This window comes from Vanessa cardui, chromosome 30, assembly GCF_905220365.1.
Source record: "Vanessa cardui chromosome 30, ilVanCard2.1, whole genome shotgun sequence".
In the NCBI taxonomy this organism is placed as follows: domain Eukaryota; kingdom Metazoa; phylum Arthropoda; class Insecta; order Lepidoptera; family Nymphalidae; genus Vanessa; species Vanessa cardui.
The window spans coordinates 4382370-4512571 of record NC_061152.1 but is presented as its reverse complement, the minus strand read 5'-3'; the positions used below and the strand labels follow the sequence as shown (position 1 = coordinate 4512571).

General features: G+C 34.6%; 6 protein-coding genes and 1 long non-coding RNA gene across 11 annotated transcripts; 3 read left to right on the top strand and 4 right to left on the bottom strand.

The window, feature by feature from the left end:
- Window positions 1-12489: 12489 nt before the first annotated feature.
- On the top strand, window positions 12490-41461 carry LOC124542133 (nascent polypeptide-associated complex subunit alpha, muscle-specific form-like). Its single transcript, XM_047120068.1, has 27 exons — window positions 12490-12626; window positions 14510-14540; window positions 15796-15843; window positions 17369-17617; window positions 18801-18854; window positions 18969-19016; window positions 21479-21526; window positions 21815-21910; window positions 23403-23450; window positions 23841-23936; window positions 24803-24853; window positions 25844-25939; window positions 26341-26388; window positions 26926-27021; window positions 27338-27385; window positions 28122-28217; window positions 28957-29100; window positions 29532-29630; window positions 30568-30615; window positions 31321-31461; window positions 32212-32256; window positions 32842-32889; window positions 34005-34052; window positions 35127-35174; window positions 36248-38556; window positions 38641-40423; window positions 41203-41461. Exons 1-27 carry the CDS (start codon window positions 12582-12584, stop codon window positions 41358-41360), a joined length of 6069 nt encoding a protein of 2022 aa, XP_046976024.1. The 5' UTR covers window positions 12490-12581; the 3' UTR covers window positions 41361-41461.
- A 5639-nt stretch (window positions 41462-47100) lies between these two features.
- LOC124542191 (alpha-1,6-mannosyl-glycoprotein 2-beta-N-acetylglucosaminyltransferase) lies at window positions 47101-103079 on the bottom strand. 4 transcript variants are annotated; one of them, XM_047120134.1, is made up of 13 exons: window positions 102737-103079; window positions 79896-80115; window positions 75880-75939; window positions 71601-71699; window positions 70520-70659; window positions 59908-60051; window positions 58455-58552; window positions 57521-57666; window positions 56541-56701; window positions 53614-53745; window positions 49905-50122; window positions 48386-48565; window positions 47101-47483 (listed from the first exon to the last, which is right to left on the bottom strand). In XM_047120134.1, exons 2-13 carry the CDS (start codon window positions 80008-80010, stop codon window positions 47414-47416), a joined length of 1563 nt encoding a protein of 520 aa, XP_046976090.1. In that variant the 5' UTR covers window positions 80011-80115; window positions 102737-103079; the 3' UTR covers window positions 47101-47413. The 4 variants fall into 4 exon arrangements, with proteins under 4 accessions (XP_046976090.1, XP_046976091.1, XP_046976092.1 ...); XM_047120135.1 differs by lacking the exon at window positions 75880-75939; XM_047120136.1 differs by lacking the exon at window positions 53614-53745 and having other exon boundaries at window positions 47104-47483; window positions 102737-103078.
- On the top strand, window positions 64032-66064 carry LOC124542193. Its single transcript, XR_006967311.1, has 3 exons — window positions 64032-64158; window positions 64339-64490; window positions 66021-66064. It is a non-coding gene; the product is annotated as an uncharacterized LOC124542193 (long non-coding RNA).
- A 769-nt stretch (window positions 103080-103848) lies between the features above and the next one.
- Window positions 103849-112118, top strand: LOC124542332 (EEF1A lysine methyltransferase 2). 2 transcript variants are annotated; one of them, XM_047120303.1, is made up of 5 exons: window positions 103849-104069; window positions 105034-105233; window positions 106258-106394; window positions 108503-108662; window positions 109367-109680. In XM_047120303.1, exons 2-5 carry the CDS (start codon window positions 105038-105040, stop codon window positions 109522-109524), a joined length of 651 nt encoding a protein of 216 aa, XP_046976259.1. In that variant the 5' UTR covers window positions 103849-104069; window positions 105034-105037; the 3' UTR covers window positions 109525-109680. The 2 variants fall into 2 exon arrangements, with proteins under 2 accessions (XP_046976259.1, XP_046976260.1); XM_047120304.1 differs by lacking the exons at window positions 108503-108662; window positions 109367-109680 and adding an exon at window positions 111639-112118.
- Window positions 112119-112436: 318 nt separating this feature from the next.
- On the bottom strand, window positions 112437-112915 carry LOC124542132. Its single transcript, XM_047120067.1, has 2 exons — window positions 112629-112915; window positions 112437-112546 (listed from the first exon to the last, which is right to left on the bottom strand). The coding sequence occupies exons 1-2, from the start codon at window positions 112867-112869 to the stop codon at window positions 112437-112439; spliced, it is 351 nt and encodes a 116-aa protein (XP_046976023.1). The 5' UTR covers window positions 112870-112915.
- A 4119-nt stretch (window positions 112916-117034) lies between these two features.
- LOC124542238 (motile sperm domain-containing protein 2-like) lies at window positions 117035-119473 on the bottom strand. Its single transcript, XM_047120186.1, has one exon. It carries the CDS (start codon window positions 119325-119327, stop codon window positions 117963-117965), a length of 1365 nt encoding a protein of 454 aa, XP_046976142.1. The 5' UTR covers window positions 119328-119473; the 3' UTR covers window positions 117035-117962.
- A 4288-nt stretch (window positions 119474-123761) lies between these two features.
- On the bottom strand, window positions 123762-125990 carry LOC124542170 (motile sperm domain-containing protein 2-like). Its single transcript, XM_047120105.1, has one exon. The coding sequence runs from the start codon at window positions 125569-125571 to the stop codon at window positions 124225-124227; it is 1347 nt and encodes a 448-aa protein (XP_046976061.1). The 5' UTR covers window positions 125572-125990; the 3' UTR covers window positions 123762-124224.
- Between the last annotated feature and the right edge of the window lie 4212 nt (window positions 125991-130202).

Sequence of the window (130202 nt, the reverse complement as noted above, 5' to 3'; positions counted from 1 at the left end):
TCTTCAATACTTGAGATATATGTGTTACATTTTCATTCGTCTCGATATAAAATTAGTAATGAATCTCTTAATATTATTATTTTTGAATTCAATACAAGATTATTTCCTGGATTACATATTTCTTAAGTTCGAAGTATTAAATACTACTTCGATAAAAAAAAAACACATCAATACTAAGTATTGCTGTTTAGCAGTAGAACATATAAAGCACAAATACGTACTTTAATATAATGTAAAGAATATATGTCGATGCTGACGGTACATATTTATATCGTCACGGCAAGTGACACGCTCTCTTATTCTGTTACGTCACTCCTGTCTGCTGTCTGCTGTCTTGAGTCACGCCTATACAGGCCTTCCTCGACTTAAGGAGAATTCAAATATTATGTAACATAATTTTTGAAGATCTTTAACCCTGCCCCCCTCCTCCCCTTGTAACGCAATGTAATGTTTTTCTGTAATCCTCCCCCCTCTTTCCCTCTCTAAACGCTACGTAACACTCGATTGACCATTTTTACCAAAAAGTCGACCAGACTGATACAATCGAGGGATTCCCCGTTAAAAGTAAATGAAAAGTGTTGCCAATTTGGCAGTTTTAAAAAAACAATGTTACATAATGTGTTGTACGACCCCTACCAAATCGCGGTACGTAATATTTGAACGCCCCCCTACTTCGTTTTAATTTACGTCGAATAATGCTGTGACACTATTCCTCAAGCATACGTCAATTGCTATGAATTCCGGAGAAGAAATAGAGATTGACTTGTCCCAAGGTCAAGGCGAGATGAAAAATGTAAAGCAATCTAGTCGTTTCGTTTTGCGAGGCGTAAATCAAGAACATAGTATGTAAGTACGATGACATATACAGTGAACTCCGGTAATCTAACATACGTTTCGGCAGTGTCGGACCGCTAAAGTATACCGCCTGAGAGTAAGTACTCCCAATGGTACGGATTTGTTTACAAAAGAGTACCCTGTATTTATACATTCAGTGATAAGATTCTATATGTTATACTCTTAGGTATATAGAAATGATAGCTATCACATGTAGTCAAAGCAATCAGAATCAATTGAGCACAATAGTTGTGGTACAGGTTACCTGTTCAATCAAGCATTATCTTCATGAGCGAATATTGGTAAAAAAATATTCAATAATAAATATAAGACAACATCACATACATTACCCTGCTCCCAATGTAAGTAGCTAAAGCACTTGTGTTGTGGAAAATCAGAAGAAACGACGGTACTAACACCCAGACCCAAGACAACATAAATCGGGAATGGAGCCCGGGACCTCGGAGTGGTGTACCCACGAAAACCGGTGTACACGCTACTCTTTCACGGAGGTCGTTAAATACTAATAATAGACATGTCGGATTACTTGGAGTCCACTGTATATACATAAACACTAGCTATAGCCCACGGCTTCGCCTGTTTTAGGCAAACAAACTATCCTATGTCCTTCCTTAGACTTCAAGTTTGCTTCATACCAAATTTCATCAAATTCGGTTCAGCGGTTTGTTCGTAAAAGAGTGACAGACAGACAGAGTTAATTTCGATATAATAATTGTTCTACTACATAATATGAAATCATTAACTTTACTAGTCGTTAGTATTCTTCCAATATATATATATATATATATATTATAATATATATATATACATATAAATATATATATATATATATATATATATATTTATATGTATATATATAGTATTATGTTAAGACGGTATCTGAATAAATTAAGTACTTTTCCGTACCGGATCATAACTTAAGCCAAATGTTTCAAAGACTGTTTTATTTTGTATACATGTTTTTTTTTTTTGAGAAATACAATCTTAACAAATATCCATTTCAAAAATTAGTCCTATTGTTGATTCTTTATTGGATCATGAGCCAATTCAGAATTGTGAAGAATGATTGTCCTTTTGTTTTTATAATTCTGTTTTGGATCATGAACCAATTCAGAATTGTGAAGAATGATTGTCCTTTTGTTTTTATAATTCTGTTTTGGATCATGAACCAATTCAGAATTGTGAAGAATGATTGTCCTTTTGTTTTTATAATTCTGTTTTGGATCATGAGCCACTTCAGAATTATTTATGTAATAGAATGTGTATCTCGATTCTAAATTTAAGATTGAATAACACAATTATGGCGGTGCGTCATAATTTCTTGTAGAGTTACATTACATGTGAAGTAATGTCTCTGTAAGTAAGTATATGAAAGTAATAAATTATTTTACTCACTATGTAATTAGGATTGTTATGTTAATAAATGTAAGTGTATAATAAATGACAATTATATAAAAAAAAACAATAATTACGTCATGATTTTCGAGGTTTTTGTAAAAAAAAAAAAATTGAATTGTACAGTCGGGGTAAGAAAAGTTTCGTCCTTAAGATCTATTTTCGTGTGCTCAGTATGAGCGATAATCTGCTTTACCGATCGAGAATGACGTGTTGCGTCGCAATGATGCGATGTTTAGATTCAAAAGGTACTAAGTGCTTAAGACTTGATAAAGGAATTAATCTTTTCTTACTCTGACAGTACTTCGACCATGGAATTGATAAATATTATCTAGTGCGTCGTTTCGCTGTAGTTATAATATATATATATTTTCATTAAAATTAGTCGAATTTATTTGAATAGCTCAAAGGATCTTATAACGTGTAACTTGTCCTAACAAAAATAGTATTTATGTGTATAACATTAAGGTTTAATTTCGTTTAATTGAATATAAATATAAGTATAGCTTTAAGGTATTCCAAAATTGCATTTATTATTAGTTTTACTTTTCTCAAATGATGTGGTAAGCTGTTTGAACTATTGTCTTGCAAAGAATGTAAACTAAATAATAATCATTTACTCTACACTACACTACAATACAATACTGTAGTACATTATCCTAATCTATCTCGTTCGATTCCACCAGACTTTTCAATGTAAGCGCAAAGAATATGTTTATTTACAACATCACTTTAAAACGTATAAAATTATCAGGGTTACTCTGCTATATTGTGCATATGTTATACATATAAACCTTTATTTTGAATCAATCCATGTATTAAATGGAACATCATCAAAATCCGTTGTGTAGTTTTAAAGATCTAAGCATACATAGGAACAGACAGCGGTAAGCGACATTGTTTTATACTGTGTATTTTTTTTAGATTCGAGAGGAAAGTTTTTGTATGTTATGCATAGACAATATAGTAAAGAAACACTGATAATTTTATAAGTTTCTAACGTGATGTCGTAAATAAACAAATTCTGTTGTATATTTAGTATCAGCATTGCACCCGTGCGAAGTGCGGATCGCTTGTACAATTTAAAGCAAACTTACTGTGAGTGTACCACTGTTAGGTTCATGCCTGTAACGACCACACGGCGCTTCTCCTAGGCATTCCATGACAATGATTCTAATAAGGATTAGCCTTTACTGACATTAAAATACATTAAACAAACGAACGAAGTACTTCATAAGATTTGCTAATATCTCAGCTGTATTGTTCACTACTAACAGTTATATTCCATTGCCTCATGTGTTACAAATTTCAGCTGTCTAAGCACAGTAAGCTATGAGTGCATAGTCAGTCAGGATAAATATTTTTTTATATATTTACATATACGTGTTTATCTGAAAAGTACATAACATATCGACGAGGAGTCATACGTTGATGGTTATAGGTTAATTTCCTGCATTAGCCCCCCACCCTTTTTCTTCTTTAATGCCCAGCGAAACTGAGAGCGAACAGTTAGTTAGCTATATATTTATATATATTTCTCATACAAAACCATCCATTGACTGTCATAACATAAAAAAAGAACATACATATTCAATCATCCGTCCGCAAAATATAATCATTATATAATATATTAAAGTCACTCACTAGCCAGCTTCGTTGGGCATTAATGGATTCCCATTATTTTAAAGCCCACCTACGAATGATTCCACGTCGATTTCTACACGTATAACAACAACAGCCTGTAAATTTACCACTGCTACACTATGGCCTCCTCTCCCTTTGAGGAGAAGGTTTGGAACATGTTCTACCACGCTGTTCCAATGCGTGTTGGTGGAATACACATGTGGCAGAATTTTTATGATATCAGACACATGTAGGTTTCCTCACGATGTTTTTTCACAAATTAAGCACATGAATATTCAGCGGTGCTTGTCTGGGTCTTAACACCCAATCATCGATTAAGATGTACGTGGTCTAACCACTGAGCCAATTAAATATAATTGACGTGAATTATACATTCTTTGCAAGACGATTCGATATATATTTGTTTTTAACTCAATGTAACAGCGAGTATTCACGTTATCATATTCCTATAACGGTTTATACGTTAGCTGTTCCACTCAGTCGATTGTTTTGTTTAATTAATTGCTCATTGTCAATATGTTACGTTGTGTAATTAATAAGTGTCTGGAATCATTCTTTTAAAATTGTTCGATTTATGAGCCAGTTCGGAAATATTTCTGAACTGGCTCATTAATTTTCCTTCATAAATCAAAGATCTGTTCGTTTGTTTAGAAATGTAAGCAGGATATTAAAAATTGGCAGCAAATTTTCAATTAATCAACTAAGGTTATATCTGCAATGAATTTGAAACGTTGAAACAATGTTAATATACAGTTGTGTGTTCAGAATGAATATATATATAAAGACATCGACGCTATTACAGATTTCATTTGTTTGTTCATCAATTAACTTAAATTGAATTGAAACTGTGTCATTAATGTGCGAAGTTCATTTCAATGATTGCTTAGATAAAACCTGTTTCAGTGGAAGTAGGGAAAAAGATACACAATCTTTATATGTACGTATTTCATGCGTATGTTATAACTCAGCTATATTGTGCACTAGTAAGGGTTTATGATTAATACATATATTTTTATTTATAATACAACAGTATCATACTTAAATACTTATATACAAAAAACAGCCTGTGAGTTTCTTACTTCTGGGCTAAGGCCTACTTTCCCTTTTGAGGAGAAGGTTTAGAGGATATTCGATCACGCTGCTCCAATGCGGGTTGATGTAATACACATGTGGCAGAATTTCAATGAAATTAGACACATGCAGGTTTCCTCACAATGTTTTCCTTCATCGAGTATGAGATGAGTTATTATCGCAAATTAAGCACATGAATATTCAGTGGTGTGAACGAGAAATGAAATTTGTATTCACGTTACCGCTAGAATTCACTGGCTTACCATTTGTATGACGTAACTTTAAAAGTGCGCGTTTAATGAAAAATTTGCTGCCAATAGCTTTGGAATTATTATATAAATGATAGTTTCTTATGTTCGTGTAATAATTGTGTTTAATGAATTTACCAAAGCGATGAGTATTGAATAAATTATTTTGAAATTGTGTTTGTTGTTTTTTTAAACCGTTCCTTGCATCATCGATGCGATATTTTGGGAACAACAGATTTTCTAGAGCCAAACAACAGTTCTTGGTATTGTTGTGTTCCGGTTTGAAGGGTGAGTGAGCTGTAACTACAGGCACAAGGGACGTAACACCTAAGTTCCAAAGGTTAGTGGTGCATTGGTGATGAAAGCAATTGTTAATGTTTCTTACAGAGCCATTGTATATGGGCGGTGATGATCACTTCAGATGGTCCATGACCCATATGCTAGTCCGCTAACCAATAGCATAAAAAATAACAATGATGTGGTCACTTGTGCCTGTTACAATAATAAAAATGAAATTCCTTGAAAACTTGAAAAAGGGACGGTGTGTTAAATGATTTCGAAGGATATTACATAACCAATGAATTCATAGTTTTTAGCATTTAACAACAAAACTCGGAGGGTTAATGTGAGATGAAACAGTTCTCCTACCCTAGGTATTATTACCCTCATTTGGTATGGGAGTCCTTCAAGGTTCAATTCTTGGAACGTTTTTATTCCCCATATACATAAATGACTTTTTTGCTATTGTATTGTTTGCTGAAAATGAGTACGACCTGCGTCCGTTCCGATTTCGTCTTTTGTTTTTTTTTATGGTATTTTTGGTGAACGATGGACTACCTAATGGTAAGAATAGACGCTGGTAAGAAATATTAATCATTGCACACCTTGGGAATGAGGTGATCGCCTCCAGGTTGTATCAACACACAAATGCTCTTTAAAGATTCTCTTACATTTTACCTTTTCTGGGATCCTGTTAGAAACTCTGTGAAATCGGGTACTTGGAGTAGCAGGTTTATTCTTGTTACTAGCATTAATACTACGTCACAATTTTTGGAAAAGTCAATATATTTTGCACAAATACGTAACAATACAATATCAAAAACAACTTGGTATGATACTACATGCTCCAGTTTCAAATTAAACCGTTCTTGTCGGAATTATTGTTTGAGATTATGACGTCATGTTTAACGGTATGTGCATTGCTGATGACGTCACGGCGCGCTGTTACACGTCTATCACTAATAATAGCGTTGGTCTGTTTTGACTAAAACACATATAAATACAATATAGTATTATTTGCACAAATGTGTGCGTTTTACGTACACGAAAAACACATAAATAGTTAAGTAAAATTCGTAAAAACGTTCATTTAAAATTTCGATGTGTTTTTGGAATTTGTTAAACTAATATTCCATAGTCTTAATTGATAATGGACTAAGTGTAAGCATTTACTGATTTTCTGATTTTGATCGAAATTATACTGATCTATTAAGAAACGGGAAGAATATGAAAGTGTTTTCTTTTCGTCCGTATTGTTGTAACATTTTCTCAAAATCAAAATAAACTTTATTCAAGTAGGCTTTTACAAGGACTTTTAAATCAACTGTTTTTTCGTCTATGCATATAATCTTGTGTAGAATAATATGCCTTCTTTACCAATGTATTTTTACATTGCCGACATTACAGTCTCAATAATGACATACTTACATTCAATAATTTTTAAGGGTCTTGTTTTTGCCTACTATGTTATATATCAAGAAATATATTTGCTCGCGTCTTTGCTCGTATACAATATGAAAATACTCCTTAGTGTGTCATGATATGATGTTTTATAAGTGTAGATCAACAGCCTAAAATATAAGTTTTATGCTTCTAGATTTAAAAATGACGCTACTTCATACAATCTACCATCACCCTTTTCAACACTTTTTTTTCCAAAAGCAGCCCACGTTCTTTCTTAGGCTTTAGACTATTTGAGTACGAAATTTAATTTTAATCGGTGCAGCAGTTTGGGCGTGAAAGAGAGACAGACATAAAGATAGACAGACTTTCGCCTTTATAATATTAATATGATATAATTTTCGCCTGCGTCGTCACTTCCATCTGAGGTGTGGAGTGTGTTAAAGTGTATATACATTTTTCGGGATAAAAGGAACCATTCTCTGTGACAAAATTTATTCAGATCCGTTCAGCCGTTCCATTGATTGAGTTACAAATAACCATACATCCAAACTTACAACCAAAAAATCATCAAAGTTAAATGCCTTAAAGTTCTGTGACTTATCTAAAGCTTTTGCTTAACATGACACTGTAATCAGGAAACTACCTAAATTACTACCTAACTAATGGAGTTAGGGAATGTGCGATCGAGAGTATGACCCTATATCTTAATAATAAAAATCAGAGTTAACCAATGTTACAAGAAAAAGTTCTCCTAGGGCCTCACTTGGTATGGGTATCCTTCAAGGTTCAATTCTTGGACCAATTCTATTCCTCATATATATAAATGACTTGTCCTATCTAGGAGAGAATAAACATGCTATAGTATTTAGAGATGACCACGACTTCTGTCCGTTCCGATTTCGTCTTTTGTTTTATTTTTTATGGTATAGAGATAAGTGAACGAGCATATGGGCCACATGATGACTAGCATAGACAATGGCGCTGTAAGAAATATTAACTATTCCTCACATCGCCACAAACCTTGGCAACTAAGATGCTATGTCCCTTGTGCCTGTAGTTACACTGGCTCACTCACCCTTCAAACCGGAACACAACATTACTGAGCACTGTTGTGGTGGAGTGGTGTGGTGGGAACCTACCCAGACCAGCTTGCCTACAGTTCTACCACCAAGTACAAGTCTTGCTAAAATAAAGGTTTAAACCTGAAATATATTTTAAATAACAGCAGAAAAAACGTGCACTTTGTACGAATAATTCTTCGTCAAAATTAACAATAGTTCTTAATTACATGCAAATAATTACTTACTTTACGTTTAAACATTAAAAATGTGAATTAGTAATAAAATAAACATTGTAATAAGGCGTGAAGTTGTCTATCGAGGCCCCTTATGGCTGCCTCGGGCCTCGCTACGCCACTGGATGAGAATGGCCGCGGCTTGATGAGAGTGGACCCGGCCAACCGGAAATGTACCGCCCCCTATTTTAATTATATCTTATTTAAAATTTTAAGTATTATTATTTTTTTGTATTTTAAGTATTATTATTTTGTCTTTTTTCATTGGTTAGTTTTAAATTATTTAAATGTAACACTAATTCAAATTTTAATTTTATACTAACACGTTAATTGTTTAGTTTGTAATTGTTTTATTTGTATATGGATTAATAATCTGAAATAAATGCTTATTATTATTATTATATTTAAGGGACCTATGGGTTACAAGGTTTCTAATCTATAAATCTATTTTGCTACTATTAATTAAAATAAAACATTGATCAATCCAAAGCTAAATCTTTTACACAATCGTCATTATCAAAATATATCTCGTCTTTAATTGGCAGAATACATTTCACACGCTTGCAGTTTCGTTTCTCTTTCGGTACGTAACATTTTGCGGACGTGATTTACAATTAGAAAGAAAGAAAGAAATGTTTATTAGGACACAGTACATAATAAACACACACGATAAAAGAATAAAAAGTATAAAAAATTTAAAACAAAAAGAAAAAAGATATACAACTAAAATAAAAACATATTAACCACCTATAGCTACTCACTAACTACAATACTACTAATACAAAACAACACAATGATACTTAACGTGTCCTAAAGGGTACCATTCAGCTTCCAAGTTGGGTTCTTGGAACCCAACTTACCCTGTGTGGTTGTGACGGGCTGTGACAATATATGATAATATACTATAAAAATAAAAAAATAAAACAACAATATTAATATACATACCATATAAAGATAATAAAATTATATAATTTGAAATATATAAATATATACATATTTTATGCTAACCGACTAGCTAATGGAAATTTTGTTCCATTAGCTAGTAATATTAGTATATAGTAGTAGTAATAATTAGTACTTTTTTTCTTAATCTTGCAATGTAATAATTTCATTATGTTCCTTATCCGCCGTCCCATTCGTATGTGATGACCTCCTCTGTCCGCCCCCCCATGCTACGCCATTGTTCTCATCATTTTTTTCATAACGGATTTTGGCATTCACCTGTCAATAGCTAAGGGACCATTTATGAATTAAGTAAGACTATTATTTCATATTATAAGAAAAAATAAGAATAGTCTGATCCCTCTTGTTTAATATTTATCACGTTAGAATCTAAAGGAAAAAATGAAAACATGTTTGGTATATTTAAGCGTATATTTTTCAAAGTAATATTTTTTTAAATGTTTATTTGTAACTTCAAAGGTTCTAGGTATCATTTCTAGTTAACCTCGGCAACCGCGCGGTTTCTGGTGTTTTTTTCAAATCATTTAACTTTGCTTATTTTGATATTACATAAGGACTATCTTAACTCCTTTCCATCCTTATAAGAAATCATAAAACATCGTCGACCCCCTAATCAGTCATACGTAATAAACGAGTCCCCTAAAGTCCATAAAAAATATTAAGACTTAAAATAAAAGTTCATCAAAATCGATCAGCTTTTTAGAGAAACACATACCAGATTTTCATACACATATGCTATACTTACTTGTTCCACCCACAGGTTTGAAGTGTCAATATACAACTTTTAGAATGAAGTACAAACGTTAACCTAAAAGTCCTTCTTCTTTCCAGGAAAGACTCGATTTTCACAACTATATTATAGATGTATACATCTATTATAGAAAACCGCATTAAAATGCGTTGCGTAGTTTAAATATCCAAGCGTACAAACCGCGGGAAGCGACTTTGTTTCACAAAATAAAGATGTTTAATTAAAATAATTAAATATTAATGTAAATACAATAATTAAGCTTATTTGAATAGCACTATGTAAATATATACAGATATTATTAATAACACACACAGACAACCGAAAATTGATCCAAAATTAACATCAAAATGGTTTAACTATACATACATACAAAGATATCGAAGTGTTACCAGTGGTTGGTAACATTTTTAGTGTTCATTTTGCGTTGAAATTTCCAATGATGTAGTTTGGAAAGTTTCGAATATTACCAGATTTCTTTTAAAAACTTATTAACCGCCCTAATAATGAAAAATACTTATCATCATCATTACATAATATAAAACAAAGTCGCTTACCGCTGTCTCTATGTATGCTTATATCTTTAAAATTACGCAACGGATTTTGATGCGGTTTTTTATAATAGATAGAGTGATTCGATAGGAAGGTTTTTGTATATAATACATGGACAATATAGTAAAAAAACACTGGTAATATTAGCTTGTTTATTTTGAACGCAACGAACTTAAATCGAATTATAAATTACGTTTGTGTAAAAAGCAGAGGCTCCCAAGTCGAGAGACAAAAATAGGACTCATATCTTGGTTCTCAATCTTAGTCAAATTTTAGTTTTAAATATAAAACGGACATTTTATTTTAAATATAAAACAGACAAAGATTTCTTCTAAGATGCACGAGGCACTGAAGGTAAGAAGGACGAAAATAGCAGAAAAACTTCAAACAGGTAAGAAAATGATTAGAAGTTCCTCCACATTTGAGGCATACTTTGGGAATTGCTACATAAAAGTCTTAAATATTCGCTGGGTGCGAAGTATAAGGTGGGGGAACCACGAAACGATCGCAGCGCGCGTCATGGCTAAAAAAGGAACTTTCTGTGGCGGACGCTGTCACTTTTTACTAGCGAGATTTACGTTTTTAGTAAATAAACATGAGTCACGAAGCTTGCTGCGTGGTTAATTGTTTAACTGAAAATACATAAAAGGATGGATTATTGAGAGCAGAAGCACTCATAAATAATCGTCTGCTATTTACATGAAATGCGTTATTCGATGAACGACGACTTGCTTATTTCTTTACTTACTTCTCATGACGACAGCCATGAAAAATCCGTAATATACTAAGGTAATCTATTGATTGTGCCATTTTAGACGAAAAATAAAAAAGACTTACCTCATATAGATTTAGAATATTTATTGGAATAAATGTAAATTACAATATTTAATTAAAATTGTTCGTTTGTAAATAACTCGTCGTAATGACAGCCGGGCATTTGATATTTCGGAGGCCACCGTATTTGCAACCGCTAGTTGGCGCTGTCATCGCGCGCCCAGCGAATAAATACAAACAAAAAATACCAAGTAGTAAACATTTTAATTGCATGGAATCGCAATTCCCATACTCTAGTCGAAAAATGAATAAATACCTACTGTAAAAATTATGATTGCGTGCAATCATAATCTAGTCGAAAAATTGACCAGCCCTCATATCACCAGTGCAGGCAATAATACGTTGGTTGTGCCTTTTTATATTCCATTTTTATTTTGCTATGTTATTTTACACATTTGCTGAACATCCACAACCCTTCGCTGAATTTCAAGCACTTAGGAACTTTTAAAAAAAGGGCGTCCTTCCTTAGAGGCCGGCATCGCCCCTGCAGATGTTGCAGATGTCCATGGGCGGTGGTAATCACTTTTGGTTTCACCAATTGACCGCTTGGGATAAGAGAGTAAGCTTTTGGTCCTCAAGGTTGACAATGTGTCCACCGCCTCTTTTTGAATCCAATAACCTAAAAAAACTACCGATTCATTCAATTGACTCATGGTTTTATGTAAATTGGATAAAATATAACAAGTGGTGGTAAGGCTAAGTAGGTACCACTTACTCATCAGTTATTCCACCGCCAAACAATGTCAGTACTTGGTATTGTTACGTTCCGGTTTGAAGAGTGAGTGAGCCAGACTAACTACATGCACAATTGGCGCATTGGCGATGTATGATGTATGATTAATATGTCTAACAGCGCCAATATCTATTGGCAGTGGTGACCACTTACCATCAGGTGGTCCATGCTTACCCGTAAACCTTTATCATGTTTGTTGAAGATATTTGAAAAAAACACCGACTGGCGCGTAATCATAGAAACAGTACATCACGTTGCGTTTCAAAATGGCGGATCAGTGACGTCGTATACTAGCAACTCCACAGAGATAATATCAATAAATATTAACGTACCTATTTACTCTTTACAAATCTCCTTGAAATAATAGAATTGTACAGTTCCAATAATCCGTATCAAATTATAGCATTCGCCCTTTATAAAGAATAACAAGTGAGAACGAGACGTTTAATAAGGCAATCAATTAAGTTTGCACAGCTGATCGAAATTAAACAAAGTTGTAATATAAAACATGGTTTGATATGCTTATGTGGATTTTTAAGTTTAGTCTCGTCGCGAAAAGCGATGGATTTCGTTTTTCGAGTCTGCGTCGTTTTGGCGTTGTTACATGTAAGTTTTTTTTTTTAATTAGTTTGTCTGTGGTTCTAGTCTTGCGGTTTGATTTTAAACAAAATTCGTTCATTCGACTAGGCTGAAAAATACACAGGCGTGATACATATTCTATATATTAAAAAAAAACAGATATTGATCCATACATTACAAAGATAAATGTAATTTTGTTTTTATGAATAATCTAAATATTAGTTTTTGTAAATAATCTTAAAATATTAAAATTGCCATTTTAAACTGTTTTCGCAAAAATTTACACCAATTCAATTTTCAGACGTTATTATGTAAATTAAAACATTTTCTTTTTTCATAAATATTGTTGTATATTGAAACCTTTTATTAAAGAAATTAAAAAAAAGTGATAAAGCGAAGTTCATACAACTTGCAACGTTGCTTTTAATAATATTAAATCTCTTTATATTTATAGAATCACGTATTATTATGAATTTAAAATTGTATGACAATTTTTTATTATTTATTATATATTTAAACTATGCTATATTTGTTAATTATTTTTCAGACTTTATTCAATAAACATATTGCAAATTTCATTTTAATGATTTTAGAAAATTAGAAAATAAAAAAAAGTGTTTCTTTTTATTAATATTATTAAAAGTGAAGTGCAGTGAATTATACATAAAAACAGTGTGAAATAATAACATAAAACAGTGGATGTCAATTGATAAATGACTGTGAATTAAGATGGCGTTTTCAGTCCGCCATTTTGTTTCGTAATGCGCAATACAAAATGGATTGTTCGAAAGTACACAAGACCGATGTTATAAATGCGAAAATACTTTAAATTTCATGATTAAACTTCTAAAGTACGATTTAGATTTAAATTAAAGTAGATTGTATTGACATTTGATTCTTACTAGCCCTAAATAAGCAGTTTGGGACCCTTTTCTAACCAATAATGCAATATTTCTACAGAAACGTATTTTGGTCGTAATTGCAATTATATTTAATATATTAAAAAACTAACTAGTTCAATGGAGGCGTATTAGATCTCGTATGTGTCTCCTTTGCGGCGCTAATATGATCATAGATTAATGATATTGTAGGAAAGTGACAATAATATATGTATGTGATGCCTATTAAAAACAGAATGCTATGCTGCACCCCGTTAATTCGGGGTCTCATTGGCCACGTACCGCAACGTTTTAGTTTCTTAAACGTTACGGGGTCAAATAAACCCGTGCCGGTATTATGATAGTTCTCATACAAGGTCTTAAGCGGACAGAACCACAGGAAAAGTAAAAAAAAAATGATGACACAGCGAACGAGTTATTTCTTAAAAAATATATAAGTCCAAGCAAAAGCAGACAATTTCAATTCCAATACAGAAATAAACCATCTGATGATAAGTGGATATTACCAACTACCAACAGACATTGGTAATTTAAGAATTTTTACGACCCATCGAGCTGAGATGGCCCAGTGGTGAGAACGCGTGCATCTTAATCGATGATTTCGGGTTCAAACCCAGACAAGCACCACTATGCACATGCACATGTGTGCTTAATTTGTATTTAAAATCATCTCGTGCTCGGCGTTGAAGGAAAACATCGTGAGGAAACTTGCATGGAAAATTCCTACAACCCGCATTGGAACAGCGGGGTGGAATATGTTCCAAAACCCTCTCCTTAACGGGAGAGGAGGCCTTAGCCCAGCAGTGGGAAATTTACTGGCTGTTACTTACTTACTTTTACTACCCTTAATATCATGAAAGCTCCATCAACTTTGGGAAATAACCCTTCCAAACTGAAATATATAATACTAAGTATAATATGATATATAATGACATGAAACCCTACCAAATCAAAGATACCTTCAAACATTAGTGATTACATATTTCTAAACTGTATTTTGTAATATTTCAGGTATATTTAGCCGTTGCGAAGCCGGATCCACGTATGTATACATATATCACTTTAAAATCTCTTCTAATTACTTTAGTTTAATGCAATATTATATATTTGTAAGGAACATCTATAATCTATACATACAATATTTTACTTGGTGGTAAGGCTTTGTGCAAGCCCGTCTGGGTAGGTACCACCCACTCATCAGTTATTCTAACTCCAAATGACAGTACTCAGTATTGTTGTGTTCCGGTTTGAAGGGTGAGTGAGCCAGTGTAACCACAGGCACTGGGGACATGGCATCTTAGTTCCCAAGATTGGTGGCACATTGACGATGTAAGGAATAGTTAATATTTCTTACAGCGTCATTGTGTATGGGTGATGGTGACCACTTACCATCAGGTGTCCCATATGCTCGTCCGCAAACCTATACCATAAAAAATGATAACAATTTTCCCAAAGTAACTTTGGCTCAGCCTTTAAAAAAAACACTTCAATAAGCATTGCTTGGCATGAAATATTTGATAAATGGATTGTACTTACCCAAACGGTGTACGTGATCATGCCAAATAATAGTCTCGTATATTTGTATCATTTAAAGTAACTTTACGGCTCATTTTCCAATAGCACCATCTTGTCGTTTCAGATCTTCTTCCTTTCAGACGCTGTATACAGGGTTATTGGTAATTCGATGTATTCTCTATAGGAGATAATAGGGGAGACTATGTAGGATAATTTTTACTCCCATTGTTTTAAGATCTTTTCGAAATAGGTCGAAAATTTACCTATAAATTTATTTGAAAAAAAAAAACAAGTGTCGATTAAAATCTTTTCTTTCTTCTAATTTAAAAATGCGACGGACGGACAAATGTCAATATTTTGTTATCATTTTTCTACAATAATGCCTTAAAAACAAAAAATATCATTGTGAAATTTGCAGTTTTGTTAAAAAACAACTGTTTTCTTATCTCTCCAAAACTGTACAAAACTAGCTACTTATTTCAAAATAATCGAAAGAAAATGACCACTAAGGACGCCGGTGGAAATTCGTTTTAGAACATTGATGAATTCGGCCTAAAGTTTGCTCTTTAAAATTTCCAAAAAAATAATTAAGAACAAATATCCAATGTATAAAAAAAAAACTTAATACAAATTTAAAATAATATTTAGAAACAGAAACAGTCCAATTACTAAGTTATAAGACATTTTGTAATTTAGTCAAATTAAGTATTGCAATTACCTCCCAATGGGAATACGTCGAATTACCAATAATCCTGTATATTTATATTAAATGATTTTTCTAGGTGATCCTCACAATCTTGTGGTTTTGCAACAGAGGCGTAGCGAACTAGGTCAGCTTAATGAATGATAACTATTTTTTAAACACTACCAAAGAAAACAGTATTAGGAATATGCCATATTAGTAGAAAGTCGTAAAATTGTCAGATTTAAAACATTGTTTCACTTTTGGATAGCCCATTTATTGAGGAAGGCTTTAGGCTACGACCAATAAAAGCCAAGTCACTTTTAGATAGCGCATTAATTGAGAGAAGTTTTTGCCTATTTACGCCACTATGACCAATAAGAAGATATTATCAATGAAAAATATTGGATGATATTCCGCATGGGAGCATCCTTCCTTCCGCGTTAACGGTTAAAAAATCAAATTTGTCCTAAAATAATGAATTTATTTGGTAGTAATAATTAAACAAACAGGTCCATAAAACTATCTATAGTGTATGGTACTAGCGATTACAGAAGTATTAAAGGCAAACTGATATTGATACCGCAAAAAAATTATACAAAATGTATCTATTCTTGGGATGGTTTCGATTTTTAAAAGATAATCAATATTCTTCTAGAATCCAGATTTATTTGTTAACGTTGGTTTATTAATCGGTGTTTCACATTATACATCCAGTATTTTATAGTTTAGATCTAGTCAGTCATTTACATTATTCAAGAATGATTTACGTTCTATCCAAACATTGCCGCCGCTTTCGATTCTTATGACATTCCTTTTCCTTAACGGCCAACATTAACCGTGAAAAATTAAAATATTACATTACCACATATTCTAAAAATAGTCAATCGACATATTATTAACTAAATTATTCTAATAAATTATAGTTATACAATGTCTATAAAAATTGTAACACTAACACTATTTCCTAAATTTAATATTCTCAAAACTTTCATCTTAAATTTTTGACTACCAATCTAAGCTTCCTATGTCTTAGAACGCGGCGGAACAAGCGAAAAGAATAAGGGAAGTCCAATAGAACAAAGACTTATGACTGCTACCGAAGAGAATTTAAGGAATACATTATGTTTACACAGTAATAAAAAAAGTAAAGTAAACAGCCTGTAAATTTCCCACAGCTGGGCTCAAGTCTCCTCTCCCTTTGAGGAGATGGTGTTGCAACATATTTCACAACGCTAATCGAAATCGGGTTCTAGAATACACATGTGGCAGAATTTCGATAAATTTAGACACATGCAGATTTCCTCACGATGTTTTCCTTCACCGTCAAGCACGAGATGGATTATAAACACAAGTTAAGCACATATATATAGTGGTGCTTGCCTGAGTTTGAATCCGAAATCATCGATTAAGATGCACGCTTTCCATTGGGCCATCTCAACTCCGTTTATACAGATCTTATGCGTAAGAGGTATTTGGACGTGTAATTTGAAAGTCTCGTAAAGCTGGGTACTAAGGTAAATATCAATATAGAGAAAGAAAGACTTAAGATTTGTCAGGGTATTTTCTCTTCCGAACCGGCCACTGTTTCAATTGGCCATCAGTAAGAAAGTGTAATGCTTCTATATTGAATAAAGCAATTTGAGTTTGAGTTTATTACTTTACTTTCACAGATCACCAGATACACCATCATGATCACGGACACGTAAACAATGATCAGGAATCTCGGCAAAGCAATTATAATCACCACGTGAAACACACAAAATACGATGAATACAGAACGGACCAAGAAAGCAAGAGATCCGGTGAACAAGGACCAGCCTTTGATTCCCGGGATCAAGAAGCTGAAAACTTCGAATCAACTCAAACTCAAGAGTCTGATGAAGAGAATAATATCCCCAGACGTGAAGGTCATCACAGAGGTGCGGTATCTAAATATAGTTATGTGTTTTTGTCTTTTTGACGACCTCCGTGGTCGAGTGGTGTGTACACCGGTTTTCATGGGTACGCCACTCCGAGGTCTCGGGTTCAATTCCCGAGCGAGTCGATGTAGATTGTCATTAGTTTTTTATGTTGTGTTGGGTATGTTTGTGGTACCGTCGTTACTTCTGATTTTCCATAACACAGATGCTTTAGCTACTTACATTGGGATCAGAGTAATGTATATGATGTTGTCTCATATTAATTTTTGCGGGAGGCTACTTTCCGAAACGGTTGTATTGTTTGTATATTGACGATTCAAAAACGCTTCTCTGTGTATATTCATACAAAAAAAAATTGGACAACATCACATACATTTAGTCTAAGATCCCACTGCAGAATTAGTGTACCCATCGAGTTTTTCCTAAAAGCCAATTTTTTACACATATTTATGATTAGGAGGTTCTATATCCACCAGGTTGCCTATCAAAATATGGCCGCTAGTATTTTTAATTAAATTATTAATATTTCATTTTCCGTTAATCGTTAAGGAATAAATTTAAAGAAGTCAAGATATTACCTGTTGCCTCTCAATATACATATATGTATACTGCAATGTTATGTATGTACGAAAAAATATTAATGATTTTATGAGAAAATGAGATACTCATAGCATTGGTACAAGGAACAAACTCAAACTTGTTACTCCTGTTACTCGACTGCATAGAGTTAGTAACTCCTTTGTGGGGCAATGTATACGGTTTTACAACAGGATCCCAGAAAGCGTTCAAAATGCCTCTGTTTGCAAATTAAAAAAAAATATTAAGGAACGCTTGTGTGCGAAAGGTTATTGTATAATAACCTTTCGCACACAATTAATGAGTTTATGATCGATAGCACACCTTGGGAATGAAACGATCGCTTGCTGGCTAATTTCATATCAAATTGTTTATATATGAGACAAAAAAAACCCGCTAAGCTTCTTTCGCCGGCTCTTCTCAGGTCAGCGTGTTTTCTTTTCCGAACCGGTGGTAGTGTTTCAATTGGCCATCAATAGGAAAGTGTAATACTTCTATGTTGAATAAAGAAATCTGTTGTTGAACAGTGTTGTTGCATCTGATCGTCAAACTCAAACGAAAAAAGACGAACGAAGATCGCTTCAACTAATATTTTTTCTATTTTCAGGTTCTAAGAATCGCCCGATATCAAATCGGCTAGCTGATGTCCTGGACGAAAAAGGTAATATAATAAGTTTATCGAGTAAACAGAAATTTGGATACCAAAAAGGTTTCAAACAAAATGAAGGAGGCAATAAAGCATTTAAGTTTATAAATACGTGTTACATTGTTGCAGATCAGAAAGAATTGAAGGAAATCCTGAAGGAGCTGACTGGGTATACCGGTAAGATTTTTAATCCATTTTAAAATTTAAGAAAATCTTAAGACCTCAGGGTATTAGAAAAATCTCTCCGAGAAAGTTAGTTAGCATACAATGTTGCTGTTAATGAGTCGAGATGGCCCAGTGGTTAGAACACGTACATCTTAACTGATGATTGCGAGTTCAAACCCAGGCAAGCACCGCTGATTCATGTGCTTAATTTGTCTTTATAATTCATCTCGTGCTCAGCGGTGAAGGAAAACATCGTGAGGAAACCTGCATGTGAGAAATTTCATAGAAATTCTGCCACATGTGTATTCCACCAACCCGCATTGGAACAGCGTGGTGGAATATGTTCCGAACCTTCTCCTCAAAGGGAGAGGAGGCCTTTAGCCCAGCAGTGGGAATTTACAGACTGTTGTTGTTGCTGTTAATCATTGTCATAGTATAAAACAAAGTCGCTTACCGTTGTCCGTCTCTATCTATGCTTAGATCTTTAATACGCAACGGATTTTGAAGCGGTTTTTTTTAATAGGTAGAGTGATTCGAGAGGAAGGTTTTTGTATATAATACATGGACAACATAGTAAAGAAACATAGATAATTTTAGAAGTGTCACATGTGATGTCGTAAATAAACAAATTCTGTAGTATATTTTGTATCAGCATTGCACCCGTGCGAAGCCGGGGCGGGTCGCTTGTAATTTAATGAAACTTATACTGTTAGTAAGTTAAAGTGCACTCAACTTAAATTAAAAATGATCATCTCAGTACGACTTTCCGTTTTCGAGACATTCGTGTTCGAACACGTTGTTAGTAAAGCTTTTTGTTGCGTAGTTTTTCAGTAATGATTCATATTAAAGCTGTTTTAAAAAAAAGCGGCCATTTTGTTTACGTTTTATATTCCAAATTCAAAATACTTAGAACGACATATTTGTTATTCGGTAGCTGTTAATTAGTATACCGACGCAATGTTTGTGAAAATAATTGCTAATTAAATATATACACAAGTGTTTTAAATACGTGTCACTATAAAGTGTTACAATTATAAATTACCTACTATATTTAATGAGGTCTTGGAAATTAACGATTTAAATTCAAAGCAATTTCACTAGCTGCTTGTACCGACTTTTGACATAAGACTTTACACGAAATAGTTTAAAAGGCTATGACCTTTTTTATTCTCCCTGGAGATATTAGGCGTTTCTCTCCCTTGAAGAGAAGAATATATGAGCTTCTCAAGTACCCAGGGCACCTAGTAAACCGGAATACACACTATAACATCAGCAGCTTTTTGTGGGACGCCAAGGAACGCTTTGAGGCTAAAACCGTCAACCGTCTCAACGTCAGGAGAAACAAACAAATGTCAACAACAACAGCCTGTTTCCCACTGCTGGGCTAGAGCCTTCTCTTCCTTTGAGGAGAAGGTTTGGAACATATTTAACAACGCTATTCCACTGCGGTTTCTGGAATACACATGTGGCAGAATTTCTATGAAATAAGACACATGCAGGTTTCCTCTAGATGTTTTACTTTACCCCCGAGCACGAGATGAATAATAAACACAAATTAACCACATGTATATTTAGTGGTGCTTGTGTGGGTTTGAACCTGCAATCATCGGTTAAGATGCGCACGTTCTAACCACTGGGCCATCTTACTTTTCTTTTTTATTGCTTATCTTGTATAATCTGTAGTCACGTGATGTTTCGAAAGAAAAATTTTCTCCATTAGTCACAGACATTTTTAACTTTGCCATTTCATAAATTAAAATCATTTGTAAAAAATACATTGTTAAAGAAGGCATATTTATTCAATACAAGATTATGCAGACGATAAAAAAGCGTGGAGTTAATACTTGTTGACTTCATATATAATTGAATTTAACTAACATTACTGTATTTTTAAAGAAAAAGAAAAGCTACTGAATTTCTTGCCGGTTCTTCTCGGTAGAATTTACATTCCGAACCGGAGATAGCTTCACATAATATTGTTTTTAAATGACGATTCAAAAGTGCTTGTAAAAGCTCACTTGAATAAAGTATACTTTGATTTTGATTTTATTGAAAATGTCACAAGCTGATCATCTTTGCCATCATTTATTTAAGGATTCCTCCTTAAAAACAGTTCATTAAAAGGGCTCAGATTCCAATACAAACCAGTTCCTGAAGCCTTTCCCCACAAGACACATCACTATTTACTGATGTAGTATTAAAATAAAACTGGTTTTAACGGATTTGAATCGCGTATATTAATTATTTTTTAACATCCCGACGTTTCGAGCACTTTACAGCGTTCGTGGTCACGGGACTCACGGGTAGATTGAGGTGACATTTGTCTATTTAATGTACAAAAGAAATATTATTTACAACTACCGCCAAAGATTTCTTAATTGGTATCTGGGTATATTTTAAAACCAGTTTTATTTATCGCGAAAATTTAAGACAACATTATGATGTAGTATTAATATGAACATATTTTTTTTCAGATGAAACTATGGCAATAGCTTACATAAAGACAGCCACTGGATTATCTCGTAAGTACCTCTACCCAAAACATTTTAGTACCTACGTTAATCTATACATATAATAAAATTGGAGTGTCTGTTTGTAATATTAAAATAGCCCTTTTTTACTCAATGCATATTTATGTGTACGCGGTACACATACCAAAATAACATTTTTTACAATTTTTGTCTATCTCTCTATTTGTTCCGGCTAATCTCTGGAACGACTGGGCCGATTTTGACGGGACTTTCACTGGCAGATAACTGATATAATAAGGAGTAACTTAGGCTACAATATTTATTTTTTTTTATTTTCAGATCACAGTGAAGTCTACGAGTTCTTGCGGAGGTGCGGAGGCTCTCGAGGAATCAAGTATACGATTCATTTCTTCAAGAAATTCCAAGGGAGATCGAGTAAGATTACCATTATAGTTCAGTCCATTTAATACAATATAGTCCGGGATTCATGGCCCATTTAAAACAATATAGTCCGGGATCCATGGTCCATTTGAAACATTATAGTCCGGGATCCATGGTCCATTTGAAACATTATAGTCCGGGATCCATGGTCCATTTGAATCATTATAGTCCGGGATCCCTGGTCCATTCAAAACAATACAGTCCGGGATCTATGGTCCATTTTAAAACAATACAGTCTGGGATCCATGGTCCATTTAAAACATTGTAGTCCGGGATCCATGGTCCATTTTAAAACAATACAGTCCGGGATCCCTGGTCCATTTAAAACATTATAGTCCGGGTTCCATGGCCCATTTGAAACATTATAGTCCGGGATCCATGGTTCATTTGGAACATTATAGTCCGGGATCCATGGTCCATTTAAAACATTATAGTCCGGGATCCATGGTCCATTTGAAACATTATAGTCCGGGATCCATGGACAATTTCTTCACTTGATCACTATTAAGCCAATGTTTCGTGAGTTTCATTGTGATGAGACGCGCAAAAACTTCCTGTACGAAAACTCTCAACTGTGTTAGCGAAGGTAGCAAAGATAAAATACGATTTGATGATTCTGAAAAAAATATTTCTTACTGGTTTTTCTTTCGTTTAATCTCAAAATAATTATCTTAATTATTTGAAAAAATCTATGTAGATAACTAAGTATACGTGTAACGGCCAAGAGTAGCTGTATTTGTGCTTATACGATGTCTTATCATGTGTGCAATAGCCCAAAGTAAGGATAGCAAAATAATGTAAATTGCATTAGTTGCGTGTGTAAATAATAGTTGTAGTTGTACTTACACGAGCAAGATGCCTTAGTATGCACGACAGCCCAGTGTAGGGACAGCAAAATAATGCAAATCGCATTATATTATTTTAAAAGTCGGGGTACACTTTCTTCCAATAATAGACCAATATCGTAGATGTTAGAAAGCATTAACGAAAAGAGTTATTATTTCCTTTATAATATTAGATTTCCTTTTTAAGCCTAATAAATAAAAATGAGTGAGCGCCGGGGCCCGTTTATTTTAGTTTATTTTACATTTCGTTAAAAGTTAAAAGGATAGCTTGATAAAAACAATAAGTGAAAGGGATAACTAGATGTTTTAATTACGCAAAATGTATTACTACGTAATTGTGATGTATTATAACGTATTACTACGTAAAACGACTAAAGGCAAACGTCCCAATTAGGACGTTTTCTAGTCTTCACTTTTTGCTTTATTGTTTTCATTTTAATTTATATGTTTGCAATAATTTATTATTTTTTGATTATTATATAAATTAGTACCAGACATTGATATATAATAGATATGAGCACGCCGTGTACACATACTTAGGAATGTAATCTAGCTTAAAATTGTGTAATTTCGTAATTTTAATGTATGTTCTGATTGCATTCTGTTTAAACCTATGAATAAATAAATAAATTTGTTCACAGATATAGAAGATTATGTGACCCTTGTGAGGATATTATCAGGAGAAACGAGTAAGTCAAGTTTTGTTAATTAAAAGGATGTATTGTATCTGCTTATATAGAGTCGGATTTAAACGTCTGGAGGCCCCGGGGTCACAAAGCAGTGAGGGCCCTAGACAAACAGAAGCGTGAACACCCTAATAATTATATTATTATGAATTAATTCGTTTTTTTTAATTCAATCAGTAAGCTATGATTTGTTTTGTATTTGTATCGGTAACTTTTAAAATATTAAATAGTAACATTATTATAATGTGATTATATCTCAGTATTTGTTACCTTGCTGAAAACTGTGGCCCCCTCTCATGTGGAGGCCCCAGGGCAGTTGCCCCGGTTGCCCTCCCCTAAATACGGCCCTGTGCTTATATAACGGATTAATTGGTTTTTTTAATTATATTTCAGATGTATTCGCAGCGTTCAAAGTTATTAAACGATTATCAGGACACAACGACTTCGACGGTATATTTGAAATGCTACAACGCATGTCAGGAAGAAAAGGTAAGTTGCCTTTGACGTTTATTTAAAAAGAACAGAAATCAAAATGATTCTTAAAACTTCTCGAAACTCACAGCACTGCGATTCTGTACATCACTTCTCATGCCACTCGTGAAAATTTTACACCTGATATTTGACTGGCGCCATTTTGATATGCTTATCCTTTAACAAGAACAGCTTGTAAATTTCCCACAGCTGGGCTAAGGCCTCCTGTCCTTTTGAGGAGTAGGTGTGGAACATATTCCATTGCGCTGTTCCAATGCGGGTTGATTGTGTATTCAACACATGTGGCAGAATTTCGTTGAAATTACACACATGCAGGTTTCCTCACGATGTTATCTTTCACCGAGCACGAGATGAATTATAAACACAAATTAAACACATGAAAATTCAGTGGTGCTTGCCTGGATTTGAACCCGAAATCATCGGTTAAGATCTCGTGTTCTAACCACTGGGCTACATCGGCTCTTTACATTGTGATATAGCCAAACAGAATTATACGGTTTTGTTTGAAGGGTTAGCTAGTTATGTCATTTGGAGCTTGTTTCGTGGAATGCATTTGTTACCTTTTGACATTAGATTAACATCAACGTATTTAGTTGGTTTCGACGTTACTATTTTGTCTTTTTTTTTTCGTTACAAACAGTTTTTTAATATAAAAATTAATAACATTAAATGCTTAAATATGTACAAATATGAACTAAAACTAGTTACTGTGTAAATATGACAGCGTGAAATGGTAACAAAAATGCTAGCGGCATTTCCCCGTTGAATCGCAAATTAAATTAAATTTTGTTTTATCCATAAAGTATATTGTTATTATTTACCAAGGAAAAATGACGTAAGTGACGTTTCGTTTTTGTTTCCAGGAATATCTGAAGTCATCGATTACTATGATCATGAAGTAGATCATGAGAAAGGTAAGTTAGATGGGGAGATAAGAATACTGAGAGGAATGTGCGGTGTTATGCGAATGGATGGAGTAAGGAATGAGTGCATGAGAGGAAGTTTGAAAGTGACACCGATAGCCGAGAAGTTATGTGAAAGGCGGCTGTATGAGCATGTAATACGGAGGAATGAGGAGCATATTGTGAGGAATGCCTTGAGCACGGATGTGGATGGATATAGAGGTCGAGGACAATGAATGGATACGGTTAGCAAGAAAGCTACTTGTGCGATGAAGAACAGAGAAGTATGGAAAGAGAGGAAATGCTTCGCCGACCCCAAATAAAATTGGAATAAGGGCAGGATGATGATGAGTTATTACGAATTTAGCAGAGATAGGTGCTAGTCTATCGTTAGAATCAATGGACAATTTTCTCAATGTTTTTAATGTTTTTGCTGTGGAAATTTCTACAGAGTATAAGATTAAGAAGAAAGTTTTACATGAACTATTTCTAAACTTTTTTGGTTTGAATTCTTAGATACATTAGACTTCATCAAATCTTACGGTAGTTACTTTCCTTAATTTTTCAATGCGTAGAAAGGGTTTTTTTTTTGTAAAATGTTTTAGTATATTTATAGGTAAGTATACTATAGTATAGGCTTAGTGCAAGCCTGCCTGGGAAGGTACCACCCACTCATCACATATTCTACCGCCAAATATCAGTACTCAGTATGGTTGTGTTCCGGTTTGAAGGGTGAGTGAGTCAGTGTAACTACAGGCACAGGGGACATAGCATCTTAGTTCCCAAGGTTGGTGGCGTATTAACGATGAAAGGAATAGTTAATATTTCATACAGCATCATTGTCTATGGGTGATGGTGACCACTTACCATCAGGTGGCCCATATGCTCGTCCGCCAACCTATTCCATAAAAAAAATTGGAAAAGTATTCGATATTTTTCGATGCAACAATTCACATAATGCCCATAACGGCTGTTTTAAGAAGCTATATTTTTTTCATCTAGGCTTGGATGGACTAAAGAGGCAAGTGTACCAGCTGACAGGAGGCGTGGGTCCATCTGAATTCCCAAGGGTATTCGAATGCCTAAATTCTGACACTGGTAAGATCATTATCATTACATAATATAAAACAAAGTCGCTTACCGCTGTCCCTATGTATGCTTATATGCTAATAGATAGGGAGGTTTTTGTATATAATACATGGACAACATAGTAAAGAAAAATTAATAATTTCAGAAGTTTCTAATGTGATGTCGTAAATAAACACATTATGTAGTATATTTAGTATCAGTGTTGCACCCGTGCGAAGCCGGGGCGGGTAGCTAGTATTTACATAAAGTTACTAGTTCATGTAGATTCTATGGAGTCCGTTACTTCTATAAAAACAGTACTCTTGTCTAAAAGTTGTTAAATACAATGATATACAAAACATCATACATGAGGTCTTTGGAGTGACGCCATTTTGAATAATGTTGTAATTTGTTTTTTTTTTTCTTTTCAGACTGGCAGGCAACGTTCAACGTACTCATATCAGTAATGAGAAGTAGCAGTAAGTTGTATAAACACATATTGTATATTTAACATGTAATACATATAAATTTTAATTAACAATTGTTCTGAAAATTTACCTAAAAATAGTGATCTTAATTTCAAAATTATTATCTCATAATTTCAAGTTCATTAATTATTAATTTATTTTAACAAAACTTTCATCTGACAATCGCTCCTGCTGGGCTAAGAACTTTTTAAGAATCCAGTTTTAGTCAATACAATTCCAAAGATAAAAAGAGACATAAATAAAATAGAAAGAGAGGAGAATAGAGTTCCAAGCTATAACAATATGAGACAACATCACATATATTACTCTGATCCCAATGTAAGCAGCTAAAGCACTTGTGTTGTGGAAAATCAGAAGTAACGACGGTACCAACACCCAGACCCAAGACAACGTAGAAAACTAATGATACAATCTACATAGACTCAACCTCGGAGTGGCGTACCCATGAAAACCGGCGCACTACTCGACCAAGGAGGTCGTAATTTTTTTTTTTAAATGTTTTTTTTTAATTATTATTATTATTTTCAGATATCGGTGAAGCGATTGTCGATTTCAATCGTTTGGTCGGGAAGAAAACTTTCTCCGATTCAATCACGCTCATGAAAAAGTTCACCGGGCTCTCACGTAAGTATTTAAAGGGGCCCTGGGGCCACAGAGCTGTGGAGTCCCTAGACAAAGAAACGTGCTGACTTTAATAATTATATTATGAATTAAATCCATTTTTTTGTATTTAAATCAGTAAGCTACATGATTTATTTTGTATTGTTAACTTTTTTGACTATATTACGGTATTTGTTAACGCCCTGTGGCCCCCAATCATGTGGAGGCCCCAGGGCAATTGCCCCCTAAATACGGCCCTGTAAGTATTTGAAAGATGAAAGCGGCAAAGTTGTAATATTTTGTGATTTTATTATCTGATATAATCGTTTTGTTTGAACAGATTTAAAATACGCGTTGGAGGAACTACTACAAGAAACAGCGAGAGTTAGTAAGTGGATTTTTTCGTCAATAAAATAGTAGTAGCTTAAGAAACAGTAAAATAGTTAATACTAGACTACAAGACAATGACTTAATAATAAAAACAATAAAAGCAATATTAACAGCTGTTTAAATATTGCTACTTTCTAAATAGGTATATAAATAAGATTATATTAACTATTTTACTGTTTTTTAACACGTTTTATGTAAAGATATATCATATAAGATATTAAAAATTTCATCAAAAATGTAACAGATATTTCGATATGAATTTTAGTAATGTATTGACATTCTTTATTTAAAAAAATAATAATTGACCAATAGATGGCGCTGTAATTATCTTGATTTAAAGTCTTTCTCGAACGTTAGATAGAAATTCTAGTTTTGCAATGTACAGTCGGGGTAAAAAAAAGGTTCGTCACCTTAAGATCTATTTTCGTGTGCTCAGTATGAGCGATAATCTGCTTTACCGATCGAGAGTGACATGATTCAAAAGGTACTAAGAGCTTAAGACTTGATAAATGCATTAATTTGATAACCGACGAAGGTTTTCTTACTCTGACTGTACATTAAAATCATTTTTAAAAATATTCCATATGAATACTACTTTTTGTTATTCTTTATTTAAAAAAAAAAAAACTTTTAATAATCGACCAATAGATGGCGCTGTAACAATCACAATTCAAATTTGGAACATTCGTTAAACTTCTATTGTGTTCAAAAATTATAACCTTTTTTATTTTCAGGCTTGAAGGTGATCGTTGACAAGCTTTATCAGCTGTTCGGAAAGTCGGATTTGGAACACGTTCAAACGGAAATACAACGCTTGTACCGTCATGATAGTAAGTTTCATTTGGAATGTCTTGGTAGCCTATTGTATTTGTGGGTTGGTCTAGGCTACAGATCCCTCTATTGGGGGGCCGCATAGGCGGGCCGACCGTCAGGGCGTCACGGTATCATGCGTAAGCGATCCCGTGGCGTCCGCCGAAAGACGGAGAGGGCACCGCTGGTTTTTAAGTGGGTAAACCCGGTGGACCTGGGCGCACTAGGCGTTCACGAAACTGAGGAGTCACACCCCCCCCCCCACTTTCCATCACGTGGGGGAAGCGCGTAAAGCCTTTTTCCAGCGTAAAGAAAGGCTACAGATCCCTCACGTTAGCGTGCGAAAGCGAACCCGAGGCGCCCACCGAAAAGATGAAGAGGGTACCTCTAGTTTGGACTGAGGAGTCCCACATACCCCCCACTTCCATCCACAATACCGTGGCGCCCGCCGAGGATACGGAGAGGGTAGCGCGGGTTTTTACTCTTGAAGTTCACTGAATATTAAGGATTCTCTGTAGATGTCAAAGTTATAAATTTTTGTCCTGAATGGTACCCAAAGTCTTCGGGGATTAACCGGCTTACTTGTGCAAAATAATGTCTCCTGTGCAGAACGCACATATCTAGCCTTCAATAGCCTTAGTGCTGAAATACTGCTCTGAAGAATGTCTACTAATATTATAAACGTGAATGTCTGTCTATCTTTAACGTTTTAACAGCCAAACCAAAATACTATTATAACTACAATTATTTTGTTTACAGATATAATCAAACTTCTCCAAAGCGTTAATAGAATATTCAAGAAGCGGGATCCCCTTATAATATTCGCAAGCTTGTTGGACATAACGCAAACTTCAAACTTGAGCGACTGCAGCGCTGTGATCACCGGCCTCACTTTTAGACAGTGTAAGTAATGAATTAAACCAATATAAAGACTTATTTTTATCAATCATGTTGTTTTAAAAAGTAAAGTAACAGCCTGTAAATTTCCCATTGCTGGAAGAAGGCCTTACCTTCTATTAAGGAGAGGTTTTGGAACATATCACCACGCTGTTCCAATGCGGGTTGGTTGAATGCACATGTGGCAGAATTTCGATGAAATTAGACACATGCAGGTTTCCTCACGATGTTTTCCTTCACCGCCGAGCACGAGATGAATTATAAACACAAATTAGGCACACATATATATATATATAGTGGTGCTTGCCTGGGTTGGAATCCGCAACCATCGGTTAATATTCACGCGTTCCAACTACTGGGACATCTCTCGTTGTTTTTATCATTGATGTAAATTTTGGTCCTTCGAGCAGGATTTTTAGATATGACTTCTTTTTCAGTGACGGCCTTAGAGGTTATTGAACAGATCCAGATAGAATCTAAAAGCACCGACGTATTGGACTTCCTGAGGAAATTGTTGACTTGTACCGGAACTAATTGTGAGTTATTTATTTAGAAATATTTGTAATTGAAAACAAGGTATCTATACAAAAAAATGAGAATACGTGAGCTTTTGTTCTTTAAATTTTAATTGAGAAAATTGAGAACTAGGTTTTTGTGTGTTATCTATACAAAAGAATAAGAAGACTGGAGATATGAATGCTTAATATAAAAAAAAAAAACAATATAAATCATTACACAGTATAAAACAAAGTCGCTTACCGCTGTCTGTCCCTATGTATGCTTAGATCTTTAATACGCAACGGATTTTGACATAGTTTTCTTTAATGGATAGATTGATTCGAGAGGAAGGTTTTTTATATAATACATAAACAATATAGTAAAGAAACATATAATGATTTTAGAAATTACTAATGTGATGTCGTAAATAAACAAATTCTGTAGTATATTTAGTATCAGCATTGCACCCATGTGAAACCGGGTCAGGTGTTTCGCAGAAGGTTTTAGTATTTAACACTAGTTTATAACGCTTTGCAGTTTCACCCGCTTGTAACCTCAAGGTCACGTGACTTTAATGTTCTTAGTTTTCAACCGACTTCAAAAATCAGCTAAGAAAATCTTACCGTATATTTATCAATAAATAATACAATAAACAACTATACGATAACAAAGCTTCTTTACGATAATATACTGGGTCAATCAAGGGGCTCGTATCGCTTCTTTCTTTTGATTGTTGAAGCTGACACCGGCTCCAAATATAACAATAACTATAACTACGTTATATAATCGTAAATCGACTTTTAAGTAGTCTAATGTTTTTCATTTAATTTTACTTAGAAGGACTCTAACAAATATGTTGAATACGCAATTTTTTTGTATTACTTTTTAGTGCATCTTAATTTGATTTAAAATACTGTTTTGTTGGAAGTCGGTTTTTCTTTTTGTTAATTTTTTATTCCTTTATTATCATTCCAGCTCTTCGTCTGGCTTGGAACAGCATCGTCGCGATAACAAAGAAAAATGGTAAGCTATTTGATATTCGTAATATGTATATGGTTACTTTTTTCGAAAGAATGCATGTATAAATAAATAAGGGAAACCGTAACTAAGGACATATATTATGTTAAGCACTTTATGTTACAATTTTATATACGTGAATATCTTAATTAGTGGTAGGGCTTTGTGCAAGCCCGTCTAGGTAGGTACCACCCACTCAGTTATTCTACTGCCAAATAACAATACTCAGTATTGTTGTGTTCCGGTTTGAAGGGTGAGTGAGCTGTAACTACAGGCACAAGGGACATAGCATCTTAGTTCCCAAGGTTGGCACATTGACGATGTAAGGAATAGTTAATATTTCTTACAGCGTCATTGTCTATGGGTGATGTGACCACTTATTTATTTATTTAAATATTTTATTGTACACCACAAATTAGACAGATTAGCCTTATAGTAAGTACACATAAAGAAAAGATGGTACAACCGGCGGTCTTATCGCTTTAAAGCGATTTCTTCCAGACAACCGAGGTGATATGGAGTAGTAGCCAACAGAGAGATGGTAGGTGGTGTGAAATAGACTACATACATAGATACAAATAATATAATACATACATAAACTACAACATACATATAGCTAGGTACATAAATACATTTATACATACATATATACATAAAGTCATACATAAATACATACAAATATACAGATAAATACACTTACTTTTGTTACAGACATCTTCATCCTCATGGACGCAATCAAAACGTATACGACAGTTGATATCATATACTTCTTCCAATCGTTACGTCGTATCACGAACACGGCCAACGTCAGTCTGGCTGTCGTCAAGATCAGGGAATTGCTCGACGTTAAAGGTAAGACTTGGATTATTCTAGTAGATTTAAAGTTAATATTATCAGTTTATAAATATACATAGTCTTTGACGTTGTTCTTCTTCTATCAACAACAATAACAGCCTGTTAATATCCCACTGCTGGGCTAAAGCCTCCTCTCCCTTTAAGAAGATTAGGAACATGTTCCACGACGCTGTTCCAATGTGGCAATTTTCTATGAAACTAGACACGTGTACCTCACGACGATTGAGCACATGAAAATTCAGTGATGCCTGGGTTTGAACTCACAATCACCGGTTAAGATGCACGCGTTATCACCACGCGGCTATCTCAGCCGGCAGGGCAAGCACCACTATATAATTCATCTCGTGCTCGGTGAAGGAAAACATCGTGAGGAAATCTGCATGTATCTAATTTCATCGAAATTCTGCCACTTGTGCATTCCATCAACCCGCATTGGAACGGTGTGGTGAAATTTGTTCCAAACCCACTCCTCAATGGAAGAGGAGGCCTTAGCCCAGCAGTGGGAAATTTACAGGCTGTTACTTTACTTTACTTTACATTAATATATTATAAATGCGAAAGTAACTATGTATATCTGTCTGTCGCTATTTCACGGATGAACCGATTTTGATGAAATTTTTTGAAGTAAACATGAACTCCAAGGACATATCGACATCTTTAAGCCTAAAGACTAAACTTCAAAAGCGAAACCGCGATCTTCAACTAGCTATATATAATCAATAACATATTATACTCTTTATTTTACAGGTTTCTTTGAATGGATTGACAAGATATACAAAATCGTGCGGATGGGTGAGTCGGTTTGTAAATAATATTTGAAACGAAACAGATTTGATATAAAAGCAAAGTTTACAGTACTCAGTATTGTTGTGTTCCGATTTGAAAGGTGAGCTAGTGTAACTACAGGCACAAGGGACATAGCATCTTAGTTGCCAAGGTTGGTGGCGCATTGGCGTAAGGAATGGGTAATATTTCTTACAGCGTCATTGTCTATGGGTTATAGTGACTTACCATCAGGTGGCCCATATGCTGGTCCGCCAACCAATAACATACAAAAATGCACCTAACCAGAGGCAGAACGAAACGGAGAAATTAATTTATTGAACTAATTCTTTATATTCAAAAACTTCATAATATATTATTTGAAGTACATATATAGTTATCTATCTATATTATTAATATTATAAATGTGAAAGTAACTATCTGTTGTTCTTTCACGACCAAACCGCTGAACCGACTTTCATGAAATTTGGTGTGAAGCAAACTTGGACTCCACGAAAGGACATAGGCTCTTTTGTCTGAGACATGCCAACACCCTAAAGTGCAAAGCCGCAGGCGACTACTAGTACTCATATAAATTGTACACAATGATTTCAGACTTCATCAAATTCCTTGAAACCTTCACTACTTTGAGCCCCAAGTTCCGTAAGTATTAAATCTTAAATTATGATCTATACATATATTAAAATTGGAGTGTCTGTTTGTAATATCAAAATAGCCCTTTTTTACTCAATGCATATCCAAGTATACATGGGGCATATATCGAAATAACATTTTTTCATGCGATTTGCTAATAATAGGGAAGATGCAATATTTTTTATTTTTGTGTTTATTTTAAAGAACTCCATATGGGATATACCACAAAAATATATATTAAAAATTTAAAACACTGTAATTTACTGCAAAAAATGCGGTTTCAAAATGACAATTCCAATTATCGCGCGAAAACGATTTTATATTTCGTATGACGTGAGTGCTGTCACTGGCCGTGATCGTACTTGGCTCACTGGCTTTCATACTTATGCATTTTTTCTCGATGTTTGAGATACTTTTTATAAAAATTAAAATTTAATTTTTGTGCATTAGTAAGAGTTTATGATTAATATATCTATATTTATAACACAACACTATTACACTCAACTACTTATATACATTTTAATTTTACTTCCAAAGTTCCGATAACAGTTTCATCGACTTTCAAAACGCCACTTCTTTACAAATCCATATTGAATATTAACCAAGCTCTCGACGCTTTAATTTTCACGTAAATATCTGAATACTCTTTTAATTTTTGATCATAAAGACCTAGTCTCTTTTCCACTTCTTCTATTAGAACATCATTATCAGTATTGTCTTCACGAATATTTACGTTGTGAATAGATGGTGACGCCATTTGCGCGCGCCAAAGTTGGCAGTCAAAGTGCAGATAGCAACGACGAGAGTGACAAATTTGTGCGCGCATTGCTATGAAAGAACGTAAAGAGGCTGACAGTTTGTTCGCCGGTCGGTGGGCACAAATGTCACCCAATTGTCACGTCGTAACGTGCGCGCAACTCTATACATATTCACGGACTTGACAAGAGTGATGAAACCGTCACCGTGACAAAAATCACCGGTGCACGCTAGCTTTTATAGTTGGAATAAATAACCTTTTGAAAGTTAACGATCTCTCGATTATAATCTAACGGTTTTAAAAATTATATGTCTGTATATCTATAGTAAATTTATTTACAAAACTTATGTGTTTTTACCTGTTTCAGTATTGGAAGATTCGATCACAATAGTCGTTGAGTTCACCGAAGAGGAAGGTAAGCATTTAACTCTTAATTGTTAATTAACTTAAGGTAAATGAAAATTCATTATAATTTGATTATAATGTCTTGTTTAGCAGTATTATATATTGTTGGAATAAACAAGCAACATCAGAGTCAAGTCACACAACTTCCTTTTAAAAAAAAAAAAAAAGGCGGGATATTCGTAATTGATACATTGAGATCGCGAATATAATTATTACGGTGTAATGTGATTATTGATGGTTGTTTGTGTTATAGACTAAATGTTTTTCTATTGTGGTAGATTGATTGTTATTTTATATTAAAGATAATTGTTTTAGAAGTTAACCTGCTTCCTACTTCTGGTTCTAAAAATATTATATAATAATATGCTTTATTCATAAAAAAATGATTCACAGATAAAAGTAAGTTCCCTGGTTCTTGTGGTAAGCAAAAGCCTGTGCCGCAACGAACATTGTGCTCTTCCATTATTTACTTCTTAAAGCTAAATTATACATATGAGAACTTAACCAAATTGTACATAAAGAAATAAAAATAATGAAGGATAAGGAGAATGAATGTGTGTGTGTTAGTTGTATGTTTGATGCTGTGTGGCTGTTGGTATGTATATACAGCTATTGGTAACTCGACGTATATCCGTTAGGAGGTGATAGGGGTGACTATTTGCAATAATTTTAACCCCCATATGCATAATCCAAAAGTGAACCATTTTGAGTTACCACGTTTTTTAGCTTTTTCAAAATTTGTCAAAAATGCAACTTCAAAAATTGATTTAAAAAAAAGTATCAATTAAAAGCAATTTGTTTCCTTTGTTTTATAAAAACAATTAAGCACTGGATGTTTGTCAATATTTAAACAATAATTATCGGTCCAAATTTAAAAATGCGAGACGGAAAACGAATTTATTTCAATATATTTTTGATATTTTTTCTCAAAAATGCCTACGAGATAGATCAAAATATACTACAGCAATGTTCATGTTAAAAAACTCTTCAAAAGAGTTCGGAAAGTTAGTCTCTTAAGGATGACCAACAATAACCATTCTTTATATCTTAACTACTATAATTAAGATAAGTATTTATTTTCCAGATCCGATCAAAGCAATTGGCGCATTACGTGTGGCTACTGAAGAAAGTGGTAAATATCATCTGGTCTTGATTATAGACAGTGGCGGATTTACAATTTTGCCACTAGTAGGCTTATAGGCTATTCAATTTTTGCCGCCCCTACTTCCTTTTGAAATTCAAATTGATTACTTTTTTTTAATTGCAACTTTATGATTTGTGTTCTATCGTCCTCATTACATCGGCTTTTTCCCGTTATCATGATTATGAACTAGGTGATATTTCTGTCAGTTACAAGATTATTTTTCCAACCCGCTATGTAATGACGATTAGATGGATTACGGACGTAATGTGTAAACAATAAGTATTTTTTATTTCTATAAGATAATAACAAATTTGGGCTAAATTTGCCGCCCCTCTAAATCTGCCGCCCTAGGCTCTAGCCTACTTAGCCTATTGGTAAATCCTCCACTGATTATAGATCTTAAATATGTTAAGCGATGAGACTGCTACCAGAAGATTAAGTTGCTTCACCTCGCTGGCCCAATGCTGGTTGGTGGACACATATGTAGACTATCAACGTAATTAGACACATACTAGCTTCTTGCAGTGTGATTAAGTAATTGTTGTATCTGTCACCAAGATTAGATTACAATCTATCTCGTGAGATTGCAATCTGTCGAAATATTGTGAACCGTGAAATATGATTGCAATTTAACGCATTATTTTATCCACTGAACAATCACAGCTTTTATAGCTACTCAGAAATTTGTAAGGTTTTTGCCTTCAGAAAATTTGCAATCTTTAAAATTCTGAAATACGTAAATTTGTTTGAATATAGTATAAATGGGATCATAAATATGTCTACATCTCGACAACGTATAAAGTTATTCAAAAGCTTAACAGCCATAGCAGTGGGGCTGTTGCTAGCATGGGTTGAATGCCACATACGTGGGTAGCAAAACAATCTATGTTGCCGTCTTCCAACACCACGCATATATGCGCCCGTTGAGGAATTATTCCATTATTATATTTATGGATCTCTTAAAAAGTCTCTCTTAAAGACGTGTTTTGAGAGGCAAAACTTTTATTTAAATTGGAATCATGAAATTCAACTAAGCATTGCTCTTCTCTTTTAATTTTCAGATATGGTGAAAGCAATTGAATATGTCAGAAGTAAGAGACCGAAGCGCAACACAGGAACGACAACATCACAAGCACCATCTCCTGTCGTGACATCCTGGAGGAAACCAGTTCCTCAAAAAAGTCAACAAGAAACACACAAATCAGTTGTTACCAATGAAAATACCTATTACAATGTGGAAAAATCTAGTCAAACTAACTTTAATAAGCAAACCACTAATACCGCTTCTACTGAGGAAGAATCGTATACTGGCCAGCAACCAGCAACCAATACTAGATATAATCAGTACCCTGAACAGCAAACAAATTCCCCAAATATTCAAGATAATGAGGTAATACCTAGTGCCCAACCGGCTCCCGCTCCTAGCGACGAGCCATCACCTAGTGAGAAACCAGCTACTGTCACTGATGACAATCCTTCGCCTAGTGAGGAACCAGCTACTGTTAATGGTGACGAGCTATCGCCTAGTGATCGACCCGCTCCCGCTCCTAGTGACGAGCAATCACCTAGCGAGAACGAGAAACCAGCTACTGTAACCAGTGGAGAGCCATCACCTAGTGAGAAACCAGCTACTGCTCCTGGTGACGAGGCATCGCCTAGTGAGAAACCAGCTACTGCTTCTGGTGACGAGGCATCGCCTAGTGAGAAACCAGCTACTGTAACCAGTGGAAAGCCATCACCTAGCGAGAAACCAGCTACTGAAACCGGTGGAGAGCCATCGCCTAGTGAGAAACCAGCTACTGCTTCTAGTGACGAGGCATCGCCTAGTGAGAAACCAGCTACTGTAACCAGTGGAGAGCCATCGCCTAGTGAGAAACCAGCTACTGTTCCTGGAGACGAGGCATCGCCTAGTGAGAAACCACCTACTGTAACTGGTGACAATCCATCGCCTAGTGATCAACCTGCTCCGGCTCCTAGTGACGAGCCATCGCCTAGTGAGAAACCAGCTAATGAAACCGTTGGAGAGCCATCGCCTAGTGAGAAACCAGCTACTGTTCCTGGAGACGAGGCATCGCCTAGTGAGAAACCACCTACTGTAACTGGTGACAATCCATCGCCTAGTGATCAACCTGCTCCGGCTCCTAGTGACGAGCCATCACCTAGCGAGAAACCAGCTACTGTTACTGGTGACAATCCATCGCCTAGTGAGACACCAGCTACTGTAACCGGTGGAGAGCCATCACCTAGTGAGAAACCAGCTACTGCTCCTGGTGACGAGGCATCGCCTAGTGAGAAACCAGCTACTGTTACTGGTGACAATCCATCGCCTAGTGAGAAACCAGCTAATGCAACCAGTGGAGAGCCATCACCTAGCGTGAAACCAGCTACTGAAACCGGTGGAGAGCCATCGCCTAGTGAGAAACCAGCTACTGTAACCGGTGGAGAGCCATCACCTAGTGAGAAACCAGCTACTGCTCCTGGTGACGAGGCATCGCCTAGTGAGAAACCAGCTACTGTTACTGGTGACGAGGCATCGCCTAGTGCGACACCAGCTACTGTAACCAGTGGAGAGCCATCACCTAGTGAGAAACCAGCTACTGAAACCGTTGGAGAGCCATCGCCTAGCGAGAAACCAGCTACTGCTCCTGGTGACGAGGCATCGCCTAGTGAGAAACCAGCTACTGTAACTGGTGGAGAGCCATCGCCTAGTGAGACACCAGCTACTGTAACCAGCGGAGAGCCATCACCTAGTGAAAAACCAGCTACTGTTCCTGGAGACGAGGCATCGCCTAGTGAGAAACCAGCTACTGTAACTGGTGACAATCCATCGCCTAGTGATCAACCTGCTCCGGCTCCTAGTGACGAGCCATCACCTAGTGAGAAACCAGCTAATGAAACCGTTGGAGAGCCATCGCCTAGCGAGAAACCAGCTACTGCTCCTGGTGACGAGGCGTCGCCTAGTGAGAAACCAGCTACTGTAACTGGTGGAGAGCAATCGCCTAGTGAGAAACCAGCTACTGTTACTGGTGACGAGGCATCGCCTAGTGCGACACCAGCTACTGTAACCAGTGGAGAGCCATCACCTAGTGAGAAACCAGCTACTGAAACCGTTGGAGAGCCATCGCCTAGCGAGAAACCAGCTACTGCTCCTGGTGACGAGGCGTCGCCTAGTGAGAAACCAGCTACTGTAACTGGTGGAGAGCAATCGCCTAGTGAGAAACCAGCTACTGTAACTGGTGACAATCCATCGCCTAGTGATCAACCTGCTCCGGCTCCTAGTGACGAGCCATCACCTAGTGAGAAACCAGCTACTGAAACCGTTGGAGAGCCATCGCCTAGCGAGAAACCAGCTACTGCTCCTGGTGACGAGGTATCGCCTAGCGAGAAACCAGCTACTGTTACTGGTGACAATCCATCGCCTAGTGAGAAACCAGCTACTTCAACCGGTGGAGAGCCATCACCTAGTGAGAAACCAGCTACTGTTACTGGTGACAATCCATCGCCTAGTGAGAAACCAGCTACTGTAACCAGTGGAGAGCCATCGCCTAGTGAGAAACCAGCTACTGTAACCGGTGGAGAGCCATCGCCTAGTGAGAAACCAGCTACTGTAACCAGTGGAGAGCCATCGCCTAGTGAGAAACCAGCTACTGTAACCGGTGGAGAGCCATCATCTAGTGAGAAACCAGCTACTGAAACCGTTGGAGAGCCATCGCCTAGCGAGAAACCAGCTACTGCTCCTGGTGACGAGGCATCGCCTAGTGAGAAACCAGCTACTGTAACTGGTGGAGAGCAATCGCCTAGTGAGAAACCAGCTACTGTTACTGGTGACAATCCATCACCTAGTGAGAAACCAGCTACTGAAACCGTTGGAGAGCCATCGCCTAGCGAGAAACCAGCTACTGCTCCTGGTGACGAGGTATCGCCTAGCGAGAAACCAGCTACTGTTACTGGTGACAATCCATCGCCTAGTGAGAAACCAGCTACTGTAACCAGTGGAGAGCCATCGCCTAGTGAGAAACCAGCTACTGTAACCGGTGGAGAGCCATCGCCTAGTGAGAAACCAGCTACTGTAACCAGTGGAGAGCCATCGCCTAGTGAGAAACCAGCTACTGTAACCGGTGGAGAGCCATCGCCTAGTGAGACACCAGCTACTGTAACCAGCGGAGAGCCATCACCTAGTGAAAAACCAGCTACTGTTCCTGGAGACGAGGCATCGCCTAGTGAGAAACCAGCTACTGTAACTGGTGACAATCCATCGCCTAGTGATCAACCTGCTCCGGCTCCTAGTGACGAGCCATCACCTAGTGAGAAACCAGCTAATGAAACCGTTGGAGAGCCATCGCCTAGCGAGAAACCAGCTACTGCTCCTGGTGACGAGGTATCGCCTAGCGAGAAACCAGCTACTGTAACTGGTGAAGAGCCATCGCCTAGTGAGAAACCAGCTACTGTAACCAGTGGAGAGCCATCGCCTAGTGATCAACCCGCTCCCGCTCCTAGTGACGAACCATCACCTAGCGAGAAACCAGCTACTGTAACCAGTGGAGAGCCATCGCCTAGCGAGAAACCAGCTACTTTAACCGGTGGAGAGCCATCACCTAGTGAGAAACCAGCTACTGTTACTGGTGACAATCCATCGCCTAGTGATCAACCTGCTCCGGCTCCTAGTGACGAGCCATCACCTAGCGAGAAACCAGCTACTGCTTCTAGTGACGAGGCATCGCCTAGTGAGAAACCAGCTACTGTTACTGGTGACAATCCATCGCCTAGCGAGACACCAGCTACTGTAACCGGTGGAGAGCCATCGCCTAGTGAGAAACCAGCTACTGTAACCAGTGGAGAGCCATCGCCTAGTGATCAACCCGCTCCCGCTCCTAGTGACGAACCATCACCTAGCGAGAAACCAGCTACTGTAACCAGTGGAGAGCCTTCGCCTAGCGAGAAACCAGTTACTGTAACTGGTGAAGAGCCATCGCCTAGTGAGCAACCAGCTACCGCTTCTGCAGATGGGGAGTCTCCTGACCAGCAATCAAATTCCCCGACTACCGAAGATAATGAGATAATACCTAACGACAGACCCACTTCCACTGAAGATGATAAATCGGTTGTTACTCAAACTAGCACCAAAACTACGACCTCGAACTCACAAACTATAGAAGAGAACGAAGTCAGTCCATCGGGATCAGGTCCGCAGCCTTCAGCTCCTGGCTCCAAAAACAGCTTGACACTTCCAAACAGAGGTTAGATATATTAGACGTAACAATTGTCATTCTTCTTTGTCAATTTTCAAGCAAGTTTTAATGAAGAGTTCTTAATGTTTCATTATGTGTTGGCTCAATTATTGGCAGTCACTATTCTCCCATAGACTTTCGCAGAGATAGAGTGGTCTTAAGATATACTGGGGCATAAACAAATTTGGGTATTTTTGATAGATATTTACTACCATGTATAAATAATTTGCTTATAGCTAGGCCTTAAGTATATCAAAAGACTGTCCGTCATTTTCGTAAATTCGTAGGAATCTGATTGGTTGTACATATAGTATATCTATTCCTATCATGAAAGGCACGTCTGAAACTTTTTACTTTTAATATCGACTATCGTCATGAGCCTTTCGATAAATATGTTAGTTATTTCTCACAAATATGACAATTTCGAAAATGTACATCACAGTCTAGTCAATAAACGTGTGAAAGAAATTTTTAGTTCCTAAGGCCCTTTTAGGATGGGGGAAATTTTTAGTTTTCAGGGCCCTTCTTTAGTTTTCAGGGCCCCGGGCAAAGGCCATGTGCACAATAGTGAAGACGGTAATGTGCAGAGCTAGAAATAGTAGCCATCCCTTATAAGCCAATACATTGAAAATTCGGGAACTAAGATGTTATATCTCTTGAATCTGTAGAACATACACTTCCTTTGAAATCTCGGGGAGTACCCCAAGTAATAAGTAAGCTCTCAAAATGAAATATTTCAGGTGATTCACCACAATATACCATTTTCAAATCTGTTTTTTTTTTTATAGATAAATTGCGCGCTCTTCAAGTGAACATGAATTTGAAGCTCTTGATTCTCCCAGAGGGTCCGAAAAACAGTAAGAATTGTTATTGCACATGTGACAGCCAGGACGCTCCCAAACTAATACCTCTGAAAGAATTACCTAAAGCAATCACCGGTGCGTGAAACTTATGGACTTCTCAATAAAATATTAGCAAAGTACGACACAACTTAGATGTAGCAACGGCTAATTCAATAAAACCGATCACTGCCGATTCACACAACCAATAGAAACAGCTCCCTATCGCGCCGTTCGACCTTCAACCCGAGACAGCGAGTGCGTGTAAATCGACGCGTCAAATTGACGAATATATTAGGTCATATACAAGTTGTTACGTTTGCGTAAAGATCATATTCACATAAGAATAAATATTGATAATTTGGTAGCGTATTTAATTCAGATGTGATCGATTTTACGAATTTTGCCGATGCTACATCTAACTTTGTCGCACAATAAACTATTGATAATTAATATGATTTGACCATAATAATTTGTGTTTTTTAAATATAAATAAATGAATTTCAAGGATTTATGAATAAACAATTAGCTTTTGTTCGACGGCAGTTTTATTTTACTTAACGAAATATGCGTTCAAACGTATTTTATTGCAATATTTGTTCTGTTTGTTCCGGCTAATTTCTGGAACGACTGGATTTTACGGGACTTTCACTGGCAGAAAGCTGGTGTAATAAGGAATAATGTAGTGAACTCCTACCAACGACTTAATATCAGAGAAGCTGAACAATGATCTAATATCGAAACACTTGGAGTAGTGGTGCAAAAAGCTTCATCAAATGTATAACACCTCGCCTCATTGCCTCCACTGACAGGAGGGCTGGTTCGTTTTACCCCAGAGGATCGGAATTGCGATTCAGAGAAATGCTGCTAGCACTCTTGCCACCATTCCACGCGGTCAAGATTAATGCAGTAGATATTTTTAATTCATATTTGTATATATTTAAACATTTAATGAAATAAAACGAAATTATTTGTAATTTTGTTTATTCTCGATATAATACAAAACGAGTTTTTTAACTGTTTCAATGTTTATTCAATTTTTTTATACATACTCAAATATAATAATGGAGTTTTATTAAATATAAACAGTAAGTATATTATTTATATTTTATTTCAATTAATATTTCATAGGTCAAGTAATTTATCCTTTTTTTAAACTATCATTTCCACATTTCCAAAAAATATTTTTTATATGGCAATTATTGGATGTTTGTAATTAAAGTGCGTTCATTTTGTGCTTTTCGAGGCAGTCTATTTTTCTACCTTACAGGCTCCCGTTGTTGCTGAGAATATATCAATAGAAAACACCAATAGCTTTATTATCCGATCTTTGTTTCGAGTTTGAATCTAGAACCTCAAAAAATAATAGAAATTAAATAAAAAATTAATGCAAAAGAATACATAAAAAGCGCCATCGTATTTGTTTTTTTTTTTAATTTAAAGATAAAGTTGTTTTATAAAAATAATTAACAAATAAATAAGCAAAACAAGTGTAGAACAAATAATAATTAATTGATTATTTACCGAAATGCAGTTAGTAGTTAACAGACATACTTTTTCTTGCTTCTTTGAAACGGTATTCCATCAAACAGCCACAACGATAATTACTTCTTATTTATAGCTAATCGAATTAAAAAAAAATAAGACTTTGTAAATGTAATGTAAAAGGAAAATAAAAAAAATCATCTTTAAAAGAAACGTTTTATTACCAAAATTAAAAGCAAATTTAAGTTTTGAAGACCTACATATATCATTTGTGGGTGAATGTGGCAAGACTAAGAAAGAGAGAAAGTTACTTTTATGTAGTTTAAATGTTCATTTAATCTTGGATTTTTTCAGAGTATTCTAGCAGATCCTTCGTCAGAATCTGCTAGAATGCTCCGGGAGTTCCACTTAATAGCAATTAATATTAAATAATGACAAAACCAAAGGAAAAGGGTACAATTGCACTGACGTACCTGTGCTGGACAAAAGTCCTAAAATAATTAAGATAAAGAAAAAATGCAAATTTAGTCTTTAAAATGTCAAAAGTTTTGACAATGTTTAAAGAAATTATTTCCTAAGTCCCTCGCCCTACAAATGTTGATACCAGATATACCAGAGTAAAATTTTTACAATTTCTGTCTGTCTATCTGTTTGTTAGATAATCTCTGGAACGGCTGGACCGATTTTGACGAGACTTACTGGCACTAACTGTCTCGTTCTTGTTCATTTATTAACAGCTCGTATTTTAATATGTTGCATTATTTTTTTCTAGTTACCAATTTCGATATCTTAACATTCACTAGTCAAGTCTTCACAAGAGTGTGTATTACACAGCATACTATTGTCTCCCTTCCATAATCCAATTGGTCTGCACATAGGTCCAGCCAAGAGGTTTTAAGAGGTCGCATCGATATATCCGCTGCCTCATTAAGTAAGTATACCTCGCAGGATTACTGGGGTAACATAATGCTTAATGAAGGATAAAGTAAAAGTAAACAGCCTGTAAATTTCCCACTGCTAGACTAAGGCCTCCTCTTCCATTAAGGAGAGGGTTTTTGGAACATATTCCATCACGCTGTTCCCATGCCATAAATGAATTTCGATGAAATTAGACACATGCAGGTTTCCTCACGATGTTTTCCTTCACCGCCGAGCATGAGATGAATTACAAACACAAAAATCACATATATATAGTGGTGCTTGCCTAGGTTGGAACCGCAATCATCGGTTAAGATGCACGCGTTCTAACCACTGGGTCATCTTAGCTCTTTAATAAAGAGCTGAGTACTCTTCATGTACTTTCCCGCGCAATCTCAAGAGAGGCCAGTTAACAAGTTAACTTAGTATGTCTTATACTATATTGGACAATTCCACTAATGCAGGTATACTTTTTAAAACCTTACTCTCATAATCTGATTGGAAGACAAATGCTACACAATGTGTAACGGATATTTGGATTAAATATCGCTGTCTTTGTTTAACTAAACATTGTACGATATGAAAGAATGAGATGAAACGATGATATCGAAATTAACATTCGTTTCATCTCTCTCTCACACATGGGTTACTGTAAAGTTAAAGAGAGATAGGGCGAATATTTCATGAGTCTAATGTTATTGTACTTTGTCGCAGTGCAAACGGTCACTCGTTATCGTCAAACCGATGACATCTGACGTTCTGACGACATCCAATTTTAGATTAGTTTCGATATATCGGAGACACCACACAATCGGAAAGTTTTCAGGCACGTTCATAGCACCGACGCGAGAGTGTCACACAGGCATATTGATAATCACTTTTTTAAATAGCGAGTTTCGGTATTTTCACAAAGGCCTCGGAATATACAGCCTAATAATAATTTTAAAAGTACTGAACTATAAATGAACGCACTTTGATTAGTTCCATATAAAATTAGATAAGTATAAGGGGTGCAGTAATTAGAACACACAACAAAAAAACTTTTATACAAAGAAAATATATTTCAGCACAAAAATAATAATTCCAAATTTAAAAAAAAAAGTACCATCAGCATAAAACATAACAAAAAAAATGTAAGACAGACATAATCTTCCCCCATTCTCTAATATCACACATATATTCCAAAACAAAATTTCAATAAAAAAAACATATATTTATACAGAAAATAAAGATATATACGATACTGTAAATCCAAAAGGTCTTATGAAAAAAATTGTTACAAAAAAAAAATCTAAGAAATGATATAAACAAAATCGTTGCCATGGAAACGCTTAATAAATATATATTAGGAAATTAGTATTTATCATCTGTTAAGTACAATTTTAACATACGACCTTTGGCTCTAACAGCAGCGCCACCCATCTCTCTCTCACATCAAAACAATTCATATATTAGACAAGGACAGATATAACAATTCAAGTTTATAATACTGTGATTTTAAATATATCATTTACACGATGCAAAACAACTAGAAACTTTAAAGCACCTTAATGTTTGTGAAAAAAAAAACAACGAAATTATAAAAAAAATATCTTATAAATAACTTGTCATTTCGATAATAACATTTTGACAGCTCACTCTGTTTTGCTTACCCTCAAGTACAGTCTGGTCGTTATGATACTGAATCAAAATATTTCAAATTTCGAACAGATTTAAAAAAAAATATCTGTGCTATATTGGCCATTCATAATTTTAAACAATATATTTCTTTTCTAAAGTAATTATAGATGGTAGCATCAGTTGGTATCTTATATCTAGAAGTCTACGAACTAATAATCCTACCATTTCTGGTGGTTCCGTTTTGGTCAACGCATTTTTCACATTAATTTTATTCATTCACCTCAATAAACTACATAATTATGGCAACACAGCAATTTTGCACTAAATATAATCTATAATAATAAATGAGCAATAATTTTGTGCCTAACTAAAGAATTTACTAAACCAATATACATAAAACATTTAGCAAACGATGCAGCGCGTTTCAGAAACGTCAAAGGAAAATGGTGCCACAGCCAATGTACCAATTTTTATGTTATTTTGTGACAATTTTGAGAAGATCCTAGAACTTTCACATTGGATCTGATTGGCGATAATATAACGTATAGTATGACACGACTTAGATGTAGCATCGGCAAATTCAATAAAACCGATTACTGCCGATTAACACAACCAATATAAACAGCTCGCTATCGCGCCATTCGACGCTATTCGTCGCTATAGATTCCCGCGTCAGTTCGACCCGAGACAGCGAGTGCGTGTAAATCGACGCGTCAAATTGACGAATATATTAGGTCATGTGATTACAAGCTATCACGTTTGTGTAAAGATCATATTAGCATGAGAAATAAATATTGATAATTCGGGATAGCGCACTCAATTCGGATGTGATCGGTTTTACGAATTTTGCCGATGGGACATCTGAGTTGTGTCGTACTATAAGTGCGATTCGCAGTTTCACTTGCTTTAAGCTCAGACACTGATGTGAGTCGCGTGTATCACGTAAGACCAACTGACAGCTGTCAGTGACGTTCTCAGCGACGTAAACGCCGATTTTTATAACTTATAAATTTCAATAAAATATTAACTTAATAGACTAGATTTGTTTTTTTTTTAAATTATAATGCCTAATGATAAATAATCCAATTTATAAATACATTAGAACGCCGATTATCCGAACGCCGACCAATTTATTTGACGAGTATCCGATCCTCGATCAATAAAAAATAAAATCGAGTAATTTTTTTTTTCATTATTGTAACAAGTTGGAATGCGATGTAGTCAAACCTGCCTTAAGGTTTGATGAGGCTAAAACTTACTCTGATCGAAATACACACGAGAGCGTTACTGTAGAACTGTGTTTGTGAGACTTTATTTTTTTTTAAAGTCTTTTTTTTTAAATAAACATTGTTATTTTTTTAATTATAGTTATACAATACGGGATATTCATTATATTTTTTAATATTTAGTTGGTGGAGCTTGATATTTCGACATTATATACGAATGTCTTGTATATCTCGTTTATTATTTTTAGTCTGTGGGGCTCGATATATAAGACATATCCCCCGCACCGACTAAAAATAAAAAAAATGTTAAACATCCCGTTGGTACACAATCCTGTATTGATACGAGTATGAATGATATTTATTTATAAGTATGTATACAGTGTGGCATTAAATAAATAAATAATTCGGATAATCGAAGTTCTACTATTTTAACGTTTTAATACTACTTGATTGCTTTTAATGTTACCACATCGATTATAAATAATATTATTTATTTATTGCGGTCTCCGAGACCAGATTTCAGTACTTGAAGGTTAAAGTAAATGTCTATAGTAATTATACGTACGTAATATTTGATTTACAGATTATATTCCATTATAAATATAAAAAAAAAAAACAATTTTAATAACGAATTTGTGCAACGTTATTCTAGTAACGTTTCTTATGCAAAAACGTTTCTTTATCGCACATCATACAAACAATTTTTTTTTTTATCAATCAAGAAATAACACAAGACATTTCTGCCAACAAAAAAAATCAATTCAATTGCACAACTGTCAGTTACGAATTACGACAGTTGACAGTTAAAACAAGATGGCGGACGGATACATACATCGTGAGCTGTCAAAATATATATATAATTGTATAGATTTTAATTTAGTATTTGGTATAGCAGACCTGTGTCATATAGACTACGTGTAATATATGTACTTTCTCATCTGACGTTCCACTTTTGTCATATTAGTGCACAGCTCTTGATCCCTGGAAGAGAGAACGTTAAATTAACTACCATTTTAATGGTCACCACCCGTAGACAACGTTTACAAGCACTTTTGAATCGTCATTAAACAACTATATTAAGCCAAGCTAGTTCGGAAAGTAAATTCTACCGAGAAGAACCTGCAAGAAACTCAGTAGTTAATCTTTTTCAAATTTTAAAAAATACAATCATGTTAGTTAAACAAAATTATATTTGTATGTAATATATCCTGCCTGGAAGTCAATAAGTATTAATTCCACGCTTTTCTATCGTATGTATAATCCTGTATTGAATAATATACCTTCTTTACCAATGTATTTATTACAAACGATTCGAATTTATGAAACGGCAAAGTTAAAAATGTCTGTGGAATTTTATGTCCGTCAACTAAGATGTTAAACCCCTTGAGCTTGTTGATTGTCAACTGAATACTGCTATTTCGTGATAGAACACGTGATGATTGAGTGGTACCACAGACAACCCTACCACCAATCTTATATTTCTGTTAGGTATATTTAGTTTTTTTAATAAATATATATAGTCCATTAATGATGAAATTCTGAACGCTTTTAACTAAGACAGCCAATCTTACTAAACTAACTAACCCAAGACAGGTGCTATTAGGTGTATATTTGATATATTGTAGGAAAGTGATAAATATTATATGATGCATGTTGAAAAAATAATACTGTAGTGTACTTTAATACGGGGTCTCTTTGACCACGTACCGCACTTAAAATATAATTCGATCACATCACATCTAGTTTCAGTTTCTTAAACATTACGAGGTCTAATAAGCCCCGTATCGATATTATGATACGAGGTCTTAAACGCCCCGTATCAAGGGAATAGAAGAATTAAAACTATGATGCCAATTTAACAAGGTTCATATCAACTTTCTCACCTCAAGTCACCCCACCCTCCATTTCCTTTGATTAACTTCTTATTATGCTTCGCGCCACCAGCGCTGATGGTCGCCGTCACCCGCGGCGGGAACAGGTACGACTTCGCGTCCTGCAGTAGCTTCTGCACCTTGCTGATTACCGTCGACGCGTTGCAATTGGACTTCTTATGGTGAAAACCGCTGGAAGAGATTAGTAATAGCTCTTTATACATCTATACATATAATAAAATCAAAATCAAAATAAACTTTATTCAAGTAGGCTTTTACGAGCACTTTTGAATCGTCATTTTATAATTAAGTGAAGCTACCACCGGTTCGGAAAGTAGATTCTACCGAGAAGAACCGACAAGAAACTCAGTATGATAGGATATTTACTATTTTTAAACATTTAAAAAATACAAAGTCATGTTAGTTAAATACAATTATTTAAATTAATATATCCTGTTTGGAAGTCAACAGGTATTAACTCCACGCTTTTTTATCATCTATAAAATCTTGTATCGAATAATATGCTTTTATAAAATTGAGATGGCCCAGTGGTAAAAACGAGTGTTTCTTAACCGACGATTTCAGGTTCAAGCTCAGGACAGCTCCACGCAAGCACCACTACATATATGCTTAATATGTGTTTATAATTCATCTCGTGCTCGGCGGTGAAGGAAAACATCCTGAGGAAACCTGCATGTGTCCAATTTCATCGAAATTCTGCCACATGTGAATCCACGAACCCGCATTGGAACAGCGTGGAGGATATTTTCCAAACCCTCTCCTTAGTGGAAGAGGAGGCCTTAACCCAGCAGTGGGAAATTCACAGGCTGTTACTGTCTGTTTGTAATATTAAAATAGTCCTTTTTGACTCAATGCAATATTAAAATGCACGGTACATTTACCAAAACAACACTTTTTACAATTTTTGTCTGTCTGTCTGTTTGTTCCGGCTACTCTCTGTATCGGTTGGACCAATTTTGACGGGACTTTCACTGGCAGATGACTGGCATGATAAGGAGTAACGGGCACAGCTAGTTATCAACATATCTATACTGATACTAGAAATCAAGACAGACGAGATGGCCATCTTAGCTCATATACATACAATAGGCTATTTGACTGGTTTTTAAAATCCATTTTATATTATTTAGTAGAGGTTAAGGAACCCAGTGAAAATAGATTTTTTCAATACTAGTACATATTTGCCGAAAAATATCATATTAAAAATTCCATATTTAAATAACGCGCGAAAACGCTACTTGCAATGGGGTCGGTGACGTCACTTTGTTGTATTTTAATCTGTGGTACATATAGTAGAAAAGCAAGGTTTACAACTAAGTGACTCCATCATAAGCCCAGTCACGTGTCACGTGACAAACGTTTGAAAAAAATGCATTTTTATTTATTGATTTTTGAATAAATTAAGTATTATTTTCAAGTTTCGTTAGTAAAGAATAGTTTTTAAACTCATAATATACACTGATAGCAATAATTCACAATTTATTTTCGCATTGTCAAATTATTCACTTACCATTCTCCAATATGGAATACCCTGGGACCTTTACACAGTATCACTTTGAACTTCTCCCTTCCAGGTCTATTCTGGGACAGGTGTAGTAGCGAATAGTCCCAGTTGTAATCGTCATAAGCGCAGAACTGTTCCTGGAGCTCAAGTATATTAGTCCAGACAGTTCGATTGAAGACCATTCCCATGTTATGCATGCTGGAATGCCATGGAGTTATTTCCACCTGGAATTTTAGGGGAATTATAAAGAGATGGTGGAATTTTTTTTTGTCATCTGTCATTGTTAAGAACTGTCACCTTTAAGAGTGTTTAGTCAGAGTAAGAAAAGCTTAGTCAGTTTTCAAATAAATTCCTTTATCAAGTCTCAAACTCTTAGTACCTTTTGTAACTAAACATTAAATAATTGCGACGCAATATGTCGTTTCTCGATCGGTAAAGCACGCGAAAATAGATCTTAAGGACGAACCTTTTCTTACTTCGACTGTGCATTTGTTAGTACAGATAATATAACAGATTAGGCGGAACAGTTAAGATCTTTATTTGTTCGTCTTAAGACTATCCATTACAAAAAAAAAAACACTTTTATTTTTTTTAATATTTCTATTAAGTTTGTTTAAGAAATATTAAAATTAAATTTAATTGTCTCGCATACCTATTCGTTTTTATTATCTGTAGGAATTGAAACTTACATATTAAATTAGATACATATGCAATATTTATTATAAAGTCATTCGTTACAGCCTTATAATATAAATATTTAATTAACTATTGATATTACCAAAATCACATTAGCAATTAAGAAATCTTTGACGTATTTTCAAAAATATCAATGGCAGAATAGAATGGGTCACATGCCATGCTATAAAAAAAAACTATAGCAAAATAAAAATGACTGCCAAGCATCTTTTGTAATCAATAAAATTTTTAATGTCATAATATAAGATCATGTTCAAAATGTTGTAACGAACAAAAACACTTCTAAAGTTATTAAGATTTGAAAAAGGAAAATTTTTTTTAATGTCAATTGCTTTTATTATTTACTAATATAGCAAAGACGTAAAATTATAAGGCCAGAAAAAATATATATTATTAAATAATAAATAAACAATATATATATACATATATAATGTTAATAATGAAAGTTTTTGTACAATGGAAGCGTGTTTGAGTAATGTATACTAATATTATAAATTAACGTCAATTCCCAGCGTGTCTTGAGAAATGTATATTTGTCTCTTTTTAACAAGACATTATCTCTCCTTCATTTATAAATTACCTTATATATCGAAAGTCACGTCATATATGATCAAATGAAACTAATTCAGCTAGAATCTGAATTGTTAATTTATTCATTGGTCAATATAATACGGGTCAAATGATGACGTGATCGAGAACCAATCATCGTTCAGTATTACATTCGTTTAATTTAATTCGATTTCCGTTCAAATAACACTGAATTGGTTGATTTTGACAATGACGTGATAACCGACCAATGACTGTCAGATACATTACGTCATTCAATAAACTCGTGAACTTACAGCTAAGTTATCGTGTATGTGGAACGAATATGATTGAACATGTAAGGGTTACTATTGCTACCGTGAATATTAATTATTAAACGAGCCAAGCATTACTACAATTAAAATATTCTAACGGGCAACATTTTACATTTTGACATCTGTCATCCGCCATTTTAGATAAAGTTCGCGCCATTTGTCATTCTTAAACTATTTAGTTACGATAAACTTTGATTACTTTTAAAACAAATTAAAAACCATGACGTCATCGATCCAATATGGCGACAATGAATAATTTCATTATAAAGACATGCTATTGTTTTAATGGCAGGCGAAGTATAGATATACAAACTTAAGATATACACATTTACCTTGCGATTTGTAAATAGCTTATCTATACTGCTGAATATAATACTCGCTATTGTACACCAATAAGTAAATAATTTATACACGATTAAGACAACAGGCGGCCTTATCGCTAAACCAGCGATTTATTTCAGGCAACCTTAATGTAGAGGAAAGAAACAGATATAGAAAGAGTTAGAGGTGTACAAAGCAGATATAAAAATAGTAAATAAACATAGTGAGCTATTAATTAATTTATCTTAATATATCTTTATTTATAATATAATTTATATTACACTTAACTACTTATAATATTACCACAGATTTATTGTCGGCCAATGATCTGACGTCACGATGACGTCATTCAAGGTTAAAGTTGATCATAACTTCTCCTGCCTTTGAAATGGAATTCACAAAGTTCTATATACAAAATTCTATGGTAATTAAACTATACATCAACTAAGTATATTAGCATTTACTATATACATTGAAATGAGTCAGTATGTACGTTTATTTAGAAATTATTGTTATAATATCCATTGATAAACTATTTACTGTATGTTTAATATACAGAATGTATAAAAAGTTTTACATATTATGTTTATTGATATAATTTCTATTTAAAAAACACTTTATCAATATACTAGCGACCCGCCCCGGCTTCGCACGGGTGCAATACTAAATATACTAAATAATTTGTTTATTTACGACATCACATTACAAACTTCTAAAATGATCAGTGTTTCTTTATTATATTGTCCATGTGTTATATACTTATATTTTTTTTTGGTATAGGTTGGCGAACAAGCATATGGGCCACCTGATGGTAAGTGGTCATCATCACCCATAGACAATGACGCTGTAAGAAATATTAACTATTCCTTACATCGCCAATGTGCCATCAACCTTGGGAACTAAGATGTTATGTCCCTTGCGCCTGTAGTTACACTGGCTCAATCACCCTTCAAACCGGAACACAACAATACTGAGTACTGAGTGAGAGATTGGCGGAAGAATAACTGATGAGTGTTTGGTATCTACCCAAATGGGCTTGCACAAAGCCCTACCACCAAGTAAATCTATATATGTTATATATGTTATCTGTAGATACACAAACTCATTCTTCCAACCAGACTACCAAGTAGATAATAGTATTCCAATTATGGCATACTGATCCATTTCTTGTTAAATATTTACAGTTAAATCTTAAGTTAGTAATATCATGCATCGTTACGTGGTATGGACTCACTATGGTCGAAAATTTACTTAAAGAACAAAATGTCGGATGTTTTCCAACTCTCAATTTTCATTGTTAAGCCTTTATTCAAAAATTGTTTTTGACAGTTCGAATTTATTGACATTTCAAAACTTACCACAGATAAGTAAAAAATAATTTAATGAACGAAACAAAAGATCTTTTCGTTTGTACCGACGTCTGTCATTGGATAAATTATGATGAAGTACATGGTGACGTCATCGTAGGTAAAAAATATGACACGTTCGGATACTCGTACTAATGCGGTTTCAAGCCTAATCTTTGATATCCAAGTCGCAATAATATAAAAGAATATAAAACAAAGGGAAAATCGAATATGGATGGAGCAATCAATTAAATTACTCAATCAAATATGTGTTTTTTTATTAACTAATTACAATACTAAGCATGCTAAGCTGAAGCTGTGTTAGTAACATGCAGACTTAACAATAAAAAAAAAATAAAAAAAATATATTAATTCGAATTAAATTTAAAAAAAGAACTGGCAAATCGACACCTAGCCTTGGTCACAAAAAGAATGACCACTCTAAGGGAAATCTAAGGAGGTTCGGTAAAAAAAGTTTTCAATGTACCAAACCTTTTGCGTGTTCGCGTATAAATTCGGATAGACTTGGTAGTTCCATGTTTGCGAGTCGTGTTGCCGCTTCCTTCTCTCTTCGCTGATAGCACGGACTTGCTGTATGTAGTTCAGGGTAAGGTGCTTCTTTCTCTATTAACCATGTCATAAGGTTCAAAATCGATTGCCATATTTAACTAACATATATCATTCTTGGGCCGTATCATATATTATCATTATTGGCGCTGTAAGAAGTGTTAATAATTCCTTACATCGCCAATGGGCCAACCTTGGGAACCAAGATGTTACATCCCTTGTGCCTGTAGTTACACTGGCTCAAACTTTAAACCAACAACAGCCTGTAAATTTTCCAATCCTGAACTAAATCCTCTTCCAGTGAAGAGAAGGTTTGGAACATATTCCAAAACGCTGTTCCAATTGGTTAGTGGAATACACATGTGAATTTCTATGAAATTAGACACATGAATTTCCTCACGATTTCCCCTCACCGTCGAGCACGAGATGAATTATAAACACAAATTAAGCCCATGAATATTCAGTGGTGCCTGTCGAGGTTTGAACGCGCAATCATCGGTTAAGATGCACGCTTTCTAACCACTGGACCATCTGGGTTTAAACTATAAACGGAACACAGCAATAATAAGTACTATCGTTTGGTGGTAGGCAGGTTTGCATGGAGTCCTAATAAAAAGTGATTTTCCAATTAAAAAATGTCTATTATTATTCAACTATAAAATAAAGTCAACTTAAATTTTATGAAGATTTGGACCCCACCTAGTTCCAACCTCCTAATAATAAATATCGATTAAATTAATACAGGAAGTTTTACCTCTTGTTACTTAATCCATATAACATTAATGAGATAATATATTATCGATAATAACCCTCGAATAATAACTATACAAATTAAATCGATACACTATTAATAATCTGGGTTGCCAAATACAAAAAAATATTGCCATGATTAAGTTTCATATATTTATGGCTCTCTTTCCTAATTTAAAATATAGATTTCCTAATATCATACAACAATTAGTTAAAACATACATAATTAAAACCAAAATTTCGAACGTTAAAGGTTCCAAATTTGAAAATTTGAAACAGAGTCAAATGTCCATTATGGCATTATCTGTTTCACTTCTGTATTTTACAATCAATTATAGTACGACACAACTTAGACGTAGCATCGGCAAATTCAAAATAGTCGATTACTGTCGATTTATACAACCAACAGAAACAGCTCCTTTCGCGCCGTTCGACGCTATTCGTCGCTATAGATTCCCGCGTCAGTTCGACCCGAGACAGCGAGTGCGTGTAAATCGACGTGTCAAATTGACGAATATATTAAGTCATGTGATATTACAAGTTATTACGTTTGCGTTAAGATCATATTCACATAAGAAATAAACATTGATAATTTGGGATAGCGTATTCAATTCGGATGTGATCGGTTTTACGAATTTTGCGGATGTGACATCTAAGTTGTGTCGAACTGTACGCGCGAATTTAGAACCGTAACTGTCAAAAAGACTTTGTCAAGTAACGTCAAATGGAATTCCCACAGATTGAGTATGACGTAGTTAATGGACAAGCTTCGAAAGATAGCTTTGTCTCTTTCGCACTTAACCATATCTCATTAACAACAGACAAGTTGTCTTTCTTTCATTTCTTTGCTATGCATATATTAAATTCTTAGAACAGATTATGTAAATAACTCTAATATAGTTTTATCACTTTTCAAAGTAAATAATAATATTAAATTATAGTCTTTTTAGGTTACTTATTTTATAACCTAATATGTATGTATATATATACGTTTATTTTAGTAACATTATATTGTAACTTTTTCCATTTTGCGTCAAATAAATTGTTATTATTATCAGTAAGCGATTCATTAAAATAAAAATACAATAATCGAATAGCAATTTAAAAAAAATCGATATTCGAAACGTCATAAATTTAATACAGATTAAAAATAAATAAAACATTGATTAGGCTGTGCGGTACTATTTTTTTTTTAAATTAATATTAATGTTATTTGTGTAACAACCATTGCTGTGTATCAATCTGTTTAAAAGCAACAACATTGTATGATTGACTGATGATCTGTGAATGGATGAATGTAAAACGAATGAAATATTCATTAATCAATCCTATTTATAATATGTATTTGAGAAAGTTTCTTCACCTATAAGAATGGCAAAATTAAAAAAAATAACTGTCAAACTTCATATTAATACTTTCCAAATATATGTAAATCAAAACAATATGTCATACACATATAGTATGCCAATCCAAAGAGGTGTAAAGCTACACAAATCTATAATTTAAATATTCCACGCGATATGATAATAAATTATCTATATTGAAATACAAACACTCATTTACAAATTAATTTTTCGTCCCATTTGCTGTCAAAACGCTTGGCCTTTGGAGTAGTGCAAAAGCTTCATCAAAAGTATAACACCTCGCCTCATTACCTCCACTGGTGACAGGAGGGCTGGTTCGTTTTCCCAGAGGATCGGAATTGCGATTCAACGGGGAAATGCTGCTAGCATTCCTGCCACCATTTCACGCGGTCAAGATTTATACAGTTACTATTTGTAATTCATATTTGTATATTTAAGCACTTAATGTTAATAATTATTCTGATACAAACAGTTCTTGATTAACATATATTTATTAATAATACAACACTGTTACTTAATTACTTATATACACTTTAATTTTACATCCAAAGTTTTGATGATAATTATTAAAAAACGAAATTTTTATTTATACCTAATGAAAGATTATATAACAGATTATAAAACCTCTCGACCAATGATATCGCTTCATTTCAAGGTCAAATATTTGAGTAGCTTTACCTCTTGTGATTGGATTTATTTTTTATATGAAATAATGTATGAATAGAATGCTATACATACCTTATCGCTCGTACTGTGATACTGATAAGTCTTAAGATATGTCCCGAGACATAGTATCTCGCATTGAGGACACGTTTTATCAGCTGTGGACCGGAGTAGATTGAGGATGTGTATGAAATCCTCAGCCACATAATGATCCTCTTCAAGAAAAAGCACCATACCTGTCAAAAGAATACAAAATTGTACTCAAATCAAATCAAAATAAACTTTATTCAAGTAGGCTTTTACAAGCACTTTTGAATCGTAATTTTACAATTGAGTGAAGCTACCACCGGTTCGGAATGGAGATTCTACCGAGAACAACCGGCAAGAAACTCAGTTGTTACTCTTTTTTAACATTTAAAAAATTCATATACTAGGGCAGCATAACCTATTCGAAACATAGGATATATTTAGAAATTGTTTAAAATTGAGACCAGCAAAGTGAAGTTCGGATAGAGGAGGCGCTACACGTTTCTATGATAAAATTCCGCAGAAATTTTTAACTTTGCCGTTTCATAAAGAAGGCATAGTATTCAATGCAAGATTATACAAACGATAAGGCGTGGAAGTAATACTTGTTGACTTCCAGATTTTATTACATACATATATAACTAACATTACTTTGTATCTTTAAATATTGAAAACGATTAATTTGTAACTTTCTTGTCGATTATTCTCGGTAGAATCTGCATTCTGAACCGGTGGTAGCTTCACTTAGTTATTAAATGACGATTCGATTGTGCTCGTAAAAGCGTACTTGAATAAAGTATTTTGATATATTTTTTATCCAATCGGGTCTCCACGAATCTTTTTTATTCCCATTACCCTTTACGAGCTGTGTACAGTTATATATAGAAAATCTATTATTATATTAAATATATATTAAATACTTTTAATTGTTTCTGCAAACGGTACAACAGATATGTTCTATCTATGTTGTACAGTTCGCACAACAAACGACATTAATTATTCACCAATCGACGTTTTCATACACATACCCGTGTGGCTCGCTGTACACTGAAGCTGGTTGAAGATCCTGTTGGCCTTCCACCACCAGTGATGCTTGGTCTGTGCATACTTTGCCTCCCGGTAGTGTCCGTGCAAATCAGGATGTAGAGCATTGTTGCATTTTAATTTTAACGCCCTGGAATTGTTTTGCAAACGGTTTTATAATCAAAGAGTGATGATCCACTGAACTCGAGTATCATGATGTGGAAAACATCGTGAGGAAACCTGCATTTAGTGGATGGGAATCCGACACATGCTCGTCAAGATTGGAAAAGCATATAAGAGTACATTCTATACTTTCTCATCAAAAGGGTAAGGAGGCTTTTGCAAAGCAGTGTGACATCATTACACAGTATAAAACAAAGTCGCTTACCTCTGTCCCTATGTATGCTTAGATATTTGATACGCGACTGATTTTGATGATGATTTTTTTAATAGATAGAGTGATTCGAGTGGAAGGTTTTTGTGTATAATACATACAGACAATACAGTAAAGAAACACTGATAATTTTAGTAGTTTCTAATGTGATGTCGTTAATAAACAGATTCTGTAGTATATATACGCGTCGCTAGTATAAAATACTATGTACTAAATATGAGACAACATCACAAACATTACTCTGATCCCAATGTAAGTAGCTAACGCACTTGTGTTGTGGAAAATCAGAAGTAACGACGGCACCACAGACACCCAGACCCAAGACAACATAGAAAACTAATGGTAATCTACATCGACTCGGCCGAGAATCGAACCCGGGACCTCGGAGTGGCGTACCCATGAAACCGGTGTACACACCAATCGACCAAGGTCGTCGAAATATGACATTAAATCGATTTTAAAACAATGAATTAGTGATGGGATCTTGATTTCCTGACTGATTTTGGATGATCACTTCGGAACCGCAATAAAACTAACTACTCAACTGTTCTAACTTCGCATCACGAGGGCAGTCATTGGGGTCCATCCCCGGAAACTCCAAGGGGTGGGTCTGAACGGAGTAAGGGTAGAAGATCTGCATGACCTGGAAATACAAATATAAATTACAGGTAACATTAACGCTAGACATTTCTTACATAAAATATAGAAACAATATTATGCAACTGAGTTTTACACTTTCAGACAAATGTAATCAGCCAATAGACGACGAGCATCGACTGACGGACCAATCGCGTGCCTCGGCGCCCCCGATTCCTTAATTCCTCTCAAGATACCCGATTAATGTACTGCGCAGGTCAAAGTTGTGCTCACTAATCACGCCGCTTACTGTACGTAGCAACTGTTTTATGTATAAATGTTTCGTTGATCTATCATATATATATACCTAGGCAAGCATCACTGAATACTCATGTGCTTAATTTGTGTTTATAATTTGTTTTATCATCTCGTGTTCTTTATATAGTGTTATAAGATAGGTTATTGAGGATGCTCAAAATGAACCACAAATTGTTTCTCTGAAAATACAAAGTTTTGTTTTATTTAACACGCCTTTGCAATATCATACCAATTATCATTAAACTGAAAATACAAAGAAAAGACATTTAAAGTTCACTAATATCGCCTCCTCTATTATATCTTTTTATTTTCTTACAAAATCAAAGTTCAAAATAATCTAAAACAGAATGACGGATCATTCTGTCATTCAACCATCAAAATGCGCGGCAAACTGACTTTCAGTTACAGATTAAAAACGCGCGGAGCGCAGCAAATTTTAACGCGTGCATCTTAACCGATGATTGCGAGTTCAAACCCAGGCAAGCACCACTGAATATTCACGTGCTTAATTTGTGTTTATAATTCATCTCGTGTTCGGCGGTGAAAGAAAACACCGTAAGGAAACCTGAATGTGTCAAATTTCATCTAAATTCTGCCACATGTGTATTCCACACACCCACATTGTCGATCGTTGCGGAATATGTTTCAAGCCTCCCCCTCAAAGGGAGAAATGCATAAGCCAAGCAGTGGGAAGTTCATAGGCTGGTGTTAATTTTTTTTTTATGGTATAGATTGGCGGACGAGCATATGGGCCCCCTGATGATAAGTGGTCACCATAACCCATAGACAATGACGCTGTAAGAAATATTAACTATTCCTTACATCGTCAATGTGTCACCAACCTTGTGAACTAAGATGTTACGTCCCTTGTGCCTGTAGTTACACAGGCTCACTCACCCTTCAAACCGGAGCACAACAACACTGAGTACTGTTATTTGGCGGTAGAATAACTGATGACTGGGTGGTACCTACCCAGGCGGGCTTGCACAAAGCCCTACCACCAAGTAAAATTTTATTAATTATTAAATTTAAAACAGTTTATAAGTAAATTTGGTTATTTTTTTCGGTCCTCCGGTTCTTAACTAATGGACGTGCATATCTTACCTTCGTAAAGTCGATGCTCCTGACCAAGCTGTTGATTTCCTCATCGTAATAATCGTGTGAGAAGATCAGTAGAGTCCGGTCGATGTCTTTCGCCTGAGCCAGGGAGACGATCAGGTGACGTAGGTAAGTTAGGCGAGTGTGGACCTGAAGAGGAAAACGACAAAATTAAACCACGTTGAAACAACTTTTTCTTTTGTTTCCCGCTGGAACTCGTTACGAGCTTTCCCTACGTGGATGGAAGTGGGGGGAGGCTTTATGTGGGACGAGAAAAAAATTACTGGCCGGTTAGAGCGGTGATACGGTTTTATAAGAAAAAATAAATTAATTAATATCGACAAACTCCAATTCTTGCTGAACGAATGACATGTAAAATTCATTTAAAAGAGGTTTCATAATTTTGGCGGCAAATTATGAATCGAAAGAAAACCGTCGGAGGATAATCACCTTTTTGTTATTTCTGCATTGTTATCACATTATACCTTTTTTAAGTACTACCGCCCCGGCTACGCACTTGTGCAATGATGATGCTAAATATACTACAGAATTTGTTTATTTACGACATCACATTAGAAACCTCTAAAATTATCCGTGTTTCTTTACTATATTGTCCACGTATTATAATATACAAATCTTCCTCTCAAATCATACATCTATAAAAAAACGCATCAAAATCCATTGCGTAATTTGAAAGATCTAAGCATACACAGGGAGAGACAGCGGTAAGCGAATTAGTTTTATACTATGTAATGATACAGCATTTCCTCCATCCTTCCATACAGTATTTCATTCTATAATCATAATTTCGTGCAGGATAGACTGAACAAAATCTGTCCACAATTAAAGAACTTTAAAAAACAAAGATTTTCACATAACCACTAAATTCGGAAAATCAAGATATTTGTCGTTTGCGGCACCATGCGTTCAGAAAGTGCGTTACAAATAATAATTTCATGCAGGGGACAGTGACTTATCCACGGTAAATTTTATAAATTAACGTTTATAAAAAATATATATGTTATATGAAAACGAAAGGAAATTTTGAATGAGCACATTGCTGTTTTAGACCCTTTTGGAGACTCATCAAACAAGTTTCACAAAAAAATATTGTCAAAATTGTCAGCTAACTAACTTATTTTGTTTATATTTGTATGTTATTATTTCACTATTATTGTTAATTCTTGTCATTTTTAACCTTGATATACTAACAATTAATTATTTGTAAGTTTGTCATCTCCAACTGTATCTTTGCAAGTGGTATTCACCTTAATAGGTAATACATTTAGTTTTAAGTTGTATTAAAATTGTATACCTTTGTACGTGTTGATGTATTTACCACTGGTGAATCTTAAATATATAAAAAAAATAAAAAATAAAAAAAGGATGCCTGAACCTTTTTTGTTTTTTTATCCGAGAGAAGAGGGTTTCATTACTATAATAATATACACCAATGAAACTTTTTTGGCTGTATGATCGAACTTCCTTAACCGATTAGAAACTTAAAAAAATATCTGACAGTTAATGTTTATCAAAACTACAAATCAATTTACGCGTTTTTATTTTTGTAATCTTTACATATAATCTTTAAATTAATTATTAATTATATATAATTTTAATTATATCGAAATTAAACTGTTGTGGTAAGAAAATATACGAGTATGACTAATATTAATGTTGTTTTTTTGGATATATGTATGTAGGGAAGCAGACTGACAAATGGACTAACTAAGGGTAAGTGATCACCACTGATTTCGTCATAATATATATTGGTTGGCAATGGTGGCGGTGTTTGGCATAGGAGCACGAGCAGGATCATCTGATAGAAAGTGACTACCACCGCCCATGGACATCTGCAACACCGAAGCTTGCAGGTACGTTACCGGCCTTTAAGCAAGGAGTACGATCTTTTCTTGAAGGTTCCCATGTCGTATCGGTTCGGAAAAACCGCCGGCGAAAGCTGGTTCCACAAAGTGGTTGTGCGAGGCAGAAAATGTCTAAGAAATCGCGCTGTTGTGGATTTTCGGACATCAAGGTGGTGCGGGTGATACTTCGAGTTTTGACGAAATGTCAGATTGTTTTTAACTAACATGACTTTGAATTTTTCTTTGAAAAAGAGTAACCACTGAGTTTCTTACAGATTCTTCTCGGTAGAATCTACATTACGAAAGTGGTAGCTACCCATAACATAGTTGTTAAATGACGATTCAAAAGTGCTTGTTTGTAAAAGCCTACTCGAATGCAGTATATCTTGGTTTTGATTCTGCTAGAATAATAAGTTTGTGACGTCAAATTACACAGATAAAAAATAAACTCAGAAATGCCATCCTTGAGTAAGAAGAAAATAGTTATACCACGACGGGTCCCATCAGAAGTCATCCCTGTTAAGAAGCCGGTTTACATCACAGCTGATAAAACCACATGCCTGGAGTGTCCATGTTTTCCCAAAGAGGATCCCTATGTTAAGAAAAAGTATGTATTTGTTTTAATGCGAGGGGCTGGTAATGTTATATGCCGGCGAGCAACCGCGTATGTATAAAAGGCCGAGCCGCTGCTGGTATCGATAGACTTGTTCGAGCCGCCGGAGCGATCGGACCTCCTCAGTTTGGAATAAAGCAGAAATATTTCCTGAGTATAATTTCATACTTTTGAGGATTGATCCCAACCGAGACATTCGTAACGTCAGCAAAGGTGACGTCACGTTTTTTAAAACAATCTCGGACAAGCTACTCCATCATATATAATCAGAAAGAGATAGAGGAATCAGCTAGGAACTCAGTAGTTAGCCATTATTGTTTAACTTGTTTCCATTCGACGTTTAGCCCTAATGAGAGTGAAAAGGTAATCTATCATAAATACTAAATTCATTAACTAGTTGTTATATATTATGAGCCGAGATGGCCCATTGGTTAGAACGCGCGCAACTTAACCGATGATACAAGCACCACTGTAATATATATATATGTGCTTAATTTGTGTTTATAATTCATCTCGTGCTCGGCGGTGAAGAAAACATCGTGAGGAAACCTGCTTGTGTCTAATTTCATCGAAATTCTGCGACATGTGCATTCCACCAACCCGCATTGGAACCGCGTGGTGAAATATATTCCAAACCCTCTCCTTAATGGAAGAGGAGGCCTTAGCCCAGCAGTGGGAAATTTACAGGCTGTTACTTTACTAGTTGTTATCCGCTATTCGCTCGCGTTTAAGGGGGCTTTTGATTGTAACGTGTTAGGCAAGAATGTAGCCTACGTCTACCTTGGACCTCAAATTTGCTTCATACCTAATAACATCAAATTCGCTTCATTAGTTAACCGTGATAGAGCAACAGACAGACGAAGTTATTTTCACATTTATAATAATTATATAGATTGGCAATAAAATGTTTCTAAATATATTTCAGAAAAATTAAACCCTGTCAACAGTCGCCTCTGACGTTATACGAATTGGCGGCAAAAGTCGTTGACGGTTTGACATTGACGGATGTATTTGATTGGTCGGAATCTGACGTCGCAAGATGGCTGTCTGATGACGTCGGTTTACCTCAATATACGGTAAGTTTACAAAGAAAACACATTGGTTTGGTTAAAATTGTATGTAAATCAGTTCGATAAATTTTTATTTCAATGTATTTATAGGCACTCACAACTTGTGTCCAGGTTGATTGAGCAAAACATCTTGGCGTTATCAGTAATCCAATTCTACAAATGTAATGTACAAAAAAAAAATTCTGCTAATCGAAGACCTCCGTGGTCGACTAATGTACAAGGTCCCGGGTTCGATGCCCGGCTGTATCAATGTAGATAAAGTTCATTAGTTTTCTATGTCGTCTTGGGTCCGGGTGTTTGTACCGTCGTTACGTCTGATTTTCCACAACACGATTTGCTTTAGCTGACTTACTTACATTGGGATCAGAGTAATGTATGTGATGTCGTCCAATATTTATTTATTTATCTAAATTCTACCGAAAGTTTAGGTATTTGTGGAGAGTATCGCTAAGTTTGAATCTCGCATAGGTTACACTAACATAATTTTAAAGACACATATTTCAAAACTATTTTTTTCAGTATTGTCTTCCATCTCGCTCGAACACATAGATCTTTAGAAATGTGCGAGAGAGTTAGAATGCTAATGCTTCAGAGATGACATTTGCAGGAATGTATTTTAAACAATAACATAAATGGAAGAAGACTCATTTTACTGGAAGATCCATCGTATTTGGCACAGATAAATATAAAAGACTTCGAACATATAAAGGTACGTGATGCTATTTACTGTGGCAAAATTCTTATATAGGAGTGAAACTTTTAAAAATATAGTTCTCTCACTCTACGCCATATATTTTGTCTCTTTTATGCATCAAAATGTCCTAAAACCATCCATCTTTCAATTGTCGTATCGTCGCTTACGTCCTATTTCCATGGGCATTTTCTTCAGATAATAACGTCAAAAATACGCAAATTATTCGAAATGGAGATGATTAAATTTTCAAGGAATATGAATTTACCGGAAAGGAAGCCTTTGACCCTATGTACCCTATTCAAATCTCGGACCGGACCAACGTGGGGTATCAGGCGTAATTGGAACAGGTACCAATATTTCACTATAGTCTGTTCGCGTTAAGAATGCAGTGAGTTGTCATTGTTAACCGGCCTCACTCCGCCCCCTGACCAATCAAATAATTTTAACAGAAGGGTAAAGGTGTTTGTATATTTGTGTTAAAATTCCAACAAATTATATTTGTTTTAAAGTGTAATAAATTAAAAAATAATAAAAAATAATAAATAAATAAAAAATTCACATAACATCACATAACTTAAAAATTCGATATTAAGTCATTAATATATTAATCACTATTACTAGTGTCGTCATTAGTGTTTATAATAAAATAATTTTCTGCAGCAAGTTCCACAACGTGGTCTCAGCATTTCTCGCACTTTTATTTTTACAAATTGGTGAGGTATTCATTTTTTTTAAATATCAGTTAATAATAATAAAAATTTAATTTAAATTATAAAAATATCGGTTAATAATTAATTAAATCCACAACCGTCACGTTCGAACTTATGTCTTTACTTGTTCAATGTGAACTTGACTTTGTAATTTGAAAAGATTTGATTGGTCAAAGGGGGCGGTGAACAATGACAACTCACTGCATTCTTAACACGAATAGACTATAATCTGTACACATCCTTAGACCTTAGCCCAGTAGTGGGAAATTTACAGGCTGTTGTTGTTGTTTGTTGTATTCATCACAATGTTGAGCTAAGACAAGTAAGTACCACCAGTACCCTTTTCTGCTCCTATTGTCAAATACTTGGTAGGGTTTACCCATTCTACATGAGACATCAGTACATGATATTGTTGTGTTCCGGTTTGAAGGGTGAGTAAGTCAGTGTAACTACAGGCACAAGGGATATAACATCTTAGTTCCCAAGGTTGGTGGCACATTGACGATGTAAGGAATAGTTAATATTTTTTACAGAGTCATTGTCTATGGATGATGGTGGCCCATAAGCTCGTCCGCCAACCTATACAAAAAATGACCCAGTGTAACTAGACGCACAAGGGACACGATACCGCATCAGGTCCGTTTTCACGCAGAGATATTGGCTATTGGTGTTGGTACTTTAACATCAGGTGGACTATTTGCCAAACTTGAATAATGGGTGATAGTCATTATGGAATAGCGGCACAGTCAGTCAGTAGTATTAGAACTAATTATGTGTCAAACTAAGAACCTCCTTTTTTTCGAGTCGGTTAAAGCACTAAAACCTTCTACTGAATGTAATAACAAATACTTTTCTGAAAACCGCATCCAAATTGCTTCAACCAAGTACTGATTCATCATTCTCCTGGCTTTATCCCAATTTACTTGGGACCGTAGTAGCATGTCTTGTTCTTTCATACTTTCCTACCTGACGTCATCTCACAAGCTTCTTTCCAGCCATATCATCTATCACACAATCCATCCATCGTTTCATTGATCCCCTCTATATCCATCCACATTCAAGCTTAAGACCTGAATCAAAAACTATTTGTAGTGCACAATAATGGCTGTAAGAAAATGACATGGAAAATATAGTAAGGTTCTATATATGAGGTTGATTTTTTTATAGGTGTGACGTTCTTCGTTGGATGAAGATCCTGATGCCGGAACCCGAATATATGGATCATTGGGATCGTGTGTGGTAATAATAAGCATTAAATTTTAGAGCTGAGATGGCCCAGTGGTTAGAACGCGTGCATCTTAACCGGGTTCGGTTCGGGTTTAAACCCATGCTAGCTCCACTATATGTGCTTAATTTGTGTTTATAATTAATCTCGTGCTCGGCGGTGAAGGAAAACATCGTGAGGAAACCGGCATGTGTCAAATTTCATCGAAATTCTCCCACATATGCATTCCACCAACCCGCATTGGAACGGCTTGGTGGAATTTATTCCAAACTCCTTCCTTAATGGGAGAGGAAGCCTTTGCCCAGCAGTGGGAAATTTACAGACTGTTTCTTTATTTTATTTTTTTTACAATTTTATTACTAAAATTATTCTCAACGCGCACGCAAGTGTCATATATACAGATTAACTTAAAATATGACGTTAATTTAAGAATTCTTTATGTGTATACCAATTGCTGTGTATCTCGCACCCTTAGGGGTAGATTATCTGGAAACGCTTAAAAACGTATCTACTTATTTTCAATCAATATTCCAAAAATAAAGCGTCATGTTACTAACTTCAAAAATGACGGACTACCATACAAACGTTCAGCCCCCATTTCACCCCCTTAAGGATTGAAATTACAAAATTCCTTCCTTAGTGGGTGTCTACTCAATAAATTGATCCTATTCACTCAATTTCGAGGCCCGAACTCTAATAATTTACGCACGGCGATGATGAATCAGTAAGTCAGGACATAAAATCTTAGTAACTAAGGTTGGTGGCGTATTGGCGATGTAAGGAATGATTAGGTTTTACACCGCCATTGTCTATGGGCCACCATCAGGTGGCCAACCTATAGCGTAAAAATAGACTATATTTCGATCAATTGCAGGTATCAAAAGCCAGATTTTCCCAAGGTCAAATTCTGTAGAATCGAGAAGCCATTTCCGATTCCATCTAGTCGTATTCCCCACTACACGCCTCAGCCGGACGTCTGTCGAGAGATTATAGTAAGCCGAATTTCATTTCATTACGCGTTGTAGCTAATGTGTGTATTTCGTCACCACCGTTATCATTATCGTCACTGTTATTATCAACATCAATATTGACATAATTATCATCATTTACATTTTAATTGACAGTATCATCATCATCATTTTTGAGATCATTATCAACACCAACATCATTATTAACATCATTATCATCACCACCTTTATCATTAACATCACTATCATCGTCAACATAATTACTGGGATCATTATCATCGTCAGCGTCATTATTGACATAATTATTCATCATCATTATCATCACTAACATCATTATCATCATCAATATCACTATTAACATCATTATCATCGTCAACATAGAAATCATCAGCATACCCACAATTACCGTTTATTGATAAAAAATCCATTATATAGCTTAAAAGATCTAAGAGTAATTTTATATTATGTAGAAAATTAAAGAAAATTAATTCATTTCAGGTACCGCGTAAATTCATCATTCAAACAGACATACCGGAAACCGAACAATACATATGGATGGAGAACAGACCAGAGCCAATTATAGACCTTAAACCAGAGATTATAGATGTTAAACCAAGGAAAACAAGATTCGCAATCAAGAAGATCAGTCTGACCGGCTTAAAGGGAAAAGATCTCGTGCTCGCCAGACGAAAAATGGCGAAACCGAAATTTTTACCATAGAATACATTCGAATTTTGAAATTATTAAAACTATTTACACATCTGAGTGATTTTATTGGTCGATTGTAACTGATGACGTGATAATTAACCAATGAACGTTCAGTATTTAATGAGATTGAATTTTGCCAAGTGGTCAAAAATCAAATCTATAATCTTTTTCAAGTAGGCTTTTACAAGCACCTTTGAATCGTCATTTAACAATTAAGTGAAGCTACCACCGGTTCGGAAAGTAGATTCTACCGAGAACAACCGAAAAGAAGCTCAGTAGTTCTTTTTCAACATTTAAAAAATACAAAGTCATGTTAGTTAAATACAATTATTTCAATTAATATATCCTGCCTGGAAGTCAACAGGTATTAACTCCACGCTTCACGAGGTCAAACCTCCAGAGTGATTAGTATTAACACGTTCTATGTTGAGCGAGGTCTAATTCGCCCCATATGTGTCTCTTGCGGTGCGGCTGATAAAAACAGATTAATCTATCGTGCGGAGCCCGTAACGTCTATTTGATAAATTGTAGGAAAGTGACATATATATTTGCACTAGCGACCCGCCCCGGCTTCGCACGTGTGCAATACTGATACTGACATACTACAGAATTTGTTTAATTACGACATCACATTAGAAACTTCTAAAATTATCAGTGTTTCTTAACTATATTGTCCATGCATTCCAGTATTTCCTACAAAAACCTTCCTCTCGAATCATTCTATCTATTAAAAAAAAATCGCATCAAAATCCGTTGTGCAGTTTTAAATATTTAAGCATATAGGGACAGAGAAAGCGACTTTGTTTTATAATATGTAGTGATAACGCCCATTGAAAAAATAATGCTATGGTATACCAACTTAATATGGGATTTTCTTGACCACGTACCGCACTGAAGAAATAAAATTCGATCACATCACAACGAATTTTAATTCCTTAAACGTTACGGGGTCTAACAAGCACCACACCAATATTATAGTTGCTCATACGAGGTTTTAAACGCCGCGTACCGCAGCGAAATTGCTCAAACACATTGGTACGTAAGAAATATTTTCTGATATAACCAATGCACCACCTTGGAACTAGGATGTTATATCCCTTGTGCCTGTAATACAGTCTTATTATCTTTAAGTAGATAGCACCACGACCAGTGAAGGGCAGCGCTGTTGGCTATAAAGGGCCTTCATTTCAAAACATTTGTTACAAGAGTAACCTTAGCCTTCAATACGGTGTTATGACATTTGATTCTATATCATAATTTATATCACATTATTATTGCATATTATGAATATATCAGCTATTGAATTTACTTTATTATATACAATTATTATTGTAATTAATTGGTCAATAATTTTTAAAACTGTAATTAATATTATTTTATACGGCATAGCATTTAATACTGGCGTGTAACACTATTTCTTATTATAAATATGATGGAGCTGTCAATAGAAAACAATTGGACGATAGCGTGGCATTGTAACAAAGGATAGAGAGATTGGAGCATCATTGTAAAACGATAATATTATTTGGGCCATCCCGAACTACTGAAATTACACTATCTTACTGGTTTTTAAAATCCATTTTACATTATTTAGTAGAAGTAAGGGACCCAGTAAAAGTAGATTTTCTTTTCTAGTACATATTTGCCGAATAATAGCATATTAAAAATTTTACATTTAAACAGCAAGCGAACACGCTACTTGGACAATATGGCGCTGCAAGGAGGTCGGTGATATCACTTGCCTGTATTTTAATCTGTGGTACTTATAAGCAAAAAAGGTTAACAAGCAACATAAGTGACGTCATCATAAGCCCGGCCAATCGGGAGCGTTTTGTGTCACGTGACAAACGTTTGAAATAATGCAATTTTATTTATGGTTTTTTGAACAAATTACGTATTTACAGCATATACTGATTTCGATAATTGACACTTAATTTTTCGCATTGTCAAATAGCCCATTCACGAGGCAGACATGCCTATTTACAGCTCTTTGTGTGAGATTCGAAACGCATTTGATTGCGCCTTGAAGATTCGTATAACTCAGACGTAAATATTTATTTTGGCGGAAAAATTTTGTACTTGAAAAAGATTTTTTTTTTCGAGAATCAATACTAATATTACAAATGTGAAAAAAACTCGTCTGTCTGTCTATCTGCCGCTGTTCCACTACCAAACCGCTGATCCGAATATGATGAAATTTAATATGAAGCAAACTTGAACCCAAGAAAGGACATTGGCTACTTTTTTGCCTTATGGACCTGAAAAGATGAAAAGTGACGCTTGCTTTAATTTGTCGTCCGATGAACGACAATCCGAGATGGCCCATTGGTTAGAACGCGTGCATCTTAACCGATGATTGCGGGTTCACAACCAAGCACCACTGAATCTTCATGTGCTTAATTTGTGTTTATAATCCATCTTGTGCTCGGCGGTCAGGAAAGCTAGCAGGTGTCTAATTTCATAGAAATTCTGCCACCCGCATTGGAAAGGTGTGATGGAATATGTTCCAAACCTTCTTCTCAAAGGAAGAGGCCTTAGCCTAGCAGTGGGAAATTTACAGGCTGCTATAAATATAAATGTGAGACAACATCACATACATTACTCTGATCTCAATGTAAGTAGCTGAAGCACTTGTGTTATGGAAATCAGAAGTAACGACGGTACCACAAATACCCAGACCCAAGACAACATAGAAAACTAATCTACTACGGGACCGGTGTACACACCACTCGACCATGGAGGTCGGCTGCTGTTGTTAAACTTACCTGTATTGCAATGATAATCGTGTCGTTCTGAACTGGACCGAATATGTCTTCGTTGTAAATAGTTTGAGCATCGTTCACCCTCTGAATGGCGCGTAATATATCCGAAATATTCTTGGGACTGTACCGCTCTGTCGCGTTCGCTGAAAACAATTAGATATTGTTCGTCAATTGTGGCCATGTTAATTCGAGAAGGTTGCAATTAGCAACGTCTAGTTTCGTACCATGGATAATGATTAAAATAAATATAATCATAATCTGTTGAATGTTAAAAGTAAAATGTCAACGCTGACCTTGAATTCACGTAATGTCATTGGTCGAAATTTAAATATGGCGACGTGAATGGCGTTTTGAATGTCGATTTTTTTTTTTCTTTTCTAATATTGGACAACAACACATACATTACTCTGATTCCAATGTAACTAAAGCACTTGTGTTATGGAAAATCAGACGTAACGACGGCACCAACACCCAGACCCAAGACAACATAGAAAACTAATGATAATCGACATTGACACGGCCGAGAATCGAACCCGGGCCCTCGGAGTGGCGAACCCATGAAAACCGGTGTAAACACCACTCGACCACGGATGTCACGAAATCGACTTCAAGTAGATATAAGTAGTTAAGTGTAATAGTGTATTATAAATAAACATATGCAACAACAACAACAACAGCCTGTAAATTCCCACTGCTGGGCTAAAGGCCTCCTCTCCCTTTGAGGAGAAGGTTTGGAACATATTTCACCACGCTGTTCCAATGCGGGTTGGTGGAATACACATGTGGCAGAATTTCCAAGAAATTTGTCACATGCAGGTTTCCTCACGATGTTTTCCTTCACCGCTGAGCACGAGATAAATTATAAAGACAAATTAAGCACATGAATCAGCGGTGCTTGCATGGGTTTGAACCCGATATCGTCGGTTTAGATGCACGCGTTCTAACCACTGGGCCATCTCGACTCAATATAAAGATATATTATTATCAAGAACTGTTTGTAGTGCACAATATATCTGAGCCATTATCAAATCGCATAGTGTTTGTAAATCTTAGTTAATCTTTTTAACTTGAAATTGAAACGTACCACTGCTGTTCTTCGGGTGAACGGTCAGGTACTTGTGTAGCTCGGGTGGTACCAGCGCGAGGACCTGTTCCGACGTTTCATTTGAATTCATCAACTCTTCTGAAATTGAAAAAATTTAAATAATTATGGGCATAATCTTGAAAGGCGATTTGAAGTTTCGACAAAAGTTTAATAACATAATCTCAAACCAACAGTCTGCTAATGTCAGCTGTCTGAGTTTCTTGGTATATATGTGTAAATGATCCACCTGATGGTAATACTCCAACCCCCACATAATTGGCGCGTACAAAATATTCCTTACATCGCCAATGCGCTAAATACTTACTGTTGCGTTCCGTTTTAAAGTATAAATAATAATAATAATAATAACAGCCTGTAATTTTCTCAGAGCTGGACTGAAATCTCCTCTTCTTTCGAGGACATGGTTAGGAGCATATTCCACCACAGCTACATGTGGAAGAATTTCGTTGAAATTGGACACTTGCATGTTTCCTCACGATGTTTTCTTTCACCGAGCAGTTAAAATGGATTACAAACACAAATTAAACTCATGATAAATCAGTGGTGCTTGCCTGGGCTTGGATCCACTGTCATTAGTAACCACTGCGCTCTGAAATATATGAGTCAGTGTAACTACAGGCACAAGGGACATGACATCTTAGTTCCCAAGGTTTTGGCGCATTGGCGATGGAAGAAATGATAACATTTCCTGTATCCAACGACTATAGACAGTGAACCTACCATCAGCTGAACCATTTGATAGACATCAGCTTTTTCAAAATTTAAAAAAGAAACATAAAATTAATACTACCCCCTTGTTACCACATTGACAGTGTACATAATACATAACATAATTACAGTGCTAATATTTTTACAGGACACATAACACCATCACCATTGATTGTTGTCGAATAACATTCCCATTTCTGTTGGGTGATCTTCCTACCACCAACAGACGCAAAAGGGCAGATTACTTGGACAGGTAGACTGTGACTGCCTCATATGCTTTGCATAATAAATACAGGAGGTGATTGGGGTGACTATTTGCAATACCCGTGATGAATTTTTAAATATGGACCGATAATTATTGTTTAAATATTGATAATTATGCAATGTTTAATCGCATTTATATAAAATAAGAAAAAAAAAAAATATTTGAAACCTTTTTAAAAAAAAAATGAAGTTGCACTTTTGGCAAATTTTGAAAAAACTAAAAAACGAGATATCTCAGAAATGGTGCACTTTTGCATCATGCATTTTTAGGGATTTAATTTGTTTAAGTTTAGGATTTAAATTGTTGCAAATAGTCACCCCTTTTTTTTCTCGCTGGAAAAACGCATTACGCGCTTCCCCCACGTGATGGAAAGTGGGGGGGGGGGGTGACTCCCCGGAGCCCTGGACGCCGAGTGCGCCCAAGTACGCCGGGTTTACCCACTAAAAAACCAGCGGTACCCTCTCCGTCTTTCGATGGACGCCACGGGATCGCTTACGCATGCTACCATGACGGAAATAGTCACCCCTACTCTTAACGGGAATATTTCGATTTACTAATAATGTTGTATAAGGAATACCTAAGGGCAAGTATAAGCTTTATACCAATGAAATATTTTTACAATTGGATCATTACTTTTGGGGTTACCCCATGGACGTCGTAATAAAACACATTTATCGCGCTTACATTGCAAACCCTGACTATACCCTACGAGATACATCAAAATCATATACTACACAATATTGTACACTTTAAAAAGTTCTTCAAAAACGATCACGTACGTCTATCTCTTAGGAATAACTCAGAACAATTTTTATCTTTTTATTTTTACGACAAATTATGGCGTATTCTCGAAGCGATTGTTATGATTACAGAATTATTTTTTATGCAAATAAGTACCTTAAATACATGGTGCATTTAATATAGATCGATATGGTCCTTTACAGCGTAAGAATTTATAGCGACGAATAGCGTAGAATGGCGCGATAGGGAGCTGTTTCTATTGGTTGTGTGAATCGGCAGTGATCGGTTTTATTGAATTGACCGATGCTATATCTAAGTTGTGACGTACTATACGTGCCTAATTGTAATGCATTCATAAAACAAAGATACTAAATGTAAATTTTAACGTAATATTGTAAATAATGTTAGAATGAGAATGACGTTTGTTTGACATGTGTTTTTTTTTTATATTGAGCATGACAAGGTATCATCCAGTGGAACCAAATTTTTTTTAATCCGAATAATGTAACTTATTTTTTTAATTAACATAATCTACGAATTTGATTTTACACTAGTTGCATTGAAAGATTTATAAGTGATTAAAAAATAGTACGTACTGATTTCTTATATAACATTCTGAAAGTTACTACTGTGCATTAAAGATCATTTTTGTCTACACTATAGTTAGAAGATACGACGTGATTTCCAATCAAAAATACAATATGGGTAATTATTGTTGACACTTAAATTCTTACAGAGAATAACAAGACATAATGCAAGGCATTAAGAATTATTTTCGTTTGTTACTAATAGCCAAACGTGATAGATAATTGTTTAACAATATTCAATATAAAAAAATATGGAATCCTCACGTATTAAATATAAAATGCAACATTACGTGATATTTGTACATTATTAATGAGATCATTAATATTTGCTTAGTATCAAAACAATCCAAGTAACAAGATTGTCTCGTGTGTACAGCTAGCTTAATCATCGGCGTAGTAACAGCCTGTAAATTTCCCACTGCTGGGCTAAGGCCTCTTCTCCCATCACGAGATGAATTATAAACACAAGTTAAGCCCATATATATAGTGGTGCTAGCCTGGATTTGAACCTGAAATCACCGGTTAAGATGCACGAGTTCTAACCACTAGGCCATCTCGGCTTCATCATCAAAGTAATTATCTATTCAGGCGTACCAGTATCAGTTAGATATGACGTATATGTTTTCACCATTTGGTTAACCAATAATAGTTGGGCGATATGACGTCATTAACGGTATTAGACCAATTATAGCAAACCACAATAATTAATTTGACTTTTAATAGTATAAAAAATTAAAATTTAGTCAAATTAGTTGTTGTGTAGTACATCGTTGACCAATGTGTGGGGAATTCCCCAAAATGCGGGGAATCACAAGTCGTTTGGGGATTTTCACTGTGCGGGGTAAATGAGGGTAATTTAAAATTATACCAAAACGATCGGTAATTGATTCTTTAGCCGATGTTTACTTAGTACGAACATTGAAATTGTAGTCGATTATTAGTTAGCATGTGAGCGAATACTATTTCATTATAGAACACCCTTAGTCAGTGCCGTATTTAGGGGAGGGCAACCGGGGCAACTGCCCTGGGGCCTTCACATGAGAGGGTTTTCAATAAAATCAAATTAATCAATCAAATAGTCAAATTATAATAATGTTACTATTTAATATTTTAAAATTTACCGATACAAATACGAAACAATTCATAGCTTACTGATTGAAATAAAAAAATCTAATTAATTCATAATAATATAATTATTAGGGTGTTCACGCTTCTGTTTGTCTAGGGCCCTCACTGCTTTGTGGCCCCGGGGCCTCCACACCTTTAAATCCGACTCTGCCCTTAGTTTGTGTATAGAAAAGGAATACACATAGATGAGATAGTTTCCTTAGACGCAATAAAATATGAAAAAAAAAACACGAAAAATGACATCAAATACCATGATTTACCCTTTATTTCTGTGTGGGGAATTTCACTTAGATGTTTGGAGAATTAGGTGAATAGGCATTGACAACCCTGTTGTTTCAACAAATTGAAATGTAGTCAAATTAGTTGTTGCGTTGTGTTAATACTCTATATCGATACTTTCCGATCTAGTGCTGAACTTTCCGTGAGATATACTATTGGTAACAGCGTAATATCGATCGTTATGGTCTATCGATAAATAGTAATGCGCTTTAGTATAAGTAATTAACATTTTAATGTTTTTCCTTTAATCAAAATTGTTCTCTAACCATCATTACATGCCTTACTAAAATATCTTTAGAAAGTAATAATATCAAAAATGGCTATCAATACTATCCTTAGGTTAGAACTAATTATTATTACAACACTGATCACTGTTATCAAAAGATATCGACATTGACACGTGACGATAAAATCGATAGACTATCGATAACGATAGTGGATTATCGATATGCAGAAATAGTTAAATGTACAAATCAGCCATGATGACACTGACACATAAAAGACACATACAAATGGGACGACACATAAATAAAAATAAAAAAAAAGAAACCTGTTAATGGCTGTTCATTGTTAGTCAGATTAGTCTGTATTATATCTGCTAGTATGTTATCTGAAAACCATTAAAAAAAAAAACATTTTATTTCAAAGTTCCATCATTAATAAATAGGCAGGTGGACTGGCATCCAACTCATAAGAAACCACCACCACATATCAACCATTCTTTATATTGCCAATTTGATACCTTTGGCATAAAACATGTTATATCCCTTGTAGTTGAATCTCAATCACTGGCACGCCAATCAATACAAAACAATGCTAATTATTGTTCACAGTGAATGACATATCTTTCATCTCACTTACTCATTTGTTAACAAGCGAGAGAGATATAGTCGGCCATTTTGACATTAGTCATCAATCAGTCGCGTCTGACTGTCCGTATGTTTGCGATAAACTCCAAAAATATTAAAACGATTTTCATGCGGTTTTCACTAATAGATAGATTCATAAGGAAGGTTTAGTTATATAATTAATTTTGTGTAAATAAGTTAAAATGGAACGATAATAGGCTATTTGACTGGTTTTTAAAATCCATTTTATATTATTTAGTAGAAGTTATGAAACCCAGTAAAAGTTGTTTTTTTTTTTTATTTCTAGTACATATTTGTCGAAAAATATCATATTAAAAATTCTATATTTAAATAACGCGCGAAAACGCTACTTGGACAATGCGCTGCAATGGGGTCGGTGACGTCACTTTGCTATATTTTAAGTGACTTCATCATAAGACCGGCCAATCAGGAGCGTTTTGTGTCACGTGACAAACGTTTGAAAATATGCGTTAGTAAATAACAATTTTTAAACTCATAATATACACTGATTACAATAATTCACAATTTATTTTTCGCATTGTCAAATAGCCTATTGCTAAAGATGTCGAAAAAGGCAAAAAAATATATAAATAAAAGGTAAACAATAAAAAAACATATACATTATGTCCGTGTTCGTGCGAAGCCGGGACGGGTCATACATATATGTATGAACACATATAAAATCGGTTATGGTCTGATTTCGAAGAGCACCAGCCGTAAATGGGCATCAAAATAAAGATTATTCTTGATTGTAATTAACTAAATTATTACGTAAAACGTAGCTAACGTAAATCGTATCAATTTAGTTACAAAGACTTCATTTTAGAGAGCGGAAAAATGATAATGGCGCAGTAGAGAACGGTACCACGGTTGTATGGGAAGGGGGGGGGGGGGCGTTCAATTATTGGCAATTAGTAGCTTCACTTAATTGTGGTCCAGCGGTTCCAGAGATTCGCCGGAACAAACAACGGACAGACAAACAAAAAATGTTATTTTGGTATATTTACCGTGTATGCGTCCAATTCAGTAAAAAAGGGCTATTTTAATATTACAAACAGACACTCCTATTTTATTATATGTATAAATTATTTTTACTGCAGTCAATTAAAACTATAACCAAAGATAATTACTATAATATAACATGGTCACTCGAGTGTTACGTAAAGTTTAATGAGGGGAAGGGGGGGGGGGTTGTTACAGAAAAACTTTACGGTGCGTTACAAAGGGAGGAAGGGCGTTCAAAAACCTACCAAAATTGTGCTACGTAGTACTTGAAAGCTCCGAATATAAGAAAAAAAAATAAAAACTTAAATAAAATTATAATAAATTACTATTTGATATTAAATATTTCAAAGATAATTCAAAAATTCGAAATATAATATAGTCTTATATAACAATACAAATGAAATCGTAGTACAAATTCTATCTGTCAAATCAAAAGGGACGCCATTACACTAAGTTGAACGAAAAACGTAAGCGCCATTTAAATTTCTAACACTTCAGACGTTTTGGTCGCGAGAAAACATACCTATAAGCGAACCAGCGCTGCACGTTTTAATAATTTGCTTAGACAATCGATCGCTGCAGCGAACTTTAGTTCTTATTGATATTTGTGCAAATTTTTTACATGAACGCTCAATTCTTTCGTGGAATATATGTCAACGACTACGAATGAAATATCAATAAAAAACCGGTCAAGTGGGATTCGAACTCACGATGTGAGGGTTCCGTACCATCCAGTGGCGTAAATAGCCTTTTCTGCAAGCTTCTATAACTGCGCCCTATTTAAGCAGACCCTTTGCCTGTTTTACTGTCTCACTCACTAAAACTTAAACGCAGGTTCACTACTGCAAATGCGTTGCCCATTGACGATAAACACTAAACACAAATACGCTCGTGCGGTGAGCACGATGTATGTTTTTATTGATACTAGCATGTAAGTACGTTTGTATTGGAATCGAGTACTAGGGGCTCAGCGGAATCTTAACAAGAGAAAAACGAAAAAACAATAGCCCTGCCCAGTCTGTGTATTCTTGCGCCTCCGAGATTCTTCGCCCTGTGCCTGGGCGCCGGTGGAACCGCCCTATTTACGCCACTCGTACCATCAAACCGATAGAGAAACTCACTGTATCATCAAATTCACGATTTTCTTATACATCAATTGTCAAATCGTTGAAGAGCGTTTTGGTGTCGAAAGGATATTACAATACTATCGTCTTCTTAGCTGAAGGCATACTTCGGGGATAATGAGGAATATTGTTCTTGAATTTTTTTTTTTATGGTATAGGTTGGCGGACGAGCATATGGGCCACCTGATTGTAAGTGGTCACCATCACCCATAGACAATGACGCTGTAAGAAATATTACTTACATCGTCAATGTGCCACCAACCTTGTGAACTAAGATGTTATGTCCCTTGTGCCTGTAGTTACACTGGCTCACTCACCCTTCAAACCGGAACACAACAATATTGAGTACTGTTGTTTGGCGGTAGAATAACTAATGAGTGGGTGGTACCTACCCAGGCTTGCAGAAAGCCCTACCACCAAGAATATTGCATCTTATCAAATGATTCTATATCACCCTATAGGCTTTGATTCCATTTTTATATAAAAAAAGATACCGGGTAATATAATCAATTAACCATTTACAAAATTTATTAAGAAAATTAATAAATAAATTTTGATAGCCAGACAAATGGAAGATTCAGTGATCTCATGATGGTTCCGTTTTTCAATAACAACGGAACCCTAAAAGCCACCGCTCGAAGACCTACTCGAAATAATCAAGGTCAAATATCAATGTATTCTGGTCTTCTGATTCCAGGTCAAACGACGGGTTAACTTTTTAACCGACTTTTTAGGGTTTTTTTAGATGACACCGCCTCTAAATATTTGTATACATATAATAAAATTGGAGTGTCTGTTTGTAATATTAAAATAGCCCTTTTGACTCAACTGTATACATATATATATACACGGTACACCAAAATAACATTTTTTACAATTTTTATCTGTCTGTTTGTTCCGGCCAAACTCTGGAACGACTGGACCGATTTTGACGGGAATTTCACTGGCAGATAACTGATATAATAAGGAGTAACTTAGGCTACAATATTTTTTTTTAAATTCAAACGCGTACAAGGTCGCAGGCACAGCTAGTATAACAATAACTATAACTGCGTTATATAATCGTAAATCGACTTTTAAGTAGTCTAATATTTATCATTTCATTTTAGTTAGAAATCTATAAGTATTTTAAATACGTTATTATTTTGTTTTCTTCGAAGTCGGTTTATCTTTTCGTTAAGATTTTTATTAATTCTCATAAACGCCTATCATTAAAATAGATAAGACAATAATTTAATCTATCTATTTATTGGGGGGACAGGATTATATATTGCAGGATAACAGAGGTTATATTTAAAAAAAAATGCCGTATCAGACTTCCCCTCTCTTTCTTTTTCTGACTGTCTCTTTCTACTATAAGTACCGTAGTAACGTAAGAAATGAATCCTAAACTCCAAGGAAGACTGAAGGGACTATACCCAACAACAGACGTTCAACTCTAAAAACGCAAACGAAACCGCTGGCGAATCTTGTCTAGATAATCATCATAATGAAAGAATACATCCATAACATTCCTTAATTACGACGAATTATAACCCGAGCGTTTTAAAACGTCGCCGTCAACTCACCGCCATCTTTGTCCAAAGCACCATTCGTCGCTGACAGCATAATCTGTACCCAGACGCAGAACAGTCCCAGAATAAGCAGTACTCGGAGGATTGAGGCATATTTTAGGCGGGGCATCGCGTTCAAACATCGATCTCTGGATAGTTCATTTTATCAGCCGCTGGATGGCGCTTTACGGGAGTTTTCTCAAAGGCCGCATCGTTGCTGAATCGTTGCTTGTTTCTGTAACAGAAAACATTAAATTAAAATTGGAATATTTTTGCAAGAGGGAGACATGTATATACTCAAACTCTTTTTTTATACGTTGCAAGAACGAGATAGATATATTCTCGATCACCGGTTTGATTAATCAAGCTTTCGACCAATGATATGGCGTCAATTTGTTTTTTTATATATGAGACAGCATCTAACGCATTTGTGTTGGGGAAAATCAGAAGTAACGACGGTAACACAAACACCCAGACCCAAGACAACATAGAAAACTAATGATAATCTACATTGACTCTTCCGGGAATCGAACCCGGGACCTATGAGTGGCTAATCCATGAAAACCGGTGTACACACCACTTGACCACGAAGGTCATCAAATTAGACATCAAATGTTGTTTATTTTATCGGTTTTACGAATTTTGCCGATGTGACATCTAAGTTGTGTCGTACTATATTACTTTTCTTATTACTAGGCTTAGCGTAGGTATCCTTTTGATTGTTACTTGTAATTATTTATTAGTCTTTATCTAAATCCTTATGCATGCGGTGTTTACCTATAATTAACTTATCATTTTATTTTTACTACATAGTTTATAAGCTTCAAACTGTAATAGCGACCCGCCTCGGCTTCGCACAGTACAATGCTGATACTAAATATACTACAGATATTTTCTTGTTTCTTTACTATATTCTCCATGTATTATATACAAAAACCTTCCTCTCGAATCACTCTATCTATTAAAAATAACGGCATCAAGATCCGTTGTATTAAAGATCTAAGCATACATAGGGACAGACAGCGGTAAGCGACTTTGTTTTATACTGTGTAGTGGAGTTCCTTATAATCACATTGGGAGAACGTTGACAAATCAAAATCAAAATAAACTTTATTCAAGTAGGCTTTTACAAGCACTTTTGAATCGTCATTTAATAAAGAGCCAGTGTAACTACAGGCACAAGGGACATGACATCTTAGTTCCCAAGGTTGGTGGCACACTGACGATGTAAAGAATAGTTAATATTTCTTACAGCGTCATTGTCTATGGGTGATGGTGACCACTTACCACTAGGTGACCCATATGATCGTCCGCCAACCTTTACCATAAAAAAGTGAAGCTACCGCCATTCGGAAAGTCAGTTCTATCAAGAACTGGCAACTTACTTACTTTTTCCACTATTTACTGGATCAAAAATATGTGTTATGAAGATCTGATCATAACTGTTTGTACTAAAATGTTTGTTGAACATTTTGTAAAGGAATTTTGTAATTGTAATTGTTTTCTTTGACGTTTATCTCGTACAAAATGTTATGACTGACGTGTCGGTACATTTGACAAATATTATAAACCACTAGCGGCCGCACGCGGCTTCGCTTGCATATTAGTATATAAAAGATAAAATATACAGATACGGTATCGCAGACTTTTTGTAGAAATAATGAAGACGAACCAGGTAGCCATACATTGTTTTTAATTTTAAGCCACTGTTTAGGCAGCGCACGCTACTTGCGTGCGCTGCTGTTTTGTGAGATATTTTTTTCCGACTTGCTAGACAAAAGTTGTGATAGCTCGGTTAATATACATGTTATCGAAACAATTTATAGCCTACATCACTCAGGAATAATGTAGCTTTCTGCCAGTTAAAAAAAATTTCGAATTGGATTATGAGTTCCAGAGATTACTCCCTACATACAAATTTACAAACTTACAAATTTTATGATATTAGTATAGATTATACTAATATCATAAAATTTGTAAGTTTGTTAAGTTTTTCATACACAGAGGAATTATTAACACTCGGCCTTAATCTGCACCAATATTATGGAGAAGTAAAACTTTATTTGTACTAAACGCAGCTATCTCCTGAACTGATCCTTAGGCATATAATAAAATTAAATAAATGAATATTTTTATTAACATAACAATTAATAACATTAAATGCTTAAATATATACAAATATGAACTTAAATTAGTTAGTGTATAAATCTTGAACACGTGGAAAGATGGCAAGAATGCTAGCAGCATTTCCCCGTTGAATCGCAATTCCGATCCTCTGGGCTAAAACGAACCAGCCCTGTCACCAGTGGAGGCAATCGAGGTGTTATACTTTTGATGGAGCTTTTTGCACCACTACTCCAAGGGACAAGCGTTTCGACAGCAAATAATGAATATAGGACAACATCACATACATTACTCTGATCCCATTGTAAGCAGCTAAAGCACTTGTATTGTGAAAAATCAGAAGTAACGACGGTACCACAAACACCCAGACCCAAGACAACATAGAAAAGGTCAGAAGACCTGTGCTAAAGAAAAATCAAGAGGCAGATTCCATACAAGCAAATAATCAATAATAGCCGAGATGGGCGCGTGGTTAGAACGCGTGCATCTTAACCGATGATTGTAGATTCAAACCCAGGCAAGCACCACTGTATAATCATGTGCTAAATTTGTGTTTACAATTCATCTCATTCTCCACCGTGTATTCCACCAACGATAATTAGCACAGCATGGTGGAACATATTCCGAGTCCAGCTGTGGGCAATTTATATTGTTGTTGAATAATTTATTTGTCTAGTCGATTAAGCTTATAATCGGCGATTCTCTATCATATCCGGTATATTTAATGAGATTCTTAACTATATGGCCGGGGCTTAAAATGACGCCTGCACTATAGCCGTTAATCCATTGAAGAGCACTTAATTCCGAGCACACGATGCCACATCTAATCTTATCAACTCTTCATATTTGAGTGTTTTTGAAGCGACAGATAGTTACCAAGAATTTTAGTGGACAATCCATTCATTATATAAAGTTACTAGTGACTCAAAATAAAGTTATATAAATATATAACGAACTCTTTGGTCGAGTGTGTACACCGGTTTTCATGGGTACGCCACTCAGAGGTCCCGGGTTCGTCCGGCCGAGTCGATGTAGATTATCATTAGTTTTCTATGTCGTCTTGGGTCTAGGTACCGTCGTTACTTCTGATTTTCCACAACACAAGTGCGTTAGCTACTTACATTGGGATCAGAGTAATGTATGTGATGATGTCGAATATTTATTTATTCATTATTTATAATTTACAAGCGATCAGCCCCGGCTTCGCACGGGTGCAATGCTGATACTAAATCTACTACAGAAATTGTTTATTTACGACGTCACATTAGTTATTAGGCAACCCGCGATGTCCCTGCGTCTTAAATCTGTAATATCTTCGAAAATATTCATTTAAATTACATGCTGTAAGGGCCGTATTGATCTATATTAAATGCACAATGTATTTAAGGTAGCTAAAAGCATAAGTATTATGTTATTATGCCTCAAATTGCTTGGTAAATAAGTCATTATTTCTTGTAAAAAATGTTTTTAAAAGTAAACATACGCCATTACGGATTTATTAATCTTACTAAGGTGTACAATGCTGTAGAACATTATTCTGATTTATTTCGTAGAGTTAAACCCGGGTTATCAATGTATAGGCAAAAATTGTTCAATGTATTAATATTCATTTCTTGGTGGTAGGGCTTTGTGCAAGCCCGTCTGGGTAGGTACCATCCAGTCATCAGTTATTCTACCGCCAAATAACAGTACTCAGTATTGTTGTTTTCCGGTTTGAGCGGTGAGTCAGTGTAACTACAGGCACAAGGGACATAGCATTTTATTACCAAGGTTGATGGCACATTGACGATGTAAGGAATAGTTAATATTTCTTACAGCGTCATTGTCTATGGGTGATGGTGACCACTTACCATCAGGTGGCCCATATGCCACCCTATACCATAAAAGATATATATATATATATATATATATATATATTAATATAACAATACTATAACGTAGACAGTTCGCTAGTTCTATTTCATCTTTGAGTATAACCGCATCCCCAGAGTCAATTAATAGTTAATCTTACTAATTATTATTTAAATACAAACGCCTGTTCAAAATTATTAGCAATTAAACATTCTGACGTGTAACATCAATTATATTTAAGGATAAATAAAAATTTTAACAAATAGAAAAACCGACTTCAAACAAAACACTTAAAAGTCAATTGCGACTACTTAAAAGTCGATTTACGATTATATAACGTAGTTATAGTTATTGTTATTTTTACTGGCTCAACCGACTTTGATAATTTAATTTGTTTAAAAAACCCAGTAAAAATTTATGAGGTAACAAAAAAAAATACATACGAATTGATAACCTCCTCCTTTTTGAAGTCGGTTGAAAATCAGTGCTCCTCTACTATATTGCCCACGTATTATATACCAAAACCTACCTCGTAACTCTATCTATCTAATCAAAAAAGACGCATCAAAATCAGTTGCGTATCAAAGATCTAAGCATACATAGGGACAGACAGCGGTAAGCTACTTTGTTTCATACTATATAATCTATACATATAACAACATTGGAGTGTCTGTTTGTAATATTAAAATAGCCCTTTTAACTCAATGCATATGTAACGCACATAAACAAAAATAACATTTTTTTATATTTTTTGCCGGTACGTCTATTTCTTCCAGTTAATATCTGGAACGGCTGGACCGATTTAGACGGGATTTTCACTAGCAGATAACTGATATAATAAGGAGTAACTTAGGCTACAATATATGTATTTTTTGTTATATTCAAAGGTACGAGTTCGCGGGCACTAAACAATTTTAATTAACACGTGTTTTCATGCGATGGCCGAGTCAATATATTTATATAAAACACACATGGATAAGACTTGGTATTACATGGATCTCACAACTTTTTACCGTAGAACAACTGAGTTGCGAGACTTGGTTTTTTTGACAAGTATTGTTTTTGATGGGATTATTATTATTAACTCTCAGTTACAAGAATCCACGCGGCCAAATTCACGACTACTTTTTTTGTGAACATTATTTCAATATAAAAGTAACAGCCCGTAAATTTTCCACTGCTGGTCTAAGGTCTCCTCTCCTATTGAGGAGAGAGTAGAACATATTCCACCACGCTGTTCCAATACGAGTAGAATGCACATGTGGCAGAATTTCGATGAAATTTCACACATGCACCTCACGATGTATTCCTTCACCGCCGAGCACGAGATGAATTATAAACACAAATTAAGCACATATATATTCGTGCTTGCCTGGCTTTGAACCCGAAATCATCTTAGCTCTGTATTTCAATATAAAACTTAACATTTTTTTATGATATTTATAATCACGTAATCATCAGGTTAACGCTCGTATAATAACGCTGTATACGAAGAATTAACAGTACTATCATATGCGATGCGCATGCGCAGATAAATTATTATATCGGCTAGAATATCAATTTTATTCGCCGCGATTATTATTATCATAAAAAAACTCATATAAATGACCCTGTTATATTTTATGAGTGTAATTATTCGCTTCGCTGAAGTTGTTACTTATTGTTAAATAATCTCATTCAGCTTTGGATGTCAGGGGGAAGTTTTTTAAATAAAAAAAAGGAACTCTATAGTCTATTTCAATGAAAGAATTACAAAAGAAAATATTATTGTTTTACATTAACAGCTTGTTAATTTCCCGCTTCTGGGCTAAGGTCTCCTCTCCCTTTAAGGAGAAGGTTTGAACATTTCCCACATGTTCCCATATGGGTTGATGGAACACACATGTGGCAGAATTTCTGGGAAATTAAACACATTCTGGTTTCCTCCCGTTGATTTCCTTCACCGAGCACGAGATGATTTATAAACACAAATTAAGCACATGAATATTCGGTGGTGGTCACGTCAAGTCACTATAATTATAATATAAAGAAAACTATTGATACAATTACAAAATGTTGATTTATAACTTCATAATAATTTGAATAGGACTTGGCTTCTATGAGATCTCAAAACTTTTTACGATGGCAAGACTGCAGAGAGAGGCTTGGCATTTTTTTACATTTAGTGTTTTTGGTGGGATCGCTTTTATTTATATAAATTCGTTGTGATTATAACATAACAAGGAACAAACTTGTTACTCCTGTTACTCGACTGCATAATCGGTAACTATGTATTTTAGGTGGCAATGTACATATAATAAAATTGGAGTATCTGTCTGAAATATTAAAATAGCCCTTTTTACTCAATGCATATTTATCTATACTCGATACATACATATACCAAAATAACATTTTTTACAATTTTTGTCTGTTTATTCCGGCTAATCTCTGGAATGGCTGGACCGATTTTGAAGGGACTTTCACTGACAGATAACTGATATAATAAGGGGTAATTTAGGCTACAATAATATTTTTTTCGTTAAATTCAAACGGGTAAAAGATCGCCGCCGCAGCTAGTTTTTACATAAGGATCCAAGATGGCGTTTAACTAGTGTTGCCAGTATAAAAAAACATTATAAAATGCTTTTGCGAAGGTTATTATACAATAAGCGAGTTCATGGTTGAACACACCTTTACAGTAATAAAACGAAGTCGCTTACCGCTGTCTGTCCCTATGTATGCTTAGATCTTTGATACGCAACGGATTTTGATGCGGTTTGTCTTAATAGATAGAGTACTTCAAAAGGAAGGTTTATATGTATAACACACGCATAATATAGTAGAGAAGAGCTGAGTTGGCCGCGTGCTTAGAACGCGTGCATCTTAACCGATGATTAAACCTGTCCTAATAATTAATAATCGTGCTCGTTGAAAAAAACATCGTGAGGAAACCTGCATGTATCTAATTTAATTGAAATTCACCCACATGTGCATTCCACCAACCCGCATTGGAACAGAGTGGTGGAATATGTTCCAAACCCTCTCCTTACTAGGAGAGGAAGCCCAGACCAGCAGTGGGAAATTTACGGGCTGTTAATTTAATTTACTTTACTATAGTAGAGAAACACTGATTATTACGATGAATAATCTTTGATCTTTGATGTGCCGCTTGGAAAAATAATTACTCAAAAAATATCATTTTTATGCGTAATATAATATTTTCGAGCAATTTCAATTTTGCCATCTGCACGTAATAACACATCCTAGGCATATTTTGGCAAAGCTATTCTCTTTCGAAAATGTTGACTTAAAACAAATTTTAGCTAACAGGACGTGAAAAAAGTACCTCCGTATAAAAATGATGATGTTTTGAGTAATTTATTTATTCAAGCGGCACATCATAGCACATACTGGGCACATTTGAGCACACTTTTTTTAATAGAAATTCAAAAATTGCGGTGTCATCGTAATGGACATCGCAATATGTCATTCTCGATCGGTAAAGCAGATTATCGCTCACACTGAGCACACGAAAATAGATCTTAAGGACGAACCTTTTCTTACCCCGACTGTAGATAAAGATATCCTGTAGTATATTTAATATCAGCATTAAACCCGTGCGAAGCTGGGGCGAGTGTATAGTTAATTATTTGTAAACAAACACAACAGAAAAAACTGGTTCTTCAGGTCAAGTTATTTTCAGAACCGGTGATTCATTTGACAATCAATAAGTATAATGCTTCTGTATTAAATCAGTTGCGTATTAAAGATCTAAGCATACATATGGACAGCGGTAAGCGACTTTGTTTTATACTGTGTAATATGATTGTCAGTTTAATAAAAAAGATAAGCATGTTGAACCAATATCGTAGATAAGACTCCTATTGAATAACTAATGATAAATTCGAATAAACAAAATGGCCGCCACAGCACGCCCAGCAGTGACGCAACAAAGCCGCTATTGAAAGTATCATCATTATTAATTAATTAAATTGTATATATCAACGCTTACCGTTGTCTATCCCTAACTAATTTTTTTTTCTTTTTTAATATTGGACAACATCACATACATTACTCTGATCCCAATGTAAGTAGCTGAAGCACTTGTGTTGTGGAAAATCAGAAGTAACGACGGCACTCAGACCCAAGACAACATAGAAAACTAAAGAATTTTCTATATAGACGCGGCCAGGGATCGAAACCGGGACTTCAGAGTGGCGTACCCATGAAAACCGGTGTGCACACTACTCGACCACGGAGGTCGTCTATGTATGCTTAGATCTTTAATACGCAACGGATTTTGAAGCGGTTTTTTTATGGATAGAGTGTATCGAGAGGAAGGTTTTTGTATATAACACATGGACAATATAGTAAAGAAACACTGATAATTTTAGAAGTGTCTAATGTGATGTCGTAAATAAACAAATTCTGTAGTAATAATATTTAGTGTCAGCATTGCACCCATTCGAAGCCGGGACGGGTTGCTAGTAAAATAATAAAACAAAAAATATTTGGAGTGTTTTTTTTAATCAGGTATTGTTCTATTTTTAAAATAATCCTAATCGTTCCCAAGCCTGTTTATAACTTACTATCCCACCTACATCTAGTCAGTTATTAGTTCCGAAATACCGTGTCACTGGATCCTGGTAGATATAGGACACAAGTGAAACGCGCTGTAGCTCATTACGCACTGACTTTATTGGCGCTCATCTGTGGTGACGCAGCACGCACCTATATATACTTATTTATCTACTATTTCCTCCCCCCTTATTTGACAATTATTTTTATCTAAAAATATTTTTTATAGTTTACTCTAGGAATATTTCTCAAAACCATCTTAGTTTGCGTCCTCGTCGAGGGGACTGATGCAAGTTTCACATCACTTCGGTGTTGATTTTCCTCCTCACTTCGATTACTGTTCCCCGGTTGAACCAGTTGGTTTTTAGACACATTCCTTGACAAAACAATTTGATTTTTGTGTTTTTTAACATTAATACCTTCACAAGTCTTTATTAAGTATAACACTTTACCCAACTGTTTGATAATAGTACCTTTACACCACACATATCTATTTTTATTTATAAAAGATTTAAACATCACTACATCGTCTGGTTTAAAATTAGTTCTTAATTTTCCGCCGTGATATTTAGTCTGCAAGCACTGTTTGTTTTGAACATGATTATTCAGACGAGGGGACGAAGGCGACGGATGAGGAATTAAAAGATCTAGTATTGACCTCAGTTGACGACCGAATACCAGTTTCGCGGGAGACACCCCCGTTGTACTATGCACAGAATTCCGATAGTCGAATAAATATTTTAATAACCTATTATTCATATCTTGCGCATTTTCACCTAGCAACAAAGCTGTTTTTATGCCCTTTTTCACTATTTTAACATAAGTCTCTGCTTGGCCGTTACTGGAGGGATGGTATGCCGGCGAGGTCAAGTGACATATTCCGTTTAATTTACAAAATGCATTAAACTCCTCAGATGTAAATGAAGTGCCGTTATCGCTCACGATTGTTTGAGGTACCCCGAACCTAGACATGAATTCACATAATTTACTAATAACCGATCCCGATGTTATATTGTTATTCATATTAAAACAACCTAATTCGTCGGTAAAAATATCCGAGTATTTTTTTAAAAATGATTGCAATTCCGATTCCGGTACCGACGACACATGATAACAACCGTTAATTGGTGATAATTCTAAATTAAATTTTGAAATAAAATCGCGACCAAGCAATGGCGGCCCTCCATTTTGTATGACATAGAAATCTAATACGTTTGTTTTATTGTTGTATGTCACTGGTAACCTAGCTATACCTAAACTTTGAATTAAGCCTCCGTTATAACTGATAAGCTTTTTGTTGGTAGGAATTAAAGTAACACTGTTAAAATAAGAATAATAAGTTTTATCTGATATAGCGGTTACAGACGACCCACTATCAATTTGAAATTTTAATAAAATATTATTGATAGATATTGTTTCGGTCATAGGCCCCCCGTTATTACTGCGAATATTAAAAAACTCACCGTCGTCACCCTCGTTCACCTCATCTGAGTCTACGTAATTGACTTTTTTACACATTCGGTGCAGGTGACCCTTATTATTGCACTTCTTACACCGGTAATTTACAAAGCGACACTCACTAGATTTGTGATTCTTTCGACCACACACGGAACACTTATCACCGTCACTACGATTGGTGCGGCCCTTTGTCATTTTAAACAAAGGGTCAACGCTGACTCCTTCTGCTGTGCCTGCTGCCGTAGTCGCCATGCGTGCACACCGCACGCCCTCCGCCAGGTCAACCGCCTTTGCCATCGACAACTCCCCGATTTCCATTGCGAAGAGTTTTTCTTTTTCGGTACCCGGAAGCATCCCCATCACAAATTTGTCTAGCAAAGCTTCTTCTAAATTCTTGAAACTGCAATGGCTCGCTAGACCTCGTAACCGCGCCGCCCACTGCGCATGCGACTCCCCCGGTCGCTGCGACGCCGCGTAAAAGTGATGACGTTCTGCAAACCCGCAGCGCTTTGGAGTAAAATGTACATCCAAAACTCGTACAATTTCCACATAACTCACTGCGTCAAGAGTTTTTGGAAAAACGAGATTGCTGGCCAGTTGATAAGTGCTCTCGTCGAATGCGCTGAGCAATATGGCGCGCCTTTTAAGACCTCCTTTGTCCGATTCACCATCGATGTCATTTGCCACGAACCACTGCTGGAGTCGACTTTTATATGTGACCCAATCTTGATGCTGATGATTAAATGTAGTTATATTTCCAAAAAACGGCTTTGAATTGGAAAACATTTTAATCCGCCTCAATTCCTTTGTTCGTTTTTTATTTTTCGCTTTGTGGGTAGATGTTCCTCGTCGCCACTGGTAGATATAGGACACAAGTGAAACGCGCTGTAGCTCATTACGCACTGACTTTATTGGCGCTCATCTGTGGTGACGCAGCACGCACCTATATATACTTATTTATCTACTAGATCCAATCACTGACCCCGTGTAAAGCATGCATTAACTTCCCTACATGACATTTGCTGTCAATTTGTTGTATAATCTGTATTATTATCGTTACTTACCGATGTGATTGCTCAGTGTCAATGTCACTTTGTCCGTTCGCCTGTTCAACGATAATAATGCAACCTCGAATTGAACAATTCTCTAATATTACATGAAAATTGTTTGCGCCTAATTATTGGACAATCATTTGATTAACTAAACGGATGTGACACATTAACAACGTAACGGAACGCCATATTGTCGTACTGACCTTTAGTGGTAACTTTTAACAGTAACTATTTGACATTGCCTTCAAATTATTATTTTTTATGCAATAGGCGTAAAGTTATCGATTCAATAATCTCCAAAAGGAGCATTTCAGGGCCCCGGAGTTCAGGGGGCCTATTAACTAAACCTTAAGCTTCTGCCGCTAGACAATTACGACCCTGCGCACATGATTTCTTATCTTGTATCTATAAGTGTAAAGGGTAATTATGAGTTAAAGGGAGATGGGGGAGGGATGGGAAAGAGGGGGTCCGATTCTCTTTCTATGCACCGGGGCCCTTCCTCACCTAGCAACGCCACTGGTACACAGGCGGTTTTGTCCTAATAACTTCGATCACGGTGGCCGGTCTTAAGGGATACTAGTCCTTACTACTTACCAGGCACGGCTACTTATTGAGGCACGGGACTGTACAAACTTCCAAGCTCTCCAGAGTCGACTTCGATAAAGAAAAAACTTATCGAATCTGTGACTATGCTCCTAGACCAATAAACTGAGATGACACAGTGATCGCTTCTGAAATAATTTTCATACATCCCATATATCCCTGTATGGAAGCATCGACTATTCCAATTTTTATGCGAATGCGAATATTTAGCAACAACAGCAGCCTGTAAATTTCCCACGCTGTTCCAATGCGAGTTGGTGGAATGTAAATGTGGCAGAATTTCGATGTAATTTGTCACATGCAGGTTTCCTCACGATGTTTTCCTTCACCGCTGAGCACGAGATGAATTATAAAGACAAATTAAGCAAATGAATCTGCGGTGTTCGCCTGGGTTTGAACCCGCAATCGTCGTTTAAGATCCACGCGTTCTAACCACTGGGCCATCTCAGCTCTTTAATAATAATAAAAATTAATTACCTAAAACTGTTACTACATAATTAGTACTAGCAAGTTATAATTATATGGGTTGGTACAGTTTATCAGGGCGTATTACCCTTGGGAAGGGATGATGGCATTTTAAGGAGTGGTCGAGGTTATTAGGGCACGTGTAAAGTATCAGCTTGAGAATATAACATTGGTGGAGTATGGCCTCCCTTCCCTTTTGAGAAGGTTTTTGTAAAATAAATTTTGGACAAAATCACATACTCTGATCCCAATGTAAGTAGCTAAAGTGCTTGTGTTGTGGAAAATCAGAAGTAACGACGGTACACAACACCCAGACCCAAGACAAAATAGAAAACTAAAGAACTTTTTCTACATCGACGCGGCCGGGAATCGCACCCGGAAGTTTGGAGTTCCATGAAAACCGGTGTACACACTACTCGACCACAGAGGTCGTGTTCGTGGTTTGGAACTGGTTGCTGGATAAAAATGTAGCAGGATGAAATTAGACAATATATTAAAACAGAATTTGAAAAAAGAAAAAGTGAAAATTCTTTGTGTTGTTTGAAGTTATTCAGGAATAATTTAGCTCATTACGGTAGCATGCGTAAGCGATCCCGTGGCGCCCGCCAAAAGACAGAGAGGGTACCGCTGGTTTTTCAGTAGGTAAACCCGCATTCAGTAGGTAAATACGCCCAGGGCGTACTCGGAGTCCAAGGCTCCGGGAAGTCCCCCACTTAAAATCACGTGGGGGAAGAGCGTAATGCGTTTTTGCAGCAAGAAAAATGAGGGAATAACTTAGCTGTCTACCAGTAAAACATTTCTAGTATTGGATCATTAGTTCTGAATATCACAAAAAAATATAAACAATCATTTTCCTCTTTGTTAGCAGTGATGCTAAAAGCTCCATCTAAAGTTTAACAACTCGATTGCCTCCACTGGTGACAGGAGGGCTGTTTCGTTTGCCCAGAGGATCGGAATTGCGATTAAATGGGGAAATGCTGCCAGCATTCTTGCCACCATTCCACGCGGTCAAAATGCATACTCTAATCTACTTTCCGAACCGGTGGTAGCTTCACTTAATTGTAAAATGACGATTCAAAAGTGCTTGTAAACTACTTGAATAAGGTTTATTTTGATTTGATTTGATACTGTAGCGCCTCCGAAATGTTTGCTGAGAGGCATGTTGATAGCTTTTATGCTATTCGCAGAGGTAACGATCTAGCTCGCACGGCATTCTGTGTGCACTGGCTGACCGCTGGGAATCGGAAATACTGCGCCATACGATACGGCTACACGCTGTCTAAGAATAACGATTTTTGTTTTACTTTGTTTGTTTATTATTATTATTCATTTTTACTAACATTAGTAAAGTTGCCATGTTATAATAAAATTAAAATATGGACTACATCTGAGACAAATAAATAAATAAATAATTTAATTGATGATGTTATTCTAAGCAATTTGACATAAATTATAATAAATGTTATTTTGGTATATGTACCGTGTATACATATGAATTTAGTAAAAAACACTTTCAATGCGGTGTTATGTCATTTGATTCTATATCATAATTTATATCACATTATTATTGCATATTATGAATATAGCAGGGGCTGTTGAATTTACTTTATTATTTATTATAAACAATTATTATTGTAATTAATAGATCAATAATTTGTAAAACTGTAATTAATATTGTTTTATATGACATAGCATTTGATACTGTAACACTATTTCTTATTTTAAATATGACTGACATTAGAAAACAATGGGACGACAGCGTGGGATTGTAACAAAGGATAGAGAGATTGGAGCATCATTGTAAAACGATAGTATTATTTTGGACATCCCGAACTACAGAAATTACAATAAATTACTAAACATCCCTAAAGCTCCTTATAGTTACAAGATTATAAATAGATCGAACAGATCTCATTTGTGTAATAAAAAACAATTTGAATACTTTAAATCAATAGACATGATGGCTGCGTGGTTAGAACGCGTGCATCAGTGCTCAGCGGTGAAGGAAAACATCGTGAGGAAACCTGCATGTGTCAAATTCACAGAAAATCTGCCACATGTAACAGCCTGGTGGAATATGTTGCAAACCGTATCCTCAAAGGGAGAGGAGGACTTTAGCCCAGCAGTGGGAATTTACAGGCTGTTGTTGTTGTTGTTGTGTAATTGTTTATAGTTCATCTGGAGTTTGGCCGTGAAGGAAAACATCGCGAGGAAACCTGCACGTGTCTAATTTCATAGAAATTCTTCCACACAGTTATCATTTCACGCGTAATAAAGATCGTTAATTATCATTAAATTTTATGTTTTTTTAATTACATTGTTAAATGGCCCATTATCGTAATACTTTACGATATTTTTATTACACTGTTAAATAGGTATCGGATGGAGAAAAGTTGCTTTCGCTGATGCCCGCGTCATTGCTCGTGTTTGAATTTAAAAAAAAAATGTAGCCTAAGTTACTCCTTATTATATGAGTTATCTGCCAGTGAAAGTCCCGTCAAAATCGGTTCAGCCGTTCCAGCTAGCCGGAACAAACAGGCAGACCGACAAAAATTATAAATAATGTTATTTTGGTATATGCACCGTGTATACATACATATGCATTGAGTAAAAAAGGGCTATTTTAGTATTACAAACAGACACTCCAATTTTATTATATGCATAGGTTATAATATATACAATTTGTTTTAGATCTCTTGGTATGATAGATTTATGCTCGAAGAAGCTATAAATTCTTTTAAAAGGTTTGACCTTGTGCTTTATTAATTGTCATGGCGAAGGGGACTTTTAAACTAATATATAAACGAAATATCAACCCTTACATCACCCTTTAAGAACAGACTATACAAAAAATCTATTCTCTTCAATTTTGAAATCCGCAGCACAAAAATGAAAATTCACGATTCTAGTTTCGAAAATGATCTTTTTCTCTTTTTTCTTTCTTTGGTATAGATTGGCAGACGAGCATATGGGCCACCTGATGGTAAGTGGTCACCATCACCCATAGACAATGACGCTGTAAGAAATATTAGCTATTCCTCACATCGTCAATGCGCCACTAACTTTGCAACTAAGATGTTATGTCCCTTTAAATGATGATTTCCATACAAACTTTCAAACCAAATTTCATCCCCTTAGGGGTAGAATAGCCAAAAATTCTTCCTTATAAATATTTCAATAAAACGATTCTTCTCACAATATAAAAAATGTTTATTGTAGGTTATCCCTAAGAAATATACATACCATTTCCTTTTTGCAAACCTTATATAAAAAAAGTCAAATTTGATATCTCAAAAATAATCTTTATCGACTCAGTATTCAAACTCCAACTCTCAGATTCCACAGCCGTATGTGCTAACCACGGAACGTAAATCAATTTACCGCTATTGGGGACAAGGCGCGTCAACCTTTCGAGATCCATTCAGCATTACGCCATCTTGTAACTTTCGCTAAGCACGCTAATTTTTTTTATTATGTCATTGAATGTGTAATATATTTAACACGATGTGTTTACAGTAAGTTTTCGTTAAACGGAAGGGAACTCTCGTTTTTTTCTTTATATATAATCTTTGGTCCGACTTCATTCGTATATTAAAACTTATTCATACTTTTGATTGTAACTTTTAAAAAAAGAACAAAAATAATATTAATTCAACTCAAGGCATTTCACTAAATATTTGATTCTAAATTTTAAAAAAAGAAGAATTAATTATAATTCAATTAATCTCCAAGCATTTATACTAAATATTTTATTCCAAATTTAAAAAAAGAACAATGTTAACTTCAATACATCTTTAATCCTTTATATCAATCCTTAAATTTAAAAAAAAAAGAAACAATTGTAATTTCAATATAAGTCCAACCCTTTACCTACATATTTGATTCCAAATTCAAAAAAAAAAAGAAGAAAAAAAAACAAATACAACTCCAGACCTTTACCTACACAGTTAGTTCTAAATTTAAATTAAAAAAAATTATATACATTTTTTTAAGTATGACACCACAAGAAATTCAAACATCCGAATTATAAAGCCACTATCGTAATAGGTTTTTCCGTCTCATAGAAAAAAAAACCGCTTATCTTTAACGATTTATCAGTAACCAGTACTACAAATACGCCACTTCTATGCACTACAAGCAGTTTTTGAATACCTACTACTTAAGTCTACTCCATAACACAAGAGAACCAAATAAATAATATTTGTCATCGATTTGACGAAATATCAAGGAGAACTTCAAAACGTAAGTAAAATATAAAGTAACAGCCTGTAAATTTCCCACTGCTGAGATAAGACCTCTTCCATTAAGGAGAGGGTTTGGAACTTATTCCACGATGTTCCAATGCGAGTTGGTGGAATGCACATGCAGCAGAATTTTGATGAAATTAGACACATGCAGGTTTCCTCACGATGTTCTCCTTCACCGCGAGGACGACATGAATTATAAACACAAATTAAGCACATATATATAGTAGTGCTTGTCTGGGTTTGAACTCGCAATCATCGGTTAAGATGCACGCGTTCTAACCATTGGACCATCTCATTCCAATAAATATACATAAAACCACCGTTTTATATGGATCAAAGTGTTGGGCCACAAAAGGGATGACTGAAAGACAATTGCATGTTGCGGAGATGAGAATGCTGAGAGGAATGTGTGGTGTTACGCGAATGGATAGAGTAAGGAATGAGTACATAAGAGGAAGTTTGAAAGTGACACCGATAGCCGAGAAGTTATGTGGAAGGCGGCTGTCATGGTATGGGCATGTAATGCGGAGGAATGAGGAACATATTGTGAGGAGGGCCTTGAGCATGAATGTGGACGGATATAGAGGTAGAGGACGACCAAGGAAACGATGGATGGATTGTGTGAAAGACGATATGGTTAGAAAGAATGTTACTTGTGAGATGACGTCTGACAGAGAGTATGGAAAATGACCCCAAATTAAATTGGGATAAGGGCCGCCCCGTGTGCAATGCTGATACAAAATATACTATAGAATGTCTTACTGACATTTTGAAGACCTTTATAACGAGTACAATACTGTTATAAAGATCTATCTCGAGTTTGCAATACAAGTGCAATAATGTGTTAATTTACATCACATTAGAAACATCTAAAACCATCAATGTTTCTTTACTATATTGTCTATGTATTACATACAAAAACCTTCCTCTCGAATCATTCTTTCTATTAAAAAAAAAAGCATCAAAATTAGTTGCATAAATTAAAAGATCTAAGCATACATAGGGACAGGCAGCGGTAAGCGACTTGGTTTTATACTATGTAATGATGAAGTAGGCAAGCACCACCGAATATTCACGTTATTTGGTGAAGGAAAACATCGCGAGGAAACCTGCATGTCTCTAATTTCATAGAAAACTGCCACGCATATTCCATCAACTTGCATTGGAACAGCATGGTGGAATATGTTCCAAACCTTCTCTTCAAGGGGAGAAGAGGCTATTGTTGTTGTTTAGATATTTAAAAAACTTCATTTCGTTTGTAAAAAGGTTTTATTTAAAAACACATTTGTTTTTTTTTAAACTGATAACGATATCACATTTGTTTATCGTGTAACTGCATCCAGCGTTGTATAAATAGCATTTGTTAATACAGAACAATTAACACATGTTATGTCTGTGCGTAGCCCATAATACACAGATGTTCTAGCTGTTAATCAAAAATCAAAATTAACTTTATTCGAGTAGGCTTTTACAAGCACTTTTGAATCGTCATTTAACAATTAAGTGAAGCTACCACCGGTTCGGAAAGTAGAATCTACCGAGAAGAACCGGCAAGAAACTCAGTAGACTAATAGGCTATTTGACAATGCGAAAAATAAATTGTGAATTATTGTATCAGTGTATATTATGAGTTTAAAAATGGTTATTTACGAAAGTTGAAAATAATACTTAATTTATTCAAAAATCAATAAATAAAAATGAATTTTTTCAAACGTTTGTCACGTGACACAAAACGCTCCTGATTGGCCGGGCTTATGATAAAGTCACTTTCTTGTAAACCTTGCTTTTCTACTATATGTACCACAGATTAAAATACAGCAAAGTGACGTCACCGAAACCATTGCAGCGCCATATTGTCCAAGTAGCGTTTTCGCGCGTTATTTAAATATGGAATTTTTAATATGATACTTTTCGGCAAATATGTACTAGAAATAAAATACACAACTTTTACTGGGTTCCTTAACTTCTACTAAATAATATAAAATGGATTTTAAAAACCAGTCAAATAGCCTATTGCTGTCTGCTTTTTTCCTCTATATCTTCGAAGCATATTCCATTGCTGTCATTTCTAAAGGCATATTTAACATATTTAAACGAATAATATATAATAAATAGTATAGTAAGATGTCAACCCACCCCGGCTTCTCACAGTTACAATGCTGATACTAAATAAACTACATAATTTTCCTTGTTTCCTACTATATTGTCCGCGTATTATATACAAAAACCTTCCTCCCGAATCCTACTTATCTATTAAAAATACGAACCAAAATCCATTGCGTAATTTTAATTGATTCCTCATTGACAATGCTACTAATATATAATTCTATAAGCAATAATACTTAACCGATTTTGAGAGTCGAGATGGCCCAGTGGTTACGCCTGCATCTTAACCGATGATTGCGGGTTCAAACCCAGGCAAGCACCGCTGATTCATGTGCTTAATTTGTCTTTATAATTCATCTCGTGCTCAGCGGTGAAGAAAAACATTGTGAAACCTGCATGTGACAAATTTCATAGAAATTCTGCCACATGTGTATTCCACCAACCCGCATTGGAACAGCGTGGTTGAATATGTTCCAAACCTTCTCCTCAAAGGGGGAGGAGGCCTTTAGCACAGCCGTGGGAATTTACGGGCTGTTGTTGTTTGTTGTTGATTTTGGTGAAATCCTTTACGACGCAAGCTTGAACCGCTAAAAAGAACATATGCTACGTTTATACGTCAAACCTAACAACGGAACCTTAACCGCGAACGAAGTTCCCGACTAGTGTAATCATTTTTCAACCGACTTCAAAAAGGAGGTTATCAATTAGTCTGTATTTTTGTTTTTTTTTTTTTGTTATGTTTGTTACCCCATAACTTTTCACTGAGTGGACCGATTTTGATAATTTTTATTTTTGTTTGAAAGGTAGTGCTTCCTGTGGGATCCTATTTTAATTTTATTTTTTTCAGTTGTATCCGTATTTATCATTTATTATGTCGGGCAAGGGAACCGTGATTGACTCCAAATATAACAATAACTATAAATACAGTATATAATCGTAAACCGACTTTTAAGTAGTCCAATATTTTTCATTTCATTTTACTTAGGAGGACTCTAAAAAATATATTGAATACGCAATTGTTTTTATTACTTTTTAGTGCATATTTATTTCTTTTAATAGTGTTTTGTTTGAAGTCGGTTTTTCTTTTTTTTTAATTTTTATTTATTGTTGATAACTTTAGTTGTGTTGTACAAATCGTGAAGTTTTATTTTATCGTCATTAACAATGATGTTCTAGTAAACAGATATGTTTATTAACGCGCAAAAAGAGAAGACAAGAAAACGTCCTAATTGGGACGTTTGCCTTTAGTCGTTTTACGTAGTAATACGTTATAATACATCATAATTACGTATTAATACGTTTTGCGTAATTAAAACATCTAGTTATCCCTTTTACTTATTTTTTTTATCAAGCTATCCTTTTTACTTGTAACGAAATGTAAAAATAAACCAAAATAAACGGTCCCCGGCGCGGCACACATTTTTCTGTTGCTTAGTATGGATATAACATATCTGTTTATTAGAATATCATTGGTCATTAATTAATAATTAACAACTAATGTCACATTAATATCACTTCCTCAATTACGATAACAATGTCGACGATTTGAACAATTTTGAGAATATACTAGCGACCCGCCCGACTTCGCACGCATGCAGTGCTGATACTAACATACTACAGAATGTCTTACAACGCTCACAGCTTTTTTGTTTGATATATCTCTGCATTTTAAATCTGTAATATCTTAGTAAATGTTTCCATTTTCATACGGTAAATAGAACGTTTTCGGGCAATGGTATACGCATATATAATAAGATACCTGAAAATATAATCAACTTACCACTTTCAGAATTTAAAAAGATTATTAAGACTGAATTAATAAATAAATCATATTATTCATTAAAAGAGTACTTTTTAGAAAGAAACTCCTAGCGTTAGGCTCGGCTTTTTAGAATGAAAGGCCTGGAGTTAGGCTCGGAATCCATCATAGGACACCAATTACTGTAAATAACAGCATTGTAAATCTGTTTATTTGAAAAGAGCAACTATGCGAATTCCTTGACGTTTCTTCTCGCTAGAAGCTGCCTTCCGAAACGTTGGTAGTATTTAATTATTGACGATTCAAAAACGCTTCATTGTGAAGTTTACTTGAATTAATTTGATTGATTGAAATATTCATTTAATATACATGAATAAAGGGCCGTATTGATATTACATATAGCGTATTGATACATATATATTAATTGCACAATATATTTCATATACTCTATTGAAGTAGGATTAATGCAGTAAATAACTGATGTAATATTGAGTAAAAATTTGCCTATTTTATTTCAGAATTATATAGAGGTAAAATAATAATAAAACCTCCTTGGTCGAGTGGTGTATACACCGGTTTTCATGGGTACGCCTCTCCGAAGTCCCGGGTTCGATTCGACCGAGTCGATGTAGATTATAATTAGTTTATGTTATCTTGGGTCTGGTCGTTTGTGGTATTGTTACTTCTGATTTTCCACAACACAAGTGCGTTAGCTACTCACATTGGGATCAGAGTAATGTATGTGATGTTGTCTCATATTTATTTATTATTATTAAAATCACGGTGTCTAAGTACCGTCCAGTAATGCGAGCAGCTCTCTTATCATGCCTAACCACCAACGACTTAATATCACAAAAGGATTAATAATATACAATAAAATCTGCAAACCGAATAAAAACTTTTTGGTTAAATTCAAACGCGCGCGAATTCTCGGGCACAGATAGTCACATCAAAAATCGTGTCATCGAACTAAGGAAAAAGCGTAAAACCCCTTTCAAGAGACCTTAGGCTATCTCTTTCTTTCTCCCTGTCTCTTTTTAATATCTATACGGTTTAAAATAATACATATATTATTTCGATTTTTAAATTTTTATAATTTTTTTTTATAGATTATTAATTTGTTTTATTATTAAATATATATCCAGTGAAATCATCTTCATTCCAACTGAGTTCCCATAAATAATTTTATCAAAGTTTTTTTTTTTTTTAATTTGTAGTTACTTCAAGTTGTCAGCCCTAACTTTATTATCTCCATCATCAAACAAAACACATAAACACTAAGAACAATGAGACACTTTATAAGAAATTATTAATATTATATAGAACCTTGAACACAACATTACAAGCTGTAATCTCTTAGAAGAGATAATAAGAGCAATAAAATCACTATGTGCCTAGTTAATTAAATATTTTTCATATGAAACATCATACAATTATAAACAAACATTTCTATTTTTTTTTACATTAAACAGATTCAACAATAATCCTTGGGACAATTAGAAAAAAAAAATTTGGTGGGAAATCCAACTGTCATTTAAAGTTTTTTTTTTTAATCTGCATATTTCAAGAACTAAACAGCCTGGTTACTTAATACCAAGCATTAGGACTAATATAGTCCATAAACTAATGCTTCATTATAATTGTAATGAAACAGTCACTAGTTGAGTTAATGTACAAATTGCAAGATTTACATGACACTTGTATGAAATTTTATTTTGTTTTACCATGGCAGGATGTATGTGGACTGAAACTATAAAATAATAAAAAAGAATTTAATACTTTATTACTATAATAGAAAATACTGTTATTTTAAATGAGAATATTTTAATTACAATTTAATTTAAATCAAATTAAATAATTATTCTAAATATGTTTTTACTTTAGAGAGATGTCTAAATTGATAAAAAAAAAATGTACTTGTTTAATAAAGACATAAGTATTGAAGCATACATCCTAATAAAAACATGTTATCTTATCTGTTTTTTATTTTTTGTGTAAAATATGTCAACATAAGATACATTTTGATATTGCAGATAAAACATTATTGGTTTTTTTTAATGTATCATTAGATTTGTTCAAGGATTTAGTATATACAATTTAATCATATGAGTTGTAATATTATTATTTTGAATTAATAACTGTAAATTTCATATAAATTCTAGATTAAATCTGCATTCCAAACAAATTACAGTTATGCATTCAAATAATTAATAAATAGAATTATTTAAAATGATAAGTATGTTTAATATGCCTTTTGAAATATGTTTATAATTATAAGATATACCCTCAATATTTTCCTAAGTTTACCTTTAGGTATTTAAAATTTACAATAGTTAACTTTGATATTTTTTTTTTCAATCAATTTAAAAAATTGTTGACCTTAGCAGTGAAGCCAATAACTTTTTTTTCACGATATATGCGACGCAACTTTGTGTTTTATTCATTTAATTAAATTATTCGTAATGCATTTTGAATTTCTAATTATATTTAAACATGATCGAAAGTAATTAATACAGTAATTTGCAAGTTAATAAGTTTTTTTTTTAAATAAATATTCTATTCTATTCTGCCTATTTGACATTCGAATTTTAAATTCAATATATATACGTAAGAAACACAGTAACTTATACTCACCAATATAAATAAATCTTGTTCCTAAATACCAAATATCTACAACGTTACGTAAATATTTCGACAACGGAATAATAATTAGTTGATATACACAAGCACCTTCACAATAAACATAACACTATTAGAACACGATGAATATATCACTGCGATATAATATCGATCTTTAAAAGAGTTTTTATATGTCAACTCTAAATTTCTGTGTGCATAATTTAATTTATAAAAAAAAAACTTTACTAACGCGCGCGCTCCGTCACATGATTCTCATTGAAAATTAACAGTTAAATTAAATACGCGACGACATTGGATGAGTACTTTATCGGTAAACGAAATGATTATGAATTATATTTTTTTTTTGACGTGATGTATACTGTAAATAGACAGTTACTTTTTATGTTGCCAGTAAAATAATATCTACGAAAATGGTATTTATTAATAATAATAGCGTAAAGATCAATCTTTGTATAACTATTTATTTTTGTGAAGGTATTGGATATCGTCAGCGTTAAGAAAAGCCATAATCAGGAAAATTAAAACTACGGGATTCATCTTAGAAGATGATGGAGCTTGGTATAGTTAAACAGATTATCAAATATCCACACAGTGGGTGAACATATATTTATTTATTGATCATTAAACACAATTCACGTATTATCGTGTAAAACTAGGATACTTCTTATACAGTGTGATACACCAATACAGATTTTATTCATTATATATTTAACAAGTAAAATAAACACTACAATCCTACGTTATTAAAAAGTAATAAAAAATAATACATCGCTAATGAAACAAAGTGGTTAATATTGTTTAAAAATTAATGATTTTAGAGCTATGGGTATCGATATCATGAGAAGTGACATCATTGTAGCTTCTCATACTACTTATAACTTTTCAAATAACTTACATACCCTTAATTGTATGTTTTCAACATCAAAATTAGTAGTAGTTAGATATAATTAAAAAACAGTGCATGAACACATTGAGAACATAAAATTCTGTTTGTGTTTGTTTTATGTGTGTAAATGTTATGGTGCAAGTAATTATTTATATTGTTTAGCCTTCACCGTATATTTGGTATTAAATAGGATTTTCGTTAGGAGCATACCAAACTGACAGTCAAACTTCAAAGTCGCTGTCAATATATCAGCGATAAAATTCAAAATTTTATATTTTGATAAACAAATATAAATAAGCCCTGGCAGAGATACACGAAATAATTTTAGCATAAGTGTCTCTAAAATCTATATTTTTACAATAAATTCCAATTCGTTACACATTTAAATAAGTATTGTAATCGTTTAAATAGTTTTTAATATTACGAGAACGAAAACGCAAGGTGGGTAAAAAAATAAATAAAACTTAGTTTTGTTAAAAATTGTTTTGTGATTGTGTTACAGATAAAAAAGCAAATTTTAAATATAAATATCTTAAATTCACGTAAGTTATGTGATAGTAATCACAAATATTCTAACCTCTAAAAACTTTGAATACGAATATATTATTTATGAAAAACAACCAAAAAATTTATATTGGCGTCGCATTTTATTTCGCAATCGACGAATAATCAATTGCAATTTGTTTATAATGGTAGTTATAACCTATCTAGCCTTGGGTTATGATTTGGTTATTGTGGGTTATCCCTTACAGATAGTCATTTAACATCGCAAACTTTTTTGAAGTCCCTTTTAATATGTCCAGTACTGTAGTACAATATTTTGATCTATCTTGTAAAACAGGGGGACAGTAAATTCAAAACAATTGAAAAGATTCTGAGCACAGAACTAATAGCATTACATGCTTCCCACAGGTCGGAATATGTCCTTTGCTTTTGGCTTTTGCTGAATAAGAATCGGAATTAATCTTATTTATCAACTATTAATGTCATGACATAAAAAATCATCTAGTACCTCCACCATTAACTCTAGTTACGAATATTTAGACACTTAAAACCGGAACTAAAGTCATATAATAAACTACCAACCCAATGCTGATACTAAATATACTATGGAATTATTCTTGTTTCTTTACTATATTGTACATGTGTTATATACAAAAACCTTCCTCTTGAATCAATCTATCTATTAAAAAAATGCTTCAAAATCTGTTGCATAATTTTAAAGATATATGCTCAATAGGGACAGACAGCGATAAACGACTTCGTTTAATACTATGTAATGATGAATGACAGTCAATAAGTCTTATGTCAATAAGAAGACATTCAATACCTCCACCATTCCATCTACTTACATATATTTAGACACTTGAAACCACAACTAAAATCATTTCATCAATTATTTCAGATAAATGGAAGACGCTGAACTTGATTCGTCAGAACTCGGCACCCATTCATATTGGCAGCAAGCATATATCAAAGAGATAAACAACTTCGAGGAGAATGGGGATCCCGGTGACGTCTGGTTCGGTGAAGACAGTGCAATGAGAATCGTTAACTGGATATGTAAATGTGGAATAGACAAGGACACTGCAATTATTGATTTAGGTAATTACTATTTATGTTTTTTTTTTGTTTAACGAGGAGGAAATGCCTTTAAGCATGCTGGCCGGTCGGGGGACCGGAACGGGTATGTGGGACTCAACCGGGGCCATAAGGGCCCCGTGCCAGGGCCTAATGCCCTGTCCTACACACTAAAAACCATCCTCGGGATTCCACAATACCGCCGAGTAGTGAGGCAACGGGACCGCCCAGGGCATACAACCGCGACCCATGACAAACGTGGAAAGCGCGCCTAGTGCGCGCCTTCCTACACAGGATGTGTAGGAAGGCAAGTGCTTATGTGACGAAATACCCTGAGTCCGCCACTGGAGGCAGGGCGTCAACGAAGCTGACGCCTGAGTCTGTGACTTTCAAGCAGGATATTAATAGGCTATTTGACAATGCGAAAAATAAATTGTGAATGATTGTAATCAGTGTATATTATGAGTTTAAAAATGGTTATTTACTAACGAAAGTTGAAAATAATACTTAATTTATTCAGAAATCAATAAGTACAAATTCATTTTTTCAAACATTTGTCACGTGACTCAAAACGCTCCTGATTGGCCGGTCTTATGATGAAGTCACTTTCATGTAAACTTTGCTTTTCTATTATATGTACCACAGATTAAAATACAGCAAAGTGACGTCACCGACGCCTTTGCAGCGCCATATTTTCCAAGAAGTTTTCGCGCGTTATTTAAATATGGATTTATTAATAAGATATTTTTCGGCAAATATGTAATAGAAATAAAAAAAACAACTTTTACTGGGTTCCTTAACCACTACTAAATAATATAAAATGGATTTAAAAATCCAGTCAAATAGCCTATTTAAATAATTGTATTAACTAACTTCACTTTGTATTTTTTAAATGTTGAAAAAGAGTAACTACTGACTTTCTTGAAGGTTCTTCTCGGTAGAATCTACTTTCCGAACCGGTGGTAGCTTCACCTAATTGTTAATTGACGATTCAAAAGTGCTTGTAAAAGCCCACTTGTATAATTTATTTTGATTTTGATTTTTTTAGGCTGTGGAAATGGTTACACGTTGTCAGAGCTCGCGAGAGAAGGCTTTACGAACTTATTGGGTATAGACTACTGTCCTGAAGCGATAATACTGGCGGAGAAAGTTGCTAAGAGTGAGTTTCCAGATTTGAAATTTCAGGTATGATTTTTTTTTCATTTAAACTGAGCCAAGGTATATTACGCCACAACTTAGATGTCACATCGTCAAAATTTGTAAAACTGATCACATCCGAATTTAGTGCCCTATCTCAAATTATCAATGTTTATTTCTTATGTGAATATGATCTTTACGCAAACGTAATAACTTGGTAATATCATGTGATGTATTCGTCAATTTGACGCGTCGCTTTACACGCACTCGCTGTCTCGGGTCGAACTGACGCGGGAATCTATAGCGACGCATAGCGTCGAACGGCGCGATAGGGAGCTGTTTCTGTTGATTGTGTGAATCGGCAGTAATCGGTTTTATTGAATTTGCCGATGATACATCTAAATTGTATCGTACTACACTTATCCATCTGATGCTGGCAGACATTTTGAATTACTTACAAATGTCTTAACTTAAAAATAGTTTCAATCTAGATATTTATGATATATAAATTTACAACAATCAATCAAAATATATTTTATTCAAGAAGGCTTTTACAAGCACTTTTGAATCGTCGTTTAGCAAGTATATAAATTGAAGCTACCACCGGATCGGAATGTAGATTCTACCGAGAAGAACCGGCAAGAAACTCACTAGTCTTTTTTAACATTTAAAAATACCAATTAGACTATTTGAAACTCTCCCCTTCTATATGACATGACAAAAAACTAGAAATCACAAACTGACTTTTTTTTATTATAAGGACTAAGTTATCTCGATCAAAGGCGATGTAAGGAATAGTTAATATTTCTTAGAGCGTCATGTCTATGGGTGATGGTGATGGTGATGGACCATCAGGCGGTCCATATGTTCGTCCGCTTACCTATTCCAAAAAACTAAACTACACACTATTTACACTTTAATTTTACTTCCATGGTTCCGATAACAGTTTCGTCGACGTTCAAATCCATAGAGAATGTATAACCAAACTCTCGACCCATTGGTTATATCATTATATATCGCCAATTTGCTGTCAAATGTTTATTTGACTTTTCTCTTATGGTTGGAATAGAGTACATGTTTTTTTTTTAAATTTTTAATGTTCATTGTCTTCAGAATTCGATTTATATTGATATCTTGTAACAAATAAATAAATATTGGACATCATCACATACATTACTCTGATCCCAATGTAAGTAGCTAAAGCACTTGTGTTGTGGAAGATCAGAAGTTACAATACCACAAACACCCAGACCCAAGACGTCATAGAAAACTAATGAACTTTTTCTACATTGACTCGGCTGTGTCGAACCCGGGACCTCGGAGTGGCGTAACCATGAATACACGTACACTACTCGACTACAGAGGTCGTCAAACGATGATATTATTATTAGCGACATTCATTTGTTTTTACAAGAGATGGCTGCGGCATCATTTCTTTTGGCAACTGAACTAAATATAAAACTAATGAGCAGTGGTGGATTTACCAATTGGCTAAGTAGGCTGGAGCCTAGGGCGGCAAAATTGGCCCAAATTTGTTATTATCTTACAGAAATTTAAAAAAAAGCTTATACTTATATGTATACACATTACGTCCGTAATCCGTATACTCGTCACTACATAGCGGATTGGAAAAATAATCTAATAACTGACAGAAATATCACCTAGTTTATAGTCATACTAATAACGGGAAAAAACCGATGTAATGAGGACGATAGAACACAAATCATAAATGTTGCAGAAAAAAAGTAGGGGCGGCAAAAATTTAATAGCCTACTAGCCTACTAGCGGCAGATTTGTAAATCCGCCACTGCTAATGTACTTTATCTACATTGACTCAGATGAAATCGCACCCATGAAAACCGGTGTACACACAACTCGACCACGGAGGTCGTCAAATTTATTTATTTTATTTTATTTATTTATTACATAGGTCGCTAACAGAGCATACATTCTTACAATTGTACATGCTAATAAACAAAAGAAGATCTAGACTAAATGATGCCCCAATTATAAGCAACACTGCATTCTAATAAGACAACAACATAATACTTGGTACTAATAGTTTAGTGAGTTTTTTTTTTTTTTTTAAATAAAAGTTAGTATTTGTACACAAACAAAAATATAAGAATATAAAATATTGTTGATTAATTTTCCAGGTCTTCGATATAACCAAAGACGACGTGAACACTCTGGGCAGGAAGTTCGGTGTTGTCCACGACAAGGGCACATATGACGCGATCAGCTTGAACCCTGAAAATCCGAAGGAGCATCGTCAGAAATATATACAAAAAATGACAGATATGCTGGATGATAACGGTAAACTGATATATGTTTTATTTACTGGCGACTCGTCCCGACTGTGGCATTGCTATCGTAGGACTAGGTGGTGCTGGGCCCCAGAGTTCAGGGGGCCCTCTAAACCTTAAGCTTCTGAAGCTAGAAATAACCCTATGCACAAGATTTTTATTTGGTATCTATATTTTTAAAGGGTAATTATTAATTAAAGATAGATGGGAAAGAGGGGGTAATGCACCGGGGCCCTTCCAAACCTAGCAACGCCACTGACAGGCAGACAGACAGAGTTACTGTCTTTACTTTTTATATATAGAAAAGAGTCACTTAGTTCCTTAAAGGTTCTCGGTAGAATTTAAATTTCGAACATATAAGAATTTCTCGAGCTGAGATGGCCCAGTGGTTAGAACGCGTGCATCTTAATCGATGCTTTCGGGTTCAAACCCAAGCAAGCACCACTATATGCATGTGCTTAATTTGTGTTTATGATTCATCTCGTGCTCGGCGGTGAAGGAAAACATCGTGAGGAAACCTGCATGTGTCTAATTTCATCGAAATTCTGCCACATGTACATTCCAAACCGCATTGGAACAGCGTTTTGGAATATGTTCCAAACCATTTCCTTAATGGGAGAGGAGGCCTTAACCTAGCATTGGGAAATTTACAGGCTGTTACTTTACTTTTTTTACAATATAAATATATTGATTTTAATATTATTTATATTACAGGTATGTTTATAATAACATCATGTAATTGGACGGAAAGCGAATTAATAACACAGTTTCAAGACAAATTGAAGTTGAAACAAGTGCTACCAACACCGCAGTTCAAATTTGGCGGGAAAGTTGGTAGTGTTGTGTCGTCTGTGGTCTTTGAAAAAAAGTGAAAATGTAGATTATTAATAAAACAATAAATGTTATATAAGTGCAGTCAATAATTATGTGTTAATGATTATTTTCTACGATTAATATTCGGTACAGATATCGATTTAATAACTTTTTTTATATAAAAAAAAAAACTGTTAATTAAAGGATATATTTTTGTTGTTGTTTTATTTACAAATGGCGGGGGCTTCAAACGGGTACTTTATATGTATTGTTATATTATGACCAAATTACATAAAATCATTGTAAATTTTAGCGTATGTGTTATTCTGATATTTAACCTATATTACTGTAAATTATAATCCAAATCCATTTAGCTCCTCACACACTTTCTCATTTTTAATTTTAGTAGGATGATTTCTAATCAATTCTTAATAGGCCATTTGACTGGTTTTTAAAATCCATTTTATATCATTTAGTAGAAGTTAAGGAAACCAGTAAAAGTTTTGTTTTTTTATTTCTAGTACATATTTGCCGAAAAATATTGTATTAAACATTTCATATTTCAATAGAGCGCAAAAACGCTACTTGGACAATATGGCGCTGTAATGGCGGGTCGGTGGCGTCACTTTCCTGTATTTTAATCTGTGATACATATAGTAGAAAAGCGAAGTTCACAAGAAAGTGACTTCATCATAAGCCCGGCCAATCAGAAACGTTTTGTGTCACGTGACAAACGTTTGAAGAAATGCATTTTTCTTTATAGCCGGGTACTCATTAGCGAGCTATAACCGTAACTTATGTAATTTCAGTAGTTCAAATAAATTATTGATCAATTAATTACAATAATAATTGTATATAATAAAGTAAATTCAATAGCACCTGCGATATTAATAATATGCAATAATACTGTGATATAAATATAGATATATATATATAGAATCAAATGTCATAACCGTATTGAAGGATAAGGTTACTCTCGTAACACTTATGTGATACAGTAACGAGGTTCTAGTGTGTACGCGTTTTACAACGTATACGGCCGTCGGCTCACGTCGTCGCCGGAACGCCTTCAACGAGCGTACTCATTTTGCGAGCTGTAACTGTAACCAAACAGATACAGTAACGAGGTTCTAGTGTGTACGGGGAGTAACGAAACGAACGGGGAGGTGCTCTGCCGTCAGTTTTGGTTTGTAACTTCACGATGTCGGACGAAGTATCTCTCGCCTGTGCAGCATACTTACTTATAGATGCCTTACTCGATGATAATAAACGGCCACGAAGATGGTGGATTCATAAAATGTATCGAGAAAGAAGTGATCTACTGTTCATATTAAAAAATCAAGAAATTAGTGGTCATTACAAAAATTTCACAAGAATGACTGCAACTGACTTTGAATATCTCATGAATTTAATCGGTCCCAAAATAGGACGAAGAAACACTCCATTACGAGAAGCTGTATCGGTTCAAGACAGCTACATACATAGCTACTGGTGATTCTTTTACAAGTTTGCAATACTTGTTTCGTATTTCTAAACAAGCCATAAGCTCAATTATACCAGAAGTGTGTCAGGCGTTAATAGGAGGATTGAAAGAACAAATCAAGGTAATTATTTAATGGAATTAATAAATTAATTAAACATAGTCATCGAAATTCATGTCTGACGAATACTGGCTACTGTTGCTGTGTGGAGAGTATGGCGGGTCTTGAGAAGACGTAGAAGGGCCTGCTGTGTTTAAGTCCACATAAGGAGTTTCTTTATTTATAGCGATTGGAGAATTTGAATTGCGTGAAGATTCTTGGTTTTGTGTAGTAGAACAGTAACCATAATTTTGCATAGAATTGTGTTAACCTTGATCAGTACGCATAATTATCTGAAAAAATTCGTGTTGAATTGTGTTTTTTGTGTCTCTTGAGTAGTTTTTCATTTTTTCTTGTATGAAATCGAAGAAATACTTTAGTTCCATATCCTGCTGTGGTTTATTTGCCGTATTTTTCAATATCCCGAAAGCCTCTTTTAGCATTTGGAGCTTAGGATCTGATTTTAGCTTTTTATTGGGAGGCTCATGTGATGGAGGGGGGCTGTTGGCATTAGTTTCGTTCTTATCCTCCCCCTGCAAAAAACGCGTGTTCATTAATATGATCAATAATAATACAAATATCGTTTGTTGTAGATGCCGACAAATCGTGACGAATGGCTTGAATGCAGCAAAGAGTTTGAGAAACTATGGCACTTTCCACATGTAATTGGGGCTATCGATGGCAAACATATTCTTATTCAGTGTCCATTCAATTCTGGAGCAGAATACTACAATTATAAATCTCAGTTCAGCATCGTATTGTTGGCATTAGTAGACGCACAATACAACTTTATGTACGTACATATTGGGACTCAAGGAAGAATTTCGGATGGAGGTGTATTACAAGGATGTAGTTTGAAAAGGATGATGAATGAGAAATCTTTAAATTTACCGTAACCCGTATCCCTACAAAATCGCAACAGGCTACTTCCATTCTACTAATTTAAAACTAACCATATTCGAAGGGATCAAAAGAAAGAATTTTTAACGATCGGCTATCGAGAGGCCGAAGAGTGGTCGAAAATGCATTTGGGATTCTGGCTAGCGTTTTTAGAGTACTAAGAAAACCAATATTACTGCAGCCAGGAAAAGTTGAAACTATTGTAATGACCCTAGTGCTTCTGCACAACTTTCTAAGGCGTTCCACCTCATTTTCGGTATATACACCCCAAGACTCTTTTGATAATGAAAACACAAATACTGGTGAAGTAATACCAGGAACTTGGCGTAGCGAAGCGGAAGGAACATCGTTTCATCCGTTACCCGCCATTGCTCGCCGTTCAGCGGCAAGTTTTAAAGCAAATCGTGAAGAACTTGCTCATTATTTTTCAAATGAAGGCAAAATACCATGGCAAGACATGTATGCGTAAAACTGAGATAGCAAACATCTACCTACCTGTTCATTTGCGTCTCCACAAGTCCTTTTCGAGGTGTGAAACGGTCGTTCAAGAATCCTAGCACCTTAAATGCATACCATTTACTTTCGTAAATCTCATCTTTTCCTGTAATAATAAATGTTATTATGTAAAAGTTAATAACAAAAAAACAATAAATAAATAATTTAGTTGATAAGAGAGTAAATACCTTTCCCCGTTCCCACAGATTTCTTAATTTTCATACGCGCCCTTCTGTACGAAGCCAATAAATTAATCATTTTTTGTTTGCATACTCCCCCACTTTCATTCATTATACCTCCGATTTTAGCCCAGGCATCTTCTTTCAAATGTTTTTTGTAATAATCTTTGTCTATAGGGTTCCATAGTACAGTATTTTCCTTGTAGGCGTCTATGAGCATAAGACATTTATCCTCTGACCATTCACTCATGATTGACGAATAATTATATCGAAAATATAGCTGGTTAGCAGCGGCTAGCAACAACCTCTCCTCTTGACGTCCGCGAACGCACTGCGATGCGAGCGCCCTTTGATCCGCGGCAAAAACCGACAATTGTCGGTCCGTACCGCTCGCAGCAGGTTTGCGAACCACGTACACACTATGTTTTTTGGTTACAATACATGCAACGGTTACAGTTACGGCTCGCTAGTGAGTACCCGGCTTATGCTTTTTTGAATAAATTAAGTATTATTTTCAACTTTCATTAGTAAATCACCATTTTTAAACTCATAATATACACTGATTACAATAATTCACAATTTATTTTTCACATTGTCAAATAGCCTATTAAATGGCTTTTAATTGTGCTGACCGGGCACTGATTATAGGAATCTGTATAAACGAGATATTTGTTCATTGTTTGCGAGAATATTATAGAACTTTTTTTTAAATTTTTATATGATTTATGACACTTTAGTAGCAAATTAACAACAACAACAGCCTGTAAATTCCCACTGCTGGGCTAAAGGCCTCCTCTCCCTTTCAGGAAAAGGTTTGGAACATATTCTACCACGGTGTTCCAATGCGAGTTGGTGGAATACACATTTGGCAGAATTTCTATGAAATTTGTCACATGCAGGTTTCCTCACGATGTTTTCCTTCACCGCTGAGCACGAGATGAATTATAAAGACAAATTAAGCACATGAATCAGCGGTGCTTGCCTGGGTTTGAACCCGCAATCATCGGTTAAGAAGCACGCTTTCTAACCACTGGGCCATCTCGACTCCCGCAAGCAAATTAACGTCTCATAGTTAATATATAATTTGAACTTTTGACTCCGTCGGCCATACTAGGTTAAGAGAGATAACGGTTGGTAAACAAATTAGTTTAAATGTTACATCGTCCTGTATTGACCCTCGATATTGTGTCAATACAGGAATAAGTAAATTCTGGACTACTAACAAAAATGGCGATTTATATCTTACTTGGTGATTGGATTTGGCGCCTGTCTTGGTAGATACCACCCACTCCTCAGATACATACATATGTACATACAGATAGATTCTACCGCTAAACAATAGTACGCAGTATTGTTGTGTTCCGGTTTGAAGGGTGAGTGAGCCAGTGTATCTACAGGCACAAAGGACATAACAACTTAGTTCTTAAGGTTGGTGGCGCATTAGATGAAAGGATAATGGTTAATGTTTCTTACAGCGCCGTTGTCTATGAGAGGTGGTGACCACATATCATCAAGTGGCCCATATGTTCGTCCGCCAATCAATAGCTTAACAAAAAGAGGAACGACTGATTATGTTTCAAATCAATTGGTTTCTTGTTGCATAGGGGGTAGGTGGCTCACTTGGTGAAAAGTCTGCATGTGCGTTGTCAAGTGACAAAGAAATCTATAATGTAAAGGGCGCGAGTCTTGCATGTGCGTTACTGGCCTTATATATTTACCAAGAATAAGGAGGGCCTTTTTATAATGAAAGAAGAGATTATAAATGTTTTAAAGTCTTTACTCTACTGAATAAGTTATTTTAAGAAAGTAATACTGTTGAAAAATAACTGGCTTTTGATAGTCCAAAACTATCGATAAGTATCAAAGTAATAGGGCTGCTTCCAATAAGCTTTACAATCCAGAATAGGTTTCGAGATGAATTACTATCGATAGTTCTGCAATACCGCAACACCGGCCCCTATCATTAATGTCCCCCCACAAAGGCGAAGCCATGGGCGAACTGTGGTCAATAAATAATACTATCAACCAATATATTTTTTTTATTCTAAGTATATATTATGTAAATAACGTATCATATAATCAAAGTTCAAAATCATTTTAATTTTAAATATGTCGCCGCATCTTGTTTATTTATACTTGAAAGAAAAAAAGTGTCTATTGGATTTGAACAGCGGTCTATTGAAGTGTCACGTCGATGGTAGTCATCTTGTATTGACGACGACGTACATATTTCATACCAAATTATGTATCTAATTCAATTGACAAAGAAAAAGAACCGCTGCGTTTCTTTCGAAGGTTCTTCTCAAGTCATGGTGTTCCTTTTTCCGAACCGGTGGTAGTGTTTAATTTGACCACCAATAAGTAAGTGTAATGCTTCTATGTTGAATAAAGGAATTTGAGTTTGACGGTTAACCGATGATTGTGGGTTCTAACCCAGGCACCACTGAATATTCATGTGCTCAATTTATATTTATAATTCATCTCGTGCTCGGTGAAACCTGCATGTGTCTAATTTTGTAGAAATGCTGCCAGATGAGTATTTCACCAACCCGCATTGGAACAGTGTGGTGGAATATGTTCCAAACCTCCTCAAAGGTAGTGGAGGCCTTAGCCCAGCAGTGGGAAATTTACAGATTCTTGTTGTGATTAAAATATTTTAACGAATTGATATTAATGAATTTATCTGTGTTATTGATTCTTTAAATTAAAAAGTTATTGAAATTATGAACAACTGTTTAAATATACACCCGACAATGAATAATGATGATAATGGCAATAAAGTGTCTAGTTTTGTAAGTATATTTTGTATTAAATGTACACGATAATCGATATATTGATTAATCAAACTTGAAATTTAAATACAATAAAATTCTAGGGTTGCCATCTGAAAAAACAAAAGTTGTAAAATAAAATTACAAAATAAAAATGGATATTTACAAAATGAAATACTTTTCTAAAATCTGATAATTTTTATTCATAATTAACATACAAAGTTTGACATAAAGGCAGACAGCGCTGAGAATCTTTTAAAATTTGGAATGTATAAAAATCACGCCCAGAAGCCACCTCCAAACTTGGGGAAATCCGGTAGAATCGCGCACAGATAGAAAACCTACCTAAGTCCTAATACATACTTCTAAGCACACGAGTGCGTGACAATAGTTATAAGAGAGAGACAGACAATATATTTTAATCGAAATGTACTGTTGTTAAAACGAGACATACAAGTACAGTCGGGGTAAGGAAAGGTTCGTCACCTTAAGATCTATTTTCGCGTGCTCAGTGTGAGCTATAATCTGCTTTTTGGATCGAGAATATATGACACTGACAGACATATTTTGACAATTCAGTAGAAGATATCATATCTAATTTGAATTTGTAATGACTAATTTACGCCATTAAACATATTTCATGTTGATATAAAACTAGACATAGTCCAAAGATGTTACACTATTTTCAACCTAGTTATCATAGTGTGTAAGTTTAATTTTATATGCAGTTGTCAGTTTAATGTTTTAGTTTCAAAAGGTACTAAGAGTTAACGGCTTGATAAAGAAATTAATTCAAAAACTGACGAACGTTTTCTTGACTTGACTGTACATATAACTTATGCATGTATCTGAAATACTTGCCATTATAAAAAAAACACATTCTGTACACCAAATAGTGATAATCATTGAACAAACACTTTCATGGTCTATTTGTTCACAAATTTCAATGTAAAAGACTATTTATGATTTATTACGTTCACTCTTACGCATCATTTATAAATTCAGGGCCAACTCAGCCCTTGTGGTAATATGGAGCCAACAACTTTTACTTATAATATGTTTAAATTGACTTTTGTCCTAAATGGGACATACATAAAAATTTACAGTAGTCTTTTGAGGGCTCCATGACTATTGAAACCCCGAGCAAATGATTCGATACCTCTGTATCTAAGACGCTTTAGGCAATGAATATTGTAATATTTCAACATAAACACAATAATATGTGTATATTTGTGTTAAAGACATTTGTTAAAGTAAATATTTTACTTATCATTGATACATTGTTTGCGATTAATAAATAAATATTTTACAAAACTGATATATCTATAATGCCACTATATTACTTCTGTAAGACTGTAACCTACGTTTGCCGTACGACAAAACTTAGATGTATCATCGACTTTTATTTTACAAACGGTCGATGAGCAAGTATTTCAATTGAATTTTGCCTTCTTCCATTTAAATCAATAAAACCGATTACTGCCGATTGACACAACCAATAGAAATAGTTCCCTATCGCACCAGTCGGCGCTATTCGTCGCTATTGATTCTCGCATCAATTCAACCCGAGACAGCGAAACATGTAAATCGATGTGTTGAGATTGACGAATATATTAGGTCATATGATATTACAAGTTATTACGTTTGTGCAAAGATCATATTCAGATGAGAAATAAATATTGATAATTTGGGATAGCATACTCAATTATGTTATGGGTTTTACGAATTTTGCCGATGCGACATCTAAGTTGTGTCGTACTATACAAATGTTTAGTGATAACATTTTCATTTGTACATTATATATTGTACTTGAAAATCCATTAGGAGAGAGACTAAGTCTTCGAGACAAATTTATAGCAATCTTGATCATAATTATTCCAATCAAACTGAGCAATATATGCTGTATATGTTGCTAAAATCTACCATCAGTGAGATTAAACACCAGGGGGTACTGGATGCTGATGCCTGGATCGGCCATTGATTGGCACAGATTATTTCTCCAATGTCATGTGCGATGGAGACACAATAGAGATTGATTGGTATGGTCGAGATCACATGCTCAAATTAATTTTGAAAGCAAAATAGTAATAGTGAATTGGAAACCCATAGACATACTATGTTATTAATTACTATTATCCATTATGAAAAAATGAGTAATTATCTAAAACAATACTTTAATATAATGGCATACTTTGTACTACACAATGCGATGACTTCAAATAAATACAGACTTATCACCGACAAAAATAAATATTAAATAAAACCGTCAACTACCCAAAACCGTATTCAATCATTTAGAACATACAAATTTTTTCCTATACCATTCATTTCTACGATTATTCAATAAATATAAATACATTATAACTATTATACATTAAATACGTTATTAGGGTAGCTTAAAGCTCCCTAATATAACCGAATCTTACATAATGGTATGCAATTTTCCAATTAAATGCATTAAATAGCAATATTTAATAAACATCAAAGTGTTTAACATGAATAAAAATATTGTTAGACAATACAGATATACGTTAACGCTAACAGTGGCTTCGTAAACCACTATATTTAAAGGCTAGATACGTTCACAGTATCTCTCATTGTCGTTTGTGCTCTGATAGATGAGATAAGTCAAGATCACGGATACAGCGGTCAGGAACATTGTCAAGAACTGGTATAGCTTTAGCCTATCGACTTGCCTGTGTAGTATTTCATAGTTCATTTGAAGATTGTTGAGAGCGTTCGCGATTGAGTCCGGTTTGTCTTGATGTTTGGAGTCACCCATGCTTCCATTTTTAGGTAAATCTTTCACAGGGAATTGGCATTTTAATCTATATTCGTCTATCTTACTGCCTGTTGAGTTCTGCCATATCTCGCTGATTTCTTTGGAAGTAAGATCCGTCTTGGGGATCTGTACCGACATGACTAAGAACATGTCTTTCATAACATTCCGTAATTGGAAACCTGGTTGGACAACGATGACAATTGTCTGTGTGGAACCTTGTGAAAGTATACCAGAGCTTGGTCTGACACGGAATTTCTCAGGGGATGTTGTTCTAATTTTAAACGATACAGGACTTTCATCCATATTTGTGATCGCAAACTGGCCAGTTACTTCTTCGTTCTCAGTTTTGAATATTATTAGGTTACTGGGGTTCAGTCTGAGCATTTCACCAAGGGAATGGTTATCGCCTTGCTCAGCAAATGTAACCTTCTTCGGAGTATGTTCAGAACTGCGGTTTTCTGTTACAAATTCAAATTCGTAATTATCATTACCACCCCAGCATTCTAGAGCGTGTTCGGGTGGCACGAAACTCTTCAAAGTGTCTCTATTAACAAATTTCATCTTCTCAACGCCCTTGGCTGGTAAGAGAGACTTAATAATTTTGAAAGCTGCTGACATTACCCAAGGCATTTGATATATTATTATGTAGTTCAGGAAATTTGGATAGAAGCTCTTAAACAGCGATATTAGGTAGTTAGTTAGGTCCATATCCATATTATTGAGGCCACATCCGTCCAGATCGAAGAATAGAGTCACTTTATTACCGTTCTCTTCTCGTTCTATTCGATCGAACCAGTATATTATAATCTTCTTAATTTCATCAAACTCTTTAACGCCTTTGATATGTTTTTTAGATTTTATTATAAGTAATAAACAGCCATCGATGTCTCGTCCGTGGGGGAAGAATATACCTTCGTTGACGTAATCCATTCTGATGTTATTTTCGTTGATATCATTCGCTCCTACAGCTTTTCTCCATGTGAAAATATCCCAAAGCATGTCCGAGGCTTGCTTCAAATCATTTTCAGTATGTTGTAATACTCTTTTTAAGTATCTATCATCTTTAACGCGATCCAAATCTGAAGGGTGGAATTCGTGGTCGGTTTTCTCTTTTAGTTTCGCTTGAAATAACGACCGCAGATCCCCCGTCGTCATGTTGAACTGTTTAAACGATTTTGTTTAAGAGGTGTAAACTTTTAAGTAGGAAATATCAAATCAATGAATCGGGAACGAAAAATAATTTACAGACTGTACTATACTAACTGTTGTGACATTTAAATGACATTTGAATAGTATTTGGTTTTTCTACTGCTTTACTAAAGGTCAAAGGTATTTCTGTATTCAGCTATATGAAAAAAAAATGTAAGAAAACGTAATTTATATATAAAATTATAATACGGAAATATCTATAAATATATATTATTCTTAAAATTATAGCAATAATTAAAAAAAGGTGAAATAGTTTTGTATCTTAATGTTATCTTTTATAATGTTTACTAATATAAATAGACGATGGAAGTAGGAATAAAGATAAAAAACCGTAGATTTATGTATTCTTGTGATTTGCTATTGTACACTATTAAGAGTTTATGATTAATAAATTTGTTTATAATAATGATCTACTACTGATTGGTCAATTTGCTGTCAAATATTATTTATTAAGCTTTACACCTCTAATGCTTGGAGTAAAGTGAACATAATAGTTAGTATTTGTACTTAGTACTTCAACAAGACAATAATCTAATATTATTAAAATACACATTACACATATATAAAAGATAAGATAAATTACAGAAAAGCTTACGAAAACCTCGCTAATTCGTCGTGGTCAGTTCTATAGTCATAAAAAAAAAAACAAAAATATAAAATGTTTTCATTTTACACAATACAAAACTCTTTATTATTTTACTCTATATTTAAATGTATAATTAATTATTTGTACTTCTTGCCGTACCTGAGTCAGGTACAAGTAGGATATCTTGTGCCTTACTAAAATAAATATTATTTAAAAAAAAATAACATTTGCGTAATATTGTACAAATACGATATAACCTTCGGAACATATGGCATAGGTTTTCAATAATGCTGTTCAAGGTTGACAAGGTTTTTCTTAAATGCATGTCACACACACTGGAGAACTGGTTTTCGCGTCTTAGCGATTCCATTTTCATTGTTGTAGCTTTTATTTTAATTTGTTTAAAGTTATACAAGTGTTTACAAGTGGAACATAGGCACCCAGCTGTTGTGGCATATAATAACAACTCTCAATAATATATTATATCATGATTTATTTACCTATACTTTGTTATTAGTATAATGTATTATTTATGTTTTCGTGTTATTAAATTAATAATAATTTAACCTTACTAGTTCATAAACTGACTTTTGACTATTTTTATAAAGGATAGGACGCGGCATAATGGACGCCATTCTGTTTTTTAAAAATACCTGTACAACGTTACACTGCGCTATATAATATAAAATCGAGTGTGTTTTTTGCTAGATTGTGTTATATTTTCTTAAAACCCACAAGTTTTAATTCGATAAATTGATTCAAGAGGAAGGTTTTTATGTTTAACTAGTGGCCCGTCCCGGCGTCGCACGGATGGGTTAAAGATTATATTTTTACCTTTAATTCAATTTAGTTTTTTTAACAGTATTTTTTCAACGTACCGCTTTATCTATTTGTACTTACAATCTGAGTTTGTTCATCGTTTTTAAAGTAATATTATTCACATACATTTGCTGGTTGGTTGCCTGGAAGAGATCACTACTTAGTGATAATTCCGCCCTTTGCATACTTTTGTAGTGATTTTGATTTTAAGCTTTTTTTCTTGTATTTTGTTTATTTTCTGTGTGCAATAAAGCTGTTTATTATTATTATTATTATTATACATTGTTTTATTATGCCTCGAAGGAATTAGATAGCGTTTCCGATAAAAAATTCCCTGGCGGTTTGATTTTTCCGACATATTTAACGTCGCTCTATTTCAACTTATTTACACAAAAACCTTTATAAATTATATACCTAAACTTTCTTCATGAATTACTCTATCTATTAATGAAAACCGCTTCAAAATCCGTCCAGTACTTTTGGAGTTTATTGCGAACATCAACAGACGCGGGCCGGCGACTTAGTTTTATAATATGTAGTGATACATGAAAAATATAACATATAAATAGTGTAGTTTGTATTGTCTATTGAATGTTGAATACCTGTTGACTTCCAAGCAGGATATATTAATTTAAATAATTGTATTTAACTAACATGACTTTGTATTTTTTAAATGTTAAAAAAGAGTAACTGCTGAATCTACTTGCCGAACCGGTGGTAGCTTCACTTAATTGTAAAATGACGATTCAAAAGTGCTTGTAAAAGCCTACTTGAATAAAGTTTGATTTTGATCTTGAATGACAAACTGTGAACTTTATAAGAAATTTTGTCGTATATTTAGTATCAGCATTGCACCCGTGCGGAGCTGAAGAAGGTCGCTAGTTTTTAATAATAATATTAATAGCTCTTAAGAGGTTACAATAAATTTAAACGTAAAAAACCAACGCTGGACACTTGAGCTAATTAAACTTATATCTTTTCCCTGGTTATCATCAGATCTGCTTGCCAGTGCGAAAAGGCCTCCTCCATTCTTCTATTCATCCCTTTCTTGAGACACTGTTCCACACGATTCTATTTTTTTATATGGAATAGGTTGGCGGACGAGCATTTGGGCCACCTGATGATAAGTGGTCACCATCACCCATAGTCAATGACGCTGTAAGAAATTTTAACTATTCCTTACATCGTCAATGCACCACCAACCTTGTGAACTAAGATGTTATGTCCCCTGTGCCTGTAGTTACACTACTGATAAGGGGTGGTACCCAGACGGGCTTGCACAAAGCCCTACCACCAAGTAAAAATTCCTACCACTTGTCTTAACACGTCATCCCACCTCTTTTGCGGTTTACCTCTCTTCCTTTGGCCGTCTTTGGGGTCACTCTTTTGCTCTAGTTGTCACCTGCTATAATGAAGCGAGCAACCCAACGTAATATTTAACAACAACCTGTAAATTTCCCACAGCTGGGCTAAAGCCTCATCTTCTTTTGAAGAGGTTTTGGAACATATTCCACCACGCTGTTCCAATGCGGGTTTGTGGAATATACATATGGCACAATTTCTATGAAATTAGACACATCCAGGTTTCCTCACGATGTTTTCCTTCACCGCTGAGCTCGAGATGAATTATAAACACAAATTAAGCACATGAATATTCAGTGGTGCTTATCTGGGTTAGAACCCGCAATCGTCGGCAGTGCCGTAGCTAGATGAGAAAGGGCCCCAGTGCACAGAAAAATAATCAGGCCCTCATCCCCTCTTTAACTAATAAAATTGCCCTTTAAAATTATAGATATCAAATAATAAATCTTAAGCGCAGGGTCGTGTTTTTCTAGCTTCAGAAGCTTAAGGTTTAGTTTAGAAGGCCCCCTGAAGTCCGGGGCCCTGGTGCCCTATACTACCTGGCCCTAAGATAGCTACGCCACTGATCATCGGTTAAGACGCACGCTGTCTAACCACTGGGCCATCCGGGCTCTTAAACACATAAATCATTAAAAATACTACAAATTTTTAGTTTAATTTCAATATATTATAAATACGTGAACAGTTGATTGTTCTCTACAAAACGATTACTTTCCATTAATTAATTTGTTCATTTGTAGCGAACAAATTCGATAACGATATTTTTAATTGCTAATTATCGTTACTTTATTAATGATGCATGACAATAACGTTTAAAGAACAAGATGGCGTTTGCTACTTACATTTTTTTTAATTTTTTACCTAACAGTTACGCAAAGGCAATTGTCAAAATGAAATACTGTTTATAGGCAGGTTTTAACCGAATATTTTTTTTGCTATCAAAATAATAAATCGTTTTTTTTTTGTTTATTGCTAATAAATCAACCAAAAACTTTTAACATATTTATTTATTTATAAAACACTATAAAATCTATAGTATACAACAATTATTTTTTAAGGCCTTGTTTTTTATTTTATTACTTTGATGAAATATTTAACTTACAATATATAAACTTTTTGTTAACTCTAATAAAATATTATAACAATTCAACATTGAATATTACTTCAATAGGAAAATATTACAGTTGATAACAATTATGTCTTTTGACTAGTTTATAATAAAGCCATTTAAAAAAAAAAAACAATTCACCTTTACACCAAAAAGTATCAAATATATATTTTTGTATCTATATTATAAATAGACAAAGAAAAACATTGCCCTCTCCTTTGCTTACAAGATTTAGTTGTACCAATAAAAAATATAATTATACATTCACACATATATTTAACACATGCAAATTTATATGATTTCTTTTACGATTAACTTGTAAAACTATAACTTTTTAATATAATATGCAAGTTTTGTATATAATTAGACTTATATTTTGTGATGATTATGTAATTTATGATCAATTATTTAATTAACAACACACAAGGGTTAACAACATAAAGGCACATCCCTCCATTTTGAATTAATATGGGCATTAGTGTGTGTGTTGCTTATTTTTATTAGATGTCTTAGTGTGCTTAGGATAATTTAAAGAAGTGACAGCAGCAAAATCAATGTTTGTTAATATATTTTTTTGAATAATGCATTACTTTAAAGTTGCCAGTGTACCTTTATAATAATTAAACATAAGTAAATTATTTAATTTTATATACATGTATACATATTATTTAATACAATCACAGACATATTATATTTGATAATTTTAGTGATATTTACGTTTTTATATCTCTTTCTTTTTTAATTTATTTCAATCAACAAACATATTAAGAACTAGATATTGCTCATGGCTTTTCCAGAGTTTTAATGAATTGATCATAAAATTTTAAGGCTGAAAGAGTACTGTATTCTTCTTTGGAGTTTAAACATGCTTCATACGAAGTTTCATGTCATTTGGTTCAGTTTTTGTTTGTTGTTTGGCAAGACAGAGTTAGTTTCGTGAATCTGACGTACAATAATTGACACATGCATTAATACTGACAATGTTTCATATTTTTAAATGCTAAATAACCTAAAACAATCGTTAGAAACATAAAAAACATGGAGAGAAGTTGGTACACACGCAACATATCTAGTCTCTTTACGAGCATGCTATGATTGTTTTGTAAATTATTTAATTTATAAACGATTGATTCTGGATCTTGGCTTGGCTCAATTTTTTTTGTTTCCGTGAATTCTATACAGGAACATTTTAGTCTGTACTCATCAGCTTTGCTGCCAGCGTTCTTCCAAATCTTACTCAAATCTTTCGCAGATATATTGGGACTTGGAACTTGCATCGATACAACTAGAAACCTGTCTTTCACCACGGAGGTTATATGGAAACCAGAACTGACAATAATTTGTATAGTCTGTGATGTTTTACTTGCCAGTATACCGGAACTAGGACGTACTGTATATTTTTCGGGAGCCGTCGTTCTAATTTTGAATGATATACAACTTTCGTCCATATTCATAATAGTCAATTGAGCAACTATCCTATCGTTTTCCAATTTGAACATTAATAATTTGCCAGGATTCAAGCTTAACATTTCTCCTGGGGAATGTTGGTTGTCATCCTCGGCAAATGTAACATTTTTCAAAGTTTTATCAACATTGACCCTGTTCTCCGGGACAAATTTGAAAACATAATCATTCTTCCCACCCCAACAAATCAAAGCTTGTTCCGGCACAACCAGGTCCTTCAATTTATCCTTGTTTACCATTCTAAGCCGTTCCACCGCAGCGGTAGGCAAAATACCCTTTATTATTTTAAAACCCGCTGATAACATCCAAGGTAATTGAAAAACTATAATATAGTTTATGAGATATGGGTAATAGTTTTTCAATAACGTGATCATATACATTATAACTTCGATATCCATGTTGTTTAAGCCACAGCCGTCCATATCAAAGAATAATGTAATCTTTTTGCCGTCTTCCTCCCTCTCAATTCTTTCCAGCCAATAAATAACAACTTTCTTAACCTCCTCTATATTTTTTGAGCCTTTTATGTAAAGTTTAGACTTCAAAATGAACAACAAGCAACTATCTATGTCTCTACCGTGGGGAAAAAATATGCCCTCTTTTAAATAATCAATATTCACCGTATCTTCGTTTATTTCGTTAACTTTATTCGTTTTTCTCCACGCCATTATGTCGTAGAGCATTTGGACAGCTTGCTGGACATTATTCTGCGAATGTTCTAACACGCGATACAAGTATTTATCACTTTTAACTCTTTCCAAGTCTCGCGGATCGAAAGGGCCGGGCGGATCGGGGATGCCATCTTTAATTTTCGTTTCGAATAATAATCTTATTTCCGCTATCTTAGCCATATTCAATGTATTACAGCATAATTATATACAAAACTATACGAATAACAAAACTTATTTTAAAGTTCAAAAGTTAAAAACTGTCGTCACTCTTTGTCAAATTGTCAACTGTCAAGGTTTTCTTAATTTTTGTTGCTTATGACATTGGCAAAAGCAGTGAGCGATTCATTCCAATCGCTTTAAACTTATTACAAAATATCCTAATTATAAAAATGTTTTAAAAGATTTGTGTTACGCACTTGGGTAATAGGAATGTCGTAACTGGACTTCGATTATTATTTTATCTATAACCAGATAACTCTCACTGAGTTACTAAACACACTATTAATCCACAAGTCAATCTTATCTTATCAATATTAATTTTATACAGGTATCCTATAATTGAACAATAGTTTTGTTCCAGTATTTTGTGTGTTTTATGTGAAAATATCATCATTTTTTTCGTTAATTGATATTATTTATTTAAGGTTTTTATTTATTAATCTTCAATAGACGAATATGTAAATATGAATAAATGAAACGAAAATACGACAATGTGCGGATTATCTCTGTTTACATAGTGTAATTTTTTTTGTAGTATTATTTGCTTATTATACAAAAAAAATCGTAAGCACTGCAAAATTTGTAATAGTACATGCAAATATAATATTTATGAAAATTTTGCTATTAAAGTGTTAAAAAATATATAAACGAAGGGCCACTGCAAGGTTTATATTTGATATAATTTTGTTTTTAACAATAATTACGAATTAAACGGCAGTGACGGCATATGACATATAGATCCGTTTTCGCGCGAAAAATGAAATTGCGATTTCGGAATTGTATTTTTTGCGGTAAATTAAAGTGTTTTAGATTTTTAATATACTTGTCGTCAATCCTATATGGAATTCTTTAAATTAACCACAAAAATAAAAATATCGCATCTTCCCTCCCTTCCTTTTCAACCGACTTCAAAAAGGAGGAGGTTATCAATTCGTCTGTATTTTTTTTTTTTTTTTTTTATGTTTGTTACCTCATAACTTTTTACTGGGTGGACCGATTTTGATAATTTTTTTTTGTTTGAAAGATAGTGCTTCCCGTGGGGTCCCATTTTTTTTTTCTCTGATGATGGTATCCGTATGAAAACGACATAAGTCTTAAATTTGCATTATGTATGTGCGCGATAAATAGGTAAATAACTCAAAATTGGTTGGCACAATTTTGATCATTCTTTTAAAATTATAAAGGACATACTTTAAGGGTAGTTTGGAGAAAGTTTGGTAAGGTTCTGAGTGTAGGATCCGCCCCGACTTCTCACGGGTGCAAAACTGATACTAAATATACTAAAGAATTTGTTTATTTACGACATCACATTGCAAACTTCTAAAATTGTCAGTGTTTCTTTACTATATTGTTCATTTATTATATACACAAACCTTCCCCTTGAATCACACTATCTATTAAAAAAAACCGCATCAAAATCCGTTGCGTAGTTTTAAAGATATAGGGACAGAGAAAGCGACTTTGTTTTATACTATGTATTGACGGAATTCCTAAACGGCTTACAGTTAGGGTGCGATTTGGGGCAGAATTTCTTACTGTCTTTAATCAAATTTTGTGTATATGATGTGATGTCATATGATGTACGACATAGCAAACGAATAGCTCTTTTGCAAAGTTTTTTTTACTAAGGTCGATTACAGCTCATTCGAGGGTGGTACCTTGTAGTTTATGCCGCATGACGTATTAAAGCCGCATTTTCGAAAATCTATTTTTGCTTTATTCGAAAGTTTCTTTTCAAATTGTCCCCGAAGTAGTTTCTCATTCATATAAACGGCACGCTTAATCTATCCATATTAAAAAAATGTTAGTATACATCAGCTTCACTTAAAATCAACAAATAAATAAAATTTTAACAAAAAGAAAAACCGACTTCAAACAAAACACTGCTTTAAAACAAATGAATATGCACTAAAATGTGTTAAAAATAATTGCGTATTCAACATATTTTTAGAGTCCTCCTAAGTAAAATGAAATGAAAAATATTAGACTACTTAAAAGTCGATTTACGATTATATAATGTAGTTATAATTATTGCTATATTTGGAGTCGGTGTCAGCCAAGAAAACCCTATAGTATATCTATCAAAAAACAATACGAGAATACTTTAACAAATAGGTTTTTTACAAATTACCTTTTATACAATAATATACTGGATCAATCAAGGGGCTCGTATCGCTTCTTTCTTTTAATTGTTGGGGCAAGGGCACCGTGGCTGACACCGGCTCCAAATATAACAATAACTATAACTACGTTATATAATCGTAAATGGACTTTTAAGTAGTCTAATATTTTTCATTTCATTTTACTTAGGAGGACTCTAAAAAATATGTTGAATACGCAATTATTTTTAACACTTTTTAGTGCATATTCATTTGTTTTAAAGTAGTGTTTTGTTTGAAGTCGGTTTTTCTTTTTGTTAAAATTTTATTTATTTTAGTAACAATCTATGTTTTACTAAAGTTTTTATTGTTGATATATTTCATATGTATGTGTACATTTTATATATCCAATATAGTATAATTATTTCAATCACTTATTTTTTGTAAAAAAAAAAGTAACAGTCTGTACATTTCCCAAAGAGATGAATTATAAAGACAAATTAAGCACATGAATCAGCGGTGCTTGCCTGGATTTGAACCCGCAATTATCGGTTAAGATGATTTTTTTGTATGTTGTATTATTTTCTATTAAAAATAATATCCATAGAAAATATATACTGAATAAATAATGTAATAGCATCACTTTGCGTTATATTAATTGCCTTGCATATTATTGCATAGTTATTAACGCTCATTTTGTGCTTACACTTACACAAAGCTAAAACTGATAGAAATTAAGAAGCGGCAATCTTCGTCTTAAGACTCCCTCAATACAATACATTATGTTTATATTTAATATGTTTAATTAGAAGGCGTATAATAAATTAAATGGCGCGTAGTGAATCACGCCGGCAAGGTAAGATAATAAATTCAACTCAAGTTTTTAAATGATAATGTTTTAAAAATTAATAACCTACAGCTATTCTACATTTTAAATATTAATTGATTATTTTTCGATTGGGCTACAAAAGGTCGCAAATGTATCATAATAATTAAGATTGACGTTGGGATTTAGTAAATAAAGAGGGAGACAGAACCACACCTCTCTTTTTCTCTCTTTCACAGGCAGCCGGTTAGCCGAAGGGTTTCAACGAAACGTACACTACAAAATTACAAATCTTAAATCTTAGATTACAAGTCAATGATGTTGTAGTAAACAGATATGTTATAAACGCGCAAAAAGTGAAGATTAGAAAACGTCCTAATTGAGACGTTTGCCTTCAGTCGTTTTACGTAGTAATACGTTATAATACATCATAATTACGTAGTAATACGTTTTGCATAATTAAAACATCTAGTTGTCCCTTTTACGTATTGTTTTTATCAAGCTATCCTTTTTACTTTTAACGTAATGTAAAAATAAACAAAAATTAACGGTCCCCGGCGCGGCACACTTTTTTCTGTTGTTTAGTATGGATATAATATATCTGTTTATTAGAATATCATTGTTACAAGTAAACAACTTTATTACTGAACATTTAAGGCAATTGTGATAGATTTGTGAAATCCGTACAAATAAAAAAAAAACACCATTTGTAATTTGTACCATTAAAACAAATTTAATAAATAATTTGAACTACATAACAAAAACATTACTTATATGTAATTACGAAGTATTTCATCGTTAAAATAAACATTCTGTCAACTATTTTGTAATTTTATTCAAAGAGGTCACATATGACCTTGGCACTGAAGATTATACTATAAACACTTTTTACACAGACAATGTGGTAGAATATACTTAAAATAGAAGATAGTAGAAATATCCTTTGTGGTCCACTGACTAAATTAAACTAAATTAAAAAGTATATACTAGTATATATATTAATTGGAATAAATCATACCGATATTAATACTATTTTTGTATTGCAGAATTTTTTTCGAGATAATCTATAACGTGCCTCAACGATATTTGTACTGTAACTGATTTGACAGGTCATAAAAATCCCGCCAATTTTTTCGCGCGTTATTAATGTTAATAATTAACACCTAATAAATTAGGTCCGAGGTGTCTTCGCAAACCAATGGTAGAATTTTTTGACAATCAATAAAGAAAGAAGGTTATAGTAATTAAGCTTCTATATATATTGAATTGAATAAAGACCTTTGACTTTTTTATTCATTAATTTATGCTATTACCTTGCATAGACTAATTTGCACTTCCGGACTCAAACTTGTAGGTAATCCTGTCCTGTATAACAGTAGTACATAATTAATATCCCAATTCAATTGTAATGTAATGATAAATAAATCTAATATTTACGTATTCAATATAATTGATAAATAATCTATGAAATTCATTATGGATTTGCAAATTGTCATCAGCTGTTATTAGAACTTTGTAAGTAAAATTTACTTGGTGGTAGGGCTCTCTGTAAGCCCGTCTGGGTAGGTACCACCCACTCATCAGTTATTCTACCGCCAAATAACAGTACTCAGTATTGTTGTGTTCCGGTTTGAAGAGTGAGTGAGCCAGTGTAACTACAGCCACAA

Coding starts and splice junctions, on each gene's coding strand:
- LOC124542132 (XM_047120067.1), bottom strand. CDS start 112,869: ATGAGTGAATGGTCAGAGGATAAATGTCTTATGCTCATAGACGCCTAC. Junction 112,547..112,628: donor ATCTGTGGGAACGGGGAAAG/GTATTTACTCTC, acceptor TTATTATTACAG/GAAAAGATGAGATTTACGAA.
- LOC124542133 (XM_047120068.1), top strand. CDS start 12,582: ATGGATTTCGTTTTTCGAGTCTGCGTCGTTTTGGCGTTGTTACAT. Junction 26,389..26,925: donor ATCAGTAATGAGAAGTAGCA/GTAAGTTGTATA, acceptor TATTATTTTCAG/ATATCGGTGAAGCGATTGTC. Junction 32,890..34,004: donor TACTTTGAGCCCCAAGTTCC/GTAAGTATTAAA, acceptor TACCTGTTTCAG/TATTGGAAGATTCGATCACA.
- LOC124542170 (XM_047120105.1), bottom strand. CDS start 125,571: ATGGCTAAGATAGCGGAAATAAGATTATTATTCGAAACGAAAATTAAA.
- LOC124542332 (XM_047120303.1), top strand. CDS start 105,038: ATGGAAGACGCTGAACTTGATTCGTCAGAACTCGGCACCCATTCATAT. Junction 105,234..106,257: donor CACTGCAATTATTGATTTAG/GTAATTACTATT, acceptor TGATTTTTTTAG/GCTGTGGAAATGGTTACACG. Junction 108,663..109,366: donor AGATATGCTGGATGATAACG/GTAAACTGATAT, acceptor TTTATATTACAG/GTATGTTTATAATAACATCA.
- LOC124542238 (XM_047120186.1), bottom strand. CDS start 119,327: ATGACGACGGGGGATCTGCGGTCGTTATTTCAAGCGAAACTAAAAGAG.
- LOC124542191 (XM_047120134.1), bottom strand. CDS start 80,010: ATGCCCCGCCTAAAATATGCCTCAATCCTCCGAGTACTGCTTATTCTG. Junction 57,667..58,454: donor CGTGATGCGAAGTTAGAACA/GTTGAGTAGTTA, acceptor AAACAATTCCAG/GGCGTTAAAATTAAAATGCA. Junction 48,566..49,904: donor GTATTCCATATTGGAGAATG/GTAAGTGAATAA, acceptor AATCTCTTCCAG/CGGTTTTCACCATAAGAAGT.